Source organism: Leptopilina heterotoma, unplaced genomic scaffold, assembly GCF_015476425.1.
Source record: "Leptopilina heterotoma isolate Lh14 unplaced genomic scaffold, ASM1547642v1 Lhet_82, whole genome shotgun sequence".
NCBI lineage: Eukaryota > Metazoa > Arthropoda > Insecta > Hymenoptera > Figitidae > Leptopilina > Leptopilina heterotoma.
Window position 1 is genome coordinate 427,400 of NW_025111187.1, and position 144,179 is coordinate 571,578.

General features: G+C 26.1%; 1 protein-coding gene and 1 long non-coding RNA gene across 6 annotated transcripts; one reads left to right on the forward strand and one right to left on the reverse strand.

Moving 5' to 3' along the window:
• Window positions 1–9,113: 9,113 nt before the first annotated feature.
• Window positions 9,114–109,428, forward strand: LOC122511406 (homeobox protein abdominal-B-like). Of its 4 annotated transcripts, none has more exons than XM_043626607.1 (5): window positions 9,114–10,023; window positions 87,911–88,003; window positions 90,140–90,183; window positions 93,315–94,240; window positions 107,054–109,428. In XM_043626607.1, the coding sequence occupies exons 1-5, from the start codon at window positions 9,799–9,801 to the stop codon at window positions 107,482–107,484; spliced, it is 1,719 nt and encodes a 572-aa protein (XP_043482542.1). In that variant the 5' UTR covers window positions 9,114–9,798; the 3' UTR covers window positions 107,485–109,428. The 4 variants fall into 4 exon arrangements, with proteins under 4 accessions (XP_043482542.1, XP_043482541.1, XP_043482544.1 ...); XM_043626606.1 differs by having other exon boundaries at window positions 9,118–10,023; window positions 107,015–109,428; XM_043626609.1 differs by lacking the exon at window positions 9,114–10,023 and having other exon boundaries at window positions 87,913–88,003; window positions 93,245–94,240; window positions 107,015–109,428.
• LOC122511408 lies at window positions 49,499–71,857 on the reverse strand. 2 transcript variants are annotated; one of them, XR_006302516.1, is made up of 5 exons: window positions 71,652–71,857; window positions 70,655–70,824; window positions 68,545–68,601; window positions 55,319–55,700; window positions 49,499–50,579 (listed from the first exon to the last, which is right to left on the reverse strand). It is a non-coding gene; the product is annotated as an uncharacterized LOC122511408 (long non-coding RNA). The 2 variants fall into 2 exon arrangements; XR_006302515.1 differs by lacking the exon at window positions 70,655–70,824.
• Window positions 109,429–144,179: the final 34,751 nt, after the last annotated feature.

Here is a 144,179-nt window from a genome sequence, read left to right on the forward strand (position 1 = left end):
GAAATTGGTGCGCAAGATTCTTTTTTCCGGTGTATTTTTTTTTTTTTTTTTTTTTTTTTTTTTTGAAGAGGTATGGATGTAATTTTTCCAATTAGGTGTTTTAGTTATACCTTTTATATGAAAGTGTATTTTTGCTGTAGCGTTAAATCTATTTTTAAATTGTTTTTCCCCCCAATGGAAATTAATCATTTTGAGGAGACATTAATAGGGAACGCATTCTACTCATAAAGAGCGATAAATGAAAGATGTAACGTATAAATTTGATTGATCGAGATCGTTATTGGAGAGATTGATAACAACAATAATTGCTTTCATCTAGATTATTTAAAAAAAAATATTTAAAAAAAAAATGTTTGAAAAAGGTAGTAATTTTAGAAAGAAAAAAAATATTAGAAATAAATATTCAAAATAAAATATATATATTAAAAGAAATTTTAAAAAAATAGGTATATTAAAATGAGATATTTACAAAAAATTGTTGAAAGAAATATTTTTAAAAATATTCAAAAATCGATAAAAAATTCAGATCATTATTATTATATTTAAAAAATAAAAAATATTAAAAATTATGATAAAATTATGATCTCATTTTCCGCCTATAAACAAAGTTTTTTTTTCAAAAAAAAATACTTCAAAAATGATAAAAGTCTTATTAGGCAATTTTTTATGGATTCAAAAACATATTTTCTACTAAATTATGCATGGATAAAAAATAACTAATTAATAAATAATGTAAAAGCCATATAAAAGTCATTCATTTAAAAACAAAAATGCTTAAAAAATTATTTATTATTTATTTTTTATTAAAACCTACCAATTTTTAAGAAAAATATAAATTAAAAAATGGTCAAAATATTTTCTGACCGATTTTACTTTCTTACCATTGAATTCCTCAAAAAAAATTACCTAAAAAATAATTTTGTGGAATATTTAAATTATTTTTTGGATAAATTAGAAAAATTGATTGTACCCTCCCCTTGAAAGAATTATTAAAAAAATATTTAAATCGAACATTTTAATAAATATTTAGATAAAATATTTTTATAAAATAAAAATGTTTTTAAAAAATGTTTAAAAGTAATAATTTTAAAAAATATTTAAAAACATTTCTATTTTCGTTTTAAATAAAAAAAATAGAAATGTTTTTAAAAAAATGTTTAAAAGAAATATTAAAAGAATAATTAAAAACATTTCTATTTTCTTCTTAAATTAAAAAAAACAGAAATGTTTTTAAAAAAATATTTGAAAGAAATATTAAAAGAATACACCTATTTAAAAACATTTCTAGTTTCTTTATAAAATAAAAAGATAGAAATGTTTAAAAAAAAATGTTTTAAAAAAATATTAAAAGAATATTTAAAAACATTTCTAGTTTCTTTTTAAATTAAAAAAAATAGTAATGTTTTTAAAAATTATTTTAAAGAAATATTAAAAAAGAATATTTAGAAACATTTATATTTTCTTTTTAAATAAGAAAATAGAAATGTTTTTAAAAAATTTTCAAAATAAATATTAAAAAAAATAAAAAAACAATATTAAAAAAAAAAATTTGTAAAAAATTCCGTTAAATTTTCCAAATCGAAAGAATTTTTAGAAAATTCATGTATTTTCCCGAAAAGTCATAAATTCATCTGTCAAATGAGGAAAAAATGAAATTTCAACATATTACAAACATAAAAAAAAGAACATAAAATAATTTTCTATTTCTCGAGGACGTCTTGTCCCAAATTGTAAATGAGGTATTACAATATATATATAGGGTGGAGTCAGAGTCCCCCAAAAAATGAGTGTTCTCCGTGACTCGAATTACAAGTCTTTTGACTATATACACCCATATTATATTATATTTGAACAGGAAATGGTGCGTGTTTCATAGTAAAAGTCATAGGAATGGTTTTAAATCTCATGCGCACGCCTGGACATTTTTTTTCCTCACATCAGGATATGAAGTTTGTGTGCGGAGCCGGAGAAGTTTTTTTTTTTTTTTTCAAGAACGGAATATATCAAAATGTTTACGTACACCATAAATCAGTTAATGGCCTCCGACAAGATCCTGAGGGTTCTGACTAAAATAAATAGAGCAGGATGAAACCCAATTCATTTTCCGCCTCCAAGGGTGGAGACTATTCCCAAAACACAAGAGAGAGATAGAGAGAGAATGTCGGCCATTACTGGATATGGCCTTCTCTCAAAATGAATGCTAATGTTTTCTCATATGGTAGATTTTCATATGGATAAAAGTCATATGCTCTCTTTTCCTAATTTTATTTTTGTAATCGTCCCTAAATTTTTCGTTTTTAGTACCGTATATACAGAAAACCCATAATTTTATTTTCGCCCAAAATTTTTTTTCTATGTAATAAAAAAAATAGTTCTAATAGGTTTGCCACATGTATAAGGAAACTCAGGAAATTCAGGGAAAAGTCAGGGATTTTTATTAAAAGTACTGAAAAAAATTACCACGAATTCTAAAAAAAAACTTTCAATTTTTTCTATTCCTGACAAAAATTTATTTTAAATAACTTAATTCTATTGCAGAGCTGACATTATAAATCATTTAAAAAAGTATATTTTTTAAATTTTAATTTCAATTTTGTTGAAAAAGGTTTCAATTTTAGAAATTTTGACGCAATTCATTAAAAGAATTTAACTATCTTAACAAATATCAAAATAACAAAATATCAAAATTTAATTATTTTCAGAAATTAAATTATTTTTAAAAATTAAGAAAACAAAAATTTCGACATCATTTCAATTATGTTTATAAATCGTGAAATTCTTCACTGAAATTCAATTATATTCAGGAATTTGTATAAAATTCATTGGAAAATTCAATTATTTTCATAAATAACAATATTCGTCACAAGAATGAAGAAATCAATTATTTTCAAAAGTAATACAATTTTTTAAAATTCAATTATTTTCAAAAAATCTATAAAATATTTTCAACAGTTCAATTTTCTTTTCTAAATGAATATCAAAATTCTTCGAGAAAATTCAATTATTAACAAAAATTTTAATAAAATTCATAGCAAAATGTCAATTATTTTCAAAAATTATTCTTAATTCAATGATTTTTAATATTCTACTATGTTAATAAAATTTTCCAAAAGAATTAAATTATTGAAAAACAATTTTGACAAAGTTCTACACGAATATTCAACTATTTTCTAAAATAATGATAATTTCACAGGAAATCAAATATTAAAAATTGAATTTGCATACATTTTTTCCTAAAAAAATCAATTGTTTCAAAATTTTTTATGAAATTCTTCGCAATAGTTAAATTAATTTTAAAATTAGAAAAAAAAATTTTTTCTACAACATTTCAATTATTTTTATAAATCGTAAGATTCTTCGCTGAAATTCAATTATATTTAGTAATTCGTATAAAATCCATTGGAAAATTTAATTATTTCCACAAATAACAATATTCATCACCAAAAATTCAATTATTTTCAAAATTAATAAAATTCTTTTCAGAAATTCAATTATTTTCAAAAATTAAAAAAAAATTTTCTTCAACACTTCAATTATCTTCATAAATAGCAAAATTTATTGTAAATAAAATTTAATTATTTTCAAAACTAACAATTTTCATCACAATAATTCAATTATTTTCAAAATTATAATAAAATTCTTTCCAGAAATTCAATTATTTTCAAAAATTAAAAAAAAAATCCTCGTCAACATTTCAATTATCGTTATAAATAATTATACCAAAATTCTTCGCCAAAATTCAATTATATTTAGGAACTTTTATAAAATTCATTGTTAAAATTCGAATATTTTCATAAATAACAATATTCATTACAACAATAATTCAATTATTTTTAAAATTAATAAAATTCTTCGCAGAAATTTAAGTATTTTTAAAAAATCCAAAACAAGTTGTCAACATTTCAATTATCTTTATAAATGAATATCAAAATTCTTCGAAAAAATTCAATTATTTCTAGGAATTTGAATAAAATTAATTTTAAAATTCAATTATTTTCATAATTAATATAGTATTCATCATAAGAATTCAATTATTTTCAATAATTTTAACAAAATTCATGGCAAAATGTCAATTATTTTCAAATTTTTTCTTCAATGATTTTCAATATTCTACTATTTTATTAAAATTTCCCAAAACAATTCAATTATTAAACGAAAATTTTCCTAAAATTCTACACAAAGTTTCAATAATTTACCCCAAAAAATAAAAATTTCACAGGAATTCAATTATTTAAAATAGAATTTGCATTGATTTTTTCGAATAAATCAAATGTTTTAAAATATCGCATTAAAATTTTTCGCAGTAATTATCGATTATTTTCGTAAATAATAAATTCAATTATTTAAAAATTTGTTAAAAAAATTATGTACAAGATTTCAATTTTAAAAAACATTTAATTATTCAATAAATTATCTATGTTTGTATTTAAATAATTTATTTCTCCTAGAATTTTCTAATAAAAATTAATTTAAAAATTAATTCTAATTAAAGTTTTAGATAATAATTGAATTTTTGAGTAGTTACTATTGCAATTTTTAGAAATAATTGAATTTTGTAAAGGTTTCAAATTAAAATCTTTGAAAATTTGAATTTTTCATACACTTTTAATTAAAAATTCTCATGAAACTAATTTTCCTCAAAATGCTTAATCGAAATTTTAAAAAATTTTTTGAAATTTTTATTTTCTAATGTATATTTAATTGTATAATTTCGGAATAATGGAAATTTCACATAAAATTAAATTGTAAACAAATGTGAAAATTCTTAAAAACTTATTCAAAAATTATTAAAAATAATTGATTTAAAGAAGAATTTTATTTAAAAATTGTAGAAAATAATTATTGAACTAAATTATGAAAATAATTTTGAACTATAGTTAGATTAATAATATTCTTATAATAAATTAAATTTAATAAAAAAAATTTTTATTTAATAATAAATTAAAATAATGATTTTATCACTTGGTCATGTTTTACAAAAATATTTTTATAAGTTATTGAATTTCAGAAGGTTTGAATTTGAATATTTTAAAGAATTTTAATTCCTCTGGAAAAATAATAATGATTAATTATTTATTAAAAAATGAAGTTATTGGTGTTTTTGAATAATAATTTTACAATTGATCTATAATCATTTTTAGAGTGGGTGAGAATATTCTTTAGGGTCGGGGAAAAATTCAAAATTTTGTCTGGAAATCACGGAAAATTTTTAGAGTGGGTGAGAATATTCTTTAGGGTTAGGGAAAAATTCAAAATTTTTGCCTGGAAGTCAGGGAAAAACAAAATTAAATTTTTATGGCAACCCTGCGTCTAAATGTTTTTTTTTTTTGGAACCATCTTTTTTTCGTAGAGTGATTCCAATATAGCGGAAGATGATAATTAACGTCTCTAGGGACAATATTTGCCTCGCTCCGTTTATCCGGCATGGGAAAATTTTCCATCTTATTCGTGTAAATTTGTTCCTTGAACGTTTCGCACGGGCGCCTGCACGTGGACCGTGTCGGTATAGAATATTCGTTTTTTTTCTCCTCTTAAAAAGATTTGCTCCAATGGCGGCGTGAAGAGAAGACAAATCGTAAATATCTCATTATAATTAGAAAAATCACTGAAAGATGAAATGAAAACAACTGTATTTGTCTTGAATTGAAGGAAGGAAATCTTTTCGAGTGTTGTGAACGAGAAAGAAAAAAAAAGAAGAAGAAATAAGGAGAGGGCAAAAATCGTCGTGCAATTCTGTTTTAAACAAAGTGCACTGGAACATTAAAGGAGGAAGAAAAAAAGGTCAGCCCAAGGCATGAAGAGGAGCGGATGAATTTAAACGTTTCCCAGAGAAACTCTTCTTGACTCCCTCGATCGAAGGCGGACCTTTTGTCTCGCATTTGCGGACGCCTTGAAATAACCAATAGGCATACCGAAATAAAAGACCTCTCTCTCTCTCTCTTTCTCTCTCTTTGGTTTTTTTTCTCTCTCTTTCTTTCTCTTGTATAGTGACTCAATCAGCTTCTCTCGAAAGGCTTATTTCTCCTGGATTGTTCGGCGTCTGTTACTCTTTTATTCTCTCTTGCGTATATACACTCTTGAAATGCGCCTTTACTACTGAAACTGATACTTAAGATCGTACCTGTGCATTAAGCTCATTCAGAAGCACGATTATATGGAAGAATCAAACCTTTTGAAGCTAGAGGGCAATGAAGATTATTATCATTAGATGCTTCCATAAGGAATCGATAATCTCGGCGAAAAATTTATTTTACTCTTATTATTGGCCTAGGTTTTGATCATTAAATTTTAAAACGTTTAGCATTGACTTGTGCAATAATTTTTACTGTTAGGGGCAGTAAACTCTCTCTCTCTCTTTCTCTCTCATACTGCGCAAATGGGAAAAAACAGTTCAAAAACATTAATTATACTCTGAATCAATTGTATATAGACAATTGTCTATATACAATGTAGGCTATATGTCAATTATGGATTTTATAATATACAATCCTGGTGTATGGTACACTGATTGCTGTATAATTGATAGAAATTTATTTTACTACCGCCAAGCAGAGAAAATCGTCCAGGGATAAGAATTTTAAGTTTTGATTTATACCACTTATCAATTATGTTGTTGCTTTATTTCTAAACCTTTCATTCAAATTTTTAATCACTAATTTAGACTATTGACTCAGATTTGCAATATTTGAAGGAAATTTTAACTTCTTGAAAGTAAAAAATAAACGTATCGAAGTATCCCTAAAAATGTACCATCATCCGTTAAGTGTGGTGCAACTTTTACAATTTTTTCATCCACAATTTTTGGAACATTCCGTTTATCATTCTGGAACAAAAGTTGGACAAATTTACAAACTTGTTGTAGAGTTTACTGGAGCAAAAGATCCCGAAAGTAAAAACTAAAAGTATTCAAAAATATGTCTGAAAACAAATCACTATCAACTGAAGCATCATCCGTTAAGTTTGGTGCAGCATCAACATTTTTTTTATCCTAAAAGTTGGAACATTCAGCTTATTATTCTGGGACAAAATTGGAACAAATTTACAATCTTTTCCTCTAGTTTGCTGGAGCAAAACGTCCCGAAAGTAAAAACTAAAAATATTTCAAAATATCTCTAAAAAGAAATTACTATTAACGTTTAGCAACATCCGTTAAATGTGGTGCAATGTTTAAATTTTTTTCTCCACATTTTTTGAATGTTCAGCTTATCATTCTAGAACAAAGCTTGGGCAAATTTGTCAACTTGTAGAGTTCGCTATGGAGCAAAAGGTCTTGAAAGTAAAAACTATACGTATTTACAAATATCTCCAAAAATAAATCACTATTAACTGTAGCAACATCCGTTAAATACGGTACAATCTTTAAACTTCTCTATTCAAATTGTTGCAATATTCAGCTTATTATTCTGGGACAAAAGTTGAATGAATTTACCAACCTGTCATAGAGTTTACTGGAGCAAAAAGTCCCGAAAATAACAACTAAACGTATTTCAAAATATCTTCAAAAATGTATCACTATTAACATTTAGCAACATCCGTTAAATGTGGTGCAATGTTTAAATTTTTTCATCCATATTGTTGGAACATTCAGCTTATCATTCTGGGACAACAATTGAACAATGCTGTCAACTCGTGTCTCAGTTCCACTACCAAAAGTAAAAATTAAACATATTTCAAAATTAGTTTTGCTTAAAAAAATCGTTATTTGGTATATGAGGTGCAACAATTAAAATTTCTATCACAATTACTCAGTTTGCTGTAGCAAGAAGTCCCAAAAGTAAAAACTAAACGAATTTCAAAATATCTCTAATGTGGTATCAGTAGCGAACGGAAACATCATCCGTTAAGTGTGGAGTGCAACAACATTTAAATTTTTCTGTCCTTGTTAGGATATTCAGTTTATTATTCTGTGACAAAATTCGGATAAATTTGAAAACTGTTCAGTTTGCTTCAAGAAAAGTTTTCAAAAACACAAACTAAGCGTATTTAAAAATATCAGTAATGCTAACTTTTTGCTCTTCTTAAAATATGGTACAACATTAAAAAATATTGCTTTTAGTTACTGGGGCCTTTTTTGTTATCATTCTTTGACGACATTTGGACAAATTTATCAACTTTTTATCCAAATTGCAGCAGTAAAATATCTAAAAAAACAGGAAACAAACATAAGATCGTTTAGGATCTATACAACATTTCGACAACAAACATTTTGTTTACAACTATTTGACAAAATTTGAGTCTAATCAAGTTTTACTTATTATCGTTTGGTAAGAACAATTATGGATGAACTGGTTTTGTCCATTTGTCTTGAGCAATGTTGAAAAAATAAGAAAGATTTTTTTAGAATATCTTTCAATTCCCCTCCCGTAAAAATAGCAATAAGATATAGGAATACGATTAGGAAATGTAAATTAGTCGAACAACCTCTCCAAGAAAAGGAACGATCGAACGCAATTGATATCCTCCTTGTAAAAGATAATCTCGACTCCAATCTCCCAGTAAGGAGCCATTTATTCGAAGGATGTAGCATCTGATATGCTCTACGAAATGGGAATTCTTGGTACCGTAGTAGAATCAGAAGGGTCATCCTGATAAGTTTGATTCAAGTTATATGACGTACGGTTTAGGGAATGAAACATTATCAGATTGGACTCGTGTTCAAGAGGACAAACTGTATATATGTTATGGATTACCCATAGCGTATATACATAGACAAACTGTACTATATGTTATGGATTACGCATAGCATATACAGTTTGTGCCCAAAAATTATTCGTGTATCAAAAATGTTTTTGGAGGAAGGATTTTTACATTCTCATTTTTTCCTTTATTGCTTGTGTCCGGTCATCTCGCGCGTCCGATCTGTCATCGATGTTTGCCGGCATTTCACAAAGTATAAGGCCGAAACATTGCCGCAGGTGCTACACAGAAGGCAGTCCACAGGTAGATACGGTGGGCGCCTGATTGGCTTGCTTCGACCGTTCGTTCCATCCTACAGTTACGGCAAAGAGAACGAGTTAAGAGGCGAATGGTTATACATATATCTATGTATATATATATATATATATACGTGTCGTGCTCGGTAGTCGACTCGCCGAGTCCGTACAGTCGAGAAAGCATATAGTAAATCCCGTTGGTCGGTACTAAGCAACCAGTCGAACAACCCATCCAACCAACCTACTTCTTTTTCTGCTTGCACGCGCTGCTGTTTGCTGCTTGCTGCTACTTCTGCTGTGTTGCTTGCTGCTACTTTTGTAGCGTCAAGTCCACAGTTGTCTGAGTCATATTGACAATCTTTGGCAATCAGCGCCGAGTGTATTTCCGTTTCGTTCACCACCACCGCCGCCGCCATACCATTGGAGAGAGAAGAAACCTCTTCCGAACCAACTTGAACTAAACGTCGCGTGTTCAAAACTAGTTGTAGAGAGGAACGTCTTTGGTGCCACCTCGCGCTCTTCCCTGCTCCCATTATTTATCCGAACTCCATTCACTCGGATGTTATTCGACAACACCCATTTCAAACTGGAATCAAAATTTGAAATCCATTCGCGAAACTTGAAACTTGTGCTTGCTAAATTGTTGAATTCCAATTTTTCATTTGGATCCTTTTGTGTAACTTTCAGTTTATACTTGTGATATACTTGTGATACTTGCGATACTTGCGATACTTGCGATACTTGTGATACTTGTTGTATAGCAAAAAAACAGTAACAAGCGTTAGAGAGACTAGCATTGGGGCAATTTTGTTTTTTTTCTGGGGGGGAAAAAGAGTGATTTTAGAAATGTTTGAGAAATTGCCTGATGTCCGTAGAATCGCTAATTCGTGCACAGTGTGAATCGAACAATTGGATGTTTCAGCAGCTGAAAAGCGAAACGGCATGGACTAACCGCCATCAATTGGAGAATCCCTGGAAGGGTATTGGGAACCAGCCCCTCCTCCCTAAGGATCACAGCATCCCCCGCGACGATAGACGTCGCGGAACTCAGGACGAGCAGCGACCTCTGCATCGTCACTACAGCCGCAAGGTCAGTTTCTTTTGTGCTTTATCTTATTTTGGTTCAAACTACTGAAAATTGTGGGTGAAATAATGATTAATATTAAATAATAATCATTAATACTCATAATATTAATAATTCATGAAACTGTACTGATACTTCATGAAACTATTCATTAGTAAAAGCGTTACATCTCCAGGCTCTGATGAACCTTTCAAGATATATCTTTGAAATTCATCTTTTAGTTTGAAACACCCACAATTAAAACACTGATTACAAAAAATAAAGATTAATGAATACAGAGGATCAAAATATTTGAAATTTTATATACATTTTCTGTAACCCCAAAAAATTCTTCCTTCGTCTCTCGCAATTTTTTGGAAAATTACAAAAGTACAAAATAAAGTTGAGGGAAATTTGGATTAATTAATTTAATTTTAATTCATAAATTTTAATTTATTTAAGTTTAATAAAAATACATTTGTCTCAAACTGTAGTAGAAGTTTTATTTAATGTTTTTCGAGTTAAAAAAGTACTGAAGAAAAATTTAAGAAGCAAATCGTTTCGGAAGTAAAGTTTTTCGAGTTAAAAAAATACTGAAGACAAATTTAGGAAGTAAAGTTTTTCGAGTTAAAAATGTAGTACTATACTCGAAAAAATCTAGACATTAAATATGGCATCTGTTAGTTTTGAATTTATAATTTTGAAATAATCTTAAACATTACTCCCAAAAACCAAAGACCTTTTGGTTTTTAAAACTTTAAATATAAATACAAAAATTAAATAAATAAAACAGAAAAAATAATATTGGAACCAAATAAAAGTTATTTGTAATAAAAAAAAAAGTGAAGTCGGCTCTGAGTTTATGCGAAACGTTATATTGACTTGAACTTTAAAAGTCAGTTCATGAACTGATAAAAATTTTTTTTTATATAAAATTGGTTTTTAAAAAGAGAAAAATTTGAGAAAAGAGTATGCCACTTAAAAAAAAAATGGTAATAATAATTTGTAAATAATTGTAATTACTTAAATATTTCAATAAAGGTGAATATAAAAATTTTTATCGGTGCGTAAGGTAATAAAATGTTGAAGTTAGTAAATGAGAAAGCTTTTTCAAAATGTAGTCGAACGTTTATGTCTATATATATTAATTTTGTAAAAGTAATTAAAAATGTTTATGATGATGTTTTTTTTGGACAGGTATATGATATAACAAACATATATATATGTTCTTGTTGATTTATAGTTATACAGAACTCTGTTAATATATTAGAGTCTAACAAATTATATGTTAGAAAAGTTATTTCTTAATTAGACTTGTTAGTTTTCTCATTTTAAAAAAAGCATATGCGAGTCGAATTATTTTTTTAATTAAATCTAAAAGAAAAATTAATTATTATTATATTTTTTTATATATAGACAAAAGTAATTGACTGTAAAAAATTCATTTCGAAAATTGGGGTGTTATGGATTATTTCCAACGAGTTTTCTTTTTTAGTATATATATAGCATTCTTGTTTTTTTAATAAAACTTCTCTTGTATTTTAAAGAACATTATAGTTTGAAATCAAAACACTCTTTTTTCTTCTTATGATTTTTCGTGCGCAATTTTTTACCAAACAGCGGACGTTACATTATTAATTTGTTGCAAGTTATTAAAAAATCAAAAAACCGTTTTTTTGAAAAATCCGAATTTTTTTTGGATTTTTATTCATAAAAATCGCTAAATGCTTTTTTTAAATTGTTGTTTCCATTAAATGAAATAATATCAGTGACTCCAGGTTTCCACTATCAATTAAAATCTACTTTTTGGGGTTTTATATTTTTTTCGAAAAACGTTTTTTGTCCATATTTTTGGAAAAATGGTCTAAATTCTAAAAATTTCTCTTTCGCTTTAAACTTGTGTTCATAGACATATTTTTTCTCGTACCGGCGAACATTTTAGTATAAGTCTGTTCCAGGTTAATAAAAATTCAAAAATCCGAATTTTTCAAAAATATTAATTTTTTTGTTTTTTTTTATTAATGAAATTTACTAAATCTTTTTCCGAAATGTAGTTTCCTTAGAAAGACGTAATATTTGTAAATTTTGAAATTGTAATTTTTCATATTTTAGGATTAAATTGATTTTTTTTGTGTTTTCAATTTTATTGAAAAAATCTTTTTTGATCAATGATGAAAATTCAAAAAATCGGAATTTTCGAAAATTTGAATTTTTTCAACTTTTTATTCTCAAAATTTCCCAAATCTTTTTCTGATTTGTAGTTTTCATTGAATATAATAATATTTTTAGTCTCTAGATTTGTATTATAAAGTTAAAATATATTTTTTTAGTTTTTAATTTTTTTTGAAAAATCTTTTTCGTCCATATTTTTGAAAAAATGGTCTAAATTCTAAAAATTTCTCTTTCGCTTTAAACTTGTTTGTATAGACATATTTTTTCTCGTACCGGCGAACATTTTAGTATAAGTCTGTTCCAGGTTAATAAAAATTCAAAAATCTAAATTTTTCAAAAATATGGATTTTTTTAGTTTTTTATTCATAAAATTTGCTAAATATTTTTCCGAATTGTTATTTCTTTAGAAAGACGTGAATATTTGTAAAGTTTAAAATTCTAGTTTTTCAGATTTTAGGTTTAAATTAATTTTTTTGTGTTTTCAATTTTTTTGAAAAAATTTTTTTTGATCATACTTATAAAAAAATGGTCCAAAATCAAAAAATTTCTTTTCCACTTTTAAGTGTTATTCTAGACGCATTGTTTTACTAATTTGCAGACATTACAATATTAATCTGTGAAAGTTATTGGAAATCCAAAAAACCGGAATATTCGAAAATTTAAATTTTCTCAATTTTTTATTCACAAAATTTCCTAAATCTTTTTATTATTTGTAGATTCCATTGAATTGTATAATATTAGTAGATTGTAGTTTTACGCCGTCGAGTAAAAATTCATTTTTGTGGATTTACTATTTTTTCGAAAATCGTTTTTTGTCCATATTTTTGGAAAAATTGTCTAAATTCTAAAAATTTCTCTTTCGCTTTAAACTTGTGTTCATAGACATATTTTTTCTCGTACCGGCGAACATTTTAGTATAAGTCTGTTCCAGGTTTATAAAAATTCAAAAATCCGAATTTTTCAAAAATATTAATTTTTTTGTTTTTTTTTATTAATGAAATTTACTAAATCTTTTTCCGAAATGTAGTTTCCTTAGAAAGACGTAATATTTGTAAAGTTTAAAATTATAGTTTTTCAGATTTCATGTTTTAATTGATTTTTTTGTGTTTTCAATTTTTTTTGACAAAATCTTTTTTGATCATACTTTTAAAAAAATGGTCCAAAATCAAAAAATTTCTTTTCCATCTTTTAACTGTTATTCTAGATGCATTGTTTTACCAACTGTTAGACGTTACAATATTAATCTGTCAAAGTTATTGGAAATTCAAAAAATCGGAATTTTCGAAAATTTGAATTTTTTCAACTTTTTATTCTCAAAATTCACCAAATCTTTTTCTGATTTGTAGTTTCCATTGAATATAATAATATTTTCAGTCTCTAGATTTGTATTATAAAGTTAAAATATATTTTTTTAGTTTTTAATTTTTTTTGAAAAATCTTTTTCGTCCATATTTTTGAAAAAATGGGCTAAAATCAAAAAATCTCTTTTCCGGTTTCACTGTTTTTCTAGAAGTATAATTTTTTTACCTATTGTTGTTCAGTCAAGTGATATTCTTTCCCAAGTTATGAAATAATAAACAAAATTTCATTTTTCAAAATATGCATTTTTTCGGTTTTTATTTATTAAAGTTGCTGAATATTTTTTTTGAATCATGGTTCTTTCGGAAAGATATAATATCAGTAGATTTTAAATTTATTTTCTCATTCAACATCTATTTTTTTCACTTCTTTTGATTGTTTAAGAAAACTCCTTTTGTCCATATTTTTGAGAATAAGGGCTAAAATAAAAAAAATCTACTTTTATACTTTTAAGTGCTATATTGCATAAATTGTCCTATTGTCAAACATTCTAGTTTCAATCTACTTAAAGTTATTAATAATTAGAAAATCGAGGATTTATATTTTTTTGGTATTTTTTTATTAATTTATTTTTTATTTACTACAATTATTTGATAAATATACTTATTTATCAATTAAATTGTAGTTGTACCAAATAATTGCAGATGTGGTAAATAAAGGAGAAAAATTGTTTCATATTAAAAGAGAGGCAATGTTTTTATTCTCTGTGTCACATAAAGAATACTTTTACTTCGTCTTTTAAAAAAAAATAATATGACGATTTACCGTTATTAGCAATTTCAAAACTTGAGGGTACTTGAACATCTATATAATACTGTGACATTGTGGCTCTTCAGGTTATATTTCATGTTCTTCGTGATATCGTACTTTCACCCCCTCAATTTTTATCCGCATACAAAATGATTAATGATCCTTTATATTGTATAACGGGAATAGGAAATAAAATTTTTTTTACAGGTAATGAATATAATTTTACAGTGTCAACAAATATTACTTGTCTCCTCTTTTTTTTTAAATATATCCAATTTTTTTGGGAGAAAAAATAAATTGTCCCGAGTGTACGAAGAGAAGAAGGGCATCTTTTGTATGAGAAAACTAAGTCATAGAATTACGACGTGATAACAAATGCAGAATGCACATTTATGTTGTTGTAAAGCGTCTGGGTAATTTATGATTCCATCGATCGCAAAGTGTGTTGTGATTACCTCCATTCTTCTTGAATGTCATTTGTCCCGAGAATTTTTACAGATCGTTAAGTGTGAATGTGTCTTTTTAACCGGGAGTCAAAAGGCCTATTTTCTGGTTATGATGAATTTTATGGACACACGCGCAGCTATAATCCTCGCGCTCTCACTTGTATGTTATATAACAAGAAAACCAAACAGCTACTGCAATTAGATCATTCACACCTAAAATAAAATATATTATCGCAGATAATAATGATTCATCAGATTATGACAATTGATTATTTACCATTTTACTATTTTGAAAACTTAATTTGTGAATTAAAAAAGTACACAAAAAAAAAATTGAAAGTAAATAAATAATTTCGACGGTATAAATACAATTTTTTCGGGGGGTGGTAACTGCTGAGAATTAAGGGCATGATCTTCATTAGCCTTTTGGAATTTCTGACACGAAACCGAACGAGAGTTGGATGGAAGGCTCATTAGCTCTTTGAAAGTGTATACCTGGGAGAAGAAAAGGGAGCGTATACATGCGTGTGGGTTATATAGGAATTACGAACGCATGCAGTTCGTTTGGAGCCTGTTTTACGAGCGTCCTATGGCGCGGGCATGTTCAGCATTATTTTGTTCTCTCGATGCACGAACGCGCGGTGCGGCGCGGCGGCCCTCCTTCTAACAACAACCAAGCCTCCGTTTTTCATCGTGTGTGTGTATATAGCAGCCAAGTCCCGCGCGCACAACGAACTCTCGACGTTCGCAAAGCGGAGATATAAACTGTATAAAATAACGCAGCTATCTAAATTACCGGTCGCTGATTATACGCACGCACATATATGTACACGGTCGCAAACACAAACAGTCCTGTACGACTAGATTTTTGTCTTAAAACTAAATATTACCATAAAGTCACTTGTTTTTTTTTATTACAATATTTATTCATTATAATCATTATAAGGAAAATTGTATAATGGAACAGGATTGAGAATAATTCCTGTAATTATTTCATAGAAGCTAGAAAGTTTTCTAAAGGGGAAAAGAAATAGAAAAAATAGAAAGATTAGAAGGAAAAGAAACTAGAGAAAAATAAAAAATGTTTTTTAAAAGAAAAATTTCTACAGAGGCATATAGTTCTGATACAGGAATGTAAAATTCCCGCATTGCCCCTACTTTTTCGGCGCGCGCAGCTTTGCTTATCCCCACTACTAACGCGAAAGCCAATCGCTGCGTCGCTACCTCTTTTCTTCTGGTTGCGCGCGCAGCTCTTACCCCCCACTAATGATGTGAAGACCAATCGCTGCTGGACCCCCCACTTTTCTTCAAAGGCGCGCGCAACATTAAATATCCCCACTCCTCGCTCAAAGACCAATCGTGGCTAACTACCACCTATTTTCTTTATGTAGCGCTAGATTTTTATCAAAAAAATTATTTTTAATAGTACCATACCTCGGATTTTATGACTTTTTCAACTATTTTAAAAATATGCTACCTTTTTCGACTTATTTTCCAAAAATTGCGACCTTTTCGATTTTTTCTCCAAAAGCGCTAAAACTTCTAAGAGAGTCACTCGTAGAGTCTTATGTGACTCTTTTGCATAGCGGCCTTGACACTATAAACATTATTTAAAAATTAATATTTTTTTTTTAATATAAAATTAATAATTCAAACATATATTGTATTTTAGTTAAACAAAAAATGTTTCAATATTTTTAGTTTGATTTTACCAGATAGTAAATATTATGAAATTTAGAATCAATCACATTTCCACTAACAATTGAAATCTATTCTTTTGGGGTTTATCATATTTTTTCGAAAAACTTTTTGTCTGTATTTTTAAAAAAAGCGATAAAATAAAAAATCTATTTTTCGGTTTGAATAGTTTCTCTAGGCGCAATTTTTCACTTACAAACGGACATTTTGGTATAAATCTGTCCCTAAAAATTCAAAAAACCGAATTTTTTTAATATATGAATTTTCTAGATTTTTTATTCATTAAATGTGCTAAATTTTTTTTCAAATTGTAGTTCTCTTTGAAAGACATACTGTGAGTAAATTTTAGAATTGTAGTTTTTCATATTTTAGGTTTAAATTGATTTTTTTGTTTTAAATTTTTTTGAAAAAATCTTTTTTGACCATACTTTTGAAAAAATGGACTAAAATAAAAAAAAACTTTTTTCGCTTCTAACAGTTTGCCTAGACGTATTGTTCTACCAACTGGCTGACATTACAATATTAGTCTGTCAAAGTTATTAGAAATTCAAAAAACCGGAATTTTCTCAAATTTGAATTTTCTCAAATTTTTATTCACAAAATTAGCTAAATATTTTTCTGAACTATAAATTCCATTGAATTAAATAATATTAGAAGATTGTAGCTTTATTCCATCAACGAAAAATCCATTTTTTTAGGTTTACGATTTTTTTGAAAATCGTTTTTTGACCACATTTTTGGAAAGATGGTCTAAAATCTAAAAATCTCTTTTTTGCTTTCAACTTCATTTCATAGACATATTTTTTCTCGTACAAGCAGGCATTTTAGTACAAATCTGCCCCAGGTTATTAAAAATTCAAAAAACCGTATATATCTAAAACATGAATTTTTTTGTTATTTTATTTAAAAAAATGTGCTAAATATTTTTACGAATTGTAGTTCCCTTAGAAAGGCGTAATATTTGTGAATTTTAAATATGTAGTTTTTTATATTTTAGGTTTAAATTGATTTTTTTGTGTTTTCAATTTTTTTGAAAAAATCTTTTTTGATCATACTTTTGAGAAAATGGGCCAAAATCAAAAAATTTCTTTTTCACTTTTAACTGTTAGTCTAGACGCATTGTTTTACCAATTAGCAGGCATTAAAATATTAATCTGTCAAAGTTATTGGAAATTCAAAAAACAGGAATTTTCGAAAATTTGAATTTTCTCAACTTTTTTATTCTCAAAATTCCCCAAATCTTTTTCTAATTTGTAGTTCCCATTGAATTCAATAATATTTGTAGATTGTAGCTTTACGCCGTTGAGTAAAAATTCATTTTTGTGGGTTTACTATATTTTTCGAAAATCGTTTTTTGTCCATATTTTTGGAAAAATGGTCTAAATTCAAAAAATCTCTCTTCCGCTTGAAACTTGTGTTCATAGACATATTATTTCTCGTACAAAAGAACATTTTAGTACAAATCTGTCCCAGGTTATTAACAATTCAAAAAACCTAATTTTTCATAAGTATGAATTTTTGGTTTTTTAGTTATAAAAATTGCTAAAAAATTTGTGAATGGTAGTTCTCTTAGAAAGAGAAAATATTTGTAAATATCAGAATTGTTGTTTTTTCAGATTTTATAGAATTAAATTGATTTTTTTTGTGTTTTCAATTTTTTTGAAAAAATCTTTTTTGTTAATACTTTTAAAAAAATGGGCTAAAATCGAAAAATTTGTTTGCCACTTTTAACAGTCTTTCTAGGCGCATTGTTCTACCAACTGGTAGATGTTACACTATTAATCTGTCAAAGTTATTAAAAATTTTAAAAAACCGGAATTTTTGAAAATGTGAATTTTCTCAACTATTGATCCTAAAATTTCCTAAATCTTTTTATAATTTGTAAATTCCATTGAATTAAATAATATTAATAAATTATAACTTTATTCTATCAGGTAAAAATCCACTTTTTTGGGTTTAGAATAAAAAAAACCAGCTTCTCTTCTTGAGGCGCGCGCAGTTCTTATCCCCACTACTCGCGCAAAGACCAATCGCTGCTGCTACCACTTCTTTTCTCCCAGTAGCGCGCGCATTACCGCCACAATCGCTTTTCGAAAAACTAACTTGTCTTTGTAAAAAATTCCCGAAAAAACAATAATTTTTCTTTATGATACAGATTTTTAGTTCTGATCTAACTCTCTAGAAGAGAGTTGAAAATGCATTTACGCCTTTGTAGCTTAGCAACACGAAAGTCAGGATAGTGGAGAATATACACACGCACTCTGTAGATGCCTCTGTGAATTGTAAACCCCCCCCCGCTCCCTTTTCCGTTCTCCGTATACCTCCGTTGAATAAAGATGCAAAGCGACGGCGAACGAGCGGACTAAATAAAATTCAGAATTTATGGAAAATGGGGGGAGTTTGAAACCTATGGTGGACGCGCGGTGATCGGTGGTAACGAGTCGGCTGGGAATACCTATATATATATATATATATATATATATATTTGCCATATAGATTCCACGCGCATATACAAATAAACGACTATATAGCGAATATAGCGCAGCGCGACTTTTATTTAACGTCCGCAGAGGCACATACACGTATGGCTGATACGATTTTTCGATTATTTTAAATGAAAAGTGAATGGAAAAGGCATTATATGTACTTCTGTATATATATTCCTTTTAATAGAAATTCAAGTATTAGTTTACTTTAAAACTACTAGATTTTATGCCTTCGCAAATAGCCTTCGCAATAGTGAAATATTTCAATTGAAAATTAAAAATAACTTCTAATATCATAGAGGAAAGTTAATTTTAATCGAAGGTGGTTCTTGTTTTATTAACTCGTTGACTTTCGCTGACGCAAATTGACTGCGATAATAATAATAATAATAATAATAATAATAATAATAATAATAATAATAATAATAATAATAATAATAATAATAATAATAATAATAATAATAATAATAATAATAATGCATAAACTGAAAATAGTGATTAAACGCTCCATAAATATTCACTGATAACGAATTTGACAGCAGCTTTTCAAAATTCAAAATGGCGGATCCAATATGGCGGACTAGAAAATTAAAAACCGACCTGATTGGCTTGAAACTTGTCCCACCGGGGCTTTCGAGGTCCCTCATTACGAATCTGTCACCGGTTTTTAAAAATTCAAAATAGCAGCTACAATAATTGTTTTATAAAATCAAATTTATTTAAATACTTTGACATTAGTTGGTAAATTTAAATTTTATAGTTTATTCAAGTTTTTTAAATTCATCGCAGAATTATAAAAATAACTTAAAATTTTTTGCTTCTTACGCGCTCTTGATGGGAACGCGTCGCATATCAAATATTTGACAATATATCGAAAAAAAAGAAAAAAAAATCGCTTTACAGTCCACAAGATTCAGAAGTTGCAGTGGAAAAAAAATATATCTGTGTGCGGTCACATTTTGAAATGGTAGCTATTGGTTTCATTTTATGTCACTTAAGAAACAGAACTCAAAGGATCGTATAATATTATTATGTGCGGTAAAGAAACTCCACTGGATGACGAATTACCCGGGTAAAAGTAAACGTATATACTATGTGGCTACATGAGCAGGTCAATAGTGTAGAATCGTATATTATATATATATAGTATATATTGTCACTGTTGAAACATCTCTTAAAGACAATTCTTGATCGTAAAAAAGTTTGCATTCACCTTTAAGAAAGAAATCTTCAAGAACTTTACAAAGAAACTAAACCTTTTGGAAATATTTTCAAAAATACTTTCGAAAAATGTTTCCGTTTTTAAAAAAAGTATTTGTAACTTTTTTTCTTGATTTTCCTCCCTTATGTGCTTCCCGAGAAATGTTTTATTTGAACCAGGTATAATTTTATAGTTGATTTAAATAAAAGTACTTAAAGAGGCTTCTAAATTATTTAATCAAATCGAGTATTTATTTGACTTAAATAAAAGTATTATAGAGCAAATTAAATTATTTATTTTGACTAAATAAAATTTATTTGGACCAAATAAAATTTATTTGGACCAAATAAAATTTATTTGGACCAAATAAAATATATTTGAGCCATAAAGAAAATTTATTCTTCTCAAATGACATTTATTTTGAACCAAATAAAGTTTATTTGAATTAAGTAAAATTTATTTCAATCAAAGAAACAAGAACCAGATTTGTAAACAGCGCAAAATTTCTTTCACGAAAAAAATGAGAGATTTCGTTTATGAAAAATTAAGTTAATTTTGAATTATAAAAAATAAATTCATTTTGCAGCAGATATTCTATAAATAAATGTCGGGAATTGAAAAATATTTCCATTATATAATAAAATCGAACGTAAGTAAAGGTCAACAGTAATTAAACAATAAAAAAAAATTCCACTTTATTCTTTTTTTTCAATATATAACCTACAACTTTTCATCTGGGCATGTCGTGAGGTGATTGGATAATTATTATCTTCCAACTAAAGGCTACTTTTTTTTATTTCTTCGTAATTTGCACAGCAAATTTTAACGTTATTTTTTTACGACCACTGTACTAAGAAATAATTCAAACCAAATCGTCGATTACTGGTATTCTGTAAAGGGTTTGCGACATTTAGAAATATAAAAACAATGCGAAAAATTATATTTTCAATTTTAAAAATTGTGTTTTCCATTTCCAAAATTATATTTTTAATTTCAAAAATTCTTTTCGATTCCAAAAATTCTTTTTAATTCCAAAAGTTGGAATTGGAATTTTAAAAATTAAATTTTAAATTCCAGAAATTGTTTTTTAAATTTCAAAAATTATATTTTCCATTCCAAAAATTGTATTTTCAATTTCAAAAATTATATTTTCAATTTTGAAAATTGTTTTCAATTTCAAAAATTCTTTTTAATTAAAGAAATGGTGTTTTCAATTTCAAACATTGTTTTCCATTCGAAAACTTGTATTTTCAATTTTAAAGATTGTTTGGAATTCCAGAAATTGTATTTTTAATTTTAAAAATTATAGTTTTCATTCAAAAAATTGTGTTTTCAATTTCAAAAATTATATTTTCAATTTCAAAAGTTCTTTTTAATTTAAGAAATGGTGTTTTCAATTTCAAACATTGTTTTCCATTCGAAAACTTGTATTTTCAATTTTAAAAATTGTTTGGAATTCCAGAAATTGTATTTTTAATTTTAAAAATTATATTTTCCATTCCAAAAATTGTGTTTTCAATTTAAAAAATTATATTTTCAATTTTAGAAATGGTGTTTTCAATTTGAAAAATTGTTTTCAATTCGAAAAGTTGTATTTTTAGTTTCAAAAATTGTTTTCAATTCCATAAATTATATTTTCAATTTCAAAAATTAAATTTTCAATTCCAGAAATTGTATTTTTAATTTCAAAAATATTTTCCATTCCAAAAATTGTATTTTCAAATGTCAAAAATTATATTTTCAATTTGGAAAATGGTTTTTAAATTTCAAAAATTCTTTTCAATTTAAGAAATGGTGTTTTCAATTCCAAAATTTGTATTTTCAGTTTCAAAAATTGTTTTCAATTCCAGAAATTGTATTTTTAATTTTAAAAATTAAATTTTCAATTCCAGAAATTGTATTTTTAATTTCAAAAATTATATTTTCCATTCCAAAAATTGTATTTTCAGTTTAGAAAATTTTTTTCAATTCCAGAAATTGTATTTTTTATTTCAAAAACTAAATTTTCAATTACAAAAATTGTATTTTTAATTGAAAAAAATGTTTTTAATCTCAAAATTTATTTTCAATTTAAAAAATTATATTTTCAACATCAAAAATTATGTTTTTAATTTTAAAAATTATATATTTAATTTTAAAAGATTTTGCACCAGAAGAAAAACAATTTTTATAGAAGAAGAGAAACAGTTTTTAGAAATGAAGCGAAACAATTTTTATAAAATAAGGGAAAGAATTTTTATAAAAGAAAGAAAACAGAAAATTGTGGATTTTCATGAAAAAATTAATTAATGCCTATTTTATATATTAGGTGTTATTTCAACACAATTTTGGTGTTAAATCTGAAAACTAGACGCAACAAATTTAACAAATATTTTTCCTGTGTCCAGAAAGAGAAAAAATCCAAATATAAATCTCTTTTTAGAATTTTTCAAAGCACTTTTTGAAATTAAAACTTGACATTTTTGGGAAATAATACATATATATATGTAAATTCCGAAATAAAATGATAATTGAGGAAGACATTGATTGGATTAAAAGTAGTGTGGAGCTTAGTCGTAAAATAGAATTTCTTGCAAAAGGTGGGATATTTTATTGGCGTTGAAACTTGAGAAACGAATCGTCGTGATAGTGGAAACGATCCTTTACACGGGCAGATATCTCTCGAGTCGAAAGAGAGCCTGGGAGTATGGCTGCCGTCGGGCAATGGCGTATTCCATTTGCCCTTCCCGTCTTTTGCCCCCAACCGTTTCCAGTTTTTCCCCCACTCCACGCAACCCAAGCTCCCCTTGCCCTGCGCTCCCACCACTTTCCATTCTCTCCTTGTGTTACCACTCCGCCCGTCCATACTTCGGGACATGATTCGAGAGACCAACGAACACTGCTGAGAACGAAAACCCAACCTCTACACATTCGAGCTAAACCCCTCTGGATACCGACCCAAGTCTAATTTCAGTCGCCATGCTGTGGAAAAAAAAAATATTTCTTCTTTTAAAAACTCTCCTTCTAAAAATAAACCGCAACTCTCAGTGGTGACTACTGTTTTCTGTACAAAATTCAATCTTTCAATTTTTATATTATAATTTTTAGCAATTTTTTGTTTTTATTTACTTTTAAGATAACTTTTTTAAAACCTTTATTTTAACCCCAGGGTGTTACTTTAATAGTTAAATGGGGTTAAAGAGACAGTTAGCGAGTGCAAAATGCCAAGACTGGAAAAACGGTCCTGGTCCTGTAATTCCAGCCGAAAAATGGCAAAAGTTCCTAGGGCAGTACTGGTGTTTAAAACGTCCCATTACTCAGTCAATAATGGCATCAAGTGTCGAATATTCTATAATTTCCCAAGATTAGTCCGAATCTTGGCTCAATAATGGCACAATATTGGCACTTTAATGGCAAAAGTTTTCTAACATTGATGACAAATTATAATTACTAGTAATGCGTAAATCTTTAATGGTAGAATATAATTGTCCCGGTGATGGTACAAAGCTTGGTCCGATAATGGCACATTATTGGCACCTTAATGGCACTTTAATGGCAAAATATAATTGCCAGTAATGGTCAAATCTTTAATGGTAAAATATAATTGCCAGTGATGGTACGAAGCTTGACCCAGTAATAGCACTTTGATGGCAAAATATAATTGGCTAGTGATGGGACGAAGCTTGGCCCAGTAATGGCACTATAATGGCAAAAATTTTGAAACATTGATGACAAATTTGAATTGCTAGTAATGGGCAAATCTTTAATGGTAAAATGTAATTGTCGCAGTGATAGTACATAGCTTGGTCCAGTAACGGCACATTATTGGCACTTTAATGGCAAAAAATGTTTGCCAGTACTGGGGAAATTTTTAATGGTAAATTATAATTGCCAGTGATGGTACGAAGCTTGGCCCAGTGATGTCACTTTAATGGAAAATATAATTGCCACTGATGGGACAAACCTTGGCCCAGTAATGGCACATTATTGGCACTTTAATGGCAAAGTATAATTGCCAGTAATGTATAATTGCCATAAAATCTTTAATGGTAAAATATTTTTGTCAGTGATGGTACGAAGCTTGGCACAGTAATGGCACTTTAATGGCAAAATATAATTATACCAGTGATGGGACGAAGCTCGGCCCAGTAATGGCAAAAATTGTGTAACATTGAATTAAAATTGCCAGTAATGGACAAATATTTAATGGTAAAATATAATTTCCAGTGATGGTTTTAAAACTTGGCGCAATAATGGCGCACATTATTGACACTTTAATGGCAAAAGTTTTGAAACATTGACAATACTGGGCCAATATTGGGCCTTGTTGCTTCTTACTTTTTCCACTTTTGGGACCTGAACAATTTTTTTTTCCATTTTAATAGAAAAAATTATTGTTTTAAAATCCACTAAGAGAAAAACGATTTTTTTATACCTATTAATATAATTTGGCAATTATATTTATTTATCGACAAAAAAAAAGAAGCAATTTAAAAGTATTAAATTACTTTTCCTGTTTCATTACGTCAATAAATGTCCCTTTTCACTTTACAATATTTTTTCCAACTGAATGGCGCGCGCAATTCAGTCATATAATAAATTTGATGAATGAACACGTTAAGAAATGCCCCCTTCCCCCCTCGTAATACTCCAAGTTTATTATCCAATTTTCTAACACTGTATAAAAGAATAAATTTTCATAAATTTTTTTTTTTCCTTTTTACAAACGCTCATCGACAATGACCCATTAGTGTGATTTTTTTTTCATGTTGGCGCTAGAAAATTATTTTTTTATCTTTGCAAATTATACCAGGAAAGAAAAGTTAGAGAATTTTTTAAATATAAAATATGTATGCAATGTGGGTATATAATATGTAACTCGTGACTTTTTCCTTGAAGAAAATTCCAGAACTCTCGCGCGCATAATATATGTGTGTAGAGTTGAGAGATGCCCAAGGCCAGGTAAATCTGTATACCACAATAAATTTATCTTCTGAAAAGAAACAAGAATAATAAAAATAGAAAAATAATTAAAAATATTATTTTTTTTCAAAAAAAAAAATTATTTTTGAATACGAATTAGATTTTGATTTAAATAAACTGTTTTAATTTGACCTACTTTTTAACCAGAATAGAGCTCGACCAGAACCAGGACAGAAAAAGTTATACTTTACTTCCTCGGGTTGAAAAATATTTCTTTTTTAACTATAGGGTTATAAACAGTGGATTTACACCCTAGGGTAGAAAAAGTCATTTTACTCCCTCCGGTTGAAAAACCTATTAAAAAAGGAAAAAATTCAATGATTTTCAATATCTACTATTTCAATAAAATTTTCCAAACGAATTCCATTATTAAAAAAAATTTGAATAAAATTCTACGCAAACATTCAATTATTTTTATAAACAATAAAAATTTTTACAGTTATTTAATTATTTACAAATTTTTTATAAATTTCTTCGCAATAATTCAATTATTTTTATAAATAATAACTTTTTTACAGAGATTCAATTATTTTTATAAATAATAAAATTCTTTTAGGAATTCAATTATTTTTATAAATAATAAAACTCATTGCAGAATTTCAATTATTTTTAATGCAATTTTCATCGAATTCCTCGAAAAATGTAATTATTCTTAAAAATTTCATTAAAATTCGTCTAAAGAATTTAATGATTTAACAAATTTGTTGATAACATTTTTTATGAAAATTTAATTTCAAGAAAAATGAAATTAATAAATAATTTATTTTTGTATTTAAATAATTGAATTCTCGTAGAATTTACTAAAAAAGATGGTTTTAAAAATGAATTTCAGTTAAAATTTTAGATTACAATTAAATATTAAAAGCATTATAACGTGGATTTTTAAAAACAATTAAATTTTGAAAAAGTATCAAATTAAAATTATTGAAATTCTTAATTTTTCATATTTTTGACAAATCATTCTGTAGAATTAATTTTTTTTAAAAGTTTAATAGGATTTTTATTGAAATTATTTCAAGTTTTTATTTTTCAATAAATATTTATAATTGCAGAATTTCCGAATAATTGAAACTTTGTAAAATTGAATTGTAAACGAATAATTTTGAAAATTCTCAAAGAACTTTTTTAAAAATTATTAAAAATAATGGATTTATTGAAGAATTTTAGTTAAAAACACTAAAACAAAATCTAATTTTAGAGAAGTTAGAAATTATTGCAGAAATTCAATTATTTTCAAGAGTAATAAAATTCTTCGTAAGGATTCAATTATTTTTACTAATAATAAAACTCATCGTAGCGTTTTAATTATTTTCCATACAATTATAATTGAATTCCTTGAAAAAAGTAATTATGTTCATGCAAGTTTTAAAAAAATTCGACAAAAGAATTCAATTATTTAAAAATTTGTTAACAAAATTCTTTATGAGAATTGAATTTTGAGAAACATTCAATTATTCAATAAATTATTTACTTTTGCATTTAAATAATTTAATTCTTGTGGAATTTTCTAATAAAAATTGATTTTCATTTCATAAAAATGAATTTCAGATAAAATTTTATATTATAATTGAATATTAAAAGCAATATAGCGTGAATTTTTAGAAATAATTGAATTTTGAAATTAATTTTTTTGAAAAAGTTTAATTGAATTTTCTTTTATATTATTTGAAGTTTTTATTTTCTAATATATGCATTTAATTAAAGAATTTAGGAATAATTGAAATTTCGTGAATAATTGAATATTGTAAACAAATGGATTTGAAAATTGTTAAAGAACTTTTTAGAAAATTATTAAAAATAATTGATATAAAGTAAAATTGTAGTTAAAAATTTTTGAAAATAATAATTGAATTGAAATAATGAAAATAATTTTGAAGAAGATTTTTTTATAATATAAAATAATGATTTTATTACTTGGTCATCTTTAATTATTATAAAATATGAAGAAAAATCAAAAATTATCAAAATTTATCCGAGTCGAAGACTCGGAGTTATCGATATCTTCATATTCTATAGTTATAAAAAAATTTAATGAACCAAAATTTCATTCATTGTGAAAAAATAACACCAAAATTAATTATTTTAATCTTTTTTTGTGTTAATTTAATCTGCAACACTTTTTAATACCTCACGATTTACTGTGTATATTTTAATATTTAGCGAATAATTTTAAGTCTGGGGTTATAAAAAGTAAATTTACACCCTAAGAAAAAAAAACCAGTCTGAGAGAGAGAAAAAAAGAGGTAGAAAAAGATTCGAATACAGAAAAGAGGAAGGATAAGTAAAAGGGGAAGATAAAATAAAAATAAAAGTGAAAATAAAATTTATTTTGTAAATTTACGTTTTAAATGTGTTTTTAAAGAAAAATAGAGGAGTGACAGTAGTCGTGCCTTCTGAATGTGGTGTTGGACATTAAGAATGCTAAATATAGTTTTAAAAGCTTTCATATGTATAAAGACATTGTGGTGTAACCCAGTTTGCGTTATATTATAAGGGCAAAGAGAGGAGGGTGGGCGGGAAATTGCTTGCGGCGTGCTCGCCAGTAAATAATAATGTACCAGCAGAATAGTATCTCAAAATGGAGGAAACTCATTTTGAGCAAAGAAATTCTTATTTAGAAACAGGAGGGAAGAAATTACTTTACATTTCTCAAAGAAAAAAAATTTAATTTCAAATTAAATGCGAAAAACTCGAAAACAGTATTTTTCTCACATTTTTTCTTCTCTTGTATATACTTTGTTGAATGTTATGTGTTATCATACTTTTTTGGCTGATAGTAAAATTAAAATTCAGAAAATTGGTTGAAATTAAAACTGCCTTCTTATTAAAATATTATTTATTATTCTGAATATAAAGAATAAAATAATTTGTCTGACTGAAAACACAAGAAAAAAAAAGTCTGACTCCGTTTACACCTTAAATTCAGCCCATGTATTTCATATAAGTCTGTCCTTGTTTAATGGGGCTGACTCCGTTTACACCTTAAATTCAGCCTCGAAAACAGGCTAAAAGTAAAATTTTTTTTTTAGTGTGAATTACTTTTACTACTAAAGCATAAGACTTATAATTTGCGAAGAATGACTTATTCTTATATTAGTTCAACCTAGGGTAAAATTTACAAGAAATTATTCAAATTCCCTATATTGAGTATAATTGAAATTTAAATGTCTGACTAAAATGAACTTGTACTACTTGGAGTAAATTTTATAAGAATGTGGAAAGTCTGACTGGTGCATACTTTTACCACTAGTGTAAAATATTAGAAGAAATTACAAATTTACTGGTGTCTAGTTAGAAAATTTCGAAATGTCTGACTATAACTGACTTGCACTACTGATAAAAATTTAAATGAAGTTTCACAATGTAAAAAGTCGTCTGATTAGTACATTATACTTTTACTACTAGTGTAAAATTTAGAAGAAATTGTAAATTTACTGGTGTCTAGTTAGAAAAATGTAATTGTCTGACTAATACTGACCTTTACTACTTATGAAAATGCAAAATAAAAATTTCTAAATGTAAATGTCTGACTGGTTTATACTTTCCCTACTAGTGTAAAATTTACCAGAAATAACCGACTAGTTGCTAAGAAAATTAGAGAAATGTCTGACTAAAACTGACTTGTACTACTGGTGCAAATTTTTCGAGAATATATAAAGTCTGACAAAAGCAGATAAATGTCTGACTAAAACTGACTTGTACTACTTATGCAAATAATTCACCAATGTAAATTGTCCTAATAATGTCTGACTGGTACGTACTTTTACTACTGATGTAAAATTTACAAGAAATTAAAACTATAAATTATTATTGCTATACTGAAGCAGTCGAAATGTCTGACTGATACTTGCTTGTACTACTTGTGGAAAATCTAAAAAAAATTGTAAGTCTGACAATTACATACTTTTACCACTTATTTAAAAATTCCAAAAAATAAAAATTCTAAGCATACTGTCTGACTGAAACTGGCTTTTACTACTTTTACAAAACGGACGAAAATCGAATGTCTGAGTGATGCGTACTTCTACTACTAATTTAAAATCTACGAAAAAAACGTCAAGTTTATTGTGTCTGACTAAAACTGACTTGTACTACTGATTTAAAATCAAACCCAAAAATGTCTGATTAATATTGTTTACCAATCAGACTTTTTGGTCTGATTTTTTACTACTGATTTAATATTTAAATAAGAACTTGCAGCCGTGTCGTCTGACTGAAAATTGACTTGTACTACTGATACAAAAATACCAAAACTTACCACTTAAATGTCACTTCCACTTTAGTAAAGAAACAATATATATTGTCTATAGATGACTGTATAAGAAACTTTTACAGCAAATAACGGTCCAAAAAAATTCTTCACTTTTGTCTGACTATAATTGTTTATTACTACTGTATATCGATAAAATGACAAAATATACTGTTATTTTTAATTTCTTTTTACAGTGCGAAAAAATGTCGAATCTCCAAGTCGTAGATTATCCAAAACATCGAAAATCAAATCGAATCTTAAACTATATGATTGACAATTTGAAATTATTCTATAATATATATGGTGCCAATATCATTTTAACACAAAATTTTTTGTCAAGATTGTTCTCAATTGGATAGAAAATTTGTGTAAATATATTTTACATAAATATAAATATATTGTATTAAGAAAACGCTATATAAAAAATTCTGGTTAATATTTTTTTAACAAAAAGTTGATATTTGAACGAAAAGTCGTTACAAACTGAAATATAGAGAAGGGGGAAATTAGTAAAAGTGGTAATTTATTATTATTTTCTGAAATTTTCCAGACAATCTATGTATATGTATATATATTCCGCCGTAATAAACATCCCGGCCCCCCGTCATTATAAACCAACCACGCATTTTATTCAGAGTAGAAACTTTATTAACCGCGCACAGTTTTCAACCACTTTTGAAACGTTACGCAAATTATTCTCCGTTAGAAATTACAAAGAGAGTGCGCCTCTAAACTATTGCAATTTGACAATTACGTAATATTTTTTTCAGACACCTATTACAATATTTCTAACGAATTATGCAAAAAATAGTTTTCCAGTAATTATAGTTTAGAAAAAAAATATTTAATTTTCTTCTCGAAATGTAGTTTCGTCAATTTTTCATATCTTACTAAATTTGAAATTAGTCAAAATTAAATCAAAATTGTGCCATTATTTCTGTGGTAAAAATATTTACTTAATTAGTATAGTTACTTGTTTAGAAGCAATTTTGCTTCAGTAATTCTTTATATACTTGAATCAGTAAAAATTTTTACTAAATCGAATTAGTGACTGATTTTTTGGTTTTGAATTTGTAAATTTTACTAATAAATAGTCATTTTTACTAATTTGTTAGTAAAATTTACTAATTAAATACTGACTTCTACTATTTATTAGTAAACTTTACTAATTCAATATCAAAAAGTCAGTCACTAACTCAAATTAATAAACATTTTTATTAATTTAAGATAGTAGTTACAATTTTTTTCTTACTAAAGTTTTAGGGAAAAGAGAGTAAAAATTAGTACAATTCAGATTTTGAGCGTAAAAAAATACTTGAAAACAAAAAAAGAGATGATAAGTAAAAATAGAATATAATATACAAAAATTGAAAAAATGAGAAAGTTGCAAAGAGTCCAAAAAAAGAGAATTAAAAACGAAAAAGTGGCACTCGCTCGCGAAATGGTTACAAGTATTTTATATATGTAACATATTCAGAAGTTGTACATCTCAACATATAATATTGCCCAGGGGGCCTTGAAGCGATTTTTGACAAGTGGAAAATATAAATATAAAATAAATAGCTATTCATGGGCATCCATGGGTGCACAGTGTGCAGCCGTTACAAAATGTATATAGAGAATCAGTTCAGGAGAAATGCCAAGGAATTCAAAATGGCTGATACCCGCGGCCAAGGAGGTATGTATATAGTTGGCTCTCGCCTGCTTCTCGGATAGCATATGCGCACCGTAAGGGACGAGTGTGTGCCATGTTATATATACATGGAGATTATATATGCTACACCATTCCTCTCGACTAGTACAAAAACGTATCTCACACATTGCCTGCTGTATATATACATATATATATATATATATAATGTATGTATATATACAGTATTCCTGCTGCAGGCGCACATAGTCTTCAATTTATACCGGGTGACTGAAATGCCTTTTATCCACAAGGTATTTTTTTTACCACCATACTGAAATTTTTAAAAAAGAAAATTTATTTTCTATTGTATTTTATTAGGTAAATTTTTACATTTTCTTTATATTTTTATAGGGGGATATAGTCAAGGTCGGACCACCTTTTGCAAAATTCAAAAGGTGGTATAACAAAAGGCTTATATAACTTTCTTAAAAATGAAATTGATTAATTAAAGTCCTGTTGGAAAGTTTTGTGTAATAGGAACACTTTTGCTTACCATAGAGTAAATTATATAATTAGTTTTAAAATGAAAAAGTGATAAAGATTTTTAAAAAATGGTACTTTTTGTCAAGGTTGGCCCACCATTTAATATGAATTTGCAAATTCATATTAAATGGTGGGCCAACCTTGACTGTAGAAAGGGGACAATCTTGACAAAAAGTACCATTTTCGAATATTGTTCTAATATTTATAAAGACATACGTTTCGGGATTTGATTTTTTATCTTGTTTTTTCTAATGGGCCAACCTTGACTATGTTCCCCTATAAAATTCGATATCATGGACCCTATTTTTAAAAATATACAAAAACGAACAATAATCACTGAAAAAAGCAAAGAATCAACACAATTCAATATACCACACATATATTCATGAGCGGCAATAAACTTTGTTTCACACTATACCGTCATGTGACGGACAATTAGCGAGGCAAAACGAATTGTCGTAATGATAATTACAACCGTACTACGCTTACCGTCCTCATCTTTATGAGGTGTAACCATATACCGCTACTATATATATATATATATATATATATATATTTGTTTAGAACACCGACATTTCATTTTAAAGAAGCTAACTTTGTTTAAATACCAATAATAACGTTCGAAAGTGTCGTCATATATTTTCCGCACTCAAACAAAACTTACGACTTTTACTATATACTTTTTTTCTTACTCCGAATCACTTAAGAAAACATTACAGAGAATAAAGATATATAATTACTTTCTTATTTGTAAATTTCCGTAAATTTTTAAACATTGGTTTCTTTTTCTTTTCTTATTTCTCATTTTTCTCTTCTTTAATCCATTCTTTTATTGTTTTCTTCTCTGCGGTTTTTCGTGTGGGAGCAAAATATAGAAAAAATTTCAGTCGTTAAAAAAAAATTCTTTTTTTCTTCTATATGTATATATATACTGTTTCGGCTTTTTAACGTTAAACAATACTAGAGAGATAACATTCAGTATACTTCTGAACTTTGTGGTAATTAGTTTTTTTTTGTTCGGGTTAAAAACTGGTGAGCAGTAAAAAATGAAGATAAAATCATTCTTTTTGTCCTTTAAAAGGGTATTGTATATTTATAAAAGAGTTGAAAATTCATTGCCGATAATGTGAGTGAAAAAAAAGGTTTTTTTTTTGCACTAAATGACTTCGATTAATCAGCATAATTTCGATGCATATTAGAAAAATGAAAGTAAATAATAAGAAAAGTAAAGATTAAGAAAAATAAAGAATAAAGAAGTAAGTAATTAAAAAGTAAATAATAAAAGAGTAAATTATGTAAAAGTAAATAATAAAAAAGTAAGTAATTTAAAAAGTAAATAATAAAAAAGTAAGTAATTTAAAAAGTAAGTAATAAAAAAGTAAGTAATTAAAACAGTAAATAATAAAAGAGTAAATTATATAAAAGTAAATAATAAAAAAGTGTGTAATAAAAATGTAAGTTAATTAAAAAAGTAAATAATACAGGAAGTAAGTCATAAAAAAGTAGGTAAATAAAATTAAACTATAGTAAATAATAAGAAATTAATAAAAACATAAATAAATAAAAAAAATAAATAATAAAAGAGAAAATTATTGAAAAGTAAATAATAAAAATGTAAGTAATTAAAAAAGTAAATAATACAGGAAGTAAATCATATTTTAAGGCATTTTTCTTAAATTACATTTTAAGGCAGTCAATGCTGAATTTACGTATTAATGAATTTTGGAGGATTTTACATTGAAGCAGACAGTGCTACTGAATTTAAAACTCTTAAATTAAGATTTTCTTTTTACTGTGAAGGATGTAAATCACGAATGAAGAAGTAGGTAAATAATAACAAATTATACCTAAGTAAAAATTTAGGTAATTAAATAAATAAATAATAAGCGGGAAGTAAATCGTACAAGAAGTATGAAAAGAATAAAAAAGTAAAAAATAAAAATGTAAGTAATTAAAAGCAGTAAATATAATAAAAAAATAAATGATTAAAACAAATTTAGTTATTAAGGAAGTAAATTTAGTAAATAGTTAAAAAGTAAATAATTATAAAAAAATAAATAAAAATGGAAGTAAATCGTACAAATAGAAAAATGTAAAAAATAAAAATGTAAAAAATAAAAATGTAAGAATAATTAAATGCAGTAAAAAATAAAAAAGTAAATAATTAAAAAATGTAAACAATGAATGAAGTAAAACCTAAAAAGAAGTAGGTAAATAACAAAAAAGTTAAGAAATAAAAACGTAAACAATGAAAAGTAGTAAATAGTAAAACAGTAAATAATAAAGGAAATAAATCGTACAAGTAGAAAAATAATTAAAAAGTAAAAAAAAAATTATAAGTAATTAAAAGCAGTAAATAATAGAAAAGTAAATAATAAAGGAAGTAAATCCCAAAAAGAAGTAGGTAAATAACAAAAAAGTTAAGAAATAAAAACGTAATAATTAAAACAAGTACACTGTAAATAATAAATATGTAAGTAATTAAAAAAATGTAAATAATAAAGGAAGTAAATCCTAAAAAAGCAGATAAATAATTAAAAAGTAAAAAATAAAAACGTAAGTAATTAAAAAAAAGTTAATAATAAGAAAGTAAAGAATAAAAAGTAGAGGATAAAAGTAAAGAATAAAAGTAAAGAATAAAAAGCTAAGAAATAAAAATTTAAGTATTTAAAAAGAGTGAATAATAAAAAAGTAGGTAATTAAAAAACGTAAATAAAAAAATTGTAAATAATAAAATAGTAAATAATAAAAGAAGTAAATAACACAAAAGTAAAAAGTAAGAAAAGTATAAAATAAAATGAATAACAGAATCAAAGAGAGTCGAGAACACTTATTTTTTAATGTTAGAAAAATATCCTACAATGTACCAGCCCAAAATATTTACCACCATTTTCCAAAAAGGAACTTTTGAATATTTTTTTTCCAAAAATCCGAGCAGGTTGTACATTCCAAGTTTCCGAATTCTTTTGTAGCACTCCTCAAGGTCGATATCTCGAACAGATTTTATTTTCAGTTCGCCAAGGCCAAAAAAAGGGATCAAAACTTGATCCACATATAATATATAAGAAAGGGCCGCTCCTTTTTTTTTTTTTTTTTTTTATTTTTACTCCAATAAATTCTGACCTCTTCTTCGTTTCGCGGTAGAAGTCATAAATTTTGTTTTTTGAAGGACATCTCGCAGGAACATTTCAGATTTTATTTTTCGACAAGGAACAGAGAGAACAAAAGGCCGGATGAATAAAAGGGAGCAGTTTTAAAAAATGCGCGTAAAATTATATTTTTTTAAAAATAGAACTTCTATTAATAATTTTTTCTAATTTTCATAATATGTTGATGACAAAAAAAAAAGAAGACGGAAATTTTTATCATATAAACAGAAATTGAAAGTTTTTTTTATTAATCAATTTTTGGAGAAAGGAAAAAAAAATTCTTTTAAAAAGTTTTTTGTTTTTTATATTTTTTAAATTTACGATGTCATAAACATTGAGAGAAAGTGTCGGTAAAAATATTATATATTTATAACAGAGACGATTGTAAATTGCACTTGAATGAATTGAATGACACATTTTGATTTATGAAAACAGCTTTTCAATTTTTACATGAGTGCAAACTGATGTATAATATTCTCGTGGGGAAATATTTTTCACTCTGGAATTTAATAAGTGCGCGCAGCCCAAATTGGGACTGTTTTCGTGCTAACAGGGCTTGAATAGGGCCCGATTGGGGCAAAATTTCTACACTGAATTCGGAAAATATTTGTCAACTATAGACTTTGGAAAATTAAATTCGGAAAATATTTGAAAAATTAATCCTGTGAAATTAAATTTGGAAAATTAAGTTCGGAAAATAATTAGAAATCGAAATTGGTGAATTAAATTTGCAAACTAAGTTTTGAAAGGAAAAAAATGATAAAAAAGGAAATGAAATAAAAAAAGTGTAAATTTAGAGTAGAAAGACAAATTATTTACATTCACTTGAAGGGTTACTTGGGCGCCCTTTTTTCAATATATTTAACTACTTTGCAAACACCTATACCACAAAACAAGAAATGAGAAACAAATTAAGTGCTACTTTTCTTAGACATTTATGACAGAGCCACGCGCTCGTCAAGTTTATATTGTCGCATTTACAAGGGTGTAACGGACAACAATAAACTGCCACCATATCGACTGTTTTTATACTATAAATATTTTATGCTTCTAATAAGCATCACTTATTATTATTCTTTTAACAATCAAAAACCAATTGGATTTTAAGAGTCATTTCAAATGCAATAAGTCAACCACACTTTATACATATACACACAAATATATACATATATATATACAATATTACAAGAATTATAAAACAGGATAGCAGACTTTAAGTTTAAATAGACAGCAATTTTTTTTTAATACTTATGCATTATAATAAAAATTTTCCCTATTTTTTGTCATTTTTAAAACGAATCGAATACATTATTTTTTATTTGACACACATTTACTTATAAATAATATCAATTGATAAGAATTATTTACAATTTGTTTATTATTTTTAATTTTTTATTTATATTATTAATTTTATAACTGAAGCGAAAATATTTTCTTCTGCCACCTGGTGGTGACCTTGGCGTTCTCAGGTGGAGAAAAAACACCATTTTTCTTAAAGTTTTTTATATTTTAACAAATTTCAATTAATTAAAAATTTTATTCAACAATTTTCAAATTTAAAAAAAAAATTAAGAACTATTTTAACAACTCATGTAGAAATTGACAACATATTTTAAACAACAACTTGAATGTAAGATATTTTTTATTAAATAATAATTGAGCTTTATAGTACCACTGGAACAATCCTAATAATAACTGTAATTCGAAATTCTTTAAAATTTAATTTTCCAAATTTTGAATTAGAATTCTTCAAAAATATACGATTATATTTCAAAATAATTTCCAAAAGTAAACAAATAAAATTCATTAGAATATAGAATTTATTTCAATCAAATTTAACAAAATTTTCAATTGTTTCAATTTTTTAAAATCATTTTCGGAAATACAATTATTTTCGAAAAATTATAATTTCATTTTTTCGAGAAACAAATTTTTTTTGGAATTTCTAAATTAAATTATTCAAAACTTCAATACTTTTTGTCAAATAAAAACTTAAAAACTTATTCTTATTTATTTTTCCACAGGAATTAAAATTGGAAATATTTTCAATGAAAAACCTTTTGAAATTTAATTATTTCTAAAAATTGCACTTGTAATCTTTCAAAATTCAATTGTGTTTTTTTTGAATTTTTGAATTTTTGAATAAAATTATTCAAAAATTTAAGAATTTTTAAAGATAAATATAATGTAATTAATAATTTTTTAAAATAGAAATTTTAACATTTTAATACTTTTGCTACCTTTAAATTTTCAAAGTATTTAATTTAAAAATCTTAAAATTTAATTAATTCCTAAAAACCCTATATTATAACGCTTTAAATATTCAATTATTATTTTCTAACATTTCAACTGAAAATTTTTTTAAATCAATTTCAATCAGAATGCAACTACGAGAATTAAATTATTTAAATGGAATAATAATTTTTGTAAATTTATAAAACAATGATATTTTCATAAATACAATGATAATTATAATTAAATTTTAAGGATGGAAAAATGAAATTCTTTAAAATATAAAATTTATTTTAGTAAAATTTTATAAAATTTCCAATCATTACAATTTTATTAATTATTTTAAGGACTTCAAAAAAATTTTAATTAGATAATATTTTTCAAAAACCTAATTTTTTCAGAATATCCGAATTAAATCTTTCAATCATTTTTGTAAATTAAAAATTTAAATATTCGTTTTTGTTCTTTATTTGCTTAAAATTTCGAAATACTTTTAATGTAAAACCATTTAAAAATTTTTTATGAAAATTTAAACTGCAAGTCTTGCAGAAATTCAATTAATTTTTAGAATTTTTTGAATAATAATATTCAAAGCTTTCGATTTTTAAGGAAGCTGACAAATTAATAATTTTTTATATTAAAATATTATATTATACTTTTATAAAGCAATTCAAATTTCAAAGATTCAACTACGAGAATTCAATTATTTAAATATTTACAAAAATAAACAATTGCGATAAAAATAATTAATTATTTTTAAAAAAATTACTAATTTGAATTAGTGACTGATTTTTTGCTTTTGAATTAGTAAATTTTACTAATAAATTAGTAGAAATTACTGTTTATTAGTCAATTTTTCTAATTTAAAAGCAAAAAGACTGTCACTAATTCAAATTATAAAAATATTTTTACTAAATTAGTCTAGTGAATTTAGTAAATTTGTCTGAATTCGTAAATTTTACTAATAAATTAGTAGAAATTACTGTCAGTAATTAATTCAAAGTGGTAAACATTTTTACTAATTCAAATTTAGAAAGTAGTTTTTGACTAAAAATGAGTAAATTTAAATTTTACTAATTTTTACTCTAGTAATTCAGTAAATTTGTATAAATTAGTAAATTTTAGTAATAAATTAGTGGAAATGTCTATTTATTAGTGAATTTTACTAATTCGAAAGCAAAAGGTCAGTCACTAATTCAAATTAGTAAACATTTTAACTAAATCAAATTTGGAATAAAATAATAATTCGTAATTTTAGAATTTATAATTTGCGGGCACAATTTAAGGAAAGAAAAATGTGGGAAAAGAAAATAATGTAAAAATGTGTCATGAATATTTTCTAATGACGTCGTTGATAAATTGATTTTATAGCTGCGCTTGGATGATATATCGTTTGCTATACGGAACAAAAACATTGCGCGATGTATAAAAGACTATATGTGCCTATATGTGTATACATTATAAGGTATGTGTATATATATATGTAACATGCGCGCAACGATTGTTTGTTCAACGAGAATAGATTCCTACATCAACTTCCCATGTTTAGAAGGACGTAATTTTATTAACAAGTCTGCAATATACACGAAAGGCGATTTATAACAAGTGCGATATGTCCCATCATTAATTAAAGTGAAAGTTTTATTACAACAATTTTTCAATTTTTATTCGAGCGCGCATATAAATTCCACCAATAATAGGAGTATATTGAGAAGAAGAAAAATTACTATATCAGTTTATAAAAATGTCGCTAGAAGGATTAATTATAATTCCAGGGGGAAAAAAATGTTAAAAACTGATTCATAACTTTAAAATTGTTTTGAATTCATTTCTGTAATGTTTTGAATTAATTTTTGTGATTTTCTGAATTCAATTCAATGTTTATCTTTGATTTTTTTAATTATCAAATTTAAGTTTGTATACTATTTTAATTTTTAAAAATTCAACAATTAATTTTTTTACTTTTACTCTCTACATTTGAATTTAGTAAAAATGTTTACTAATTGGAATTAGTGACTAACTTTTTACTTTTTAATTAGTAAATTTTACTAATTAATAGTAATTTCCACTAATTTATTACTAAAATTTACTAATTGAAAAGCAAAAAGTTTTCAGTAAAGTTTACTAATAAAAAATAATTTCTACTAATTTATTAGTAAAATTTAAAGACTTTTTGCCTTTGAATTAGTAAATTTGACTAATAAATAGTAATTTTCACTAATTTTTTAGTAAAATTTACTAAATCAAAAGCAGTAAGTTATTAGTAAATTTTAGCAATATAAATAAATAAATAAAATTAATTAATTAATTAATTAATTAATTAATTACTATTTATTAGTAAAATTTAATAATTCAAAAGCAAAAATTCAGTCACTAATTCAAATTAGTAAACATTTTTACGAATTCAAATTTAGAGAGTGCGGACTAAAGGAAATGTGGTCTGTTCAATTTAAAAAAGAACCATAAAACTTAAAGACGCTGATCAGTTAATTTATCATAGAAAGAAAGTTGAGGCAATAATCGTAAATTTTTCGTTATCTTGGGGATGAAATAAAACAATCCATTTTCATAACAGAAAATGTTCTCAGCACATGATTTTATTTATGGCTATGACACATTTCTTTTAAGGGAGTTGAGCTTCTTCTATAAAAGGGGGGTCGAATTTAGTAGAATATCGTTTATATTGGACCATATTTAACCATATAAAATTCAATTGTAAATCTACTTTAATTCGAAAAAGTGCTAAAAATTACAAAACATTTTTTTTGTTTTTTCTCACTTTTGTTATTAATTTTTTATCTTCACATTTAGTTGGAAGATAGAACAAATTTTTTAGTTCCAAATTTTCATTTCTGTATCCTGTTATATAGTCTTAATTTTTATTCGAATTTTTATGAAATAGCACTGGACCTGCCCCTGAGGCTGCCTCTGAATTTTTTCCAAAAGGATGAAATTTACTTTATCTCGCATTTTTACCAGTCAACGATTTCCCTTTTATCGACCTTTCACTTTGGGGTTTCGCTCTTTCCTGACCGATGGCGCCAGTCTCAGAAGAAAATTTATCCGCCTCCAAAGTCCTTGGTTCATTCGAAAAAGGAGGCGGCACCCGATATTACACTCATTCCTTCTTCGATGTTTTCTTCTCTTTCGAAAAAGTAGTTTTCGACCCACCTTTTTTTATCCAAATTTTTCGCTTTTAATTAGATTTCCATTCAAGTTTTCTTTTCAATTCGTTTATGAAAGTAAAAATAAAAATAAAAAAAATCCAATTTTAAAAAGGGTGAATTTGACCCTAGTTTTCGTACCATTTTTTTTTTTTTTTACTAATTATATAGACTGTAATTAATTATTTTTCTATTGATATTCTTCTTAGAAAGCATCTGAACCAACAGAAATATTTGAAAAATTGATTAAATATTATTGCTGCGATTTTACTTTTTTTTGGAGTTGTCATCATAATCAGCATAGTAGCATCATTATTTGTTAATTAAATTTTTTACTAATTATAAGTAATAGTCGAAATTAATGTTATTTATCATTTTTACCGTAACATTTTCGTCGAAGAGCATCTGAAGTAACAGGAATATTAGCAATATTGCTTTAATATTTCAAGTATTGATGAATTTTATCATCATAATCAGCAGTAGCATCATTATTTGCTAATTAAATGTTTAACTAATTGTAAATAACAGTAGGAATTAGTATTACTAATAATTTTTTTATTAATCTTCTCCTCAGTGTGCATCTGAACCACCAGCAATACTAGCAATTATTGCTTTAATATTTCAAGAATTGCTGAATTCTATCAATTCATATAATCAGCAGTAGCATCATTATTTTTTAATTGAATTTTTAGGAATTGAAGTTAATTATTTTTTTAATAACCTTCTCCTTAGAAAGGTTCTGAACCTACAGTAGTATTAGCAACATTGCTGTAGTATTTCAAATATTGCTGGAATTTTAGTTTCTTTGGAAGTTATCATCATAATCAGTAGCAATATTATTTGGGAATTAATTGTTTACTAATTATAAGCAATAGTTGGAGTTGAAGTTATTTATTATTTTTATTATAACATTCTCGTCAAAGAGCATCTGAACCAACAGCAATATTAGCAACATTGCTGAAATAATTCAAATATTGCTGCAATTTCAGTTGTTTTGGCAGTTTATCATCATCAACAGCATTAGCATCATTATTTGTTAATTGCATAAAAAATACTAGAAATAAAATTATTTATCACTTCTTTTTACTAACAATCACTTCCTGAATGAACTGAAATTGCAAAATATTAACAACATTTCATCCGAATTGCAACAAAAAACGAAATTAACAAAAAAAGAATAATGTAAAATAATACAAAAAACAAAAAATCCTTTTCTCTTCCTTTTTACCTTTAAAAAAAAGAAACGAAGAGACGAATGCAGAAAATGGATACCTTTCCTACCCTCCACGGTACCATTCATTTTTATACCCCTCGTTTCCATCTCCGTTCCATTTACTTTCTTAAAAAGATTTCATCGTGACTCTCCATCCATTTTCCTTATATAACAATGATGGTTCCCTGTATTTGAGTATCTCAGTTTTTTCCCTCTGTTACTTCAGTCTGATTCACCCCTCTTTTTCTTCAAACTCTTATATTTTCTTCTCAGTGGTCTAAGCTAAAAACACCCCCGCAAGAAAAAAAAATGCTTACTCCGTTCTCCCTCTCCTCTGTTATTTATCGATGTGGAGAAAAAAAATTCACCCTTGCGGTATAAGCAAAAATTTAAACTTGAGCGCTAAGAGACCCTGAAAAATATAACCTTCTTAGAAAACTTGATAGCGAGTCGACCCTAATTTTTTTTTTTTTTTTTTTTTGTTATATCCGCTTTGCTGAATACAACTGAGACGGTATGACATTTTCGGCTGGACATTTTCGGTATTATATGTTTGAAATACGAATCGTATCAGCAGTTTTTAAAATTCTGTCTAGGTTCCAGTGTTCCGATCACTAAGAGGTGTACTTTCAATTTCCTTTTATATCAAGGAATTTCATTTTGCCGCAAAAAAGTAAAAACTTTCAGGTAGCAGGAAGAAAAACATCATTTTTTCGCATTATGTATTTTTTTTATTTTTATAATTTTTCTGTATTTTTTTTCTATTTTTCTCGATTTTTGGATAACTATTCTCTACGGATTTTTATCCTAGGTATAATTTTGTAAATATATATGTATATATATATATATATATATATATGTAGAAAGCGCAGTGTGTCTAGACATTTTAGCAAAACGTATGGGCATCAGCGTCAGTTTATTACTATGGTTGGCGATCATAGTCGCACACCGCTTAAGTTCAGCATTGTAAAATAATTTGCCGCCATAACTCACCAAACCCGAGAGACGTAAGTACCTTGGAACGAACGCAACAAGTGTGAAAGAACGTTATTGCGCTATTTCACGACTAGCAGAGGGCGACGTGGAAAAAAGTTAATCGACAGCACTGCCGACGATCTGTCTCATCGTCTATATTATTCTTTTCAATCTACGAGCCACAAACATTTTTTTTCCTTTTTATTTTTTATCTCTATTTCTATATACATAAATGGCAAACATCATTACGATACTTGACGGAGAATTGCAATTATGATCCGTATTGGAAAATGTTGATTTAATCATAAAGGAACATGGAAATGTTTGGTTGATTGGATGATGTTTTTTCAAACGAACGTTTTGCAGGTTCTTTTGATTAAATCAACTTTTCTAATGAACAAGTTTGCTAATCAAACGAACGTGGGAGTTCGTTTGATGAATCAAACGAATTCCAATGTTCGTTTGATTAGGTTAACTTTTCTAGGATGATTAAAATTAGAACGGATTTGGTGTTAATGGAGGAGAAATTCAAAACTCGTTGGTTTATTGTTGATGCGTTCTGCTGTTGTAATATTACGAACTATCGGAGCATTGAACTAGAGGACGTTTCAAATTTTTGACCCTTTCGAGCAGAATTAGTTTGACTCTCGTTATTTTAGTAAAAGAAAATTTGTTAGATCTGTTTTGAGCATTATGATATTGGACTATTCGTTTACTAAAAGAAAATTTGTTAGATCTGTTTTGAACATTATGATGTTGTACTTAATATTGTTATATTAATTATTGTTATTATTGTTATATTTACTATTGTTATATTTATTCTTGTTCTTAATATTGGTATACTAAAATGATTACTTGTAGTTAGCATAAATTTACAGTTTGGTGTCAAATTCCACAGAGTTTAACTGTAAGATAAATATGCATTTGCGTATTTTTGATTCACTGTGGTGCTGTTATCATTAGGAGCATTTGTTCAGCATTGTACTATCACTTTAATGCTGGACTGTATTTGCTAAACATTTACATATTGTTGCACTTCTAATACAGGACAATTGGGAAACAATGGAAACAATGGAGCATCGTCATTATCATAGTCATAATGAATTTTAGAGTATTACACATGCTACAGTATTTAATTTTGGAACAAAATATCTACCATCATCATCATAATCATGAATTTTTGAGCATTTGTACATGCTGTAGTATCTCTAATGTTGGAGCAGAATATTAACCATCATTATCATGATTTTTTGACTACTTGTATATGCTGCTGTATTTCTAGTGCTAGAGCAAAATATTTACCATCATTATCATTAATTTTGAAGCATTTGTACATGCTGCAGTGCCTGTAGTGTTGAAATTAAATATTTACCATCATCATCATCATTATAGGTTTCGAGCATTTGTATATGCTATAGTATCTCTGATGCTAGAGCAAAATATTTACCACCATCATCATTATCATCATGATTTTTCGAGTATTTGTATTCAAGCTACAGTATCTCTAAAGTTGAAGCAAATATTTAATGTAATACGGTTCAATCTGTGCTTTAATACTCTCAATGTTGGACCACACTAGTGAAACATTCAAGCAGCATCTTACACTTTAATGCTGAACCGAAAACTTAATTGTGTTAACACCACTTTGGATCATTAATAGACAATTTGTGTATTAACTACTAATTATCAAATATTCTCTAACGCTATGGTGGTCTGTAGGTAATAGTTTCTAACAGAATGGTTACAGATGTTAGTTGACCACCAACATTCTTATAAAATTGGTCCAAATGATTTATGTTTTAGGCTTATTCTAGATCCTTGGTACAAACGATTAAAGTTAGACTCATTCTACATCCTTGGTACAAACGATTGAAGTTAGGCTCATTCTAGATCCTTGGTACAAACATTTAATATTATAGGCTTATTCCAGTTTCTTAGTACAAACATTTAATTTCAGGCTTATTCTAGATCGTTGGTACAAACGTCTAAGGTTCTGCTTCTTCTAGATCGGAGGCATACAAACATCTAATGTTAGGCTAATTCTGGATCATTGGTACACAAACATTTAATGTTAGGCTAATTCTGGATCATTGGTACACAAACATCTAGTGTTAGGTTTATTCATGTTCTACATCGTTGATAACATACTCTTCTCATCGAAAACTTGGACCATGGGATTAAAATGATTATGACCAATAATTCATAGTAAAAAAATTTTACCAAATCTAAATCAAGTCCAAGCTTTTACCCCAAAAATAGAAACATCAATAGAAACATCAATAGCAACAATAAAAATAGCAACTACAAGGCAAAAAACAAATCAAAAAAATAACCAAACCGAATTTTTCTAAGAAGAAAATAATTGCGTCAATTTTTAATAGAAAAATACCTTCTAAGCTCTTCTAAATTTTATAACTCCCAGAGACGAAAAGTTTTCTAAATTCAGAGCATTTTCTCGCCGCTGAAATTTGCGGAATTTACGTAATCAACCCCCGAAAGAAAAATGGTGTCTCCCTATGCCGAGAGTGATTCCCTCCCTCTCTCTCTCTCTCACTCTCTTTCTCAAAATAGAATCCCATCCGAAACGAGTTTACGTTCCAAGTTTTCGTGGAAATCCAATTCTTTCTGGTATGAGTCTCGTGTATTTGTATATGTGTGTGTAGAAGAGAAACTTTTCTTAAGCGGATCGATGGAAAGGGGAATTCTCTTTCCTCTTTTCCAAGGAATGATGGAAGGCGGGACAAAGAGTGAAGAAGGGAAGGTTAGGAGGAGGGAGGGAGAGAAGGGGTCACACAGAATATAAGGGCTTGGAAGGAACTGGCTGCCTCTCATTAAGCTAAATTGTCTCTCAGGATGAGCTTCCTTAATTACTTACGAAACCCCTTTTCCCTCGCTACTGCTTCGTTCCTCCCTTTACTTCCCTTTCTTCCATGAAGCATCCTAAACCCTCTCTTTTACTTCCTCTCTCTGTCTTTCTCTCGTGATAGCTGCTCTCCATTTACATGTAGTCATGTACAGTGTATATATAGGACCTTCATTTACATAGACAACCAAGACAATTCCGGGTACATACAAGACACACCCGCACATACTATACATTATCACCCGAGGAATGTAACACTCGTATACGATGTTACATGGATGTGTAACCTTTCTCTAAAACCTTCTCTAAAATCTTCTCTTACTTACAGAAACTCGCAAATTATAATGAGCTTCTCGACTTTAATCACATTTCGCAAATTTCACAGAGTAAATTTTGTTATTTGTTCGAGGGTATTTATTTTTACAGAAATTTACTCTGAACCTATGTCCCTGGAGTCTATTTAACCCCATTAGGTCAGGATTTTGACGTAACCGCAAAAAAAAACCCAAACTGTGAACCTATAAAGTTTTGCAATTAAGGAAAATTCTAATCTCTAAGTCTTGTCTTGATTGCTATTTGTTTTTGGGGTCGCTGAAGCCGAGTCTGAAGTCTGTTTAACTGCATCATGTTATAGGTTTTTAACATAACTTCAAAAAAATGCCAAAAATTTTGAAATCAAGACAATTTTTTATCTATAAGTCTCACTATGATTAGATGCTTTATGTTTTTTGGGTTAAATGGACAGATATGGCTTCAATCATAAAGCAGTCATTGCAAAAAATAGAGATTAGAATTTTTCACTATTTCTTCAATGTTATGTCAAAAGCCTGACATGATGGGGTTCAATATAGACTTCAGATTCAGCTTCAGTGACTCCTAAATTGTACAGCAGTCAAAGTCAAAGTTAGATTGAAAATAAAAATCAGAGTCAAAATCAAATGGAAAGTCAAAGTCAAAATCAAAGTTTACAGTGAAAATAAAAGTCAAAGTCGAAATCGAATCGAAAGTCAAAGTCCAAATCGAAGTGAAAATAAAAGTTAAAATCGAATCGAAATTCACAGTCAAAGTGAAAAGAAAAATGAAAGTCCAAATCGAATATTTCAATAACCTATTTCCAGATCGAAATCTGTAAGTTCCTTACAATGTATACATATTGTATAATTTGTATATCTAACATTAACAATCTTAATTATTATATACCTATTACATACTTTCTTTAATTACGCATGACGGTGCGTATATATATAATATCCTTTGAAAATGAATTTTTTCAGCGTATCGGTGTATAAATTACTTTCATAGTAATTGAACAATTATAGTTATACTCATCGCAAAGTGCATTTCAGGTATTACTGCTTCATAAAATTTCTATATCCACTTACTTTAATCTACCGTTTATTTACACACCATGAAGAATTCTTTGATATCACATTTCATATAATGTTTCCTTCATGCATATAAAATACTCTTTTTACTAACATCAAAGAATAACAAACAGTGTACATAATAATATTGTATATACGCATATAAAACCCTTCGAAATAAATTTTACTTTCGAACTACAAAAAATTAATTACTGTTTACTTAATTTTAATAAGTTTTTTAACTCAAAGTCTATATTTAAACCCATCAGGTCGGGATTTTCACATAACTTCAAAAAATAAAAACCAAAATAAGGCTTTTAAAATCAAGAAGAATTCTGATTTGTATTAGCCAGACTGTACTTTATTTTTTTGTCGCTAAAGCTGAATCTGAAGTCTATTTAATCATAACACCTTAGGTTTTTAATATAATCTCAAAAAATGATAAAAATTTAAATATCAAGAGTTTTTGCTCTATATAAATCTCACCATGATTGCTTTTTGTTTTTTGGGTTAAATAGACTTCAGATACGGCTTCAACGATCCCAAAAATCATAAAGTAGTCATAGGAAGACTTAAAGATTATTTTTCACGATTTTTAAATTTTGGGTTTTTTTTTCAATGTTATGTTAACAGCCTGCCTTCATTTCAAAATTTTTTGATCAAATTATAAATTCTTTTTATGTAATTCTAAAAATTCTGATTTAAATAAACTTTAGATTCAGCTTTATCAACCCAAAAAAAACATAAAGTAGTCATAATAAGACTTAGTGATAAGAAATTATCTTCATTTCAAAATTTTTGGGGTTTTTTCGAAGTTATGTCCTAATCCTGACCTAATGGGGTTAAACAGAATTAAAAAAATAGAAATTCCTTAGAGTTTTCAAATTTTCTTAAAAGTTTCGCAACGCAAGAAGAAAAAAAACATCGTTGACAAATGTGAATAAAAATCAATTCTTTTAAAATAATTATTGCACAGTTTCAGAGTTGCCATAGGTAAAAAAAAATCAGGGAATTAAGGGAAAAATCAGGGAGAGTAGAAATGATCAGGAAAATCAGGAAAAAGTCAGGGATTTTTATTAAAGTACTGGAAAAAATTGAATTTTGAAAAATTATTTTAAAAGGTAATAAAATTCTTCGCAGAAATTCAATTATATTCAAAAATTTAAAAAAGACTCTCGTCCAAATTTCAATTATTAAATATTAATTAAAATTAATAAAATACTTCTCAAAAATTTAATTATTTTCAAAAAATTTTCCTCACTTCAATGATTTTCAATATCTATTGTTTTAATAAAATTTTTCAAAAGAATTCTTATTTAAAAAAAATTTTTGATAAAATTCTAAGCAAACATTAAATTATTTTCATATATAATAAAAATTTCACAGGAATTCAGCTATTTACCAATTTTTTATAAAGGACCACGCACAAAATACATACAAATTGGATCCCAGTCAATTTTTTTTTTATTTTTCAATTGGGAATCTTTTTCCTGACACCAAAAAACTGCTTTTCTACGTAGTTTAAAAAAAAATCGACTGGGATCCAATTTATATTTTAGAATATTTATGAAAATATAATTGAATTGTTGCAACGAATTTTATTACATTTTTTTCAAATAATTGAAATCCTGTGAAGAATTTTATTATTTATGAATAACTGAATTCTTGCAACGAATTTTTATTACTTTTTTTGAAATAATTGAATTCTTTTGAATTTGCAGATTTGGAAAATATTTGAATTTCAGCAAAGAATTTCATTATTTGTGAAATGTAATTGAATTCTTGCAAAAATTTTTTGAAAATAATTACATTTTTTGAGGAATTTATTTAAAATTGTATTGAAAATAATTGAAATCCTATGAACAATTGTATTATTTATGAAAATAATGAATTCTTGCGGAGGATTTTATTAAAATTTTTGTAAATAATTTAATTTTTTGTTTAAAAAATTTTATGGAAATTTAAATTATTAGAAAACATTAAGATATCAAGGACTCGGAGTAATCGATATCTTCATGTTTTCCAATAATATTCTTATAAGTTGTTGAATTGCAAAAATGTTTGAATTTGAAATTTTTTTAAAATCTTAGTTCCCATGGAGTAATAATAATGATTAAATATTTATTTAAAAAAGAATTTATTGATGATTTCAAATAATTTTAAAATAAAAAAATTCGTCAATAAATGCAAAAACTCAATTTTTTATAATTATTGTAATTATATAAATATAATAGTTTTTGAATTTTGAAAAATTTCCAAACAATTAAAATTTGGTAAAATCTATTAAAAATAATTGAATTTTTGAAAAATATAAATAAAAATGATCAAATTTTAGAAAAGTAAATTTTCATAAATTTTTATTTACATTGTTCGAAGATAATTGAATTTTAAAAAAATATTGTAAAACAATTCTAATAATTACTTTTTAAAAATATTTTAATATAGGTAATTTTTCGAAAATAATTGAATTTCTTAAAGAAAAATTTTGTATATAATTTATAAAAACTAAGTTATTTTTTTTTAATTTTAATTAAAAATTTTGAACTTTATTCTCTTCTAAATGTTAAAAATATTGAATTTCAAAAAATAAGAAGCTAATTTTCATTAATTTTCATTTTCAAATGATTTTCCATTAAAATGTTTGATGTTTCAATTATTTTCAAAATTTTCAATTAAAATTCTTCAAAAATTGTAAATAAATGCTCGAAATAAATTAATTATATTCAATTAAATTTTACGAAATTTCAACTATACTCAAAAAGATTTTTATTATAGAAATTTTTTTTGAAAATAATTAAATTTTTCGAGGAATTCATTTAAAATTGTATTGAAAATAATTGAAATCCTATATGAAAAATGAAAATGAAATAAATTAATTATTTTCAATTAAATTTTACAAAATTTCAACTATACTCAAAAAGGTTTTTATTATAGAAATATTTTGAAAAATTTAAATACATTAAAAAATGATTCACAAAAAATTTTTGGTTTATAGTTATTTTTCGCATTGTAAAAATCAAAATAAGTTGCACTTTTTTAAGTATACTAAAAATTGTTGTATTTTGTTGCAATGTTTGGAAGAGAAGTCGAAAAAGTCGCAATCTTTGAAAATAAGTCGAAATAATTCTCAATTTATACTTAATTTCATTGAGAAAAATTTTTTCCCTGACTTTACTGACAAAAAATTTGTTTCCCTAACTTTACTGACAAAAATTTTGTTTCCCTAACTTTACTGATAAAAATTTTGTTTCACTGACATTTCCCCGACTTTACTGATTTTACTGAAATGTGGCCACCCTGTAAGAATATTTTTTCGAGTATCTAATAATTTTTAACGTGAATCAGAATATTCTTTATAGGGTCAGGGAAAAAGTCAAAATTTTGTCTGGAAATGAGGGAAAAAGAAAATTAATTTTCTGTGGCAACCCTGGGTTTAAAGAATTCCCCCCTTAAAGTGCATTAACCACAACTAAGATTTTAATAAAACAGGGTAAATTTTGATATAAGACCTGGTTGTATTTCGGTAAAGTGGACTCGCTTCTTCAAATATTATGGTTTCGAGGGTATTAGATTTGGTATTTTGATACCGTTGCGCATAATGTCGATGGAATATGTCACGTGCCTGGCGGCAAAACGAAGTATATATACGAGTATATATATATACATGTACGTTGAGTATAGCGATCTTGAGTCGTGTTTATAGCTGAATATACATGCATAGCAGTTCGCTGGATCACGGTGGAACGAAGAACTCATTATCCTGCGTCGAAGGTATTAGCATATTTAGATGGCGCGCCATCCCCTTTTCCTCTTATATTCCCTCTCTCCTCTCTCTCTCTCTCTCTCTCATTCTCTCATCACTCCCGCTAAGCCATCATTCCGTTTTTTTCTTGCGTCTTATTCCAGTACACCCTCCTTTTTATAATATATATATAGATACGTTTTAAGTTCTTCCGAAAAGCTCGTTTAGACAATCATAAGAGCACCTGAGACTCATCTCCTTTTCATCAAAGATAAAATTCAGAACTCCGCTTCCATTCTTCCTTTTTTGTCGTCTGGCGAAATATATAAAAGATCATCCAATGCGGGTAAAATTTTTCCTCTCTTCTTTAAGCTCGCAACTGAAAAAAGAAATTTAATATCAAATTTTGCGTTTGGAAAAATCAATTTTTCTATTTTAATTTAATTTTCTAATCAAATTGAGACAAAAAACGAATCAAAATATTGATTTCAACATTGAGACGAAAACAAGAATCAAAATGTTGATTTCAACATTGAGACAAAAAAAAGAATCAAAATGTTGCTTCGCAACACTTTTGATTCTTTTTTTTTTTTTGTCTCAATTTGATATCTTAAAAAAAACTGTGATCTTTCTTAAGTTTTATAAATTTTTTTTCTAAAAATACGTATCCAATATAGCGGGGAATATTCCTTTCACATTCCTGGAATATTTCATTCGAAACATGGAGAAAATTCCAAAGAAATGTTTTAACCACTTTTGTCTGACTATAATCGTCTATTACTACTGTTTATCGATAAAAAATATCTCAATTCAAATTATTTATTTACATCCACAATATTACGTTTTTATTGCTACAGTGAATCAATTTCTTAACCCCTTGGCTGTCAACGAGATTTCCACTGTTTGGGCCAAAAGTGTGTTGAAAAAAATTTTAATGGATTTTTATGAAACTTGGTACCCTAAGGTTTCTGGGGTCGCTGATCACGAATCTGACATCAGTTTTTAAAAATTCAAAATGGCGGATCCAAGATGGCGGAAATTTTTTCAAAATTCGTCGAATTTGCTTGAAACTTGTTACTCGGGGGTTTTAAGGGTCGCTGATTACGAATCTAACATTAGTTTTCTAAAATTCAAAATGGCGGATCCAATATGGCGGACGACAAAATAAAAAATTATTTATAATAGATTGAAACTGAATATTCGGGGGTATTTAGGGTCGCTGATTACGAATTTGAAATCAGTTTTTCAAAATTCAAAATATCTGGTTCAATAGGGCGGAAAATTTGTTAAAATTTATTGAATTTGTTTGAAACTGGTTAATATGACATCAGTATGATAATTTTTGGTGAAATCGAATTTCGATAAATACCCTAGAAAAATAATGACAGATTCGTAATCAGCGACCCTAATAACCCCCGAGTATTCAGTTTCAAGCCAATCTGATCAATTTTTTATTTCGTTGTCCGCCATTTTGAATTTTGGAAAACTAATGTTAGATTCGTAATCAGCGACCCTTAAAACCCCCGAGTAACAAGTTTCAATCAAATTTGACGAATTTTGGAAAAATTCCGCCATCTTGGATCCGCCATTTTGAATTTTGAAAAACTGATGTCAGATTCGAAATCAGCGACCCCAAAAACCCACGAGTACTACGTTTCAAGTCAATCTGATCAGTTTTTTATTTTGTTGTCCGCCATATTGGATCCGCCATTTTGAATTTTGGAAAACGAACGTCATATTCGTAATCAGCGACCTCGAAAACCCCCGAGTAACCGGTTTCAGGAATATTTAAGAAGTTTTTAATCACTTTTTTTAAGTTGCGCATATATGCGTCATGAAACACTTTTGGCCAGTTTTGTTTTGCGCATATATGCGTCAGCGACAGTCAACGGGTTAAATAGAGTCAGCACACGGAGAGAGAATATTTATTAAATTTTGTAAAAGTATTTTACAAATTTGGGAAAAAAATGTGACACAGCAAAATTTTGATGTAAAAAATACTAAATTTTAAAAAAAGTTAAATGTGAAATTTAGTACTTTTATTAGAATTTAATAAATATTCTTGATATTTGATATAATTATACTAAATTTCACATAGTTTTTTAGTTTTGTATTTTTTATGTCAAAATTTCGCTTTGTCGCACTTTTTCCCCAATTTGAAAAACACTTATTTACAAAATTTAATATATATTCTCTCTTCGTGTAGATTAATTTATTACCTTTTTTCTCCAATTAAATTCAACTTTATTGACTGAATGATAGTATTATAGCATAAATTGTCATAAATTTCCAAAATTACACCGAAAACAATAATAATTCTTGTTTTGAGAGGAAAATTCCTAGCTTCTAAAATTCTCTTAAATTTTATTCTTGAATTAAGAATATTACTCCAGTTGTACAATATATGTAAAGCATTTTTTGTGTACTTTTCAATTTAAAAACTCTTCTTTCAAAAAATAAAAAATTTTAACCCCTATTTTTTCAAAAATAAACCTTATTTTTCAATTTTTACAAAAATTGCCTCTATTTTCAATTTTTTTTATCATTTTTGATTAGAAAGCTGAAATTTTTTTCCAATAAATTATGTAAATTTTAAAAGTGGTTCAACAATGGATTTTCAAGAAAATTTAAAGAAAAATCAACTTTTTGAACACTTTTTATTTATTTTATTGAAAACCTATTGTTGTCACACTTTTAAAATGTACATAATATATTGAAAAAATCTTAGCTTTTCACTGAAAATAATAAAAAATTAAAAGAAGAGGTAGTTTCAATAAAAATTGTAAACTAATGTTTGTTTTTGAAAAAGAGGGGTTAAATAACTTTTTTTTTGAAAAAAGAAGTAATTTCTGTAAAAATTGTAAAATAAGGTAAAATAAGGTTTATTTTTGAAAGAAGAAGTAATTTCTGTAAAAATTGTAAAATAAGGTTTATTTTTGAAAAAGAGGGGTTAAATAATTTTTTTTTTAAAAAAAAAGAAGTAATTTCTGTAAAAATTGTAAAATAAGGTTTATTTTTAAAAAAGAGGGGTTAAAAATTTTTTTTTTTTTTTAAAGAGTTTTTTAATTGAAAAGTACACAAAAAATGCTTTAAAATTCACTATATTGAAATTAAAATCGCCTAATTTTTCAAAAAGTTATGTCAGTTTGAATAAAACAATGTCCCTTAGAATCTAAATTTTTTTATTGAATCAGTTAACATGGATGCATTTTTTAAACAACTTTTAAGACCATCGTTCGTTACGATTTCGTATAAGCAAACAAAATTTTCAAAGTACCCTCTAAAAATATGAATTTTTACAAAAAAATTTCCTGCTTTTTACCAAAAAAAAAAATGGTCACAACTTTTTTGATATAAATTTTTTTCTGCAATTTAAGGGACAAATTCTGAAAGAGTAATAAAATCTGAATAAAGAAAAGTACTTTAAAAATTTTTTAACACACAAAATCGTAACGAACGATGGTTTTAAATGTTTTTTAAAAAATGTATCCTTACCGGCGTTAAAGGATTAAAATGACCGATCTTTAAAATATTCGTTTGGAATAATACAGGAATATTCCATCAAAATATTACTTTTTAAATTAAGAATTTTTTTCAGTTCAAAATAAATTATTATTAGATTTATTTCAATGGTTATGCAAAATGGATTACCCTAATAGCACGGAATATTCCGATCATATTTCTGGAATATTCCATTGGAACATTTGGAATTTTCCTTTGGAATATTCTATCCTCATTTTAGAAATATTAAAATATTCGATTTTGGAATATTTCTTTGAAATAAAATAGAAATTTGCCATTGAAATAATGTTATTGTAATGTAGTAGGAACATTTAATTGAAATATTATAGGAATATTCCATTTAGGAGTATCACACCTATACTCTAATTATTTCAAAGAAACAATAAAAAGGTCGGACATTTTAATATTCTTAAAATGAGAATATATTATTTCATTAGAATATTCTAGATTAATATTCCCAATTTTTTAATAGAATATTCCAAACGAATATTCCTGATATTTTAATAGAATATTCCTGACGAACATTCCTGATATTCCAGAGGAAAATTTTCAGAGTTCCAATGAAATATTCTAGAGAAATAATCTTATTGTTTCAATGGAATATTCTAGATGAATATTCCGAATGTATCAATAGAATATCCCAGATTAATTTACCCATTTTTTAAATAGAATATTCTTCACGAATATTCCCGATATTTCCATAGAATATTCCAGAGGAATATTCTTAAGATTCCAATGGAATATTTCACAAATGTGAGAAGAATATTCTAGAGGAATAATATCAATGTTTCAATGAAATATTCCCTATGTTTTAATATAAAATTCCAAAGGAATATTCCTTCCTATTGTAAGGAAGAAATTATTGGCATGTCAAAAATGAAAAAAAACTTTGCAAAAAATTATTTATTGGCAAAAGAAAGTAGGAATAAAATTTGTGAAAGTGAATAGAATATAAGTTTGAAAAAAGGGACAAAATTGTACAAAACCACAAATGACTTTCCAAATTAAAATTTAATTAGTTCATCAGTTTTTAAATATCGTGAATGTTTTTTTGAAATTTTTAACTCATAGGAAGTCGTTTCCATAAACGGTACATAAAAGTTAACATGGATCGTAAAAAGACAATGTAAAAATTTATACGATATTCTTTTTTTTCTGTTTTTATTATTAAATTTAACACAGCGTTTATTTAATAAATAAAAATTATTTTTATACATATTAGTAATTGAATTTATGATATTTAACTTTTATGGTGATAAAATGTATATTTTAAAAATCAATCCCTTTAAATTATAAATTTAATATTCATCACGTTGAATATTAATTTCAATAAAGAAATCGCAGTACAATCGAAATTAAAAAATTGTGGACATAAAATAAATTTTGTACAGTTTATTTTTAAATTGGGTCGAGAAAGGAAATTTCGATTTTTTTTCTTTATTTCGCCTCAATTTTAGTTACGAAAACAATTTTATTAATACAGCTAACAATTTAGTATGAGAATAATTGTTAAATATAGCCGATTGATGTGTGAACGATTGATATATATGTTAAAATGTGGATTAAAGTGATTTATCTGAAGAGAGAAATACCTACGTTTAATCCGTAGGAGAACTACTCCGGGAATACGAACGCAAGTTTCGTAATTTCCGCAGGGTTCCAGCTCCACCCTATATATATCCGGTGCCGCCATCTGTCCCCTCACCCCCGTTGTCCATCACATTTTCAATTTCCACCACGTTTCCCGTTTCCTGCGCTTCTGGCTGTTTCCTTTGCTGATGGATCATGATGAGAGTCTGTGCTCTCTCCTCTCATTGGTTGGTTCGCGTGTAGCCAATGTCACCGGTTCCCGGTGTCAATGTTCACACCAGGATACATTCAAATCGCATTGTTAAGCTGATGATACAACACACCCCACGTCACTCGAATACAAATTTCCAAAACCCCAGATATCTCAGTCGACTACTGTATTTTCCACCTAAAATCAAATTTTTGATTAAATTAATATTCATTCTTTTGTAAATTAAGAATGTGAATTTTTTGGGGAGGGGGGTAAAAGTATTTTTTTATTATTTATATCTCTAGGTGTCTCTAGGTGACTCTAAGTGTCTTTAGGTTCTGGCTACTTGACTTTGGGTTTTGAGTCACATAAGAGTTACCCAAAGTCAAGTAGAGAACACCTCGAGACACCTAGAGTCGTCAAGAATCACCTAGAGTCACCTAGAGACACCTAGAGATATCTAGAGGCACTCAGAAGCTATGGGTGACCTAGATAACGCCTTAAGTCACCTAGAACCAGTCAGGTGTCATTTAGAGATATGTAAAGAAACTCAGGACTTATGAGTTACTTAAGAAAACCTTAAGAGCACCTAGAGCCTTTCAAGAGTTACCCAAAGTCAACAAGAGACACCTAAAGATACCTAGAGCCGCCCAGGAGTTATGAGTTCCATAAGAATACATTAGAATAACCTTAAGACACCCAGAGCTTCTCAATAGTTATGATTCACATAAAAGTTACCCAAAGTCACCTAGGGAACACCCACAGATATCAAGAGTCACTCAAGAGTCATCTGGAGTCAAGTAGAGATATCTAGAGTCACTCAGGTGTTATGAGTCACATAGGAGTTACCTTGAGATACCTTGAGGAACCTAGAGAACAGCTTGAGACATTGGTTTTAGAACCACTAAGGAGTTTCTCTAAGTCAACAAAAGACACCTATAGTTATCAAGAGTCACTTCTGAGTTATGAGTCACATAAAAGTTACTCAAAGTCAACAAAAGAACACCTCAAAACACCTAGAGAGCACCTGGAAACATTTAGAGTCACTCAGGAGTCAATGAGAGTCACCTAGAGATATCTAGAGCCACTCAAGGAATCTGAGTCTCATAAGAGATTCTTAGAGTAACCTAGACAACAGCTTTTAAGACATCTAGAGCCACCCAGGGGTTTTGAGTCACATAAGAATTTCCCTGAGTCACCTTGGGAGACCTACAGATGCCTAGGGATACCTAGAGGCACTCAGGAGTTATGAGTCACAGGATAATTACCTAGAGCCACTTTATGACCACCTAAAGTCACCTAGAGTCACCTGGAGTCACTCAGGAGTTATGAGTCACATATAAGAGTTACCTAAAGGGACCTTGAGAACAGCTTATGAGACACCTAGAGTCACTAAGGACTTACCCTAAGTTAACAAAAGTCACCTAGAGTTATTAAGAGTCACTTAAGAGTTATGAGTCACATAAAAGTTACTCAAAAGTCAACTAGAGAACACCTCAAGAAACTTAGAGTCACCTAGAGATATCTAGAGCCACTTAGGAGTTATAAGTCACCTGGAGAACATTTTAAGATACCTAGAGCCACTCAGGAGTTATGAGTCACATAAGAGTCATCCAAAGTCTACTAGAGAACACCTTAAGACACTTAAGGAACACTTTAAGACATTTTGAGACACTTAGCAGTCAATGAGAGTCACCTAGAGACACCTAAAGCCACTCAGGAGTTATGAGTCACATAAGAGTCATCCAAAGTCAACTAGAGAACACCTTAAGACACTTAAGAAACACTTTAAGACACTTTGAGAAACTTAGGAGTCAATGAGAGTCACCTAGAGACACCTAGAGCCACTCAGGAGTTATGAGTCCCATAAGAGATACCTAGAGTAACCTAGAGAACAGCTTAAGTCAGCCGAAGCCACCTGGAGCCATTCAGGTGTTATGAGTCATATAAGAGTAACCTTGAGACACTTATAAGTCACTATGACTCCCATTGAAGCCTAAATGCTAAAATAAGTAACATGTAGAGTCACCCAGAGAAATCTAGAGTAATCTTAAGTCAAACAAATCTGAATTTTTTGGAGGACAATAAAATAAATTAATTAGTTCTATTATTTATCAAAAATCCGAATGTAATAACTAGCAATCTTTTTTCTCAGTGAAAAACAATCTGAAAATATCTAAGTTATATTTGAATGAGAAACTAACTATATCAGTGTAAAGAAAAAAAAACCGTTATTGCTAATTAAAATATTTTTTTTTTTCATTGAAATTGCCTGAAGTCATCCTAATAATTTATGCAAATGGCCATGACTTTTTTGCTTAGGTATTTTTTTTCCCTCTCTTAGTCATGAAGAGCGCTTGAGAAATTGTTCTTCATTTATAACTTCGAAGGACATTGGTGCAACTCTAAGTGTAATTACTATATATATATATATATGGAATAAAAAAAAGTAAAATGTTATCAAATATGGACAAATGCAGCGCACTAATTACAGGTATTAATTTTAGAATTGAATTAGAAAAATAATTTTGAATTGATTTGAGAAATATACTTGTTAATTTAAAAGTACTCTCTAAATTTGAAGTAGAAAAAATATTTACTAATTTGAATTTGTGACTGACTTCTTGTTTTTAAATTAGTTAATTTCAGTAATAAATTAGTAGAAGTTACTATATTTATTAGCAAAATTTACTAATTCAAAAGCAAAAAGTCAGTCACTAATTACATTTAGTAAATATTTATAATTATAATTAGCAGAAATTACTATTTATCAGCAAAATTTACTAATTCAAAAGCAAAAAGTCAGTAATAATATTAAATAAAAAACAAATTAGTAGAAATTTCTATTTATTAGTAAAATTTACTAATTCAAAATCAAAAAGTCAGTAATAATAATAAATAATGTGTAAATTAGTAGAAATTACTATTTATTAGTAAAATTGACTAAATCATAAGGAAAAAGTCAGCCACAAATTTAAATTAATAATAGCATTTTTAATAATTCAAATTTAAAGAGTATCAAATTACAACGAATTGATGCAAAAAAATTGTTGATTAAAATCAATAATTTTTTTGCATACAATCTATTTGATCTGAATATTTTTTAATATTTGAACTTATTTGATTATAGTAAATATTTATATAGACAAATCATATAAATTACCTGAATCAAGTAAATTTTATTTGCTTCAGATTCTGAAAATATTGATTCAAATAGTGAAATTATTGCTTCAAATATATAATTTATTTGATTTATTTTCAATATATTCAAATTTATTTGACTCGAGTAAATATTTATTTAATATTAGACACGTAATCGCATACTTGAATCAAATAAATTTGTCTTGAATTAATTAAATTGTATTTGCTTCAAATACTGGAATTATTGATTCAAATACAAATTGTTTGATCTAAATTTTTTTCGTATTCAAATTTATTTGATTCGAGTAGGCAAGTAATTAATTATTTGAATCAAAGTTCAATTCTATTTGAGTCAATTCAATTTTATTTCCTTCAAATAGTGAAATTATTGTTTCTAATATACAATTTGTTTCATCTGAATATTTTTAATGTTCAAATTTACTTGATTCAAGTAAATGTGTATTTGACAGTAGACGAGTCATCAATCATCTGAATGAAGTAAATTTTATGAGTCAATTACATTTTATTTGCATCATAAATACCGAAATTATTGCTTCAAATGCAATTTATTTGATTTCAATATTTCCAATATTCAATTTTACTTGATTCAAGTAAACATATATTTTATTCAAGTAAATATTTATTTGCGTCAAATAAATAATTTGTTATTCAAGTAAATATTTATTTCATTTAAGTAAAAATTTATTTCATTCAAGTAAAAATTTATTTTATTCAAGTAAATATTTATTTTATTCAAGTAAATATTTTTTTTATTCAAGTAAATATTTATTTTATTCAAGTAAATATTTATTTTATTCAAGTAAATATTTATTTTATTCAAGTAAATATTTTTTTTTATTCAAGTTCAATATTTATTTGATTCAATTAAATATGTTTTTGATTGAAGTAAATATTTTTTTGATTCAAGCAAATATTTTTTTGCTTGAAGTAAATATTTTTTTGATTCAAGTAAACATTTATTTAATAAACAGATAATCGTTTATTAAAATCAAAAAAATTTATTTTCCTGTAAATATAAACAAAAATCTAAAAATTTTACCTGCTTGATCTGGACAGTATTAAATATGTTCTATATTTTATTTCCGCACTATGCGGAAGTGGGGAACTATCCCGCTTCCTGTTTCCACCTACAGGTACCTTTTAACGTGTCTATGATGAGTTTTCTAAAACATCTCAAACTCGAAATCGTATGATATCCCTTGAGATGATATATATATATATATATATGTATTGTGTAAGGTTTCGCGAAAGGACATTAGCCACGGTGTAGCTGTGAGGAGAGTCTTGCACGGAAGCCCGCTTAACCATTTTATGGGGTGGTCGGTGTAATTTGATGGCCCATAAAAACGCCTAGTCTAGTTTTTCCCGAGGCATCGTCATCCGTCCTGTGTACGCGGGCACGTGCCCATTCCGCCTTTTGCCTCCCTCTTTCTCTGACCCTGATTTCCTAAATGGAGAATCTTTACAATGTTGTTCTTTTCCTTACTTTCATGTTTATACACTGCACTGAACAATAAACAAAACTTGCCTAATTTTCCACGAGGATATGAGATAATTCCGGTGGAGATGGTCATAGTTTTTTAATTTTTTTAAATAATTGTAAAAATTATAAAAAAAAGTGATTTTTTGCTTGTCTACAATTTTTTTGATAATGGAATATTGAACACATTAACTTTAAAATGACGAAAAATGAAATATTTTCATAGAAACAATCTCAAGTTCTACACTATTTCAGGCTTCGTACTTATCTACTAAAACCTACTGTTTACTTCTTTTTTTACGATTTGATAACTATTTGATTACTTTTTTTTACACAGAAAAAAAAATTTATTTCATTCAAATAATCGATTAATTGACTATGATCAATTAAATATTTACTTGAATCAAATAATATTTATTCCAGTCAATTAAATGGTATTTGAACCCATAAATTCAGTATTTGAAGCAAATATGAATTGAACCATTTAATTAACTCCAATAAATATTATTTGGTTCAATTAAATATTTAATTGATAATAGTCAATTAATCGGTTATTTGAATCATTTTTTTTCAGTATAGATTTGTGACATTAAAATTTACATTTTTCTCTGTTTGACAATTTACACTATACTTTAAATTTCCTAATATAATTGCAAGACAAAATTATTCTGAAAAATTTTAATAAAATTCTTAGAAACAATTCAACCAATTCTTTTAAAATTCTTTCAAACTATTCAATTATTTTCAAAACATTTTCGAAATTCAATTATTTTCTGTATCTGTTATTTTATAATTAAAGGCTTCTTCAAAAAAAATTCAGATATTTAAAAAAAATTTTTATAAAATTCTTTGCAAGCATTCAATTATTTTCATAAATAATAAAATTTCCACACGAAGTCAATTATTTAAAACACAATTTTCATAAAATTTTTCGAAAAATCAATTATTTAAAAATATTTTTTGTAAAATTCTTTGCAAGAATTCAATTATTTTTATAAATAATAAAATTATTCCCCGGAATTCAATTATTTATAACAAATAATAAAATTATTTCCTGAAATTCAATTGTTTAAAAAAATTTTAATAAAATTATTTCCTGGAATTCAATTATTTAAAAAAAAATTTGAATAAAATTCTACCCAAGAATTCAATTATTTTCATAAATAATAAAACTCATTGCAGGATTTCAATTATTTTTAATTAGATTTTTAAAGTTTTCCACGAAAAATGCAATCATTCAATTAAAATTTTTATTAAAATTCAATTATTTTCAAAAATTTTAATACAATGCTTGGCAAGATTTCAATTATTTACAAAAATAATAAAATTTTTACAGAGATTCATATATTTTTTAAATTTTAATACAATTCTTGTCAAAATTTCAATTATTTTTAAAAATAATAAAATTTTTACAGAGATTCAATTATTTTCAAAAATTGTAATACAATTCTTGGCAAGATTTCAATTATTTACAAAAATAATAAAATTTTTACAGAGATTCAATTATTTTCGTAAATACTAAAATTCTTTTTAGGAACTCAATTATTTTCATAAATAATAAAACTCATTTGTAGAATTTCAAATATTTCTAGTACAATTTTAAATAAATTCCTAGAAAAATGCAATTATTCTTAAAAATTTAATGAAAATTCTTTGAAAGAATTCAATTTTAAAAAAAAATGTTCATATATTTTGTTTATTAGAATTTAATAATTATTTTTAGTACAATTTTAATTAAATTTCTTGAATGAATGTAATTATTTTCAAAAATTCTAATGAAATTCATCGTAGCAATTCAATTGTATTTAAAAATTTTCATAAAGCTATTTATAAGAAATCAATTTTTAAGAAATATTTAATAATTCAATAAATTATTTATTTTTGTATTTAAATAATTGAATTCTTGTGGAACTTTCTAATAAAAATTTATTTAAAATTGAATTTCAGTTAAAATTTGAGATAAAAATTGAATATTAAAAGCATTGTAGCATGACTTTTTAGAAATAATTGAATTTCAAAAAAATTTTATATTAAAATCCTAAAAAATTTAAATTGTTGTAAAAACTGTAATATATGGAATATTAAATTTTTAGTTTGAAATAAAATGATTATTTCAAAAATTTAAAATCTTCTTCCACCTTGGTCCTTGGATACAAAATGATTAACTTTTGAATAATTTTATTTGAAAATTCCAACAAAAGAATTATTGAATTTTAGAAGAATTACAGTTTTAATTTTTCGAAATAGTTCAATTTCAATAAGGCTTTATATTGAAATCATTTAAAATAATTTGAATTCCTCTGGAATAGGTATTTCAATATTTATTTAAAAAATTATTCGATTTTTGAATGTAATTTAATTTACAAAACTATAAAATTAAGTCGTTAAATTTAATTTTTCAATAGCTATACATTTTTACTGCAATGAAAAAAATTTATTTGATTCAAATAACCGATTAAATATTAATCAATTAAATATTTACTTAAAAGAAATATTTATTGGACTCAATTAAATGGTATTTGAAACAAATTTCAGTATTTGAAGCAAATACCAACCATTTAATTGACTTCAAAAAATATTATTTGATGCAATGAAATATTTAATTGATAATAGTCAATTAATCGATTATTTGAATCAAATAAATTTTTTTTTCAGTCTTAAGGCTTCTTTTTTAAAAATAATTTATCGAAAGTCTGTATTTTTTAAAAAAGTGAATTTGGCCATTCTCGGTACGAAATGAGAAAAGTATATATATACTTATGGTGATAAGTCACTGGAGATAAGAAATATGTTCTTCTTTAACTCCATAAGATAAATAATAAAAGAAAATGAATAAAAGTTGCGGCGAAAATTCTTCTTTTTACTTTAGAGAGAAAATGTGGGAACTTTTTGATTAAGCGGAGAAATTCAAATTATAGAGAAGGTGCGAGATAAAAAATTTTCAATTGAGAAGCTTCGTTTAATTAAAAGAGTTGTAAAGTATATAATATATATAACGAAGAAAACTGCATGAGTTTTCTACCGTAAAGAAGAGATATGAAACAAAAACTTTTCTACCTGTATAATGAATATTTTGCTGCGGAAAATCCTTTTTGTATTTTAATAATAAATTTCATTTGCAAAAATTAGTCACAAAGAGAATGTGTTTAATTTTTCTCTTCTCAGTATAACTTTCGAATAATTTTTTTTTTTTTTTTGTTTTTTTACTCCTGATGACTTGAAATCATTTTCCGGCAATGTTCATAAAGAAAAAGGGATATTTTTTCAAAGATTAAATTGATTTTCGAACAGAGGTGTATACTGTCAACGTCTCCTCGACCTTGAGTTCATCAATAAGTTAATTGTATTGTGAATGAGCGTCAAAATAGTGAAATAGCGTGGGCAATAGCGCCGTTAACATTGCGTGACAAGAATAAACGTCGGTCATAATTCAATATTATAATTAAACCCTCGTTACGTCTGGTTTTATTGTGCCAATTAATATCAGTCGTTAAAGTAATCGCGCTGTTAGAATACTCGTGTCTATATTCCACCTTATGTGTTGTTCTAAGTCCCCGGATATTGAATCCCAGACACAAGGATATAGAGACGCTTCCAATCTTTCGGGTCCTTCAACTCAATTTTTCCCCAGAATTCTCTGTTCTGTCGTTAAAATTTTATATTTTAGTGAGAATTCCGCCTTTGTCACTAAAATTCGATATTTTAGCGACAATTCTTTGTCTTGGCGCTAAAATTAGATTTTTGGCGAGAATTCTCTGTCTTGTCGCTAAAATTTTATATTTTAGTGCGAGAATTCCGTTTTTGTCACTAAAATTCGATATTTTAGTGAGAATTCTGTCTTGTCGCTAAAATGTGATATTTTAGCGACAATTCACCATTTTTGTCACTAAAATTCGATATTTTAGCGACAATTCTTTGTCTTGGCGCTAAAATTAGATTTTTGGCGAGAATTCTCTGTCTTGTCGCTAAAATTTTATATTTTAGTGAGATTTCCGTTTCTGTCACTAAAATTCGATATTTTAGTGATAATTTTCTGTTTTTGTCACTAAAATTTGATATTTTAGTGAGAATTTTCTGTTTTTGTCACTAAAATTCGATATTTTAGTGAGAATTATCTGTCCTGTCGCTAAAATTTGATATTCAAGTCCGTAAAAGTCAGTTTTTTAAAAAAAATGGTCCGTAAAATCTATAATTTGATAGAAAAAGGACAAAAAAAAATTCATAAATTGTACGATATAATTTGGAGAATTTTGGAAAAATTTCAAATAATTGCAAAAATTCAATTGTTTTTTTACGTTCAAAATTTTTTAAAAATGTTCGTCAATATTACAATTATGATTAGAAATATTAAAATTCTTCTCCGAAATTCAATTATTTTCACAAATTTTAATAAAATTCTTGGCAAATTTCAATTATTTTCCTAAATTTTTCTCCATTAAATAATATTCAATATTTATTATGCAATTATTTGCAAAAATTCAATTGTTTTTTTACGTTCAAAATTTTTTAAAAATGTTCGTCAATATTACAATTATGTTTAGAAATATTAAAATTCTTCTCTGAAATTCAATTATTTTCACAAATTTTAATAAAATTCTTGGCAAATTTCAATTATTTTCCAAAATTTTTCTCCATTATAAATGATATTCAATATTTATTATTTTAATTAAATTTTTCAAAAGAATTCAATTATTTAACAAAAATTTGAGAAATTTCTATGCAAACATTCAATTATTTTCATAAAATAATAAAAATTTCACTGGAATTCAATTATTTACAAATTTGTTTATGAATTTCTTCGCAATAATTCAATTATCTTCATAAATAATAAATTTTTACAGTGATTCAATTATTTTCGTAAATACTAAAACTCTTTTTAGGAACTCAATTATTTTCATAAATAATAAAACTCATTGTAGAATTTCAAATATTTCTAATACAATTTTAAATAAATTCCTCGAAAAATGCAATTATTCTTAACAATTTAATGAAAATTCTTTGAAAGAATTCAATTTAAAAAAAAAATGTTCATATATTTTGTTTATTAGAATTTAATAATTATTTTCAGCTACAATTTTAATTAAATTTCTTGAAAGAATTTATTGATTATTTTCAAAAATTCTAATGAAATACTTCATAGCAATTCAGTTATATTTAAAAAATTTCATAAAGCTCGCTTTATAATAACTCAATTTGAAGAAATATTCAATTATTCTATAAATTATTTAGTTTTGTATTTAAATAATTTAATTCTTGTAGAATTTTCTAATAAAAATTGATTTTCATTTCATAAAAATGAATTTCAGTTAAAAATTTAGATAATAATTGAATATTAAAAGCAATATATTGTGAATTTTTGGAAATAATTGAATTTTGAAATTAAGTTTTTTGAAAAAGTTATAATTGCGAATTTTTTTTTGAAATTAATTGAAGTTTTTATTTTCTAATATCGTCAATTGAAGAATTGACGAATAATTGGAATTTCGTAAAATTGAATAGTGTAAACAAAAATGGATTTGAAAATTAGCAAAAATTTTTTCGAAAATTATTTTAAATAATTGATGAAAGAACAATTTTAGTTAAAAATTTTAAATACTTTTACTGGTTTGAGTCCTGGAATTCCGTTTTTGTCACGAAAATTCGATATTTTAGTGAGAATTCTCGGTTATTGTCAGTAAAATTCAGTTTTTTAGTGAGAATTCTCTATTCTGTCACTAGAATTCGATAATTTAGTGACAAAATAAAGAATTCTGGTAAAAAATTTACTTAACGAATTTTGCAATAATTTTACTCGAAAAATACTAGAATTTGCAAAAAATGCGCAGAAATTACCAGGCAGTTTAGTTTTTCTGAAAGTAAAACACAAATTTTAGCTAAAAGTGCGCTAAAATTATAATTATTTTGCTCCCTCCGCTAGTATAGTAACTTTTACTATATTTGCAAAGTAAATTCAAAACAATCTGCAACTACTGCGCGCAATTATGTCAAATTTGATTATTTTAAAAGTGAATTTTACTAAACGCTCGAGGTAAATACTAATTTTTACAAAAATGTTATTTAATAGCAATTTTTACTCCAAAAATAGTAAAAAATTCCAAAAAAAATGAGCAGAAGTTTCTGTCATTGTAAGTTTTACTTTGAAAATAATAGTAAAAGTTACTTTACTTTTATTATTTTATTTATTCGGTAGCAATTTTTACTCTGAAAATAGTAAAAAAATTCCAAAAATGTGCAGAAGTTTCTGTCACTGTAAGTTTTACTTTGAAAATAGTAAAAGTTACTTTCATTTTTTTATTTTACTTTATATTTTCCGAGCAGAATAATATCACGAATGACAAATATCAAAAATACAGAAAAATAATATTTTTATCCCCCAGAAAAAAGTAAATTTACAAAAACAAAATTTCAAGGTAAATCTTCGAAATCATTTAAATATATTTTCCAGTGTAATGACCTTGCATTTTTCGCGATTTCTTCGAATGTTCTTCTTCTTTTTTTTTTTTTTTTTTTTTTTTTTTTTTTTTTGTTATTCATGCGTCAACCTTCGCGCGTAACACGCTGCCAATGCAAATGCCGCGCAATCGGAAGGGAAGAAATGATGATGAGAGAGAGAGAGAGAGAAAGAGAAAGAGATCAAGACAAAAAAACCGCGATCACGTTCTCAAGACGCGGCGGTCATTTTATATAAGCGAGAATCTTTTGCAATAAAGACCACCCACATTTTGGATTGGATGATTACAAATCCTTTTTTTTTGGACTCTCTTTTTTCAATCTCCCTTCTCTCTGCGGTATTTTTAAATTATCCCAATGTGAATTTTTAAAGATAAAAATGTCCGCTCGATTAAGAGAATTCCGCGTGTGTAAAGTAAAGACTCCATCTTTGTGCCTCGTTAACACTCGAATCGTCCACTATTAATTAGTCGTAAACTAAAATATGCCACAGCGATTCATTGGTTAACGAAAGAAGAAAATGTTAAATATTCCAAAAAGGAGGGGGGAGGGGAAACCTTTCAATTTAGTCCAGTGCAATTATTCGCAAAATTACGGCAGTAATTCGGAGTTACTTCGGAAATTCAAGGCTCTTTATATACAAACATTTTTATCCATTCAAATATTTTGCATCTTTTATATATTTTTTTCTTTCTTTTTAAATACACTTGCCTTCTTCGTTTCCTTTTCATTTACGTACTTTTTAAATTCCTTTTCTCCAGTTTTTTTTTTTTATTTTTTCCTCCTTATTTATTTATACAGGATTAATATACATCCTTTTTGGTATAAATAATAAAGAGTGGAAAAAAAATATAAACACTAAATTATTTTCATCCCGCAGCAAAATTAAGTCTGTATAAATATAAGAAACGGCGGGAAAAAAAATAACTAAAGGAGAAACGTTTTATCGAGAAAAAGAGACATAAAAATAATCGTGTATCGCATGCAGTAAAAATCGATCGTTTCCTTAACCTCCTGAATTTATTATTTATTTATTCGTTATTACAAGCGTCTGAGGAAGAAGAAAAAAAATAGTCGCTGATTTATCCAATAAAATTAAATTATTCAGTTCACTTCATTTAATTAGTTATAAAAATAGATTTTTATATTTCAATCGAAAATATATTCACTTTAATCAAGTTGTAAATCTATAAAAAAGCGAGGAACGTAAACAATAGTACTAATCGAACCCACCCGCCATATTGTGTCCGACATTTTGATTTTTTGAAAAGTGGACTCTTCTTTCTTTTTCTACTTGAAATTTAGAAAAGAATAAATGTAGGAAAAATAAATTATTTTATAATTTTTGAGGTTAATTTATTTATTTAGTTTACGAATTTCAAGGACTAAGTTTTCGAGAGAATAAAGGAAAATATTTTTTACATTTTGACCCTCAAAAATAAATGAATAAATAATTAATTTTTTCAAGGACAAATTTTTTTAGAGCAGAAAGGAAAATATTTTTTTCTTTATTCTTTCAAAAATAAAGGAATAAATAAATAATTTTTTATGATAATTTATTTATTTATTTTTTGAATTTCAAGGGCTAAGTTTTTGAGAGAATAATGGAAAATATATTTTCTTTTATTCTCTCAAAAACTTAGTCCTTGAAATTGGTAAATTAAATAAACTAATCCAAAAGTTTTTTGTAAAATTAAAAATTAAAAAATTAAAAAAAAGTTAAAAGAAAATATTTTTTTGATTATTATTTAAAACAGTTTTGATCCGGCGGCATATGATTAATACATATATAATACAAAAGAATATTTGAATTTCAAATAAAAAGAAAAATCTCGTCATTAATTGCTTGTGTATAAATAATAAACTTGTGACTATTATTGAGTTGCTCATTAACTTCATTTAATCGACTTTAAATCTTTCAAAGTTGTTAGATAAAATTTATTCACTTACCAAACTTGAATGTATACCGTCGGAACGTGACTCTTTGATCTTCCTCCATTCGTAATACTGTCAAAGAGAAAAAATTTTTAAAATTATTTTAAAATTATTTTCTACAAACAAAAAATTCGAAATAATTAAAATTAAAAAATGTAGGATAACAATTTTTTTTTAAACAATAAAATAATAACAACAGTTTAGTGTCTTGTTTTATACTGTAAATAAAAGCGAATAAATGAAAATAAATAATAGTGATAACAACAAAAACAACAATAATAATAATAATAATAATAATAATAATAATAATAATAATAATAATAATAATAATAATAACGTTAAAAAAAATTTTTTTAAAAGCCATATAATTTAAATAATAAAGATCTTCGACTTATTTTTTTGGCCTAATGGCTAATAACAATAGTAATAATAAAAATAAATAGCAAAAACAATAATAAAAATAAATAATAATAATAGTAATTGTCCCGCTCGGAAAAAAATTTATTTTATTCAAATAAAGGATTATACTTGTCTCCTTGTCTAGAATAAATATTTACTTGAATCAAATAATTTTTATTTCAACCAAAAAAAAATAAATAGTAATAATAGTAATTGTCCCGCTCGGAAAAAAATTTACTTTTTTCAAATAACGGATTATACTTGTCTCCTTGTCTAGAATAAATATTTACTTTATTCAAATAATTTTTATTTCAACCAAAAAAATTGTATTTGAACTAATAATTTTAGTGATTGAATCAAATACCATTTAGTAGATTTAAATAAAAATTATTTTTATTCAAGTAAATATTTATTTGACAATAGACAAGTAATCGTTTATTTATTATCGTTTATTAATTATCGTTTATTATCGTTTATTTTATCGTTTATTTATTTATTTATTTTTTTTTATTTTATATAATTTTTTTCAGTGCGTATATCTGTAAAATAAATAAAAGAAAAAAATAAACAATCATAATAATAATATAAATATTTATTTATTTACTGATTCATTAATCAATTTATTTATAAATTTAGAATAAAATAGAAAAGTAAAAACAAATGAAAATTATAATAAAAAAACTCAAAACCAATTTTTCGTGCGATATTTATCATTAACTGGTTTAATATTTTTTTTTTTTTTTTTGAAAAATGTATCAGAAACTAAAAATATTTCTTATTAATTCAACAATGTTTCGGACACTTTGAAAATTTTATTTCCGATTTAATAAAAATTGAATATTAATAGTAAAAAATAAAATACAAAATAAATAAAAAAATTAATAGAAAATAATAAAATGCAAAAGTAATAAAAAAATAAAATATACTCTCTAGATTTGAATTAGTAAAAATGTTCATTAATTTGTATTAGTAACTAACTTCTTGCTTTCAAATTAGTAAATTTGACTAATAAATTAGTAGAAATTACTATTATTAAATTTTAGTTACAAATTTGTAGAAATTACTATTAGTAAATTTTACTAATAAATTTGAAGAAATTACTATTTGTAAATTTTACTAATAAATTAGTAGAACTGACGATTTATTAGTAAAATTTACGAATTCAAAAGCAAACAGTCAGTTACAAATTCTTAGTAAACATTTTATTAAATTAAATTTAGACAGTAGGTTTTATTTTTTATTTACTAATTTCAATCAGTAACTAAATTTTTGCTTTTAAATTAGTTAATTTTGCTCATAAATTAATAGAAATAAGTATTAGTAAATTTTACTAAATAAATTAGTAAAAATGACTATTAGCAGATTTTTACTAATAAATTAGTGGAAATTACTATTTATTAGTGAAATTTACTAATTCAAATTTAGAGATTAAAAAAAGGGAAAAATAAAATGAGAAAATAATAATAAAATAATAATAAATAATAAATTAATAAATAATAAAAAAAACAAAAATAATGAAAGATTACTTCGTAGCAATTAGAGAACGAAAGCTTCTCTTCTCTCAAGTACCCGTCGGAATAATTTGAACAGTATTCGAGAATATAATAAGAAAAAAAAGAATCCAAACATTTTTTTCAAAATAAGTTTCGTAATGTACCGAAAAAGTATATACATATATATATAATAGCGCGTGCCAGGATGTTTACACATATCTACAAAATTTTACCCCGTTTGAACTCTCAGTACGGCTTCTTCTGTTAGTGGTGCAAATATATTATGCCTCTCGTAAAATTAAGTTTTTACGATCATTTTATGGACGCGCGTGCGCGGTCCGTATCGATGCTCAAAGCACTTCTCTCGTGGATTTTCGAGCCCATAGAATTTTGTCACATGTATCTTCAAAAAAATAATAATGTATTTAATTTTCAAAAAAGAAAAAAAATGAAAAAAATTTTAATAAAAATTAATTTTCGCCGTTGAAATTTTTTTTTTTTTTTTTTAATGACTGATGAGAAATAAATCTCTCGTGTGTTATTTGATAAATACCTTTCTATCATTGTATGGAGAAGTTATAACAAAACGGTCGTAAAATACGGCAACAATAAGCCATAAAAAAGTGCCATGATTTTTGTACTTGATTTTTATCTCATTAAAGATTGTCTGTAAATTATAAACGACGGCCACACGTCTTAATTATCATTTATCTCAATTAGTAACACAAGTATTTTTTTTCATCAATTTTAATCTTTAAGGAACTATTTTTTAAAGTTGTTTATTTAATTCTCAGTTAATAAATGTAAATAAATAATAAAAAACAATAATTTGCTAATTCAATGGCAAAAAGTCAGTAAATTTTGATATAGTAAATTTTACTATTACTAATAAATTATTTATTAGAAATTACTATTTTTTAGTAAAATTTACTAATTCAATGGCAAAAAGTCAGTAAATTTTGATTTAGTAAATTTTACTAATAAATTAGTAGAAATTACTGTTTATTAGTAAAATTTGCTAATTTAAATGCAAAAAATCAGTAAATTTTACTAATAAATTAGTAGAAATTACTACTTATCAGTAAAATTTACTAATTAAAAAACCAAAACGTCAGTTACAAAATTCAAATTACTAACCACTTTTACTAATTCAAATTTAGAGAGTTAGTCCATTAATTCGTGGAGATTAAAAAATTAACGTAATAAACACAAACATAAAAAAGCACTTACAATTTAGGCAAAGAAACAATTTGCATATCACCTTGAATATTCTACCAAAAAATAAAAAGAGAAAAAAAAAATTCAGCAAAAATTGTGATGAAAGCACGACACTGAATTTAATATTTTTTCAAGAAAGTTTGAACTTTGCACGTAACTGTAAATTATAAAGTAAGTTTTTAAAAAATAAATTAAGTTGACGGAAGATTTTGAACACGTTCCTGTAGTCATGAAAGTCGTGAAAGAAATGAGGCAAAACGCGTCAACTAGTGGTTCCTCATCGCTGCCACTATATAATACTTCAAGGGTAGAATCGACTTTCTCTTTGCATAAAAACTGATCAAAAAAAAAAAAAATTTTTTTCCTTTTTTTTTCCTGAAAGATAGAAAAAAATATTCCTGCTGAGAATTTCGTTTTCCAATAAATCCATTTTCAATACCTCACCGCAACATCTTTTCAGCATAGGGAAAAACCACTGACCAAAAAAAATTTTGTGGGTAAACTCTATGGTTGGGTTTGGGGAAAAAAAGTGGCTGTGGAAAGAATCGAGAAAAGATTTTAACTTTTTCTTTTTACTTTTTCTGAATTTTTACTCAGATTTTTCTTTTTCTTTTAGTTTTGAATTTTTACTGAACTTTTACCATTTGCTGTAAATTTTTAATAAATTTCTACTACTTTCTCTAAAAATTTTACTAGATTTTAAAATTAATTTTTTTTAAATCATATTGAATTTTTACTACTTTTTATTAAATTACTTTTACTAAACTTTTTCTACTTGCTCTAAATTTTTACTGAATTTTTACTATTTTCTCTAAATTTTTTACTAGATTTGAAAATTTTTAATTTTTTTAAATTATTAATATTTCACAACTTTTTATTAAACTACTTTTACTAAATTTTTATCATTTGCTCTAAATTTTTAATAAATTTTTACTACTTTCTCTAAATTTTTACTAGATTTTAAAATTAATTTTTTTTTTTAAATTATTGAATTTTTTACTATTTTTTATTAATCAACTTTTATTAAACTTTTTCCACTTGCTCTAAATTTTTTACTAGATTTTTAAATTTAAAATTTTTTTTGAATTATTTAATTTTTACAACTTTTTACTAAGTTTTTACCACTTGCTCTAAATTTTTACTATTTTCTCTAAATTTTTTACTAGATTTTTAAATTACATTTTTTTTTAAATTATTGAATTTTTACAACTTTTTACTAAACTTTTACCACTTGCTCTAAATTTTTACTATTTTCTCTAAATTTTTTACTAGATTTTTAAATTTAAAATTTTTTAAAATTATTTAATTTTTACAACTTTTTAATAAATTTTTACCACTTGCTCTAAATTTTAACTGAATTTTTACTATTTTCTCTAAATTTTTTACTGGAATTTTAAATTCAACATTTTTTTAAATTATTTAATTTTTACTATTTTTTACTAAACTTCTTTCGTTTGAAAGTTTTTTTTTACTTAACTTTCAAACGAAAGTTTAGTAAAAAGTAGATAAAATTTAGAAAAAGTTGTAAAAATTTTCATATAAAAATTTAGAGGAATTATAGTAAAAATTTAATATAAAAATTATTTAAAATTTAGAGGACTTAGAATAAAAATTTAAAGTAAGTAAAAGAATGATAAAAATTTAGTTAAAAATGTAGTAACAATTTAGAGAAAGTAATAAAAATTGAGATGATTTATAGTAAAAATTTAAAGGATTTGTAGTAAAAATTTAGAGTAAGTAAAAGAATTATAAAAATTTAATAAAAAAAAATAGTAAAAATATAGAGAAAGGAAAAGAAAGATAAAAATTTAATGAAAAAAGTAGTAAAAATTCAGAGAATGTAAAAAAAGACAAAAATTTAATAAAAGAAGTAGTAAAAATGTAATAAAAATATTTAGAGGAGTTAGAGTGAAAATTTAGAGTAATTAAAAGAAATATAAAAATTTACTTAACACAAATAGTAAAAATTTAGAGAAAGTAGTAAAAATTTAATAAAAATATTTAGAAAAATTATAGTAAAAATTTAGAGTAAGTAAAAGAACGTTCAAAATTTATTAAATAGCACTAATTCAGAAAAATCAAAATAAAGATAAAATTTTTTCTCGATTTTTGAATTTTATTCAAAAAAGAAAATAATATTTTAACAATATAACCACTTTCAGTAATTTTATAACGAAAAAAAAGTTAACATTGTATAAATGTACAAAAATCCCTTTTCCTCCATTCTATTTCTCTACCCGGAATTATTTATCATTCATGTCGCGAACTTTTACTTGGTTCCACCAAAGGAATCAAGGATCAAGAATCCACGAGTGAGGAAACGTAATATCTCTCGCTATTGGTGTATAAACATTTTTGGGGCAGGACTAACCAAGAGTCCGTCTTCTGAATTCATAAAATTCTTATATATAGTGATCAAAGGTCACTGAGGTTCTTTTCCTCCTTTTTTTTATTAACTTTTTTTATATTCCACGTTTGACGATTTTTTTTTCTTTTTGAATTCATGTCATTGTCCGCGAAACGTGAAAAAAATTCGCAGCAAAAGATTCAAAGTATGTAGAATAATTTCTTTCTTTGGAAAAAATTCGCCCATGAAAAAAGATGAGAATATTTTCTATTTTCGTATCTTATATGAAAAATAATCCAGAATTCGAATTTTTTAAAATTTCAATTTTAAATCTAATAAAAATTAATTATTTATAAAAATTACAGCAATAACAATTCTTCAAAAAATTTAATTGTTTTCTATAAGATTTTCAACGAAACTTATTCAAAATTGACTTTTTCCTACTGTTTGGAATTCAGAAACATTTTTTTAAAATCCGGAATAAAAAAACGAACTTTTTCGACTTTTTTCGTACTTTTGCATCAGGTAAAACGATTTTTTTCCGACTTAAAATCAAACCAAGACGTATTTTTCCGAAATGCTCTCGAAAAGAGAAGATTTTTCAAGAATTTAGAAAACTAATTTCCGAAATTAAAATTCTGTGTTTTTCTCCAATCAAAATAAATGTCATCGTGTTTATCGCTCAACAAACAAGAAGCACTATAAAGACAGTACTAAATTCTATATCTACAAGACTTTAAATCTATCGAAAGAGAGGAGTGCAACCACCATTTTGAAAATTTCAAAAAGAAATGGTTTACATTCCAGGAAATTGGTGAGCCAAAACCATTTATTTTGGCGCCAAGATTGCGTGCAGTGTGTGTCTTCCTCCATGAAAAGAATTTTTAGGGGAAGTCTTATCTAGAATTATCATAAAAATGTATACATATATATATGTATACGTGAGACGCTTGTATTGTGCGCGCATGTTTTTTTTTCTTCTTTTTTTTCGGTAGATTTTTCGGAGATTTTCGAGAGCGAGTTTTAGATCCGCCCCGGGGCAACTGAAAACACACCTTTAAGAAAAGCACGTTTTTGGTTCGTGTATTATACACGTACAGAAAGGACACACATCCATATAGATGTAGATTTAGGTGGCTCTATAAATAATTCAAGCAAAATAATATGATCCCCTTTTGCCTCAAGTCTTAGGATTTTTCAGACCCAGACATTTCGAACCCCTGGATGAAGAAAAAAAATAATAATAATATTAAAATAAATCTCATTCTTGTGAATGTATGTATGAGTGTTATATAACGTGTGTATATATATATATATATATATATATATATATATATATATATATATATATATATATATATATATATATATATATAAACAGTGTCGTGTGAACGAAAATCGATTTGACATGAAATTTTACATCTAATAAATTTTACAAGAATTTTGTCTCATTCGTATATTAAGTTGTATTTCACGGTTTATGGGTAGAGTAACCATAGAAATTATCTCCAGTTAGAAAAGAGTTATTTGGGTACTGAGAGTGACATTTAAAATTTTAAATACAATGTATACCTTGCTAGGGGTGAAAACTGGATAATTTCATTTTCTAAACTTTCAAATTTATCACTTTTTGGCTTGATGGCTAAAAAGTTATAATATACATTCTAAAAAATTACAGAATTTTTTTCCTTTTCTGTCTAAATTCGAATTAATACAAAAATGTTTACCAATTTGAATTTTAATTAGAAAAATTTTTACTAATTTCAATAAGTGACCGACTTTTTGCTTTTTAATTAGTAAAGTTTACTACTAAATAGTAATTTCTACTAATTCATTGGTAAATTTTATTAATTTAAAAGAAAAAAAAGGAAAAAGTCATTTTTTATTCCGGATTTTAAAAATATGGAATTTTGAATTTCCTGAGTTTCCCTGAATTACAAACTTCAATTCTCTTCTAGATTTTTTTTACTTAAACTCTTCAAAGACATTTATAAATTTTTTTTTCAATATTTAAATATAATTAAAATTCTACGTGAATTGAAATTTAAACAATTTTAAGTTAAAACCTTTTGGAATTTAATTATTTCTTAAAAATTTCTACTCTATAACATATTCAAACTTCAATTTTATGTTCTACATTTTCTACTAAATTTTCGATAATTTTTCAATTATATAATTTTTCAATTATATATTGAAATAATTAAAAAAATTATTAATAAATAACCAATTTCAATAAAAATTTGAATTAAAATTCTTCAAGGCACTAAGGTGCTTAGAATTTTTAATTTAAAACCTCTGAAAGTTTTATTACAATTTTTAAACATTTATTTACAACTATACAATTCTCCCAAAATTAAAGTCTGTTCTACATTTTTTAGCTAAAATTATTCAAAATTCAAATGTTAAAAAAATTCGAATTTTAAACTTTATTTGAAAGTTAATTATTTCTAAAAATTAGATATATGCAACTCTTTCAAAATTCCATTTTTTCAAAAAATTTTAAGTGAAATTATTTGAAATTTAAATGATTTTTTTAAAAATAAATATTTTCATATTGTATAATTGAAATTCAACATGAATTTCAATTTTAAAAAAAATTTTTTTTAAATTTAAAAAATTTCTACTGTAACTTTTCTAAAATTCAATTGTTTTCTATAATGTTTTACTAAATAACTTTTTTATTTCAATCATTTAATCAAAATTCCAATTTTTAAAATTTAATTATTCAAAAAATTTACAAACTGTAAATCTCCCAAAATTCAATACTGTTTTAAATTTTTTAACTAAAATTATTCAAAATTCAAATGTTTCAAAAATTCGAGTTTTAAACTATATTTGAAAGTTAATTATTTCTAAAAATTAGATATATGCATAACTCTTTCAAAATTCAATGTTTTCTAAAATTTTTAAGTGAAATTATTTGAAATTTAATTGTTTTTTTAAAAATAAACATTTAAATATCTTATAATTGAAATTCAACATGAATTTCAATTAAAAAAATTTTTTTTTTAAATTTAAAAACATTTCTACTGTAAATTTTCTAAATTCAATTAATTATTCAAAAAATTTACAACTGTAAATCTCCCAAAATTCAATACTGTTTTAAATTTTTTAACTAAAATTATTCAAAATACAAATTTTTTTAAAATTTAATTTTGAAACCTTCTGAAACTTAATATTATTTCTAAAAATTCCAACTCTACCAATATTCTATTTTTTCCAAAATTTTTAACTGAAATTATTCGATATTTTAATAATCTTTTAAAATAAATATTTCATATTCATTAATTGGAATTTTCAAAACCTTTTTAAGTTGAAACCTCTTCTGAAATTCAATTATTTTTAAAGAAAAAATGTCTACTTTAACTTCTCCAAATTTAGTTATTTTCTTCAATTTTTTACTAAATTTCTTTTTGCAATCAATTATTTTGAATAATTTTGAAAATTCAATTATTCGAGAATAAAAGTTCATTTAATAAAATTAGAAATTTTTTTTTTTGAAATTTTATTGTTTCTAAAAACTATAAATATATTAGAAACAATAAGAACGTAGTAAAAATTACAACTCTTCTGAAATTCAATTACCCTTATTCCATAATTTACAATTCAAATATTTCTCTAAATCAATAATTGTTTTTAATAATTTTCAGAAAGTTCTTCGAAAATTTTTTTTATATATGCAAATACAAAAATTAATTTTTTTTTTTAATTGTTTTAAGATTATGAGGTGAATAGAAAATTCAAGAATTATTAATTAAATTTTTCTTTTTTGAAATTTCCTTTCTTTTCTGCACTTTTTTCCTTTTGTTTAATACATTTTTTGAAAAATTATTCTATAAATTCCTATTAAAAGTAGCATTAAAAAATTAAAGTACTTAAAGTAAGTAGTGTTTTATATAAAAAATATGGTATTTTGTTGCAATGTGTAGAAGAAAAGTCGGAATTTAGTCTTATTTTTTTGAAAATAGTCTGAGAAGTAATTTACTATCAAAAGCCTGAAAAATAAATTTTTTTACCTAGCAACGAAAAATTTTGAATTTTCGGAAAAAATCATTTTTCCCTGGAAAGTTATTTTCCATCGAGAGAAGAGAATATCAGCATCTACCGCGTCGTATATACACCCCAATTCCGGATTATTCTTGTACAACAATAGAGTTATAAATTCGAATCCGAACTCGTATATTGTTTTTTGTTTCTCATCCAGTGTTCTTAATTAGATGGATGCATCGTCGCGGTCGTAAAAAAAAGTATGTATATAGTCGGAAATGGAATGCAAATACTGCGGTGAGTTCGTGACTGTGTTTGGGTGCTTATTCAACATGTCAAGAAGAATCGCGTTTGTATATTTGGAGCAGAGAGAAAAAGAGAGAGAGAGAGAGAGAGAATGCCCGGGGGTTGATAGGAGGCTACACGCGCGGCTACTACCCGCGGTCATATAACCCATAATTAAGTATTCAAAACTGACTTATTTTTTTTTGTCTTTTTCATCTCTCGCACCTATAACGATGGTGGTTTGCATGCAACGCGATTATTGTAAATATACAGCAAAAATGTTAAGAACAACGAGTCAGAAGTTAAGCGTGTGCCATTTGGGATGAAACTTTTAGAAAAAGGGTTTTTTTTCCTTTCGTTTAACCAAAAAAGGGATCCGGTTGGTTTGTTCCGCTCTGATGCTGTTGCTATTGAGTCAAAGATGCCAGAAACGTTTCATGTTCCTGGGGATTGCGTTGTCATGGGAACCGTCGTCGTCGGACAGTCTCATTCACTCTCTCGCTCTCTCTCTCTCTTTCTCTTCTTTGCCTCTTGCTTCCTCTCCCTTATCTTTGCAACATTTTTCCTCTCTTGAATTGTACCCTCTATCCTTCATTCATCTTCTCCAGTTTTTTTTTTTTTTTTTGTAAATTTTGGAATTTTCTTCTATTTTTAGAGCACAATATTGAGGAAACTTTCCTCTTTTCTAGATTTCGAATATTTTCAATTCTCAACAGCCATAAATAAAATTTTTTTTTAAATCGAACTATAGCGAACGATGGCCAATGACAAAAATAGTTTAAAACCTCAAAATATCCATATTATGAAAATTTATATATTTTTACTATGGTCACAATATCTAGAAAACCATGGCCAATGAAAAAAATATTTTAAATCCTCAAAATATCCATATTATGACCATGTCTAAAAATCTAGCAGACCATGGCAGGCTTCACACTCAATAATTCATTTTAAAAAAGTATCAAAATGTAGCTTAAATACTGAAAAAAGTAGCTATTATATAGTTTTTCAAACAATTATAATTTTTTGAAAAATTACTCAATTTCTGAGAAGAATTTTTATATTTATGAAAAAATAACTGAATTTTTGGGAAGAATTTTATTTAATTTTTTTTTAAATAATTGAATTATCGCGAAGAATTAAAGAAAGAATTAAAAAATTTGTTAATTTTTTTTAAATAATTGAATTTCTCAGAAGTATTTTGATATTTATTTATTTTATATGTATTTATTTATTTTTTATTTATTTTGATATTTATGAAAATAATTGAATTTTTGGGAAGAATTTTATAGAATATTTTTTTAAATAATTGAATTCGCCTAAAAATTTTATTATTTGGAAAAATAATTAAAGAATTGTGAATAATTAAAGAAAGAATTTATCAATTTTTTGAATAATAATTGAATTTCTGAGAAGAATTTTATTTATTTCTTTTTAAATAACTGAATTCTCGTGGAAAATTTTATTATTTGGAAAAATAATTGAATTCTTGTGAAGAATTAAAGAAAGAATTTATTAATTTTTTAAAAACTAATTGAATATCTCAGAAGAATTTTATTATTAATGAAAATATTTAAATTTTTAGGAAGAATTTTATTTAATTCTTTTTAAATAATTGAATTCTGCTGAAAAATTTTATTATTTGGGAAAATAATTGAATTCTCGTAAAGAATTAAAGAAAGAATTAATGAATTTGTTAATTTAAAAAAAAAATTAAATTGCTGAAAAGAGTTTTGATATTTATATGAAATTAATGGAATTTTTACGAAGAATTTTAATTAATTTTTTAAATAATTGAATTCTCGTAAAAAATTTTATTATTTGGGAAAATTTTTAAAGAATTGTGAAGAATTACAGAAAGAATTAATCAATTTTTTTTTTAAATAATTCAATTTTTGAGAAGAATTTATTTTATTTAATTCTTTTTAAATAATTGAATTTTTGTGGAAAATTTTATTATTTGGGAAAATAATTGAATTCTTGTGAAGAATTAAAGAATGAATTTATTAATTTGTTAATTTTAAAAAAATAATTGAATTTCTAAAAAGAGTTTTGATATTTATATGAAAATACTTAATGAAATTTTTGCGAAGAATTTTAATTAATTTTTTAAATAATTGAATTCTCTTGGAAAATTTAATTATTTCGGAAAATAATTGAATTCTTGTGAAGAATTTACTAATTTTTAAATAAATAATTGAATTTCTTAGAAGTATTTTATTATTTATGAAAATATTTGAATTTTTGCGAAGAATTTTATTTAATTCTTTTTAAATAATTGAATTCTTGTGAAAAATGTTATTATTTGGAAAAATAATTGAATTCTTGTGAAGAAATTGAAAAAAAATTGAATTAAAGAAATTGAATCGATGTTTTTCGAAAAAATTTATAAATCATTTTAAATAATTTAATTCCTGTGGTAATTTTATTACTTATAAAAAAAATTTAATGTTTGCGATGAATTTTACCAAAAATCTTTTGTAAAATTTTATTAAAATTGTATTAATATTAAAAATCATTGATTTTCGAAAAATTTTTGAAAATAGTTAAATCGTTTTAAAGAATCTTATTACAATTTTTTTTTTTATTTCAACTATTAGCTAATTTAAAGTGAAGCAAATTTATTCTAAAAATAAAGAAAAAAGTAGCTTTTAGTGGCATAAATCTAAAAAAATATCCAAATAGTAGCAAATTGTAAAAAAGTAGTAAAATATGCAAGTGAAAAGTATTTAATTACAATTTTTCGTAACCTTCGTCTTTAGATATACAAAAAAAAATTCCAAAACTTGCTTGCAAGAAAAGCTAACAATAAGCAAAAAGTTTCAGAGAATGTATTGTCCCTTCAAGAGTATAAATATTCATGCCGGAAAAGTAATTTAATTTTTCTCTTGATTAAAATCTCAACCCTATCTACTCTGGAGAAGATACTTTTCAAAACGAAGAACAGAAAACGGGAAAAAAGGGGAAAGAGAGAGAGAGAGAGTAAAATTAAATAAAAACACAACTCCCAGGAGGTTTTTACGAAACAGTAGTATTGTATTATTGGTGAAACAAGAAGGGTGAAATATGGAACAAAAAAAAATAAAAAAAAAAAGATGGGAGAATTTAGAAAGAGAGGATGAAAAGTGCACGAGGGGGATGGTTTTTAAGTAAGTGTGTGACGTGACGCGTGCCGTTTTCGACAAGGCGTCGGGACGCGTTTTACCCCTCCCTCATCGTGAACTCATTCTTCCATCAAGGCTAGACCAATCAGGATGCTTAGCTTGCCAGTGGCAAACTCGCAGGCCAAAGCAATATGGCTGAGACGTGCGCTTCCCGAAAGAACTACCACTGCGCCGGATAACTCGTTTCTAACTTTAAAGTGGTCGCTGAAACTCACTCGGGCTTATAAACGAAATGGTCACCGTACACCAGCTCACTTTGGATCCCCCCATTCGAAAAGATATTCCCTTCTCTCTCTCTCGCTCACTCTCTCTCACTCTCTAAAGTCTTTTCCCTCCGATAAGAAACTTTTTCCCCATTCGGAAAAAAGTCTCCCAAAAAAAAAAAAAAAATGAAACCAATCCTCTTATTTGATTTTTCAATGAAAATATAATCGAATCAATTTTCACTCTTCGTACCAAACTATTTAATTTTTTACTCCTTTCTTGTACTAAACTGTTTTATTTTTGGTAAACTTTGAAATAAACTGATTAATTTTTACTACTCTCTGTAATAAACTGATTTTTAATGAATTACAAGAATTTGATCCATGGAAGGTAAAAATAAACTGATTTATTTTCACTATTATTTGTACTAAGCTAAATTATTTTTACTAAGTATTATTTTTACTGCTTAATTTTTACTCTTTCAGCTCTCAAACTCACGAGACTAATACTTTTTGACACTTTTTTCACTTTATACAAACATTTGGCTGATATTTTTTAAAAAAAATGTACAAATGACCAGAAAGAAAATAGTATTTTGTTACTTATTTTGTTAAAAAGGGAGTAATTTAATATGGAGATAGTTTTCTCCACCTGAGAACGTCAAGGTTACCGCTAGATGGCAGATTCCACGCCGCCTAGTGGCGACCTTGGCGTTCTCAAGTGGAGAATTTAATCTCCATCACTGTTTTCTTGAAAGTATCAGATTGATACTCAATTGGATCAAATTGATGATGAAAGTTTGAATCAAATTATGAATTGATACACTATTAGCGATCAATTTCATTCTATTTAATTTTTTTTAGTTAACAGTGATTTTAACCGTCAAAAACTATTGATTACGAATATTTTATCACATTTTTTTCCATAATTAGAAATTTATCTACTGTAAAAAAATGAATTTAAATTAGAGCTGATTTCATTATTCAACTAAAATTCAATTAATTTAACTAAAATTAAATTAATTCAACTACAATAATTCAATTAATTCTACTAAACTTTGGTTGATTCACTCAGAATTAAGACTAGTAAATTAAATTGAAATTCAATTAATTCGACTAAACTTTGAGTGATTCGACAAATATTTAGTTAATTTAACTGGAATTGAATTAATTCAACTAAACTTTGGTTAATTCAACTAAACATTGGTTAATTCAACTAAAATTTTGTTAATTCAACTAAAATTCAATAATTTCTACTAAACTTTGGTTGATTCAACCAAACTTTTGTTAATTCAACTAAAATTCAATTAATTCAACTAAACTTTGGTTAATTCAACTAAACATTGGTTAATTTAACTAAAATTTGGTTAATCTAACTAGAGTTCAATTAATTCAACCAAAATATGGTTAATTCAAATAAAATTCAATTAATTCTACTAAAGTTTGGTTAATTTAATCACAATAAAAATTGATTAATTAGACTGAAATTCAATTAATTCGACTAAGCTTTGCGTGATTTGACAAACATTTGAATAATTTAACTAGCATTTGGTTGATTCAACTAAAATTTGGTTAATTAAACTAAAATTCAATTAATTCAACTAAACTTTGGTAGATTCAATCTAAATTAAAACTGAATAAGGAAACTGAAATTCAATTAATTTGATTAAATTTTGAGTGATTCAACAATCATTTGGTTAATTAAACTGAAATTTAATTAATTCAACTAAACTTTGTTTGATTCAACAAAAATATGGTTGATTCAACAAAAATTTGAATAATCCAATTAAAATTTGCTTGCTCCAAACTTTTTTCCCCCAGTGAATAACCTTTTTTTCAAGAAAAGCAAGACATAGTAGTGTTTTTATTCCTTTACATGAAGGATCGACATTTACACGCACTTCAAAGTGACTTTAACGTCCGATCACCATAAGGGCATTGGAATCTTCCTTTAAAAACGATATTTTATCGCTCTAAACACTCACCGAAAAAATTTTATTGTATAAATTATTTTTGAAAAAAAAAAAAAAATTTTCCCTATCCACTAATACACAAATATTTCTATACTGAATTGTTCTAAATTTTACAAATTGTTGATAACATGTCACCTTTATTGTTTAAGTGTCACGTACAAATGGTGCTCAATGCAAATTTATTAGCGATAAAATCAAAGCAGAATTTTACAACGCGCATATGTATACATATAAAACTATATAAATTGTCATTGGTTTCCATTTCAGTTCGGGTCATTGTCACTAATTAATAAACTTGTGAATTTTAATGAACTCATATAGTGTAACCAAAAAGTTATCTGGGTTAATTAAAATTCAAACTCTATAGTTCGGATATAGTTCTAAATTTAATTTTGACAGTGTTAATTGAAAATTTTGGTACAGATACAAAATTTAATCCTATACGGAGATTTTGTTACAGATATGAAGATTTCATACAGACCGAACATCACAAAATTTGACGCAATATTGAGTCAATATTGCCCCAATATTGCCAGAGGGCGAAAATAATCAATTTTTAGACTATATTACCCCAACATTGCCGGGTAATATTGTCAATATTGCCAAAAGGTGGATATAATTAATTTTGAGCCTATATTGCCCCAAAATTGACAAAATATTGTCATAGTGCGAAAATAATCAATGTTGAGTCAATATTGCCCCAATATTGCCAAAGGGCGAATATATTCATTGTTGAGACAATATTGCCCCAACATTTCCGGGCAATAATGACCTCAAAAATATTGCGCTATTCATCAGAAAAAAATTTGCCAAAGATAACAATTTTTCCCCTTTTTTTTCAGAATTTTAAAAGAACTTTTGCGCCGCTGGTAATAAAATGTATTTTGGATATTAAAAAAAAGAAGAGTTTGCACCCCGTGGTGAGATGTATACTTTCATTTATGAGTCAATTTTCCTTGTGGCAAAGAGGGAACTTGATGCCGCCGCGCATAGTGACTATGAATCTTGTTATTGTATATTTCTCATCCGCACGAAAGAAACGAAAAACCCTTTCTGACCCTATATTATATATTTAATTTCAAGTTTTCACCCCTTCATTTCTTTATTTCCTGGGGTTATTGTGACACAATTGCACGTCAGTGTTGTGAATTCAAATTACGCAATACGAAATATAATATTCAAATTACACACTTTCTTGGTTCTTGGACCGGTTATGTTTCGGACTAAATTGAGACGACGCGACGTCGCTACATTTTTTTTCTCTTGTTACTTTGTGTCATGCCTTCTTTGGGGTCTCAAATTGTGTACAAAGTATATTTAAGAGTAAAACATAAATAGTTTTGGTACAAAGTAAGAGCAGTTCTCGGTTGGTCTGAGGAATTCTCTTACTTTATAGCAAACAATTTTGTTTTCATAATTATACAAATTTAGACTTTAAAAAAATAGGTACTAATTTGGTACCTATTTTGGTACTAACGTCGTAATTTGGCTCTAATTTAGAACTTTTTTCTTACAGTGTCAAATTTTAGTTGAATTAACCAAATGTTAGTTAAATAAACTAAAATTTAGTTGGATTAAATGAACTTTAGTTGAATTAACTAAATTTTAGTTGAATCACCAAAGTTTAGTTGATTTAATTGAATTTCAGTCAAATTAACCAGTTTTAATTTTTATTAAATCAACCAAACTTTAATAGAACAAAATCAACAGAAGGTTAGTTGACTGTTGAATTAATTAAATTTCTAGTTGAATTAACCAAATTTTAGTTGTATTAACTAAACTTTGATGAATCTAAATGTTAGTTAAATTAAATAAATTTTTGTTGAATCAACCAAATTTTTGTTGAATCAACTAAAAATTAGTTAAATTAACCAAATATTTGTTGAATCAACTAAATTTTAGTTAAATTAATTGAAATTAACCAAATATTTGTTGAAATAACCAAAGATTAGTCGAATTGATTAAATTTCAGTTTAATTACTCAAAATTTGGTGAACCATCAAAATGTTTGTTCAACCAACCAACGTTAATTTTTATTGAATTAGTTGAATTTCAGTTAAATTAACCAAATATTTATTAAATCAACCGAAGTTTAGTCGAATTAATTAAATTTCAGTGGAATTAACCAATTTTAATTTTGATTAAATCAACCAAACTTTAATATAAATTATTGAATTTTATAGTATAGAATTAATTGAATTTTAGTTGAATTAACCAAATTTTAGATCAATTAATTGAATTTAAGTTAAATTAAACAAATTTTGGTTGAATTAACCAGAGTTTAGATGGATTAATTCAATGTTATTTGAATTAACTCGACTTTAATGAATTAACTAAATATTAGTTAAAATAACCAAATGTTTGTTGAATCAACTAAAGTTTTGTTGAATGAATTAAATTTTAGTCGAATTAAACAAATTTTGGTTGAATCAACAAAAGGTTAGTTGAATTAATTGAATTTTAGTTGAATTAACCAAATTTTAGTTCAATGATTTGAATTTTAGTTGAATTAACAAAATTTTAATGAATCCACTAGTGGATAAATATTAGTTGAATTAAATAAATTTTTGTTGAATTAATTGAATTTCAGTTTAATTAACCAAATTTTTTGTTGAATCAACTAAGAATTAGTTAAATTAACCAAATATTTGTTGCATGAACAAAAGTTTAGTTGAATTGATTGAAATTAACCAAATATTTGTTGAATTAACCAAAGTTTAGTTGAATTGATTAAATTTTTGTTGAATTACTCAAATTTCTGTGAACTTTCCAAATGTTTGTTCAACCAACCAAAGTTAATTTTAGTTGAATTAGTTGGATTTCAGTTAAATTAACCAAATATTTGTTGAATCAACCGAAGTTTAGTCTAATTAATTGAATTTTAGTTGAACTAATACAAATTTTGTTTGAATCAACAAAATTTTGATTAAATGAAACAAATGTTTGTTGACTCAACCAAAGTTTAGTTAAATTAATTTAATTTTTGTTAAATTATCTAAATTTTGATGAATCAACCAAATGTTAGTTGAATCAGGCAAACTTTAATTAAATCAACTAAACTTTAGTTGAATCAACCAAACTTTAGTTGAATTAATCAAATTTTTATTTGAATCAGCCAAATGTTAATGACTCTGATTGTATTAACTTTATTCAATACAATACAAGAAAAAAAAGCATCAAAAATTTTCTCCAAAATCGTGTTAAATTTTTCCTTAAAGATATTATTTAACTTTTTTTTATTGCGATAATCTACAAAACGTAAAAAAAAACTCGGAATTAATTTGCGTGAAACTGTTTTGAGTCAAGTTAACATGACAGAAATGTAATTTGAAGAAAATTTCCGTTGGGAGCGGCCAAATCAACATGGGAGGAAACATGGGACCCTTAATGTGGAGAAAAATGGAAGGGAAGCAAAAGCTTTCTCATGTCCGTCTATAGTATTATTGTGTCAGCGGCCAATCTCCTATGGTCTTTGACTTCTAAATATATACATATATACTCTCCAAAGCGGCATGGCTTTTCTGACCCCCCCTCCCCCTCTTCTTCTCTTCTGTCCGACCCTTCTGAAATAACCTTTCTATACTGTCAGCACTTCGTTTCTACCCACAGAGATTGTCAATTATACACGTGCCTCCATTTTCCTTTCTTTTCAAATGGATTTTTCTAAAGGAAAAGAGAAAAAGAAAAAAAAAATTCCCCTCAATTCTTAAATCGCACGTTATGCCTATTTAGAGCAATAGAGAAACACTCCATCAGCTGCGAAATTTTTCTGAAAAGGTGTTTATTCTATTTTTCTATTGAAAAAAATATTATTTTTAATCTTTTTCGTATGAAATTTCGAAATATGTGGCGTGGAATATGTCTGCGACTAATTTTGAATTTTGTTGTTGTGTTAATGAGATGTTTGTATGGATTATAAAATCTGGAGGCGAAATTTTTATTTTTATTTTCATTTTATTTTATTGTATTTTCTATTTCCATTTCTATTTTTAGTCATATTTTTCATATGCTTTGTATTTTTTGCTGTATTTTTAACTTGTTTGTGCTTATTTGACTGATACACTATATATAGCGACAGATTTTCCACTGGTGTCGATTTACTTCACACCGGATGTGCTGTAAATTCACCCCTTGAGAGATGTACAGTTCAACACTTTACACGATACTGAAAAAAATCAATTCTTCATTTTATTTTTGAAAACGGATGAAAAGTTTTTACAATAAGTTAAAATAAACAAATGTTTTCAAAAATAACGTAACAATTAGGAAATGAAAATATATTTAATTTGTATGTTGTATTTTTTTGTTTTAGGCTGATGTTTTTCCCCCTCAAACGGTAAATAAAAGGCCTCAAAGTGTTCGGAACGGTAGAGAAACCGTTTTACCCTTTCGATCTGTGCAACAGGTGAGTTAAATTACAAAATCAATTGTTAATTTTCTCTATTTTAGTTGATATGTAGAAAATTTTATTTCCAATGACAGAAACTTTGGCGCATTTTTGGCAATTTTTACTATATTTGGAGAAAAAGTTGCTATACTAACAAAGTACATTTTTGTAAAAAGTAGTAAAATTTACTTTGTAAGTATAGTAAAAGTTACTATAAACTTTTCTCCGTGTAATAGTATGATGATGATCATAACACTAATGATAATGATGACAACATTGTCAATGATAAGAATGTTGATTATAATAATGATGATCAGAAAGACACTTCTTAACATTGTCCAGAATTACTTCCACATTGGTGATGAAAATAAATATGATGATAATAATAGTTATGATAATGATAGTACAGATGTTGATAATAGTAAAAATATTATTAATTATAGTAAAGATGTTGTCAATGATCATAAAGTTGATGATAATAATAGTAATGATAATGATAGTGAAGATGTTGTTGATGATCATAAAGTTGATGATAATAATAGTAATGATATTGATAGTGAAGATGTTGATAATGATACTAATGATAGTAAAGATGTTGTTAATGATAACAATAGTAATGATAATGATAGTGAAGATGTTGATAATGGTAATAATGATAGTAAAGATGTTGTTAATGATAATAAAGATGATGATAATTACAGTAATGATAATGCTAGTGAAGATGTTGATAATGATAATGAAAATGTTGATGATGATAATAAAAATGTTGTTACTAAAAATAAGGATGATAATAATGATAGTAAAGATGTTAAAAATAATAGTAAAGATGCTGATAATGATAGTAAAGGTAATGATAATAACAAAGATGATGATAATGATGTAGGATTAAATATTATAAAATATTGTGATTCAGAATATCTAAAGGGAGACTATATAGTATGTCTTAGGACATTTCTGATTCATCCTACAGTCATTCATTAATTTCCAGAATCAACCACGTATCTTCAGAACTTCTGCTGTTCATTCTAAACTTCCGGATTCTGTTCGAAATTCTTTTTTGTTTTATGAACAGCACTAAATGTTCCCTTTGAAAATCATTAGCTTCTTCCTCCTCTTAATCATACCGAATTTTCTCCAAACTGGGCTTCAAAATTTCCACTTTCTATTCGAAACTAGCTAATGCTAGTTGTTTCCAGCTTTAATATCCAGATATCCATCATTCATGTCTATAACAACATCCGGAAATTAGAAATCGACTATGGAATTTGTACAGGTACTGCATAAAAAAAAGTGCAGCAAGAACCTTTTCTTTAAGACCTGATCTGTATGCCAAGATTAAGATTTTCTGTCCCTTTGTTACATGTTACGTTTCAACCGGCAATCACTTTAATACAAGACTTTTAGATAACAGAAGAATTCTCCAGTTCCTAAAGATGTCATTTTGAATCTCAAATTAGAAACTATTAGTCCTCAATCATCAAATATTTAACCCCAGGTAGATCTTTCAAATCAGGTAATTATTTAGGTCCAGTTGGTCCATTCCTTTAAATTTCTCTTCCTGTTGATTCACCTTTTGTTCGTAATTGACTTATAAAACCTTTAGTCCTTTATAGATAATAAAACTTTCCCACAAAGCACTATGTCTTCCTGGAAGCTTCCCGGAAAGATTGAAAGCTTCCAGCTTTCGCTAGATTCTCACCGTTCTTTTCGAGAGTCTAAACGAAACTTTTCGTCTGAACAAAAGGGAACTTTCACTGGAACCTCAAGGGTACCTTCTGGACAAACTTCTACAGAATCTAGAGAAACCTTTAGCTTTCTGATTTTTTTACTACAAAGTTCAATTTCCTAATATTTCGGAGACTTCCAGGAAATGTTACACGGATTCAAATCACGTTCTACTAAAAAAGAGCAGAAGGAAAATTTACATATTAACATTTAAGGATACAATAAAATCAATATCAAAAGTGGAAAAAGTTAACAATTACAATCAATATCAGTATTTTTTACACATGCAAAAGAAATAATTTCGCGAGGAACTTGTAATATATACGCGTTTGGTTATCAGGATCATTAAATTTGACATTTATGTGATGTTTTAGATTTGATGTTGCGTTTAGCTTTTGTATACTATATGGATGTTTGCTAATGTTTCAGGTTCTCCCGCGTGTTCCCATCCCCAACCGTGGCCGGTATACAAGGTGAGTCACACGTGCACCAAATGCTAAATATTTTCTAAAATAGATACATAAATTTAATCCTCAGCTTGAACGAATTTATCATCTACAAAAATTACTTCCCTTGCTGAAAAATAAATTGTAATTTTAAAATTTTCAACCAATTGGATATTTTATGATACAAGAAATAATAAACGGAACATGATACTTGGCAATCGTATTATCAAAACAGGGTCTAATTGAAAAAAAATAGAATAAAATTTCCATTTTGTTTTGAATCACAGAAAGTGGAATTCAAAAATAGAAAAGAATACAATTATTGTAAAAAAAAGTACCTGTAATAAAATTTTATTAAAGTATATAGGAAGTAATTACTCTCGGTTTCTTTTTCAAACAGCGTCAATTAAATTCCTCATCAGCGAATATATTTTAATCATTATTATCGAATTGAAATAGTTTGTGATGAGTAAATGCTTGTACGTTATAAGAGAAACTTCGTGACGTGAACTTGCAAGTACGTCGTGGTAACTCGTAGTTACTAAACTGTGCACTCCATCTCTATATCTATAGGAGGCTGGAAACGCTATAAAGTCCATTCATGATCGCGTTGCCCGTTATAACGATTGCAGCTTCGCGCGGTTATCACTTGTAGAGTATAATCCGTCTACAAAGTTGGTAACCCATCATCAACCTTGTGTCACTAATTTCAGAATTCTCCATAACAAATATTAATACTTTTTCTTAAAATTACGTCTCTCTAACAGTTTCATTAATCTTTTGCAAATTGTTTTCGAATCTATGGCAAAACTTCTGTCGTTTAATCATTTCCTTTAGTATTTTTCGTGTAATTTAGATTTACCAATTAATTTTGCTTGAAATCCAAAATAAATTCTTTAAAAAAACGACACATTGCGGTTAGAATTTTAAGGATTCGGGGTTCAGATTTAGCTTAATTGGTAGCAATTACCCTAACAGAAAAGGATATTCGAGAATATGCGGACGTTTCTGAGACAATGTCTAACGGATATTAAAAGTTTCACTTAGAAAAGTCTGTAGGATATCCTGAATAACCGGATGCTGTTGGGGAATCCGGTCCAGGCTGGACACAAGTGTTCGACTCCAAATCTGGATAAATACTCTCCGGGGGGAAAAGTTAGTTATTTTAGCTTATTTTTCAGCTGTTCTAGAGAAATTAATTACTATTATGCGGATAGCAATAATCGCCAGCTAATATAATGATTAGATTTCACTGTTAATTTAGTGAAGAGCTACTGGTAATTAATAGTGTAAGCTAATTATTAGCTGCCATAGGTAAAAATTGAAAACTAAATGCCATGGTTAAAAATTAGTATAGCTGTACCTAAAAATTAAAAGCCTTGGTTAAAAATTCGTAGCCATAGCCAAAAATTAAAAGCCACGGTTAAAAATTAGTATATCCATAGCTAAAAATAAAAACCACAGTTAAAAATTAATAACCACGGCCAAAAATTATCTACAACTAAACCTTGCGTCAAAATTTCTAGTCTACCGTTTATGATCACCAACAATTAATTTCTTGCCATTCAATCATCTTGAAACGAATTCATCGATAGAGAACGAGAGAGAAGTACCTTTCGGCTTAATCTCTCCGGAGTTTTTATTTCAATCGTTCTAGTTTCTCAATCGGTTGACGCGCTCTCGAATCCCAAAAGAGAGAAGGATAGATCAGCGCACGGGGGTTTTTCAGCACAGAGAGGAGGCGAGAGTTTGTATTTGTGTCTGGCGACCCTATATACGTGCTCGGGTAGGGTGGCTTGATGGTGGGACGCAGGAGGGGTAGTTTGGATGTGGGTGCAAGGGGGCGGTAGAGGGGGGAGGGGGGCGATTCGTGAGTAATCGGCGAAAAAGAGGGGGGGATATATAGGATGGGTGACGTCGTTGCATGTTTGGTTGAGGAATGAACCGAGAGATCGCGCAAGCATCGTCTTTTGGCTGTCAGCTCCAAGCGAGTGGCAGAGCTCAGTCGACGTTCAGTTCGGCTCAGCGAGGCCAGCAAAGAAGAAAGGGGATTCCTTAATGCGTGTGTCCGTGTGTGAGTACAGTATTGTCCCACTCAGGACCTTTACTACTCGACCCCTCGTAACATTATTGTCTTGCTGAGAAACTACCTGCTTTTGGATACGTGGAAAAAAAAAATTAAGGTCCATTCCTCGGATCCCTTCTTTCTCTTTGAAACCCACGGTGTAGAAAAAAATTTTTTTTTTTCAATTGACAGGCCTAGAACCGCATGGCCTTTCGAGAAACTAGTGACTTTATTAAAGTGAGGGTGAAATTATGATGATTGTGATCTTGGAGAAGAGGAATGGGTACAGGTGACTTTAAGTGTATTTTGTTTTTTGAAATTAGGTTTGTAGATTGCCAAGTGTCAATGTGTGACGTCATTGGATTTAGCTGAAATAAATTTTTGTGATAATAAACGTTCAAGTTGTTGGTGGTTTTTGAGATTGAAGAGCAGCATATTAAAGTGTATTGTGTACTTTGCTTTTTTGTTTCAATCCGACCTGCGATAACATCAACCTGGACCATTAAAAAAAATATTTCGCACGTGACTATTGGACCCGGTGCTGGCTGAATTTTTACCATTTGTGATCTTGCTCCGCCGGACTTGCCTTTGGCGCTCTTACTCGTTACTTGTCCGCCGACTCGCCGTGCATCACCCCTCCACCTGTCTGTCGTCCCCTACCCACTTTCATCCCGTGACTCCCTCTCGCTGTCCTATCCCCACCTGCCTTTTACACGCGCTTCCTTTATTTACTATTCGCCACCCTGTCAAACAACACGACGACGACGATGACGACGACGACGACGAACTCCTGGTGAACGTCGAATCGACTCACCTGCTGTTTGACAACAATTCTCTAAATTCGGTATTGTCTTCAATCGGTATTGCGGACATCGTTATAATACCGGAAATTCACGGCCACTATTTGCACCATCTCCGATCACGTGGCTTGCTCAACGGCGACGCTGTACGACAATGTGCACGCCGCGCCGCTGTGCGGCTCCGGCGTGGGCCACCCTGGCTCCGTCACGCCGATGGGGACAGCCACCGGAACGGGGAATTCCTCCGGGTTGACCTGGTGGGCAATGATGCCCGGCACCCCCTACGAAGACAGTCCGCCACCTGTAGCCCCGACCTCGGCCCTCGCCTCGATCCAGCAGAACTCGTCGGTAGGCTCGCACCAGCAGGCCCCGACACCAACTTCGCCAGGAGCACCAGCATCGGCAGCGACAGCACCGCCAGTGCCCACGGCGAGCGCGAGTTCGACCTCGCCGAGCGCCTCCTCGGTCGCGAGCAACAGTGCAGCGGGCCCTCTTCACATACCCGCGAAAAGGCTAACCGCAACTCCAGTGGGCTCAACCTACGGGGACGTGACTTGTGTCGAGCCCTCAGGAACGCCTGTAGGAGCAGGAGTGATACGCCACTCGCACTCCTCGTCAGCCGGCTCCCAAGGCGGCTGGAGCTACAGTCCCCATCACCCCCAGGACACCCACTACACCTCCTCAGCTGGTGCCGAATCTCTAAATCATCACCAGGCGTACGGAGGCGCTAATCCTCCCACCTACTACAACCTGGCAGCGGATCCATCCTCAACCTCCGGCTCCTCCAGGGACAACCGGAAGAGCAGCTCCGTTGGCTTCTGGTCGCCAGCGGCCACGTCAATTGCCGGCTCTACCTCCGACTACAAGTCCTATAATTCGGGCGGCGTTGCAACGACAACCCCATCGACCGGAGGCTCGTCCTCCGGTGCAGTCGGCACCACGGATCCCACAGTGTCCTGTCATCAGAGCTTCTCACAAAGTTGGTGCAACTACAGTCCCTATACAACCGCAAGGCACCATCATCCCGTTGATTCACTGGGCCACCATCATGCCCACTCGCAGGCCAGCGTTTCCTACCTTACACCATCGGCTGCAGACGACCGGGGAAGGATGGCTGCTGCAGCAATGGTCGCCGAGACATTTCCCCATGACGGCTACAATCCAATCAGAAACTACGGCTCCGCCGAACCTGTCTCATCCAGTCCTTACCCACCATCAGGTAAGCATCAACTCTTTATTATCATCTTTCATTCCCCCCTCTAATATCCCACCCATGTAAGACTGGTTCTCAAACTCGAATTTCTCTTCTCCAATTATTCCGACAATCAAAAACAAATCGTTTCATCAGTCTTACATGGGTGGTCCAGACTCCAGAAGTCATTCATTGGGTTAATGAACTCCTTCCTTTTATACCCCCATTTGATCAGGGGTATCGGTAATTTGATAATTTTTATCATTTCAATTCGAAATGTATCATTTTTCCACTCTTGATTCCTTTTATCACTGTTTTACAATTTTACAATTCTTTTGTTTTTAAATTTAGATTCATATTTTCTTTACAATTTGGATTCAATTTACAATACAATTTCAATTTAATTTTTTATACAATTTGCATCATTTGAAAATAACAAAACAAACAGTTGCCAAAAATAGTGTACATGACAAAAATTGTTTACTCCAAGTAAAATATTTCTTTTCAGCGCATTTTTCCCATAATAATTGTTATACCGATGGAAATGTTTATTTTGTATTACAAACTGAAAATTGTAAATAAATCACTAAACTGGTTTATTTACTAACAAACCGTTCCTTGTCCTAACGGTATACTACTCTACAGATTGACATCCGTAGAAATTCTCCACAGGATGTTCATTCTAGAGATGACAAAAAAATTGGGATAAATTCCTATTCCTATTAATGGAATGTATCAAGGATTATTGACTGTTCTTGATAATCTTAATTTCAGGATGTCTTTTCAAAAATCTAGAATGTTTGCAAAATAGCCTGAAATTTTTCTTTTTCTAAGTTTAGAACTTTTTGTAATTAAAAATTAAGCTGACGGATCAAAGAAGAGCACATAAGTAATGTAGTTCAAATGGGTTGTGTGCCCTTCTTTGATCCGTCAGCTCAAATAATTTGTTCGAAATAGTGAATGTATTTTAAGGAATAAGGGAATTTAAAAACGGTTTTAGAATTTAAATTACATGTCGAGGATAATTTCAGAATTTATTAATTGTGGATGTATTTATTAATTAGGGATGTTCTGGATGATCCCAAAATTTAGTAACAGTGGAATAATCTATCCGTAACAGCATCCAAATAATTCTAGAATTTATTAATTGTGGTTGTTTTTGGACAATCCCACTGAATTATTAATAATTAATATTAATTATTAATTATAAATGTTCTGGATAATTGAAAAATTTACAAACTGTGGAATTACAGTTAGTGACTGGATGCCTAACATCATCCAGAATATTCTACAAACGTCCTAGGAATATTTAGAAATTATGATAACCTAAATAGTTGTTCAAATAACTAGATTTTGGCTTTCAGCCAAAAGAAAAAGTGTTTACAGTCCAAAAGGGTCGAATTCTTGATAATTTGCATCAATTTTCATTGATTGAAAAATCAATTTATTGTCCCAAACCAAATAAAAATCTACAACGAACTATAAATATCAGTTTTGGTTTGATGATAAACGGACAAATCCTAACAGCACAAACGTGTTTTTTCTTATATTCAACTCACTTTTGGGCTAAAAATAAAAACAATACAAATTGAAGTCTTCAAATCAGGCTTAAAGCATGACTAATTTTTGAACAATGATAACACTGAAAATTGTGCAGTATTATTTTAATACCAAATTAGATTAAAATAAGCTGCAGCACTTAAATCCATCTAAGGATTAAAATAACCTATCGAAGGATTATTTTTTCAAGATGGTTTAAAAATGATTTGCTTTTGATTTCGAAACATTTTTTTCGTAGAAAAAATGAATCAAAAAGTGAATTTTTTTAATTTCTTTGTCCTAATTTAAGCTGTAACGATTTTTAATACCTGGCAATTTTCTGTGTAATATTATTTCAATATTGTGAAACTTGCGGAAATTCTGTTAATGTTACTGAAAGTTTAAATGATGTAACCTAAAGCCTAGGAACTTAGCCTAAAAGACTAAGAAATTAGTCTAAAAGACTAAGAAATTAGGGTTAGTGATTAGTCTTAAAGATTTAAGAATAAGTCTAAATGACTGAGCACCTAATCTAAAAGACTGAGAGATTAGTCTTAAATAATGAGTCATATTAATCTTGTTTTCAATGGATCACTCTAATCATTTAAGAACTCTTCTAATTTCTGAAAGTCTATCCATAAACATCACAGTTTTCTCCTAAGTATCAAATTGATAACAAAGTGAAACAAATTGACCGAAATTTACAACAAAAATCGTAATCAATTTAAAATTCGATCCATATTTTTTCTATCGATTTGTTGCAGTTTGATACTATCAAGTTAACACTGTCAGGAATAGAATCTTTGGCAAGAAATTTGCAAAAACTTAAAAGTATCAAATTGCAACGAATTCCTACCAAAAATGTGGATCAAATAAAGAAATAGTTCCAAATTTTTGGTATCAATTTAATCCAAAGTTTTGGTATCAATTTGATCCAAAGTTTTGGCATCAATTTGATCCAGTTCAGTGCCAATTTGATAATTCCAAGGAAACTGAGAAGAATTTATTGACAACAAAATTAGTATCCTTCTAACATATTAGAAAAAATCTTCAAAAGAAATGAACTTCAGTGTTAATTAGTACAAAGTCCAAGAGAAGTAATTATTATAGAAACAGGGTGAAAATAAAATTTTTAATCTTCAAAACAACAAGTTGGAAAGTATTGATGAAAAATTTATTCACTATTAAAAAGAATGGCAATTTTCACTGTAATTAAGACATTATTCAATTGACTTATCCCATTTTTGTATCGACTTTCGAATGACATCATTGGCAAGGTGAACGATCGTTTTGTAATTGGTAACGAAATGGCTATTTCATGCGGGTCAGGGTCGGGATGACCGCGTCTTTCACATGCACGCGACTACAGGGATCTCACGCGCCACTGAAGTCGTAAAGTTGACAGTTTTCCGTGTCGTAAATTAGCACTGAAATTTTACGTTGCTCTCAAATTAATAGCCTTTAAATGATTCAGCGTGCGATTATTGCAACCAGTATAGTCTTGCACTTTTTTCTCTTTCTCCAATTCACTATCGTTACCTATACATAACTAATTACACAATCTTCTCGTTAATTTACCATTTCTTTCTAAAAAAAAAAACAAATTTCTTATTCTCAACACCTTCATGAATTTTTTTTTTTTTAATTTGAAAAGGTCGAAAGTCATTTTGTTGATACTTGATAGTTCTGTTGTTGATAGTCATTTTATCAATAGTCATCTTGATGATCCTTTTTTTATAATTTTTCTACCATTTTCCAATCATTTTCCAACCATTTTCCTACTCAGACAAGTTGTTAATAGATGAATGAATTTAGTAATGATTGTGTAATTTTATCGTATAGTTTGTTATCAGATAACGTTTTTAGTGTTATATGTGAGATAAATTTTTGAGTTTATGGTTTTTTTTTTCAGTACAAATCGAGCGGGGAAAAAAAGGAGTAAAATTATCGTTCATTCATGCGTTGGTCAGACCCCCTGTGCTCCCCTTGCCATAGGTATAGCTTGTGAAACGTCGCATGAGCAACAACGAACGGCGGTGGGTTTATTGGCGGCCGTAACTCGTAAACTCTGGCGCGCGCCTCTGATCAGCTGATCCGTTCCATGACCCGTGCCTGCTCTTCTATCTTTTTCTACCAAACATGCCCTTCCCGTTACAAATGTTATTCATTTCCAATGCGACGTTAATTTCCCCAATTCACCCATTTTGCAATTCATAAATGAAAAAAAAAAAAAAAAAAAAAAAAAAATTCTTAAAGCTGTTTAACTCTTCTAAAACTTTTCTAACTTCTTTAAAATGCCTAAGCATCTAAAACTTTACTATAGAATTAAAAACTGATACAATTGGTATAAACTAAAACTATTTTAGAAAAAAAAAAAAAAAAATTTCTAAAAACGGTTCAACTTTTCTGACAATATGCTAACTTTTCTAAGATACCTAAAAGTCTAAAATTACACTGTAATTCAGAACTGATACATTTAGTATAAACTAATACAATTTTGAAAACGTATTGGTATAAAATTGGTATGTCATACAATTTTAGTTTAAAAAAAAAAAAACTTGTTAACTATTAAAAATTTAAACTTAATCCAATAGAGAAGTCTCAGAAGACATGGATTCCTCAAAAGAAATAACAAAAAAAACCATCCTTTTAAGGCAAAAATTATATAATTTTATGAACTTTTAAAATTTTATTAACAATAGTGCCGAGCCCTAATCTCAGCGCGTCGCGTGTAAATGTTATTTACAACTCGTAAAACATCGCAATAAATAATACACAAGGCGCCTATTGCCAGTTGAGACGTTGAACTAACGGTGATTTATGATTCAGCTGATTCTTTTTTTTTTTTCTTCTTCTTCTTTTTTATTTTGAATGCCTTTTAAAGTTCAATTTTAGTCGCTAATTATATCCGCAGTTTCATTCCTTAGAGTCAATAAAAAACGTTTTTCAAGTCTATAAAAACCGATTGCCACCGAAAGTAGCTACCCACTTGTAAGATTCCGCAGCAGGTTTATTATACTCTCGAAATTGAATGGGATGCGCGGTAAGAATAGTTTTTGTTTCGCTCAATAGATGGCGGCTCTAATATCTTTAGGCTGTACATTTAACGCCTTGTGTACAGTGTATGTATGTATATATATTCGCACCCCCTCTCCAGTTCGCATCAGTTTCGATCGTTTTCTCCCCTCCCCACCCCTCTCTGCTTAAACACCCGAACGCCCCACCAACTTAATAGGATCTAAACCCCCGAATTCGTTTCGAACATGTAACATTTCTTTATCGAGACGCGTGAATAGAAGCTAAAAAATGTTATTTGATGGAATTTTTAGGAATTTGAATCTTATTAGACATAATTTTCTTTTGGCCGAATTTTAATTAGATAAAAATTAATTAATAAAATTTAATTTTAAGCTTAATTAATAAAAAATTAAAATTGAAGTATTTTATAGAATTTAACTTCAAATTCCAGTTGGAAGAACTTTTATTTACACAGTTTGCTTGAAAGTATCAAATTGGTACCAAAGTGGATCAAATTGATACCTAAAATTTTTTATTAATTTCTTTATTTGATCCAAATTTTTTGTATCAATTTGTTACAATTTAATACTTTTAGGTAGACAGTGCATTTGAATTTTTATTATTCATAATGTTCAATTTTTTTTCTATATTCAACTGACTTTTTATTATAAAAAACAGGGTGTAAATACAGACTTATTTATGAAAAAAAAACACTTAAGGCGAAAGTAGAATTTTTAAAATCCTACCTATAATTAAAAATGTTCTAAATAATTTAAATTTTTGTAAAATTTAATTGAAAATATTTAAATTTTTTCATGTATTTTGTCAGAATTTATGAAAATTAACTTTTGAAGCGTACTGTTTACTTAAAAGTTGCAAATTGCAAGGAAATTGATATAAAAATGTGGATCAATGAAAAATTTCATTCAAATTTTTGGTATCAATTTGATCTACTTTTTGTGTAAATCTACTTTCAAGAAAACTGTGAAAATTTTAATTGCAAACTTCGAAAATAATTGAGTTCGCAAAAATTTTAATGACAAAATCTTTAAGCGTAAATTTAAAAATGAAAATTGAAAATTAATGAAAATTAGCTTCGCGAAAATTACATTAAAATATTTAAAAAAAACAATTATTATAGAATTTTTTTATTTTAAGAATAAAGTTCTAATTTTTTAAAATCCAATTATTTTCAATATTTTTAATTTCATAATTCCGAAAATTCAAATACATAGGACAAAAAATAATGTTAACATTTTTTAGAATTATTTCTAACATTTTGGAGAAAAGAATCATGTTCAAAATTTTTAATTAAAATTTTTCAAGAAAAATGGTAAAAAAAAAGAAAATTAATTTCGATATAAAATAAAAAATTTTAGTTTTGGTGATTCGTTTTGGTTTTCTTTTGATAATTCATGAGAGTAACATTTATTTGGAATTTATTTTTAGAGGGGGGTTTTTTGAGGGGGGGGATTTCTCTTCTGGACCATTGTGTAATGAAAATATTCAGTAAATCAGACTAAATAAAACTGTTCGTATCGACTGCCCTTAAAATAGGAATTTCTTGTTCTATTTAGTAGGCGAATGTTCCCCTCGAGATATTCTAGTGTTGTCGACCGTTACTTTAGTATACCAGAGTGTCATCACGAATAGCTGAAATGCCACATTGCTTGTTTTCCTCTCTACTATTTATAGATATTTCCAAAAAAAATATTTCACTGATGACGAAAAGTTATAATTTTATACTTCATCAGATTCATAAAGTAGAAAAAATAAATCCTACTTTCAGTCCACTTTTTGACTAAAACTAAAAACAAAAAATTTTTACATTCAAAGGGTTTTTTTACTTAATTTTTTGTATTTCTAATTTTTTGTATTTTTTTTTGTATTTCTTGAGAGTATTTTTTTTTGACTTGAAAGAATAATTTTAATTTCTAAAATTCACTTAGTTTAGTTTTTAGTTTAAAAAATAAATAATAATAAAATTTAAATAATTTTGTTAAAATAATAAAATTTTTATATAATTAAATTAAATAATTGACAGTTTTTGTGAAATTTTATTGCCAATAATTAGTTTTCTTCAAGTAGGTACTTTATTAAAATTTTCTGGAAATAAAATTTGGAATAATAATATAATAAATACAAATTTCGAAAATAGTTGATTTCTCAAAAATTTAATGACAAATTTTTAAATTCAAATTATGCAAATGAAAAATAATTAAAAATTAGCTTCAAAAAATTATAATAAAATATTTTTAAAAAAATAATTCTTGGTATTTTTTTATTACAATTTTTTAAAATTCAATTATTTTTCATATTTTCAATTACATATTAAATTTTAAAATAAATAATTTTATTTTCCGAAAATTCAAATATCTACAAAAAATAATTGCATTAAAATTTTTTATAATTATTATTAAAATTTTTGGAGAAAACAGTCATCTTGAAAATTTGTTATTTATATAATTTTTCAAAAAATTAATCAATCTTTAAAATTGTCAAAAATTCTTTCAAAAAATTTAACTATTTTATTAAAAAAACATTAATTCTTAGGTATTTCTAGCATAATTTTTTAAGATTCAATTATCTTCAAAGAAAGTAAAATAAAAATTTTGAAAAATCAATTTTTTTTAGACTTATGATTACAATTTTTTGTTAAATCCTGTATTTTTCATATCTGTAATTAAAATTCTTCAAAAACTTGATTATTTTTTTATATTTTTAAAAAAAAATCAATTATTTTCAGAAAATACTTCTAAATTTGTAAGAATCGAAATTTGTGATCTAAAATGTTCTGTTATATAATTGAAAAATTATTTCAAGAATGTTTTTAAAACGCTAATATTTTTAGAATTTCTTTATTATAATTTTTTAAAAATCAATAATTTTTTATATTTTCTGCTATGCACATTTTCAATAATTTAACATTTAAACAAAAACCATAAAGCGAGTTATAATTTGTGTAAAAATTAAATTTTTTATTTAAATATGTAAGAATGAAGAAGAATTTTGAAGAAAATTATGAAATGTAATTGATTTTGAGAGGAATTTTAGTTAAAACTTAAAAGTAGTAGAGAATAATTGAATTTTGGAAGGTTTACAGTAATTTTGTGAAATAATTAAATTTTTAGAAGATTTCAAACTGAAATGGACTTTTTTGAGAGTTTTTTGTACATTTAATCGTCTAAAGCGACTTTTTTTGACTTTTCTCTAATTTTTACACTAATAATTCCTTATATTAACCCTTTCGTGCCCCCAGGAAACCCAGCGAGTGAATTTTGTTGAAACTTGTCACTCCGGGGTTATTGGGGTCGCTGATTACGAATCTAAAGTCAGATTTTCAAAATTCAAAATGGCGGATCCAATATGGCCGACATTTTTTTTTCAAAACTGCTCAGATTTGCATAAAATTTGTTAATCGAGGCTTTTTGGGGTCGCTGATTACGAATTTGAAGACAGATTTAAAAAATTCAAAATGGTGATCCCGAAAAAACCCGAATAACAAGTTTCAAGAGAATTTAATCAATTTAAAAAAATTAAGTTTCGATATTTTTTATCGATATTCTACAAAATGTTTATAAAAATTATAATTATTATCGTATTATGTAATTTCTTATTTTTTTACACATAGTAGTTACGTTAGTGATTAAAACAAGATATATTAATAGTTAATTTGTTTAAATTTATAAGAGTTATATTAAATTTTGTAAGTGGTACATATATATTTACCAGAGGCACGAAAGGGTTAAGAAACGAGAAATTAGGCAAAAGAAGACTCTCTCTCTCTCTAATAAGAGAAAAAATAGAGAAGCAACTAAACGTGTGTGATTGAAATGTAATCGGAATCTCGAAAAGTCATGTGCAATGAATGCCCTTTCACGTGTTGACAACTGTGGGAATCCTGACCTTTGTTAAATAATTTGCATATTTCCACGTTTTAGTGGGCAATAAATTCCTGTCGCTTAGGCAATCACAACAAGGTGAAGAGAGAAAGAGAGAGAGAGTGAGGGAGTCGTTGAAAAGGAGAGGGAAACAAAGAACGAGAAAGAGAGAATAGGAAAAGTAAATGCAACCGAGAGAGTGCGAAAATATAGTAAAACGGAACAGTTTATGCGTCTACCGGTTGTAGAGGCGATATCATGGAAGATGATCGTATTACGACTATATACATATGCAAGTGATTTCAGTCATGTTTTTTAAAATCATGTCTAGATAGAATATACAACCAGTTTTTACTGACACAAAGTCACTTCCTTTACTTTCATACATTTAAAACGCCGACAATTTTTTTTTTTTAAGAAAATCATCATTAATTGCTTCAATTATACTTATATTTTCAACTCCGACTGTAAAAGGAGCTATAAAGAATTATTATCCTCTTTAGTAAAGTATTAGTAAAATATTAGTAGTATTATAAAATATTATAAAATATTATAAATATTATACAGTATCAAGAAGAACCGAATCAAGAGATTATAAAACGGAAAATATTAAATTACTTTTTCTCTTTTTTGGAGAATTTTTTTGAAGTGTTGCGAAGAGTTGCAAATGTTAACACCGTTGACTTTTTGCAATAAAGTGTTGCAAAGACCCAAATTTAAATATAAGAATCGTATATGAGGGAAATTAATCCAAAAAACCGATTGGTGTGATTTTTTTCGAATTACTTTTTTTGTAGAGTGGAACTATATTTTTGAAGTGTTGCAGAGAGAGTATTATTAAAGTGGTAATGTGTTAAAATAACCGTTACTCGAAAGAGTAATGTGTTATCATGACCGTTACTAAAAAAGTATATAATATGTTTCTGCAGTCAATTCTGAACATGTAACGAGTTCCTTGCAACCGTTATTACGAAAAAAATGAAGTAATACGCCAAGTACTGGCAGTTTCCGGCTCATTTTTTCTTTCGCACCGTTGCAGAAATTTTAATGCGCAAATCTTAATAAATAGATATTTCTCTTAAACTATGGTTTAGGAGAAATATAAATGAGTAGTTTTATCCTCTAAGATAGTGACTATTTGGAATATTACTTTACTTTCTACCTTTCTAGAGTTGCGAACGTCTTTATTGGAAATTTGGATATCTGTAGGAATTAGTGGACATCCTTATTGATGCTTAGAAGATTCTTGTAGGCAAACTTAAAATACTTTATTCTTTAGATTTATTTTACTTTCTTGTTTAGTTTCTATTCATTAATAAACAGAACGAGTTTTTAATTTGTTTTTGATAAAATGTACTCTTTGTAAAAAACTTATCAAAATGTTGCTTCGCAACACTTTTGATACGTTTTTTTGTCTCAATTTGATATCCTTAGAAAAACTGTGATAATAATGATCTCAAGAATGTAAATAATATTTCTAGATTCGTTAATAACTTCCACAATAATAGAAACATTCTAAGAGCATCATTGAGAAATTCTAATTTCCGGAAAGCGACATTTAATGCACTGTTAACTTAAAAGTATTAAAATGCAACAGACTGATACCTAAACTTTTAGATTAACTCTAAACAATTTGCTCAAAATTTTTGGTATTAATTTGACATCTTTAGGAAATCTGTACAGTTCATTCGAATATTCTGCAAACATTCTAGAGATTTCTGGTGGATTGCAAACATTGGGATATCCTTAACGTATACCACGAATACCAGAAATGTTAGTGACATCCTAGGAGCATCCTAGAAATATTCTAATTTACGGAAATCGACTGATAATGCACTGGTAACTTGAAGGTATCAAATGGCAACAAACTGATACCAAAAATGTGGATGAAATCCAAATCAGTGTCAGTTTAAACCAATTTGGTATCAATTTGACCCAATTTCGTGTCCAGTTGATCCAATTTGGTAACAGTTTGATCCAATTTTGTGTCTAGTTGATCCAATTTGGTAACAATTTGTTCCAATTTGGCATTAGTTTGATCCACTTTGGTGTATGTACAATCCAAATTGGTACCAAATTGATACCTTCAAGAAAATTACTATTATATGCTATCAGAAGAACAAACCACAACATACGTTACTCTTTTGATATCATCAATATTAATTTATAAACAACATCCGTAAGAAAGAACGGAAAATTTCATGTGCAACATACCAAATAGTCCTGTTCAATACCAACTAATATCAATTCTTTAAATTTTGCCCCTAAATTTCAAGTTCAGATACAAATTTTTACAATAAAATTTTCTTTTTTCCCAATTTTTGAAACTGAGAACAAAAGAGATTCTTGTAAAAATAGCCTAATGGTTTTTTAAGATAAGCAAAGTTGATAAAGAAGAAAAAAAAGGCTCAAAGCTTCTTTTTTCTAATATGAACAACTTTTTTTTGTCCATATTCTTGTACATGTAAATTTATTATTTACGTATATTTATATCTGTCAGAAAATCTTTTAAGAGTGAATTATTCACGATACAAGGGGAGTAGTAGCAGCAGGTGTAATGCAGCGTATCAGTAGAACCAACCTTTTATGCTCCGTCTAACGAAGCTCTGCTGTGTACTAACCGTTCAGAGAAAATTCGCAAGTTGTGTCATATATTTCTAGTGTACGGTTGATGGAACCGGTCCAATTATATCATATACAACATTGCCAACAAATCGTTCAGACAGCCTTGGCGCAAGTGCAGTGCGCTGGTGCCTGAAAACTACACAGATTTTGCAAAGCAAAATTTTATTGTCCAAAAGGATTTATATTATTTTTTTGTAACTGATGAAATATTATTTCTAATCTGCTCCTTTATAGTAGTTCAGTTTTTGTTCTCTTTGTATTTCGGGTTCTTTCTTTATTGATGCTGCTTTTTTGTTACCAATACTTTTTTACTACTGGTTCTTCTTTTACCAATAGTACTTCTTTTTCTACTACTGCAACATAGTAATGTTACTAACGTTAGACTAACGTTAGACTAATGTTAGACTAATGTTAACTAACGTTATAATCTGATATTAGTGATCAAAAAATGTCGTTAGACTAACGTTAGCCTAATGTTAGTCTAACGTTAGTTAACGTTAGTAGCATTAGCTAACGTTAACTAATGTTAACTTTTCCACCTGGGTCTTGCTTTAACTATTACCCTTTACTATTCTATTACCCTTTACACTATGAAAACTTGCAGCAACATTAACAACCAATGTTGTTGCATAAAGTTACAAGGTTCACAATATTAAGGCAATATTGTTAGTGTTGTTGCAATGTTGTTGCATAAAGTTGCAAGGTTTAAAATATTGAGGCAATATTGTCCATGTTGTTGCATAAAGTTGCAAGTTACTGCTACCACAAACTTTGGATTAAAATAGTTAAAAAAAATTATGGTTATATGATGGTTAAAAATCTCTATACTGTTATCAGCTTTTCTGCACATATTTCAGTTCCTGATAGAGACAAGAAAATTGCAAAGTGATACAGTTTAGTGATTTTGAAGGACTATTTAAAAAACCATATAGATTTAATGATTACCAACTGGTTTGTCGAATGAAATATGGATGTTGTGAATATTGTCCGTAAGATATATGATACACTTGAGGTTGGTTGTTTTAGCGCTGGGTATATGTTTTATCTTCAGTAATGGCGAGACATTCAAGCAACTTCACGATGGGGGTAAAAGGTGTTGGTAAGTGTGGATAAACTCCGGCAAATGCAAGAGGAGTATTGAAGAAAAATTCTAACGGCGTTGGTTACGCACCGATAAGCCGATTAACGGACCGATATTCTTGTTCTTCTCATTCTTCCGGATAAGTAATAAGACGAGAATTTTTCGTCTCCTGTCCCGTTCATTCACCCAATGAATAACTTTGACAATCTGTTTTTAAAAATTTTCAATAATTTATAACTTTCTTATAATATTTTGTTATATATCGCTTTTGTATTTTTAAATGCAAAAGTAATTTGTAACTTTGTAGCAGTGATTTCAAATGGATGATAAAATTACGTCTTCAATTCTGCATACGGACTCAAAAAAAAAAAAAAAAATGTCCAAAGTTAAAAATCGAACTCCAACAACATTATTAGAATCCAGGGACGGTTATGAAACGTTTGTGTTGAGTTCGTGTTGTGTTCTGAACACAACACAAACTTGATATTTGTGTTCATTTGTGTTGGAAAGAGTCCCTGTCACAATCTTTTTGATGTAAAGTTGGAGTCAGATTTTTAACAGCATATAATTCGGATGTTATTAGAATTGTAAGTTATTTTTGAGTAACTTTTGAAATTACTGGCAAAATTTTTGATTGAGCATACTAATTGTGTTAAGTGGTATGGGGTTCCTCCCCGCCCACCCTGTTTTCCGCAGGTACGTTGAGCGTCGGAGTGTCGGGAATGTCAGTTGGATGTGGTGCACCAGGCGTATTGGAATGGACCGGTCAACCGACAGTGCGCAAGAAACGCAAGCCCTACACAAAATTTCAAACACTCGAATTAGAAAAGGAATTTCTCTACAATGCCTATGTGTCGAAGCAAAAACGTTGGGAATTGGCGCGTAATTTAAATCTCACCGAGCGACAAGTGAAAATATGGTTTCAAAATCGACGTATGAAAAATAAAAAAAATAGTCAACGACAAACGCAACAGCAAAACAATAATAACAATAGTAGCGCAAATAATCAGAATCATCATGGTGCAGCGACAAGTCATCATCATTCGAGTAGTGCGCACACACCATCGAGTCATCATGTTGTTGGACAGGCGCACCACGCAAACGGTCCAGTGAAGCATCATCAGTGACCCTTGGCCTTCTCTGGGGTCGTTCTTGGCCACCATCCCCATAGCCATAACACGTCCATTCATGGGGGCAGCCATAGTTTGATCGCAAGTCACAGCCATAATCTTCACACTCCACAACAGACGACATCATCACTACCCCATACATCATCACACGTTGGACAATCCTCGCACCAGTTGACTTCTCATTTGGCTCAGCACCATCCTGCTCTTCTTCACCAATCCCCTCATGGCCTGGCCGCCTGAATTCTCAAAAAGTGGCCTGAGACTGATGATTGACTGCGGTCATTGACCCCCCCAGAGAGAGAGACTTGTTTTGTCACAGCAGCTCAAATTAAAGACTCTTGCCTCTCCGATTTTTAATTCACCCCTTCTTTACCCCCATTTTATCCATTCTGCTCTGTAACCTCCGAGAAACAGTGTAGTAAGTAGTACAACTAATTATTGAACAAAAAATTATGTATAGGGAGTGTGTGCGCAAAAGTCTTAATTGGTCAAAATTGACCCCAAAAAAAAAGGACGTGTCGAGTTGTGTCAAAAATAAAAGCAGTGCAATGCGCGACACCTCCAAGCAATCTGTCCAACCCGTAACACGATAGTATTCCTCCATGCATGTAAAATTAAACAAAAAAACATAATTAGTGTCACTTAGTGTTTCCTAACCCTCTATTACTTTTTTGGACTCACATAGTCGGTTCGAAAAAAAAGGCTGGCAGATCTTTTTAGGGCGAAAAATTTCCTAAAGTTGGTAGTGCTCTCTTAGTATACTCTTGGTACCCAAATCCGATATTCGGAATTCGGACTACAATCTAAATCGATTATATTAGTAAATAATCAACTATTTATCGTTACTATTTTCGATTACTCTAAACAAAAGATGCAAAACACAAAAACCAAGATGTAAACTTTATGGAGCACGATTTAGTTAGCTTAAAATTATTAAGATTGCGTGAACGGTGCATTATTTGTTAAGTTGCGACTAATTTTCCCTCCAAACGAAAATTTTTGTACGGTCCACTTTGGAAAGCCAAATCAAAAAAAAGTTGCACCCAAAGTTTATAAGTGTTTTATACGTAAGTGTTTTTTATCTTTGATTGAAAATCAAAGAGTATTTTTGTTTATTTTTTTTTTTTTGAATAAAGAATGTTTTTTGACCACACTTTAGGAAATTTGCTCCAAAGAGGAAGATTTATAGTAAAATAAAACTGATCCAGCCTTTTGTTTATTATAATAGAAATTTAATGATTATAAAGAAAGCGAAATACAATTTAAAATGAAAAGAAAAATTAGAAATTTTGAAAAAAGTGAAAAGTTAGCTTCTTAAGAAGACATAAGAAAAAAAAACATCGTAATCGTCGCCTAAAAAAAGAATCGCAATTACTGTAGTACCTATATGATTCTTAATTGTATTGTAAAGAAGAAGAAGAAGAAATAAATAAATTTAGATTAAATGTACCTACAGTCAGCGGAATGTGCGGAAACTTTGAGCCGAATTGTAGAATTTCGGAACTTGGACATGTAGCACCTTAGGGAAATTTTCAAAGCTCCTCTTTTTAATTGTGATTCCTGATTAGTACTTAAGGAGTACGTTTATAATTGTCGTACTCGAATGAATAACGGAATCTGTTCAGTTCAAATTTCACTAATTTCATTAATTTTACTAATTTTACTAACTTTACTTTTAGTCAAATTTGAGTTTTAGTTGAAACTAATTTGGTAAAATTAGTAAAATTTTATAATTTAGTAATTTAACATTAATCGCCACGCTCGATCCGCTCGATCGGTGAGTAATTTTCCAGAACATCCTAAGGGTCGATTGTATAATTTCATTTCTACTTTGACTTTCATTTTCACTCTCATTTTTGCTTTCACTTTGACAGCTTTTTATTTTCACTTTCATTTGTCCTTTCACTTTAAAGAATGTTTATTTTTTGCTTTTATTTTCAGTTTCACTTTTACTTTCACAGATTTTTATTCTCGTTTTGAAAATAAAAATTGTAAAGTTGAAATGAAAGTTAAAATAAAAATCTATCAAAGTGAAAATGAAAATGAGAATAAAGTCTATTAAAATAAAACTGAAAGTGAAAATAAAATTGCAAATAAAAACCTATCAAAGTAAAAAATTAAAATCAAAATAAAAAATCTATCAAAATGAAAATTAAAATCAGAACAAAAATCTATTAAAAATATTAAAATAAAATTGAAAGTGAAAATAAAATTGAAAATAAAAGTCAAAGTAGAATTTCTTTTGTAATTTTCTGATTATTTTTTTTTTGTAACTCGTAAAATTGATAAAAAATGCCGTAGAGTGAAGAGGAGGAAAAACGATCTCGAAGTTCCAAGTTCCAAGTTCAATATTACAATCGGACAGATCCAGCGGCGAAACAAGTAGGTAATTTAATCGAATCTTTAAAGAAAAATTATCCCAGTGGTTCTTTACTATTTAAGTTGTAAATTATGTCCTAGTTTCTATGTATATGTCTGCGTACATATGTGTATATCCGAGTGAAAATTGTGTCCGTGTGGGTGTGAGTGGGACTTGACAAAAAAGAAAAAAAAGAAGAAGAAAAAAAAAACATTTGCAAACTTCAGAAACGAGAAAAGAAAATAAAGAAGTTTTCAAAGAAATGTGCATCCCATCAAAAAAGAATATTTTTAACCCAGTGAAAAAAAATTAGTTTATTTGAATTATTATTCTTAAAAATAATAATTTACAAAATCAAAAAACGATTATTAAAAAATAATAATTTCCAATATCATTAGAAAAAAAACTAACTAAACTAAACTAATATTCTTCCAAAAGAAAAAATTTATTATAAAAAAATAATTTCTAAACGAAAAATTTATTAAAAGAATAATTTCCAAAAGAAAAAATTATTAAAAAATAATTCCCCACTCTTTAAATTTAAATGAGTAAAAAAAATTTACTAATTCAAATTAGTGACTGACTTTTTCCTTTGATATTAGTAAATTTTAGTAATAAATTTGAATTTTGAATTTATTTTACATACTTTAAAAAATTTTAATTTTTACTAATTTGAATTAATGATTGACTTTTTGCTTTTGAATTAGAAATTTTGACTATAATAAACAATAATTTTTACTTAATTATTAATAAAATTTACTGTGGAAAAACTACACTATTAATAATTTCTAATAATTAATTAATAAAATTGGTAAATATTATTAATAAGTGGTAAATTTTTAATAATTTATTAGTAAAATTTACTAGTAAAAATTACTAGTAAAATTACTAGTAAAAAAACACAATAATAGTAATTTCTAATAACTTATTAGTAAAATTAGTAAAATTTACTAATAAATAGTAATATCTACTAATTTATTTGTAAATTTTTCTAATAAATTGACCAGTGAAAAAATCACTCTAAAAGTAATTTCTACTAATTTATTAGTCAATTTTACTAATCAATAGTAATTTCTACTAATTTATTAGTCAATTTTACTGATAAATAGTTGATTCTAACAATTTATTAATAAAATTTACTAGTAGAAAAACTACACTAATAGCAATTTCTACTAATTTATTAGTAAAATTTAATAATTCAAAAGAAAATAATCAGTCACTAATTCAAATTAGTAAAAAAATGTTAATATTTACTAATTTGAATTAGTGACTGACTTTTGAATTTATTTTATGAATTTTTTACAATTTTATTTTTTACTGATTTTAATTAGTGTCTTAATTTTTGCTGTTGAATTAGTAAATTTTACTAATAAATAGTAATTTTTACTAACTTATTTTTACTAACTTATTTGTAAAATTTACTAGTGAAAAATCCACACTAATAGCAACTTCTAATAATTTATTAGTAAAATTAGTAAATTTTATTAATAAATAGGAATTTTCCACTAATTTATTAGCAAAATTTACTCACGAATTTATTAGTAAAGTTTACGAAGGAAAATAATTTAAAACACAAGTTCCACTAATTTGTTATTAAAATTTACTAATTTAGCAACAAATAGTCTGTTCGACTTCCATGAAACGAAGGAAATTATTAAAAATAACATTCGAAAAAATTTATTAAAAACAATAACTTTTTTCTTATAATATTATAATAGAAAAAATTTTTTTAGAATAAATGTTTTCCTACAGATTTCTAAATATTTTTTCCTTTTATTTTGATATTCTGTAATGAAATTTTTTCGAATTTAAATTTTCTTTTCATTGCTATAAAATTGGATATAACTGCTATAATTAACTATAAAATTGGACGTTGAATTTTTATTAAAAGTTTTTTGAGAAAGATTTTTTTTTTTTTTGATGGGATGTACAATTCTTGTGTTTTCATAAGGTGGAGAGAAAGAAGTAAACATTTTGCATTAAAGAAAAAAAAATGGTAGAAATCTATTAGGTATATTTGGCCCGTGAAACTGGGTTCGAACAACTGTATAGTTCTGCCACAGTACTAGTTATTATATAACGATGATAATATAATATGCTGCAAGTAATGAATTTAAAGAATTGAATTTAAAAAAAAAAGTAAACGATCCCGGTCGCGACTCAGTCATCGCACCAAGCTAAGCTTTTCAGCGAACATTGTAATATTTATAATAATTATTATATCGATGACGATGTTTATTAAGAATTATTAAGGTTAATAAGATTATTATATTATTATATATTATTATATTATTATTATATATTATTATTATTATTATTATTATTATATTATTATATTATTATTATTATTATTATTATTATTATTATTATTATTATTATTATTATTATTATTATTATTATTATTATTATTATTATTATATTATTATTATTATATTATTATTATTATTATTACCATTATATTATTGTGCGCGTCACGTTAATATTATGTTATTGTTTTTATTGTGTGTTGTTTTGTATGTACCTATTCGCCTATATAATAATAATAATAATATTATTATATTATTATTATTAAAAAAAATGATAAAGCAATGACTCACTCATAAAGAAAAAAAAATGGTGTTATTAAATGTATATATTGTCTTGATCCGATACTAACTGTTGTACTTGTAGTGTACACGCTAATTTTTTTTTAAAGGCGTGATATTCGTTATTATATATAGTACAATTTTCAGTACCATCTTTTTTCCTTTTCTCCTATTAATCGACTAGTATATCCATTGCGAAAGATTCATAGGATTCTCTTCTCTAGTCAGAACAGAATATTGAAAGGGAATTTATATTCAAAAGAAAAAAAAGAGAGAGGATGGTAGATTTTTCATTAAGACTGTCATTATTATTTTTTATTTTTTTTTTGTTCGTTTTATGAAATTATTAGTATTACTATACAAAGAATAATAAAAAAAAAAGATGCGTGTTGAACAATTCATTATTCATTGATTATGTCAATTTATATATAAATATATATATAAATATATTATAAAAAAAAAAATTATTGTCAATTTCATTGTATGAAATTATGGAGAGAAAAATTGATTTTGTCGAATTGTATATTATTCTTGAGGTTAGCCAGTGACGGGCACACTCATTTTTTTTTTTTTTTGTAAAAAACTTCTATTTTTTTTTTGTTTTTTGCTTTTCTTGTCACTTTTGTTTATTCGACTTGGACAATATAGAATTCATAATAATGAAAATGTATTTTCCAGAAAATTTCAAGCAATACAGTAAAAAACATAAATAAAAGTTCATTGAATCGCATCATATGTGAATTAATAAAGTACTTCGATTTCTTCTTTTTTTGCCCCTCTCTGGTTCGTATATAAAAAAAAAACTTTCGAAATGAAAAAAAAAAAAAATACATTCGTGGTGTTTTCGAAAAAATTTTACAAATGAAACACAAATTTTTTTGCGCTATGTGTATTTTTGAAAATTAGAAATTGTTTTTCGAAAAAATTACACTTTTTTAAAAGGGGAATTTTTTTTTTAAAATATCTAAATTACCGTAAGTTTTACGTAGACATGTAGGAAACAATTAGACATTTTGCAGATGAATAATATATTGTAAAGTATTTAAATGATTATTATGTGTAAATAATATTGAAGTATTAATAATAAAATAAGTTATCGTGTAAACCAAGATAAAGAAAAACGACTTTGAAAAATTGTTTTCTATTTCTTATACGAAAAAAAACGAAAAAAAAAACAAAACTACAATTTGTTTTGAAAAAATTTTTACATTTTCAAATTTTTTTTTAGAACAATTTTGCCATTAAAAAAAAATTTCAATAGTATTTGAAAATAAATTTAAGTAATTCGTCGAAAATTTTATACTAGATTTCAAATTTTCAATTTTTTCAGTAAATTTATTTATTTCTAAAAATCTATAAAATAATTATTGACTTTTGCGAAAAATAATGAATTTCTTATTTCAAAATAATGAAAATATATATTTTTTAATAAATAATTTTTGTAGAAAAAAAATTTTTTTTTTAAATTTGAGAAAGGAATTTTCTAATTCGAAAAAAGAAAAAAAATTGAAGAACGGAATTCAATGTCTTCGTGCGTAAGTTACGCTATTTTTGCATATAGATATATAAAGGCAACACCCATGAATATTGAAGATGAATTTAAAAAAAGAAGGTAAGTAATATCTTCTCTTGTATCTAATTAGTACTCGTAAATAATAATTCACAAAGAAATATATAATGATGACGGAAAAAGTATACATACTTCTAAAAAAAAAAAAAAAAAAAAAAAAAAAAAAAAAAAAAAAAAAAAAATACAAAAGTGAAATAATTAGAATTTTACATGAAATCCAGATAAGCTTCTTGTTTGTAAAACTATTCTTATCTACAATTCAATGAGTCCCCGCGACTGTCTAACAAATTACCTATCATTGTGTTAAGATACACATAAAGATTAGCGTATTACCATTTATTCAAATGCAAGTAATAAATTTACTCGAACAATGTAAAATTTGTAAAAATTGCATAAATTATTTCATTTAGAAGAAATTCTTATTTATTTATAAATTATAATGCCCGCGAGAATAAATTATATATCGGATTCATTTTCATATTAATGGTTTATTGAAAACAATTTTTAATTTTTAATAACATTTTTAACTTGACGGTGTCAGTTAATTCTGAAGATTTTATTTTTTAATTTTATTAATTATTCTTATCTTTATTTAGATAATATTTACTATTTACTATTAAATTTTCAATATTTACTACATTCATTTTTTTACCTATACTATTTATATTTAAATTTACTATTAACTTTATATAATATTTATTAATTTATTTACATTTTTTATTCCATTTGCTTTTAACTATTTTTTTATATTTTATATTTACTTTTTACTATTTACATTTTAATTACTGTTTATTAATTTATTTAAATTTTTCATATTTATTTAGTTTTAACAATTTTTTTATTTCTACTTATTATTTTTTTTATATACGCGCTTAAGCGCGCGTGAAATTTTACAACCCTTTGTTACTTACAAAAACCTTCTCTTTAAAATTTAATAAAAAATTATTAATTTTTGAAAAACATAATTTTTGATAATATAATTCTTCAAAAATACGAATATATTTCAAAAAAAATTTCAATAGAAAGAAAATTAAATTTTTCTCAAATGTAAAAATTAATTTCAGTGACAAAACTTTAAATTGTTTCAATTTTTAAAACTATTTTCAGGATTTCAATTATTTTTTTAAAAATAATTGAAATCCTGAAAATTTTTATTGCAATTTTTCAAAAAGTGATTTTTTTCATAATCTCCAAATTAAATTATTTAAAACTTAAATAATTTTTATTAAGTAAATTATTAAAAACTTCTGGTAATTTATTTTAATTAAAATTTCAAATCATTTATCAAAGCAAAACATTTTGAAATTTAATTATTTATAAAAATTACAATTGCAATTTTTTTTTAAATTCAACATTATTTTTTAGAATTTTTTAACAAAATTATTAAAAAATTTAACAATTTTGAAAGGAGTATAATATATTAATAATTTTTTAAAATAAACGTTTAAACATTATTATACTTTTACGGCGATTACAATGTAAAAAAGATTTCAATTTAAAAACCTTTTACATTTCCTAAAATTCCTGTTATAACGCTTCTAATATTCAATTATTTTTCAAAATTATAACTGCAATTTTTTTTAATCAAGTCTTATTAAAAATCAACGATAATTGATCTAATTCAATGAATAAATAAATAAATAATTGAATTATTTTAACACAAAAATTTTTGTAAATGTTAATTATTTTATAAATTTTTAGCTAACATTATTCTTCAAAAATTACATTTCAAATTAAATTTTTTAAACGAAAAAATAATATTCTTTAAAATTTTCAATTTATTTTAATGAAATTTTAGAAAATTTACTATTTTTCAATTTTTAAAAATTATTTTCGGAATTCAACTACTACATTACCTACGTTTTTTTTTTAAATCTAATTTTTTCAGAAATTTTAAATAAAATTTTTTAAATTTCATTAATTTTTGTTTAATAAACATTTGAATACTTATTGTTATTTAATTTGTCCACCGCAGAAATAAAAATTTCAAAATATTTTCAATGTAAAACCTTTTTTGCATTGAATTTAAAAATTTTTTTTTTGTTTACATTGCATTGAATTATTTTTAAAAAATAAAACTGCAATTTTTCTAATTCTTGAAATATTTGTACTAAAATTTTAACTGAAATTCTTTTTCAAATCAATTTTTGTAAAATATTATTATTAGTAAATTTATAAATTTTATTATTAGTAAAATTCAATAATTTTACTAATAAATTATTAAAAAATACTATTAGTACCTATATGGTTTTTTCACTAGTAAATTTTACTAGTAAATTAGTATAAATTACTATTTGTTAGTTAGATTTATTAATTCTATACTAATAAATTATTAGAAATTAATAATAAGTGTTTTTTTTTAAATTTATTAATTCTATATTTAATAATAAGTGTTTTTTCCACTAGTAAATTAGTAGAAATTACTATTTATTAGTAAAATTTACTAATCTAAAAGCAAAAACTCGGTCACTAATTCAAATTAGTAAAAATTTTTACTAATTCTAATTTAGAGAGTTCTTGAATCAATAAAAAAAATTTTTTTCGCTGTATTAAAAAAATAGGAAATTGATAATAAAAATTTACTTTTAACTATTTTTTTAACTTTTATTTACTATTTTTTAATTTCATTTGTTTCCTTATTTAAAAAAAGCATGAAAATGTTAATGAGATTTTTTTTTTTATTTTTCATTTTTCTTTTTTCGAGGAGGGAAAATAAAAATTCTTTCATTATTTTCAAAGAATGCGTATATAGTGTGAAAGCAGTGCTTCTCTTGTCACTAGAATGGAGAACACATAGACCAGTCGGGGAGACTATCTTGACACAAGAAAAACATAATTGCAGAGTTCTGCTCAGCAGAGAGGAACGACGTACTATCGAGCACGTTATCTGCCGTTCCCTTGCCTTGACCAAGTATTATGACGAGGCTCTATATTGCTCTTAAAGTTACCAGAGATACAAAAGAACCTCCATCCAACAACAATGCAACTAAAAATTCCTCCGAAAATAATTTTTCGTCTCGACATTATATATACTATATATATTCAACAAAAACCGTATTTTTAGAGCCAAGGAAAAAAAGGGGATAAAAAGATGCAATTTTTTTTGTCCCTTTAATTCACAAAAATTAATTCTGGAAAAAAAAGAATTTTCACTTTTATTTCCGTTAAATTAGTGGAGAATTTTTCTTCTCTTCTAAATTTACATCAAAAGTTCATATTCGCAAAAAAATCATTTTTAAGTAAATATTTTATTTACTTATTTTTATTTTTTAATAATCTTTTATATTTGTTATTCAAATATCAATTTTTATTTATTTATTAACTTGAATTTAAAATATCCACCTCTCCTGGGAATCGAACTCGGAACCTTCAGCACTGTAAACTTAAACATTAACCACTAGGCTAAGCTTAAATTTTATTTTCAATAATAAAATATAAATACTCAAATATTAAAATCAAATTTTTTATTTACTTATCATTTTCATTGATAATACAAATGATATTTTTTACTAGTTATTATTTTTACTAATACAAATAATAAAAAAAACAGTTGATAATAGTAAAAATAATAAAACTCTCAAAATTTTGTTCGAATTTCAGAAAAGAACGATTTCAAATGCTAAAGAATTTTTACAATAAATTTTTACTTTTAATAATAATAATATAAATAATAGTAGGTAATAATAATAAAGAAAGAGCAAATAAAATTCTCAAAATTTTGTTCGAATTCGAAAACGAACTATAATATTGACACAAGCGGATAACAATTGTTCCGTTTTCACCTTTCATTCGAGAATTTAGTCTGTAAGACAATTTTTTTTCAATTCGAATGCATTCCGAAGTGAGGTAAAATTTAAAATTCTAAAGTTCCTATTTGAAATATTTTTTGTATGTATTCTTCAAAAAGGATTTATTTCACTGGGTCAGGAAAGCAAACTTTCCTTGAATGAATGATTGAAAAAAAAATTCAACCGCACCGAGAAGGTTATATCCTCTGACCACTGAAACCCCTCATCCTAATTCCGAAAGTGTGAGTAAAAAAAAATTAGAAATCTCTTCAACAGATTTCTAATTCACAATGTACTGGCCGAATTTCTTGCCCTTTTAGTTTTCAGTTTCTTTTCACGTCGCGAAGATGTTACATCGCTTACGAAAATATTGTTAAATTATTTTTCGAAAAAGTGGAGATACAATTTTTTTTATTTTCCCTCTTGAAAAATTCATTATGTTTTACAAATATTTTTGTTAAATTATTTTTTTTAAGTTTAAATTTCCGTGTTAACTTATTATTGCTCTCTAAATTGGAATTATGTAGTATATTTTACTAATAAATAGTAATTTCAACTAATTTTACTAATTCTACTAATTTTACTAAAATTAGTAAATTTTACAAATAAATAGTAATTTCTGCTAAATTATTAGTAACATTAGTAAATTTTGCTAATAAATAATAATTTCTGATAATTTATCAGTAAAATTAATAAATTTTACTAAAATTGTCATTTTTACTAATTTATTGGTAAAAGTAATAAATTTTAGTAATAAAAAAAAATTCCTACTAACTTATTAGTAAAATTTACAAGTGGAAAAACCACACTAATAGTCACTTCCGATAATTTATTAGTAAAATTAGTAAATTTTACTAACTAAATTAGTATTTACTAATTTCTACTAATTTCTTAGTAAATTAATAATAAATATTTATTATTAAATTGGAAATTTCTATTAATTTATTAGTAAAATTTACTAATTCAAAAGCGAACAGTTAGTCGCTTATTAAAATTTGTAAAAATTAAAAATATTTACTAATTTGCAATAGTGACTGACTATTTGCTTTTGAATTAGTAATTTTTACTAATAAATTAGTAGAAATTTTTTTATTTATTAATAATATTTACTAATTTTATTAATTAATTATTTGAAATTGCTATTAGTGTGATTCATCCACGAATAAATTTTACTAATAAATTATTAGATTTCACTTTTTATCAGTAAAATTTACTAATTCTACTAATAAATTATTAGAAGTTACTAATAATGTGGATTTTCCACTATTGTAAATTTTACTAATAAATTAGTAAAAATTACTATTTATTAGTAAAATTTACTAATAAATTAGTAAAAATTACTATTTATTAGTAAAATTTACTAATAAATTAGTAAAAATTACTATTTATTAGTAAAATTTACTAATAAATTAGTAAAAATTACTATTTATTAGTAAAATTTACTAATAAATTAGTAAAAATTACTATTTATTAGTAAAAATTTACTAATAAATTAGTAAAATTTACTAATTCAAATGCAAAAATCCAGTCATTACTTAAAATTAGTAAAAATTAAAATTGTCAAAATTCATAAACTAAATTCAAAAGTCAGTCACTAATTAAAATTATTAGTAAACAAATTTGTAAAAGTAATAAATTTTTACATATTCAAATTTAGAGAGTAATAATTATTTATTTATAACGACGAATAAAAAGAAAATTAAACTATTAATTTTAATTTTTATTGCTAATTTATTTATGTGCGTGATAATTAAGTGCATAGAAGTGCTTAAAAATTTTATAATTTAAATTATAATATTTTTTTTTTCATTTTTATAATATTTTTTTATTTTTATACAAATCAAAAAATGATTTAGTTCATTAAAGTTTTCTTTTTCCATTTGGATTTAAATTAAAATAACACTTTTGGAAAGGAGACCAAAAAATTATTAACGGTATGTATTTTAATTTATTCTTTTTTGAAAATTTTGAAAAAAGACATAAAAAAGTCAGAATGTTTAGGGAAAAAAGTCCGAAATCGTCAACTCCATATTCTTCTAAATTTTTACATTTTTCAAACTGAAATTTTCTATGTAATCAAATTTTACATTTAAAGCAAAATTTTTTTCTGCATCAAAAAAATTATCTTCTAATCTGTAAAAATTTTCAGTTTTCAATTCTTTTAGAACTGATGACTTGAATTTTTTTATTTTAACAAATAATTTTCCCCACAAAAAGGTGAAAATTGAATATAAAAAATTTCTTTCTTCTGTAAGAATATTTTACAAAAGAGAAAAATATTATTATTACCATTTTTTGCAAATTAGAAGAAGAAGAAGCAATTTTTATAATTGTTCATACTTTTTAATTTATCGTTTAATATTTATAAATGTTTTAATCTATATGAGAATGTTGATATCTATATTCACTCGTTTATTTTTTAAACAAGGTAATTAAAGAAATTAAAACCGGTCATTAGATTCTAACGAAGACTCAATAAAGTTTATTTTAATATACCCAATATAATCTCCATGATTATTAAATACATTTTCAAGATGATTTTCTGCATATTTTCTATTTTTTATATTTAAATCCTAGTTTGTTGTAACTTTATTGATATACGCCATCATTTTCAATAATAATATTTTATTTTTCATTTTCAAAAGGAAATAATAACAATAATGAAAATAATAACAATAATGAAAATAATAATAATAATAATAATAATAATAATAATAATAATAATAATAATAATAATAATAAATAAAAATAATAATAATAATAATAATAATAATAATAATAATAATAATAATAATAATAATAATAATAATAATAATAATAATAATAAATAATAAAAATAGTAATAATAATAATAATAATAATAATAATAATTATAATAATAATAATAATAATATTTAGGTATTTTATTTATTTTTTTATTATTTTATTATTATTGCTTTCAAATTATGTTCTAAAATAAAGTACTTTTTCTCTATTTAATGAAGAAATTTTTAAAGGTTCATTCACGTATTTTTATGTTATAATAAATATATAGCACATGAAAAAACATAAAATTACAATCAATTTGATGTTTTTCCATTTAAGATATTTCCACCATTGAACATATATACATAAACGTGTAATAATTCTAAAACGAAGATGTAATTTACTTAAAGCATTTCTCATAATAATCATCTCTAAATATTCGCTTAAAACGCATTAGGGACTTTAAGTTTCAATAGTAGCTCATCGTCATTATATTTCTTGGTATTTTATTTAAACAAGTCAAGAAAACAAGTAGCTAGTTACAAATAAGTGAAGTTTTGTAATAAGTGCGCTCATGCACTTTACGCGTTGGACTATAAGCCAATTAGATAAATATGACGTCTATGAACGTCTGCACCGTAGTGTTTCTTATATATGGGAATTCTTGGAATCTCGCATTTGTTGCACAATAATAAAGTCCACAGAGAGAAAATCTTCTCTATATTTTCTCAGAAATACATTTTCTGCAATGTGTATAATGTATATATAGTAAATAAAATATGTGTCAAATTCTTTCATGGTCGAGGTTGAAATTTAATTAGAATTTACCGTTTTGGATTAATTGAATAATTTCGATTATTAACTAATTAATAGTTTTTAAATAAAATAATTTCGATTATTGGCTAATTAATAGTTTTTAATATAAAATAATTTCGATTATTGTCTTTTTTTCGTATTTCTTTTATTGTAGGTTTTTTTTTCATAAAAAACAAGTAAACCGTAATTTTTTTTCTAAAGTCGAAAGACTTTAGAAAAAGAATTACGGTTTACTTGATTTATTTGATTTAGTTGTCATTAGGCGAGTGGCGTAGCCAAGGGGTTAGCGCGCTAGTCCCGAAGCGCGTAGATCGTAGTTTCGATTCCCCTCAGGCTTCATTTTTTTTCAAGAACGCAAATGTAAATATATTGAAATAATATTCGTGGTATTGCATTTTTTTTAATAAAAAAAAAAATGCTAATCCAAATCCTAATCCAAATTTATCATTTTTTGCCATCACGGCAATGTATGAAATAATACAATCATTAAAAAAAAAAAAAAAAAAAAAATCGAACATTAAAAAAGAAAAATAAACTAAAAATACGGTAAATAATAAATTCGAATAGAGAAAAAAAATAAAAAAAGAGGATTTTCAATAATAATCCATAAATTTGATTTTTCATAATTCGGTAAACCGAAACGTGACCATCTCAATATTTAAATGTATAAATTTATCACATCGTTTCTTATATATACAAAATTTGGAAAAAATTCTCTACAAAATATGAAGAATACAAAAAAAAGTAAAAAAATAAAAAAATAAATGATAATCCTGCATATATATGAGAATCAGAACACCTGAGACCGTTAAAAGGCAAAGATCATTCGGGAGATACATCGGAATGTTCGATATATACAGCGTGTTAGGAACAAAAGAGCCGAACGAGTGGGTAGGTGGGATCGAAAGAACCTGTCGTGCTCCGAAAAATATATGATAGGAACCCGTGGGCGTGTGGTCTGGCGTTTCATCGACATTATACGAAAGAAAAAGAGAGAAAAAAAAAGCACATGTCCAAGAGAGAGAGAGAGAGAGAGACCTGCTCATTTTTTAACGACTTCATATTCCCTCGATCCAAGTAGCTAGAAATGGCGGTTCAGACTTCCCCCCAGACGCAATCTATCTACCTTTACCATGTCCCCACGGCGAATGAAAGAGCCACTTTCTACCTAAAAACCTCCGCCTTCGTTTTGTGATGACGCCTTTTCTCTTCATTATGATTTTTTTTTTCAAAAGGTGAATTTTGGTCTTTGGAGGAAAAACCAAAATGAAAGAATTGGTTAGAGAGGAGAAAACAAAACTGATATTTACTCGCTTTGGTGTTATTTCATCTAGATTGAATTTCACCTCACGATTTTCGTTCTAGACTTTGCGAGGGGAGGATGGTGAATGCGATAAGGGGTGATTCTCCGCTGCTATATATTTGCTTTATAAAAGCGTGAAAAGAAATGATATTTTAGTGCGGTCTTTTCTGTAGAGAGTAAAATTCAAAATTGTGTTTTTACTACTACTTTTTTTTTTACTAATTTTACTCATTAGTTTTTTCTGTATTGTTTTTGTATTTTTTATTTGTTCCCTAGGATCAAATAACGATTTTTTTTTATTATAATTTTCTGTTTTATTTCTATTTACTTTACCCTCGTTTATCCAGCAGTAGTTTATGGGTAACTTTAAGTGAAGCGGAGCGCAGGCGCAGAGAATAGAGTGGGAGCAATGAGAGTGAGAGAGACAAACCGAAAGTTCTCTCTTACTCTCATTGCTCCCACTCTGTCCTTTGCGCCTGCGCTCCGCCTCTTCGAAAGACCAGACTTCGCGCTCGATAATTAGTTTTAAAAAAAGTAGCAAAAAGTAACTTTGAAACTGAAAAAAAGTAGTAAATAAGTAGCTATCGAAAAATTAAACTTGACCAAAAAAAACTCGTTTTAGACACTTCACAAACCTGACAAACATTCCATTCTCTATTTTATTTTCCTGACATTTTCCTAATTTTCATCAAAAATATTTACTTCTTTCTTTTTCTGCTAATAAATTGAATTCCGGCAACGAATTTTATTATATTCATAAAAGAATTTAAATACTTATAAAAATAATTTAAATCTTGCGAAAAATTTTATAAAGATTTTTAAATAATTGATTTCTGTAGACTAATTTTATGCAAATTATAATTTAAATCATTGAATTCCAGAGAAATTTTTATTATTTATGAAAAGAATTGAATTCTTACTAAGATTTTTACAAAAAAAATTTTAAATAATTGAATTCTGTTTGCGAATTTTATGAAAATATAGTAAATATTGAAAATCATTGAATTGCGAAAAGTTTTTTAAAATAATTAAATTTTACGAAGAATTTTATTAAAATTTTTGACAATAATTGAATGTCTGTGTGGTATTTTATTAAATTTTTTTTTGAAAATAATTGAATTCCTGAAAAGCATTTTTTTTATTTATGAAAATAATTAAATTCTTGCGAACGATTTTATTAGAATTTTTTAAAATAATTGAATTTCCAAGAAGAAATTTATTATTTTTAAAAATAATTGAATTCTTGTGAAGAATTTTATTATCTATGAAAATAATTGAATTTTTCAAAAAAAATTTATTAAAATGCCTCAAAATAATTGAATTTTCGGTAATAATTTTTTTATTTATCGTCATAATTGAATTCTTTCGAAGAATTATTTATGTAAATAATTGAATCCTTGTGGGGAATTTTATTCGTGAAAATAATTGAATTCATACGAATATTCTTACAAAAACTTTTTTAAATAATTGAATTCTGTTTGGAAATTTTTTGAAAATAGTAGATATTGAAAATCATTATTGAATTTTATTAATTATGAAAATAATTGAATTCTTGCGAACGATTTTATTAGAATCTTTTTAAATAATTGTACTTCTAAGACAGAAATTTATTATACTTTTAAAAATAATTGAATTCTTGTGAAGAATTTTATTATTTATGAAAATAGTTGGATTTTTTAAAGAATTTTATTAAAATGAATGAAAATAATTGAATTTTTGGGAATAACTTTGTTATTCATCTACACATAATTGAATTCTTTCGAAGAATTATTATTTATGTAAATAATTGAATTCTTGGGAAGAATTTTATTAAAATCTAAAGAATAATTGAATTATATCTAAATATTTAATAAAAATTGTATTTAAAATAATTGATTTCTCATGAACAATTTTATAAAAATATTTAAAAATAATTGAATTCCTTATTGTGAAAAATTCTAATATTTTGGTAAATAATTCAATTCTTCCAAAGAATTTAAAAAAAAACATTTTTTTAAATAATTGATTTTTTCGAGAAATAAATTTTTAAAAATAATTACATTTTTTTAGCAATGTATATATGAAAATAATTGAATAGTTGTGAAAAATTTTATTAAAATGCTTAAAAAGAATTGAATTTCTGTGAAAATTTTTGTTATTTTTGAAAATAATTGAATTCTACCAAATAATTTAAAAAAACATTTTTTTTTAAATAATTGATTTTATCGAGTAATTAAAATTAAATTTTTAAGAATAATTACATTTTTTTAGCAATTGCTGTAAAATTGTATTAAAAATAATTGAAATCCTGCAATAAATTTTATTATTTACGAAAATAATTGAATTTTTGAAAAAAAAATATTATTATTTATGAAGATAATTGAATTATTGTGACAAATATCTATTAATATCTTTAAAGAGAATTGAATTTCTTTCTCAAATTTTGTTATTTTTGAAAATAATTGAATTCTTCATAAGAATTTTAGAAAAATTGTTTAAAATAATTAATTTTTTCGAAGTATACAATTATATTGTGAAAATTTTATTTTAAATAATTTAATTCTTGTGGAAAACTTTATTTGAGAAAATAATTGAATTTTTCGATTAATTAATTTAAAATTCCATTAAATATAATTGAAACTCTTCGATGAGTTTTATTATTTATGAATATAATTGAATTCTTGCTTTAAGTTTTATCAAAATTTTTTTTAAAAAAATTGAATTTCTATGAAAAATGTTATTTATTAGTGAAAGTAATTGAATTATTGAGAAGAATTGTATAAAAATTTCGTTAAATAATTGATTTTTTCGAAATTTTTTTGAAAATGCTTTTTAAATTTGTTGAATTCCTTTGGAAATTTTATTATTTATAAAAATAATTGAATTTTAGCAATTTTTCTTTAAATAATTAAATTCTTTTTCAAAAATTTTATGAAAATACTAGATATTGAAAATAATTGAATTTCGAATATTTTTTTTAAAATAATTGAATCGTTTTAAAGAATTTAATTCTAATTTTTGAGAATAGTTTTTTTATTTCTACTATTAGCGAATTTAAAGTAGTGAAAAGTCACGTAAAACCAGAAATAGAAGCTTTTAGTGGCTAAAATCTAAAAAAAAAAGTACCCAAATAGTAGCATAAAGTAAAAAAAAAAAGTAGTAAATAGTATAGGTTTCAGTAGATGAGTGCGAAGCCTGGACGATGAACAATAAGAAGAGGAAGAAGACATTTGATTGAATTTAATTAAAGAACAGTAAGTAGTATTGAATATACCAAGTAGTGGATACTAATTTTTTATCCCTCCCAGAAAAATTCGTTACTCTCAATTAAAAAGGAAAAACGAAAAAAAAAATAGAAATAAGAAGAGAGGAAAATAGAACGAAAAACGGAGCTGTTTTTTTATCTTTCGCTTTGGGATTTACAAATCTAGAGAGTAAAAGGAAAGGGGGATAAATGTGAGACAAGGGTGAGAAGCATGGATCTGGTTCGTTTGCTTTTATTTAAGCTATGGCCTTTTTCTTCCCGTTGGCATGGCATGGCGTAGCAATTCCATTAGGAGAGAGGCGGGTGTGGGCGACTCAACCACGGGGAGAAACATACATATAGGGGTCAAGGAATCAGCGAATCAACTGACCAAATCTAGACATCCGAGGTCGGTTACTGGACCCCTCTTTTTTTTGCCATCGTTCCCAATTGAGATATATACATATATTCACTTTCGGTAGTCTCACTCTCTTTCTCTCTCTCACACACACACACACACACCTCATCGTTGTCTCGACAACGCGCCAACAACAATGTTGAGAAATATAACGTCGAGGTCAGACTTTCATAACGATTTCTTTCCTTTCGAGGGAAAGGTCTCCTTATCTCGTCAAAATCTTCCCTTAATTAATTCCCTCATTCTTATTCTTCACGTGAAATAAGATTTTTAACCATTGGGGTTCTTTTTTTTTTATCTCAAACTATAATAGCGTAATGTATTCTTTTCAAACTATTTTGCTCGCTATTTTGTTGACTTACCGCAAAAAAAAGAGAAGTTAAGGATTAGTTATTATCGTATCAAGGCCGCAATCACCTGTTTTGCGCCCATGTTGCGAACATAATTTTTTGTCCTAACTGCATGAAAAGTATGGCATTGAGGGCACGAGCGAAGCGGGCGCAAAAGTACAGCAAGCGGGCGTAAAAGTACTTTTGCGCCCGCTCGGGCTAGATGAAGCGGGCGCAAAAGTACTTTTGCGCCCGCTTGTGTGACGTCAGCGGGCGTAAAAGAACTTTTGCGCCCGCTACCCCGACCCCGGGCGAGAATCAGTTACTTTGCGCCCACCTTAAGTGCCCGAAATGACATACTTTTCGTGCAGGTAGGACAAAAAAAAATATTTTTACTCAAGTTTATTCAGGTCAAATGGGAAAAATGTGCGGGAAACGTTGGAATTTGATTTCAAGCTTGCGTGGCTTTTTGGATCTGATCCAAAAAATAAAACTTTTCGATTATTTGCGGTTATACTTTTTCCTGCTTTATTCTTTTTTCTTTATTTTCCCGTAATTCATGACCTCTTCTGTTATTTATTTCTTTAATTGAAAAATTTACCGTAATATGTAATGAAATAAGTAAAGTAATAAAGTAAAGGAATTGTGTTTTAATGTTATTGCGAGCGATTTATTTTTCCCGAGCGTTGGAAAAGCTCAATGAGAGTCAATGAGCGAACTCTGGTCAATGAGAGTGAGAGAGAAGTCACGAAACTTCTCTCTCACTCTCGTTGAACAGAGTTCGGCGCGTGCGCTCTGCGTTTCCTGCGCTTCGGAGTGGGGTCAATGGGAACGAGAGAGAAATTTCGAAACTTCTCTCTCACTCTCAACAGACACTTGCGCTCTTGCGCTCTGCTTTTCTCGAGCGTCAAAGTGAGGCTGATAAGATTAAAAGAATGCTTCTTCTCAAATAAATACGATGAAGTATAGGCAACACAACCATAGTCATTGTTTAGCAAAAAAAAAGTGTAAGTTTTACACAAAATATTTATTTATTTTATTATTTATTTTTTAAATAATTTTTATTTTCATTATTTATTTTTTATTTACAATAAAATAATTCACAACAGTATTAATTTATACAAAACCATTAATACCGAAGAAAAAAATTCTTGTATTTACTGTATTACAACAACAAAAAAATAATAAAAATTCAAAGATGCATCCCACGATTCATTTTTTTTTCCAACTTGGTAAACAATAGCAATTTTTGTTTACTTTTTCCACAGCGGGTAATTGACGTGAATTCAATTCTTCCAAGAGATCCAAAAGAGATATATAAAGAGAAAGAGAAACGATATCTTGATTTTTCACCGAAAATTACAGGCTTATGATAAATTAGAGTGAAGGCGAGCGTGAACCGCGACCTTTTCTCGCGATCAATCGTATTTTCGATCGCAAAAGGATAAATTTACGCGGAAGTATTTTTCTCTAAAGTATTTCGTCGACTTCTCCTTTTTATATTCAATATCTTTTGCGCGCTTCTATATTTTGATGATGAACAAATCCGTTATATTTTTTCCTTTCCTATACATAATAATTCGTCGAAGACGATGACGATTATATAAAAAAAAAAAAAACGAAACGCAGTTTGAATTGAAAATATCATCGCATAATCTGATACGCCATTTCTAATAAACTACATTCGCAGCACATTAATTCCCGTGAAGAGAAAACTAAGAGAATAATTCTCTTTATTCAAGGGAAAAAAAAATCTTACGAAGAAAAAACTCATCGACTTTAATGAGATTCTGATCAATTTTTTTGTACTCGTTGATTATGAAAACTGATTTAAAATAATTTCGAATTAAAATTGCAAATTTTTTTTTGTCTTCACTTTTTTTTACCTTCTTGTAGTTGTATTTTTTTTTTGTTTCTAATTTTGAGTTTTTTCTTTCTAGATTGTGAAGTGATAGAATATTTTTTAAGATAAGAAAATGTTTACGAATTATTTTTTTACGAAGAAAATGTCTAAGAATTATTTTTTTTACGAAGGAAATGTCTACGAATTACTTTTTTTTAAGAAAAAAAATGTCTATGTGGAGCATTCTCAGTGAAAATTTTTTTTTAAATTAAAACAATTTTGTTTTGAAATCTATATGAAATATATAAGTATTCATGGTTGGGGTACAGTTTTTCTAGAACATATTTTCTATTTTTTTATTTTCTAAAATTTTTTTTCTAATAAAGGTGAATTTCTAAAAATTTCTTTTTCTAATAAAGGAAATTTTCAATTTTTTTTTTCTATAACAATTTTTGTAATGACGATGATTAAAAAATAGAATTTACGAAAATTTTTTAATTCTTTAAAAAAAGTACTTGAGATTATATTACTATACTTGAGATTATTTACTTGAGATTATTTTATTATAATAAAAAATAAAAATTATGCAGATTTTTTAACAAAATTTTAAAAAAATCTAGTTAAAAATCGTATTTATTAACAAATAGAAATTATAGGGATTTTTTCCTAAAGATATTTAAAATTTCCAAAAAATTATTTTATAAATATAAAAATTAATAAAAATTAATATTTTGTGAATTTTGGTATAAAAATGATGCAAATTATTATTATTTTTCAAAGAAGAACAGAATTTTTTTTTTTTTTGACAAATTGAGGCGTTCAGTCAAATAACTCGATCTTCGCTCGGCTGAAATTTGTGAAGCCAGTCAATGGCATGAAACATAGGGGGAAAAAAATTTCAAAATTTCGATATTTGAACAACGCTATCTTAAAGAAAATCAAAAAGCACAACTTTTTTCTTATTGTCATTTTTTTATAGAACGATTATTTTTTACAAAAAAAAAATAAAAAGTGAAAAATTTTTATTCTGAAATTTAATGAAATTTTAAAACATAAATCGCATTATCTATTACAAATATAAATGAATTTGATTGCAATTTGGTATGTATACTCATTAGGGTCTCCTGAAACTGAAAAAGTCTTAAAATTTTGAAAAATTATTCATTGTTTATATTTTTTTTTATTATAAATGATGACGTGTCAACAATGAAGCTTTGTAACTTTCAACGAGAAAAAGTATGCGGGGAAGTTTTGAGTTCAGCAAAGTTGCAGTGAGAAAGTTGTTCCTCAATATTTAAGGAAGTTTTTTGGAAAATTTCAAATAAATTAGTTAACAAACAAAAAAGTTATGTAATTTTTAAAGAATGCGCGCGCTGCGCGTTGACTTCAACTTAACCTATAGAGACGTGAAATATGTCTATTTTCACAATTTTACCACTCACATAAATTATGCAGTTCATTTATTTCCATGCTTTATTATTTGAATACTAATAATTTTATTTGTTTACAAAAATTAGCACATTAAAAAATTTGACAATTTTTTTTTGTTCAACTAAATATATTTATACTTTTCAGCAATTTTTATTTTTACAATTATTTATTTTTATTATTATTATTATTATTTATTATTATTTTTTATATTATTTAATATACTGAGAAAATTTGTACTCTTTCAAAATATACTATTTATAATTTCTAATATTAATTTCAATGAAAATGTAGAAGTGATTATTTACATTTCTTGCTATTGTGATTATTTATAAACAAAGCAATTAAGAAATTTCCATACAATAAACTTTTAATTATAACTAGTCTATTACTAATCTATTTAATAGGAAAATATTACGTAGACAAATAATGTATATTGTATTTAAAAAAAGTACAAATTTTCTCAGTATATTAAATATTGTGTGAAATAATTGTAAAAATAAAAATTGCTGAAAAGTATAAATATATTTAGTTGAACAAAAAAAAATTGTCAAATTTTTTAATGTGCTAATTTTTGTAAACAAATAAAATTATTAGTATTCAAATAATAAAGCATGGAAATAAATGAACTGCATAATATGTGAGTGGTAAAATTGTGAAAATAGACATATTTCACGTCTCTATAGGTTAAGTTGAAGTCAACGCGCAGCGCGCGCATTCTTTAAAAATTACATAACTTTTTTGTTTGTTAACTAATTTATTTGAAATTTTCCAAAAAACTTCCTTAAATATTGAGGAACAACTTTCTCACTGCAACTTTGCTGAACTCAAAACTTCCCCGCATACTTTTTCTCGTTGAAAGTTACAAAGCTTCATTGTTGACACGTCATCATTTATAATAAAAAAAAATATAAACAATGAATAATTTTTCAAAATTTTAAGACTTTTTCAGTTTCAGGAGACCCTAATGAGTATACATACCAAATTGCAATCAAATTCATTTATATTTGTAGTAGATAATGCGATTTATGTTTTAAAATTTCATTAAATTTCAGAATAAAAATTTTTCACTTTTTATTTTTTTTTGTAAAAAATAATCGTTCTATAAAAAAATGACAATAAGAAAAAAGTTGTGCTTTTTGATTTTCTTTAAGATAGCGTTGTTCAAATATCGAAATTTTGAAATTTTTTTTCCCCTATGTTTCATGCCATTGACTGGCTTCACAAATTTCAGCCGAGCGAAGATCGAGTTATTTGACTGAACGCCTCAATTGTGATAAGAAATAGTAATTTTATAAAAAATTTTTTTCATTTTAAAAAAAAAACTTATAATTTTGTGAACAGAATTCTAATTGAGAGACAGAAAATATCAAAAATAGTTTCTATTTCTTAATCTTAATTTTTCAACAATTTTCAAACTTTTATCAAAATTATGGAATTTTACAAATGTGAAAATAAATATTAGAAATCATAACTTTTTAGAAAAAATTTTTTTAGAAATCAAAACTTGTTATAGAAAAACTATTTTTAGAAAACATATTTCATTAAAAATCGCTTTTTTTTAGACAAAAAGAGTTAGAAAATGGTTTGTAAAAAAAGTGACCGCCTACCATAAGTAAATACCTTTTTTTTATTTTTTTATTTGATAAAAATTACGAAAGTTATGATTTTCTTTTAAATTTAACCTATTCAGAAGCAAAGGAATTTTGAAAAACTTTTTTCTCTGTTAAACCAAAAGATTAAAAATAATGTAATATATGAAAATGATTTGTTTTTTCTTGAATATTTGAAATATGTAATAAATCGCTTTATTAATTTTTTATTACCTATTTGAAATATTTAAGAAAAAACAAATTTTTTGTAAATATTATATTATTTTTTGTTATAAACGAGAAAAACGTGTTTCAAAAGTCTTCTGCTTCTGAAGATGTTAAATTTTAAAAAATCACAACTTCCGTAATTTTGAACAAATAAAAAAATAAAAAAAACTGCTATTTACTTATTTTTTATATAGAATACGAAAAAAATTGAAAAAAAGAAAATTTTTAAGTTTTTTAAAAGTGCCAGCAAATTATTAATTCTTTTTATCGAAAAAAATGTCCTTTTCTTCAAAGTAGTATTCATCACGCGAAGAGGCTTTTAATGTCTCTACTTTTGAAACTAAAGTAGAAGCGAGAACCAAGAAACGGGTAAACACGTTTTCACAATTTATTTCCATTTTTATGTTATCAAAAAATTATCATCATCTTTTTTTTCGCTTCAGAGAAAAGGGAATGAATAAGCGTTTCATAAAATATTTCACTAAGAGAATATATTTTTCAAACATTTTAACTTGTTTATTATTTTATCCTTTTCATATTTTTGTAGCTTCTTCTTCTTCTTCTTTTGTTTTTGAAAAATATGTAAATAACATCGCACACCTTGCTTCGATTTTATATATTGAAATATTCTCCTTTTTTCCGTTTTGTAGTAAAATTTATTTTCTATATATTCTTCTCTCGTTTTTATTTACTTTTATTTTTCTTGTGTCATTTCTTATTTTCCCTTCTTTTCATTCTATGAATGAAAGTTTGTTTAGTCAATGATGGCAATTGATTTAAAATTCAATAGAGATGCGATATTACATTGAGGAGGATTTTAAAAAAAAAATATTTATTATAGTCAAGGGCTTGAGAGTTAAAATATTCCCAAGGCGCAATTTTTCTTTGCAAGTGTTTGCAAGAAATAATGTAATGTTGGGAATTTATTTTATCGTTTGACATAATTTGACCTTTGACTTGTGGCGCTTTTTTTATTTTATTTGCATGAATTAAACGACACAAGTGCTGCATTTTTGAAACTCATTCTTTACTCTAATCGAATTGAATTTATCCTTTGAGAAAAAATCTTAATTCTAATTTTGTGTAAAAATAAAAAAAATTTTTGCATAATTTCGATTTATTTTTTGTTGTTATCAAAGTTGTTAAGAAAACTATTTTTTTTATTCAATAGAAATAATTTCTTTTGATTAAAAAAAATTCAGCGTCAATGTTGGGCCTCAAAAATAATTTTTTTTCCGAATTCGAAAAGAATCAATGAATTATTGAAATGATTTTAGATTTAAAATAATTTTTTAACTTCCAAGGTGAAGGAAAGAAGTGAAATAGTGTTTAGAAGAATTACTTCTCATCTTTTCTTAGTTCTTAAATTAAGATTCCTGGGAATATTTAATAATTCTAAGAATATAAAAATTTTTGTCAGTTTTAAGAATTTTTTCGTCTAAAGAATTAATTATTTGCAGGTGCGGTGAAAAATTGAAGAAGCTTCTGAACACCGAAAATGAAAGATTTTCTTCCTCTTCTTCTTTTTGTCGCTTCTTCTCGACATCTAAAATTCTTGACTTGGTTGCCTCCTCCTCTTGGGTAGTCATCTTTCTTTTTTCTCTTTCTCTCTCTGTTCGCAGCTGCGCGTGCTCTTTCACTTCCATCTTATATACAAGAGATGATCTTCGTCCGGGCATTCGAGAGTATGAGCTTCTCTCTCTCTGTCCCTCTATCTCTCTCTTTAGACCGATTATTTTTAGGTTCCTAAGGAATTCCCAGCGATAGTCTTGAAAAATGGTTCGCCTCGAGAGGAGAGTTGACGATTCTAGCTGATTGTGCATCTCTCCCCTTATAAGCCTCCAGGGAATTAAACGTTGAAATTGTGGTCTCAGAGAGGAGTTTTCGTTTTCAGAAATTATATTATTTTTATTCCAGAGAAAATTCATACCTTTTTTCTTCTTTTGGTCGCATGTAAATTTAAGCGAGGAGCTTAAATTTACTTTATAAACTTTAAAGCTCTTTAGAAGCTTAACTTTTTCCTACTATAGTTCCACATCTGATGATTTTTCTACTGGTCTGGAATTTTTTAAATTCAAATAAAAAAAATAACAAAAAAAAACTCTAAAAATTCAAATATTAGCCCTATCCAAGAAAAATTGTATTTACAACAACGTTTTATAGTTATTTTATTAATTTTAAATTAAATTTTATTAATTCACATCATTTTTGAGTTTAAAATAAAATTAAGACAATTTATAAAAATCTTAAAATCAATTTTATAATCAGTTTAGTCAATATTTGAACTAATGCCATTGTTTTAAGTCAAAATTATAGGCCTAAGACAAGACTTTATTTTTTACAGTGATGGTAAGAATATAACGAAAAAAATTAGTAAATATTCAGGGTGACCGATTTCTTTCATAAAAAAAATTCTCGGTCATAAAGAAAAATCGTCAAAAATTATTTCCAAGATTTCAGTTCAAATATTTTTTTACAAAATTTCAACAAAAATTATTCTCTAATTTAATTATTTTTAATATTTTTCAGAAAGTTCCTTTTAAAAATTTAATTACTCCAGAAAAATTTTACCTGAAACGAAAATATATTTAAAATTCACTTGTTTACAAGAAAATTTCATGAAATATCGAATAATTAAAAATTTTTCAATTAAATATAATTATACATATACATATAATTATACATATAATTATACCTATACATTTATAAATATCAAATAATTTCAAAAAAATGTGAATAAAAATGTTTTAAAAAAATAACTTATTTAGAATTTTTGTATAAAATTTTTCTAAAACTTTAATTTAAAACTTTTTGAAACTCAATCATTTATTAATAATATTGATGATATTAATTTAACATTCTAAAATATAAAAAACTTATAAATTATTTAAAAAACATGAATTGATATATTAATGCAAAATAGTGTTTTTTCAACATTTTTTTTTTAAGAGAAACAGAATTTTATTTAATAAAAATGTGAAAGAAACTATAACAATAGAATTTTATTTATTTTAACCTCTCGTGCTATTTAGAATTACAAAATTTAATTTTTAAAAATTTTGTATCACTTTTGTTCTAATTAAATCAAAAATTTACTAATTCTAATTTAGAAAAGAAGGTTTGTGATAATATTATTTAAAAAAAGAAATTTATAAATTAAGTTATTTTTCAACATTTTATACGTGAAATTTTTTCTTTTTTAAAATATAACAATATAACATAAAATATAACAAAACAAAAATTTTATAGTAATTTTTATATTACTTTTTAGAATTTTTTATAATTATTTTGAATTTGAAATAATTTAATTTTTCTTTTGAATTTTATTAAAATTTTTGGAAATTGAATTTAATGGAAATTTTGTAAAAATATAATTAAATTCTTTCAAGGAATTCAATTAAAATTGTATTGAAAATAATTAAAATTCTTAAAATTTATTTCATTCGTAAAATTTTATTAAAATTATATTGAAAACAATTAAATCTCGTGCGAAGAATTTTATAAAATTTTTTGAAAATAATTTAATTATTTTGAATTGAATTTATTGGAAATTACGTAAAAATAATTAAATTCTTTCTAGGAATTCAATTAAAATTGTATTGAAAATAATTCGAATTCTTAAAATTAATTTCATTCTTGAAATTTTATTAAAATAATATTTAAAATAATTGAATCTCGTGCGAAGAATTTTTTTAAATTTTTTGGAAATAATTTAATTGTTTTGAATTGAATTTAATGGAAATTACGTAAAATTAAATTCTTTCGAGGAATTCAATTAAAATTGTATTAAAAATAATTTAAATTCTTATGATTGAATTCTTTCGAGAAATTTTATCAAAATTATATTGAAAATAATTTAATTTCGTGCAAAGAATTTTATTAAATTTTTTGAAATTAATTAAATTGTTTGAAAGAATTTTATTAAAGTTAATAATTGAAAATAAGGCTACCACAAAAGGACAACAATAATCAAATATTAAAGGACGTTCTTAAAGATTATTAATTTTATTAAAGTTGAATTTTTTAAAATTTTATACGAATCTGAAATTTTTTTAAAATTGAAGATGATTTTTGAAAATAAGAACTTTTGTAATTTACATAATTATAATAAATTAAATAACCAGTTTTCCCAGTTATTCATATATATTATTTATAAAAATTGAAAGCGCAACTTTTATAAAATTCAATTATTTTTTTAACTTTTAATAAAATTATTCGCAAAATTATTTGAAATAAATTCAATTTCAAATCTGTCAAGTTCAATTATTATTCAACGTTTTTCAATGAAATATAACGAATAAGTATTAAAATAAATATTTATATGTTTTCTCAGAAAATAACCAGTGTTTTTTATAAAATAAAAAAACATTTTTCAATTACACTGGAAAATAATTTAATTGATTCATATAACCGATTAATTGACTCTTATCAATTAAATATTTAATTGAATAAAATAATATTTATTGGAGTCAATTAAATGGTTCAATTTATATTTGCTTCAAATACTGAAATTATTGGTTAAAATTCCATTTAATTGACTCAAATAAATATTATTTGATTCAAGTAAATATTTAATTGATAATAGTCAATTAATCGGTTATTTGAATCAAATAAATTTTTTCTCAGTGCAAAAAATTCAAAATTCCCGCAGACAAGAAAAAAATTTCTTGTCTTTTCCCTTGGTTTTCCATTTTTCCCATGGTCCATCAATAATCTTGACAGAAGGAAAATAAATATTAAAATTTGTAAATAAATTTGTAATTTGAGGAAAAAATGCGAGAATGCAAAATTTTGATATAAAAAATATTATGAACTTAAAAAAAATTTATGTGAAATTTATATTAAATCAAAGAATATTAATTTCCAGAATTTTAAAATCCTTTTAGAAAATTTAATACTTATTTTCTTTTCATGAAGTTATTAACAGTTAAATGAAATTAAATTTCAATTCGTATTTTATTTCTTATACTTATTTTTTTTAAGGATATCAAATTGAGACAAAAAACAAATAAATGTTGCGAAGCAGCGAAGCAACGTTTTGATTCGTTTTTTGTCTCAATTTGATATCCTTAGAAAAACTCTGTTAGGTAAAATAATTTGAATTACATTTTTTTATATTCTATCATTTTCAAAATTTTTGATTTCATAAAAAGAAAATATCAAGTTAACCGCTCGCGAATTAAAAATTTTTCATTTCATAAGAAACAGGAACTATCAAGTTAACCGCCCGCGAATTTTTGACATAGTTAAAAATAATTTTAAAAATTACTGATTTAAAATGACAAAGATAAATTTTTTCAACAGAGTGAACATTTCTGAATCGAAAAGTTGCAAAGATTCAAAACTTAAATGCAATATATATGTTAAGACTAAAAAGTCCTCATCAATATATATAATCGAAAGAAAGAAAATGATTAAATCGTTAAGTGCTGGCGGTATATTTTGCGAAACTGGTTTAAAAAAAAGAGCAAAAAAAGAAAAAAAAATGCTTTCACGAATAAAGAAAAGAGAGATTGAAAAGTTGTATATATATATAAGAAGAGGGAGGGGAATTGATTCCAATTAGGACGAAAGCAAAACGGATGCGACATGTCGACTCAGCACATATGCGGTCTTTTGCTCTTCACGATTGGCGACTCTGTTCTATAACAAAATGACAAACATAAACTTGCAAAGTGACGGTTTAAACTTGTTCATGTTATTATCGTTTTCCCCCTATCTGCATAAGCATATAAACTTTCTTGTTTGAACGTCGCAAAATAAGAGGACAAAATCAAATGGCGCTCGTCGATTGCGCCTTTTTGCCCGAGACAGGAATTTCGTTATATACATCTACACATATATATATATATATATTTTCAGTCGTTTCAGATATTTTGCAACTTATATAAGAGAAATTTCGCCATTGTACAAGAAATATGAATCAATAAGCCAAAGGCGAGTTTGAAATATAAGAAACCATTTCGTTTTATCAATTTCTTTACTGAAAAGTGAAATCCAAGAAATAAATTCGAAATTCCTATCAGAGAACGTAAATTTTAAAATGGAAAGCCTGACAAATTGTTTACTATAACGTCTACAATTTTAGTTCAACAAAATTCCCGGTTTTCCCGGATTTATCCTAATTTTTCCCGTTTTTTTTGCTTATCTTTATAAATTTATTTGATTTCGAACATAAATAAAATCAACAAATTGCTTCCAAATTTTTTATTAGAGTTTTTATGAATAATTAAATTCTTTTGACAAGTTTTTCTAAATTTTTTGAAAATAATGTTTTTTTAATAATTTGAATTAAAAAATTTGGAAAATAATTGAATTAAAAAAAGAATTTTTTCAATTCTTAAAAATAATCTTGTCTGTTCATAATTATAATTGAAAATTTGATTAATTCAATTTTATTAAAAAGTATTGATACTAATTGAATTTCTGCAAAGAATTTTACTATTTATAAAAGTAATTGAATCCTTCAAAAAGATGTTATTATTTATGGAAATAATTAAATGTCTGCGTAGAATTTTATTAAAATTTTTGAAAATAATTGAATTTTGGAGAACAATTTAATTATTTATAAAGATAATTTAAATTTTGAGGAGAATTTAAAAAAATTTTTAAACATAATTGAATTTCTGCGAAGAATAAATTTTATTACATTTGAAAATAATTGAATTTCTTTTAAGAATTTTAGGGAAATTTATAAAAATAATTGAATTCTTGTGAAGAATATTTTTTAAAAATAATATTTTGCTATATTTATGGCAATAATTGAATTCTTGAGAAGATTTCTTTTCAGTATTCAGAAATAATTGAATTCTTTAGAGGAATTTTAATAAAATTTTTAAGAATAATTACATTTTTCCAAGAATTTAATTAAAATTGTATTAAAAATAATTGAAATTCCACAATGAATTTTTTTATTATTGAAAATAATTGAATTACTGCGAAAATTTTTTTAAAAAAGTTTCAAATAATTGATTTTGTTCCAAAAAATTTGTGCAAATTCTACATTTTTAATAAATTGAATTCCTGTGAAATTTTAATTATTTTGGAAAATAATTGAATATTTGTATAGAATTTTGGCAAAATAATAGTAATACAAATTATTAAACTAAGAAAAATTGTTGAAAATAGGATTGAATTTTCAATGAATTTTATAAAAATTCCTGAATATAATTGAATTTTGGCGAAGAATTTTATTAGTTTTGAAAATAATTGACTTGTTCTTTTAGAATTTTATGTAAATTTATGAAAATAATTGAATTCTTGAGAAGAATATTTTTTAAAAATAATATTCAAAAGAATTTATCAAATCTGAAGAATTTTGTTATTTATGAAAATAATTGAATTCTTGAGAAAATTTTTTTTTAGTTTCTAGAAATAATTGAATTCTTACGTCGAATTTTAATAAAATTTTTCAGAATAATTACATTTTTCAAGGAATTTGATTAAAATTGTATTAAAAATAATTGAAATTCCACAATGAATTTTTTTATTGTTGAAAATAATTGAATTACTGCGAAAAATTTCATAAAAAAGTTTCAAACAATTGATTTTTTTCGAAAAAATTTGTGCAAATTCTATTTTTAATAATTGAATTCCTGTGAAATTTTCATTATTTTGGAAAATAATTGAATATTCGTGTAGAATTTTGTCAAAATTGTTTTTAAAAAATTGAATTCTTTTGGGAAATTTTATTAAAATAATAGTAATACCTACAAATTATTAAATTAGGAAACTAATTAGGAAACTAATTAGGAAATTTTCATTATTAAAAACATGATTGAATTTTCAATGAATTTTCTAAAAATTCCTGAATATAATTGAATTTTGGCGAAGAATTTTATTAGTTTTCAAAATAATTGACTTGTTTTTTAGAATTTTATGGAAATTTATGAAAATAATTGAATTCTTCTGAAGAACATTTTTTAAAAATAACATTCAAAAGAATTTAGTAAATCTGAAGAATTTTGCTATTTATGGAAATAATTGAATATATTGCGAAGAAATTTTTAAAAATAAAATTAAAATTACGGTGACTAACTTCCCTTGATCATTTTCGAAAAATTTAAATAAAATTCTTTAAAAGAAGTTAATTATTTTTAATAGAATGTAAAGAAATTTCAATTATTTCAAAAACTTTGAATTATTTATTTATAAAAATTCAATTATCTTGAAACACTAGAATTGAAAAAAATTCAAAAATCTTATTTTTCAAAATTTTCAAAAAACTTTGCGAAAATTTAATTTTATTTAAAAAATTTAAGTGTGTATCTTTTTTTAAATTAACTAATAAAAATTTTAATTATTAATCTCCGCACAAAGAAACATGAATACAGTAGAATGTGAGTCTTTATAAAATTCAATTATTTATCAATTATTAAATTAAAATACTTTAAAAATTCGATTTGTTAAAAAGTTTTTAATGAAATTCTTTAACAAATTTTATTATTTTCAGTTGAATTTCACAAAATTTCTATTAATTCGATAATTTTTTAAAAAATATATTTACATACTATATTTGAATCAGTGACTGATTTTTCACTATCAAATGAATTATTTTTAACTAATTCAAATTTACAGAATGGTATGAATATCTATTAAAATTGAAATAAAAAGTGATTCTTTAAAAATGAATTAAATTAATAAAACTTTTTTTAATTCTGTGAAGAAATTCCTGGTTTAGTATAAAATTCCTGGCTTACTCCCGGTTTTTCCCGGACAAATTAAATTCCCTGCTATTTCCCTGATTTTCCGGTATTTCATTTTTTCTTTTCTTCTTTCGAAGTTTTTCATTTTATTTTACTTATATAAGTAAAATAAAATGAAAAACTTCGAAAGAAGAAAAGGAGCGGTAATTAAAAATCCTGAGGGTTGGTAGAGATGAAATTCTATACAAGAAGTAAAAATCCGCAAGGCTTTTGTATAATATATAAGAAAAAAGAAAAAAAAACCGGACCGAGCTATTGGTCTGTTATTCATTGGAGACGATTCTTGCCACGAAAGGGCAGTCGACTGTCCCCTCTTCCCTCCCACCCCCAATATAATGCCCCATATACTCGTCAATTTATGCGCTGAAACGTATTAAATACCAAGATATATGTGTATATGTTCTCAACTATATGTGTAATTTTGTGCAGCTGTACAAGGCGGCCACTATATTAAGTTTAATATTTTAAATGCGGTACACCTACATTGTAAATACGGGTATTTTGTGTGAATCTTTTCCCGGAATAGATTGCGAGAGGCAGGATAAAGAAGACGGGACAGAAATTGAGGAAAGTTTAGTCAGACTGTAGAGGTGTATTATATACAATGATGATAATGATGATAAAATGCTCAAGACACCGTTATTAAGTGACAAGACATTTTTTTTTTTTTTTTCAAAAGACGCATTTTTTCGCATCAATCTGCTTTTTTGAAAATTTAAGCTAACATAGCATTTAAGCTACATTTTTGTAAACTATACTATTTACAGATGCTATTTACGTTGTAGCTACATTATAGCTTAAATACTATTTACTAAACTCTCTCAGGGTTGTCACAAAAATTAAATTTCTTTCCTCTGATTTCCAGACAAAATTTTGACTTTTTCCCTGACCCAAAACCTTTTGAAATTCAATAAACTTATAAGAATATTGTTATAAAACATGAAGATATCCATCAGTCCGAGTCTTCGACTCGAAGTGATCGGTTTCTTCATGTTTTAAAATAATTAAAAGTGACCGAGTGATAAAATCATTATTTTATACTATAAGAATTTTTTTATTGTAACTCAAAATTATATTCATCATTTCAATTCAATTATTATTTTCTAGAATTTACAACGGAAATTCTTCTTTAAGTCAATTACTTTAAATAACTTTTTCATAAACTTTTGTTGATAATTTTCAAATTCATTTGATTTTAATTCAATTTTATGAAATTTTGATTAATTCGGAAATTTTACAATTAAATATAAATTAGAAAATAAAACTCGAAATAATTAAAAAAATATCCATTAAACTTTAAAAAAAAATTAGTTCAACAGAATTTTTAATTAAAAGTATGAAAGATTAAAATTTTTAAAGATTTTAATTTGAAACCTTTACAAAATTGAATTATTTCTTAAAATTGCAATTATTTTTATTAGAAATTTTTACAAAAATTCAAATTATACATTATTTTATCAACAATTTTTTGAATAATTGAATTCTTTTGATGAATTTTATTAAAATTTTGGAAAATAATTAGATTTTTCGAGGAATTCGATTAAAATTGTATTAAAAATAATTGAAATTCGACAATGAGTTTTATTATTTTTGAAAATAATTGAATTATTGCGAAGAATTTTATAAAAAAGTTTCAAACAATAAATTGATTTTTTTCGAAAATTATCAAAAATTCGAAAAACCGAATTTCTTAAAATTCAACATTTTTTCATCTCTTTTACTGCATTTAGCTTCATTATTTTTGTGCTTTTCAAGAACACTTAACTTATTTAATAGTTTTCACCCTTTGGTAAAAAATCGAAAATTATCAAAAATTATCAAAAATTCGAAAAACCGAATTTCTTAAAATTCAACATTTTTTCATCTCTTTTACTGCATTTAGCTTCATTATTTTTGTGCTCTCTAAAAACACTTTACTTATTTCATAGTCTTCACCCTTTGGTAAAAAATTTAAAATTATCAAAAATTATCAAAAATTCGAAAAACCGAATTTCTTAAAATTCAACATTTTTTCATCTCTTTTACTGCATTTAGCTTCATTATTTTTGTGCTCTCTAAAAACACTTTACTTATTTCATAGTCTTCGCCCTTTGGTAAAAAATTTAAAATTATCAAAAATTATCAAAAATTCGAAAAACCGAATTTCTTAAAATTCAACATTTTTTCATCTCTTTTACTGCATTTAGCTTCATTATTTTTGTGCTCTCTAAAAACACTTTACTTATTTCATAGTCTTCGCCCTTTGGTAAAAAATCGAAAATTATCAAAAATTATCAAAAAATTCAAAAAACCGAATTTCTTAAAATTCAACATTTTTTCTTCGGTTTTATGGCATTTAGCTTCATTATTTTTGTGCTCTTTAAAAACACTTTACTTATTTCATAGTCTTCACCCTTTGGTGAAAAATTTAAAATTATCAAAAATTTGAAAAACCTTATTTCTAAAAATACATCAGGGTTCCTACAGAAATCCGAAATTTCATGATTTCCAGATTCTGTAGGAAGCCTGAAATTGTTTTTAAATAATTGAATTCTTTTACGAAATTTTATTAAAATAATAGAATATTGAAACATTATTGAATTAAAAGTAATTTTAGAAAATAAATTAAATTTTGACATGGTTTTTATTAAAATTTTTGAAAATAATTGCATTTTATTATATTTTATTTTTCAGTTATTTTGAAAAGAATTGCATTTTTGAGATGAATATTATTATTTATGAAAATAATTAAATTTTGAATGAATTTTATAAAAATTCCCGAATATAATTGAATTTTTGCGAAAAATTTTGATATTTATAAAGATAATTGAAATGTTGACGAGGATTTTTTTTAATTTTTGAAAATAATTGAATTTCTGCGAAGAATTTTAATATTTATTAAGATGATTGAATTCTTTCAAAGAATTGCGTTCAAATTTAAAAAATTGAAATTTCCAAAAAAGTATACTTTATTAAATGATTTATAAGTAATAACTTTATGGTAGTTCTTCAATAGAATTAAGATATTTAGAAAGAAATTATTTTTAGAAGTAGAAAAAATTGAAGGTTTTTTTATTAGAATTCGTTGTAATTTCATGGTTTGTAAGGCAAAGTTAAGAATATTTTTATGAATTCTAAAAATTTCATTTTTCAGTACTTTTAATAAAAATCCCTGACTTTTTCCTGACCAATTCTACTTTCCCTGACTTTCCCTAAATTATCTGACCTGTGGCAAGCCTGTCTCTAAATTTAAATTAAAAACTGACTATTTGCTTTAATCTTTAATATCTTTAATAATAAATTTTTTATGAAAGTGCTGTGTTAAAATTTGTCGGCAAAGACTTTAGTCAAAACATAATAAAATGACTATAATTTTTTAAAATTAGTATATATGAAATAATCTTGAAATACAACTAAAATTTTAAATTCGGTTTAAAGGGACAAAGACACTTGGAAAATATTACCGATATTGTAAACTTACTCGATAGTAAATATTTCCAAGTTGAGTAAATCAATTTGCAAATAATTCACATTGTCCTTGTTTGCTTGTCTAAACATGATGTGCGAGATTTAAAAGCCGATCTTATCTGACAGGTATGACTATACAGAAAATAATAGAATTACAACTGACGAGTAAATCGTTTCTACAATATTCGTTTGTTATTCTCATCCATTTTACCTTTGAGTTTGACTTATAGGCAATTATTTTGTCTATTCTTCTGATGATGCATTTAGCATCTTAAAAAAATAATGCGTACTTACAATATTGATTCCTCTTCTT

Bases quoted from the DNA above. Each gene is read 5' to 3' on its own strand.
- LOC122511406 (XM_043626606.1), top strand. From the start codon at position 9,799: ATGTCCGTAGAATCGCTAATTCGTGCACAGTGTGAATCGAACAATTGG. The intron at 10,024-87,910 runs GTCAGTTTCTTT...TTTTTGTTTTAG, and splicing joins ATCGTCACTACAGCCGCAAG to GCTGATGTTTTTCCCCCTCA. The intron at 90,184-93,314 runs GTGAGTCACACG...CTACGAAGACAG, and splicing joins AACCGTGGCCGGTATACAAG to TCCGCCACCTGTAGCCCCGA.